The sequence below is a fragment of the Lutra lutra genome, chromosome 2, assembly GCF_902655055.1.
Source record: "Lutra lutra chromosome 2, mLutLut1.2, whole genome shotgun sequence".
Taxonomy (NCBI): Eukaryota; Metazoa; Chordata; class Mammalia; order Carnivora; family Mustelidae; genus Lutra; species Lutra lutra.
The window spans coordinates 86,046,026-86,190,204 of NC_062279.1; the positions used below are offsets into that span (position 1 = coordinate 86,046,026).

Consider the following 144,179-nt stretch of genomic DNA (forward strand, 5'->3'; position numbering starts at 1 on the left):
TAAATAGTTTTTGAACCATTGAAGGAAAAGATGAATACTTCAGCCAGGATGGAATGTCGTTCAGACTGGCAGTGCTGCTGAAAGAAAGGTAGGATTTCCATGAAGGCTTCTAGGAGACAGTGCTGGGTGTATTAGTGAATCTCCACACACTGACCTTCACTTAAAGCCAGAAGACACTTGCTTCTCATGCCTTACTCCTTTACCAACATCATCTGGACTCTGTCTCGAGTTATCGGGTTCCCCAGGAGCATAAACAGCTGCTTTCTTTCTCAAGGAAGGATAGAGTGGCATTGTATTACTTGCACCCTTTGCACTTGTGCTGGTTCAGCAATTTCCCTGTCGACTGCCATTACAGTGCCCTCATACTACAAAGCCACCAGCTACTACTGTGCATGTCCAAAGCCCTGTGGCAAATCCCTTCCTGACAATTTTTCCTTTCCCTACAAGATGGGAAGAACAAATTGCAATTGGGTTTGAAAGGGATGGGTAAGGTACCTGGTCTCAGGGGCTTTGAGAGCGTCCTGTTGCCGTGCCCACTGACTGGAGGGCTGACACAGCTCATTTCCCAGGGCTGGATTTACTGTGATCCCCTGTCACAGTTCTGTGATGAGGGAGGAGGAAAGGGAATTTTTATCAGTGCAATGAATCCTTGTCGTAGCTCCTTGAAGTGACCCTCCAACACACACACACACACACACACACGCACACACATGCACACACACACAGTCACATGTGTTGATCCATCCCTAACTATTGTCATCAATATAGACAACAGTTTTTCTATATGTCCCAAAGAAAATTTGGAAGATCGCCCCATATGTTCCCTTATTTATTTCTCTTAGCTCAATTTTGATTGTTTTAGACACATAGAAGAAGGAATACTTCTTTTTTTTTTTTTTATTTTATTTTTTATAAACATATATTTTTATCCCCAGGGGTACAGGTCTGCGAATCGCCAGGTTTACACACTTCACAGCACTCACCATAGCACATACCCTCCCCAATATCCATAACCCCACCCCCCTCTCCCAACCCCCCTCCCCCCATCAACCCTCAGTTTGTTTTGTGAGATTAAGAGTCACTTATGGTTTGTCTCCCTCCCAATCCCATCTTGTTTCATTTATTCTTCTCCTACCCCCTCAACCCCCCATGTTGCATCTCCTCTCCCTCATATCAGGGAGATCATATGATAGTTGTCTATACCATGACAGAGGCATGTGATAGAATAAGCCAATGTGCATATTCTAAATAAATAAGTCCCTAGAATGTTGTCTTCTGAGAATGTGTTGGGCTGTACATTTTTACTTATTTGAATCCAAGGGACTGCCATGGAATGATATGGTGGACACACTAAATAATGAGTAGCATTGCATATTTATCGAATAAACTATCTGAATTCCAAAAGGTAACAAAAGACTTCTGATTTTCTCTTTCGGATAGTAAAACAAATTAAATCCAAAGCATTCCAAATTACATTGACTAAAAAGAGATTAATGGTTACCTGGTGTCAGAGGTGACATAGGGGTTAGGATTGACTGCACAGGGGTAGCATGAAGGGTAAAGGAACTGTTCTGTGCCTTGGTTGTGGTAGTGTCTGCATGAGTATGTGTAATTACCAAAAATCATCAAACTGTAATACTTAATACGAATGATTTTATTATAAGTTAATATCTTAATTAAAAAGTTAATATTGATATTCAAAATTTGAATTGCAATATCTAAGATGAATTAAAAAATGAAGACTTTGGAAAACTGATTACCATAGAGGACGTTTTAAAAACACCTATAAGTAGATAAGAGTTTTCCTTATGAAGTATTGTTTAGGTGAATCCAATACTGTATATGGATGGTGGAATTATTAGTCTTTTCTAGGCACTCAGAAATATACTCCTCTTAGGTCCTTTGCAATTAGCTGGGACCTTATAACAGGTTCACTCCAGGGAACTGATAGTAGAATTGCCATGTTCACAGGAAAAAGTACCTGCACGACCCTCTAGCTTTCTTTCTTTCTTCCTCAGCAATACAGGGAGCGACATGTCAAGATGGCAGTGTCACAAGAAGGTGGAGCTGCTCTCAGTCAAGGATACTCTGTGACTACTTAGTGTGGAACCCCTTTGCCAAACTGCTTTAGACATGTACACAAGCAAAAACAGAACTTTTGTTGTGTTAAGCTATTGAGGTTGGGGGCTTATTTGTTACTACAGTATAACATAGCTTGGGCTGACTAATATAATATATTGCCATCATTTCAAAACCCTCAGAGTTTAATGGCCATTGACCCATTGAAATGTTGCCTCACTGGAGAGTATGGATTTTGATAAACACACTATTCCAGTAGGCATGGTTGATAAAAGAGGAACTCAGGTGATGAATTTCTGCTTGGTAATTCACACTGGAGAAGAGAGAGACTGGGCAATAGTAACCTGAATCTTATGAATGAATTCCTATTATATTCTTACTATCTGGGTCCTCTGAGACATGGTGAGGTTACCTCCTGACAGCTTCATCATAGACATAATTCACTTGAGGATCCTTGAATTCCAGATTACAATATAAAACTAAGAGTGCTCCCTTAATAACACAGAATATAAAACAGCTGAGAATTTATCGACTGACCTAGGATTCAAGTTGGCACCTGATTGTTTATCCTTTTTTTTTGCACTCTGTGTGTTCTACAAATTGTACATTTATCACTACTTTGTTACCTTTTGCCATTTTACTTTATATCTTTAATAGACAGGGTCCAGTTTCTTATTAAGAAAATGAATTCTTGGTCCTATTGAATCAGCTCCTGTTTACTCCAGAATTTCGGTCTCAAGTAGTGAAATATCTTTTGTGCTGTTAAAACCTACATTGCTATCAGCAAATATTCATATGTTTTAAAATAATTTATTTTGGAAGAGGCACTGAACTTGGGGGGAATGTACTAAAGAACCAGTTTGGCAAATCACTCATAGTAGTAACTCTCAGTAGACCCAGTAAAAGAATATATTTATCAGAGGGCCATGGAGAAGTACCTAGTGGCTTTCCCTGCAACAGAAGAATGGAAAAGGATAAAGACAGAGGCAATCAAGTAGAGAAAAATACTTTTCTAGTGAAAAGGTAGTTTTATAGGTTCATGATCATAAGGAAACACAGGGACCCAGGACATTGCAGTATATGTGCATTTGTTTCTATATCCCTATTGCTCATGCAGGATCTTGAAATAAGGGATTGAGATGCACTAGAGTTCCTAGACCTCTGGGACTCTTGCTTTAACTCGTTCTTCTGGTGTTGCTCCCTATTCAAGAAGTCACCTTGTGCCAAGTCTCACTGAAACATATTTACTATAATCTCTGAGTTAGAGTTTCTCTCTTGGTGCTTTAACATCATATTACTGATACTAAATACCACCCCAGAAAAACAAACTGTAAATACTTATAAATTAGGCTAAAGTTGTATGGATCTTAAGTACAGTATACTCTAGGGTGAGTGAATTGTGCTTTGGTTGGGAGAACAAGGAGTGTGGTCATGGTAGTGTCTTCCTCAAAGTTGAACCAGAAGGGTTTTTTAAAAGATTTTTAAAAAATTTATTTGAGAGGGAGAGAGAGTGAGAGAGAGCGCAAGAGTAGGGAGCGGGGAGCAGCAGAGGGAGAGGGAGAAGCAGACACCTGGCTGAACAGAGAGCCAGATGTGGGGCTCGATTCTAGGACCCCAGGATCATGACCTGAGCCAAAGGCAGACACTTAACCGATTGAGCCACCCAGGTGCCCCAGGAGTTTGTAATTTGTTAATGAATCTACAATTTGTAGGACAAAGAAAAAAATGAGAAAATTATTAGGGCCTGTGTTGTGAAAAGTAGATAAAGATCTACAGTGTTTGACAGGTAGGAGTGGGAGGAGTGGGGGGGTGTGGGAGAGAGTATAAGAAGGCCTCCCTCCAGCTCTATAAGAATACAGGCTGCAGAAAACAAAATCGAAAGCTAATTTTCAATATTTTATTGTAATTGGGAGAGAGATCCTGGAAAGTTTCAAGCTAAGAGAAAACAGATTTGGGATAAATATAAATAATTAACCACCTAGGCTTGAAAAAAAAAATCAATGTGTTTAAAGTATACTGTCTTTGCCATTTTAGTTACGTACATTTAGCAAAAGTTATGGAGGGGTTTCTAGGTTTTCCCTGTTGAATTAATTAAACAGAGAGGCCATTAGACTGAGGTGGCTTTAATGCCTTAGCAGCCTGTATAACCAAATCAAAACCAAAAACCTCCAAATGCTTCAAAGCTAAGAAATTGAAACCTAAGAACAACCCATCACAAATGGTCAGTCAGCCTTTCCCAAAGAATGCAGCTTCTTCAATCAAATAATTGCTTTGCTTTGCTTCCACTTCTTACCTGTAAAAGTCTTGTTCCCAACTCCTGTTGGTGGAACACTCCTAACTAGTTCCCATCTGGTGCTGCTTGATTCAAACTGATTTTTGCTCAAATAAACTCTTCAATTTCTAAATGTGCTTCAGTTTATATTTTAACAACTTAGAGCCTCAGTTCCTCAGTCTGATTTTTCTAAGAAAGTCTTAATTTGATCAGCTGAATTCTTCCAACAAGAGCTTCTCCTCACCTCTGTGTTGGGAGAGAGACACTCATTTTCCCTAAATCCATGGAGTGAAGTGAATATTTTGAGTTTCAGGATATTTTGGGAAGGCTTACTTGCAGAGTTTTAGATCTATCGTTCAGGATCAGAAAACCGTGAAACCTCCTTCGGTCAACTAGTTCTCAGGCAGTTTCTTACCCACTTACAGCTTTTTTCCTGTGGCCACAGGTTTTAATACACATTCTTTCCCTGTGACAAACTGTTCCCACCCTTATTTCAGGTTGACCACAACATGGGAGAATTCTTTTTTCTCTCCTTGTCATACTTCAGAGTAAGTATTGTAGACTTTTTCATTTTAGAGTTTTACTTTTAATCACGATCAAGAAATAGACAGGCAAACAGGGACAAAACACAGGATTATGAAAGCTTCTCAAGTCTTTGTAGTGCTTGTTCCTGGTCTGCAGTCCAGCCCTTGATTTCTTTGCTGCAATTGCAGAAGCCTCTGGTGTGGGAAACTTCTTGATGGTCTTCCAAATCTATTCATCTACGTGGAATGTCCGTTGGAGCCCTGGCAAGCTGTGGGTTGGTACCACTGCAGAGCCACTTTGGTCCTTTCCAGAACCTGCATCCCACTTTTCCCACCCATTCAGTTCCTCTGCTCTGCTCTGTGACAAAGGCTTTGTGGGGTTGGCTTCTGATCATGTCAGCCATTCTTGCAGCCCTTGTCAGTGCCTCCCTGCCCCTCTGGGGGATTCCCCTAGCTGAGAGCTGATGAAAGCCCTTGTTCTTTTGCACGTCTCTCCTACCTTTAGAAATTATTCTCCTATGTTTCAGACCATACTGCACTGGTCTGGAAAATTTTTTTACTAAGATTTCATAGCAACCTTTTCTTTTGCTTGACCACCTTGCCATCACCACAGCATCATTCATTGGCCAGGTAGTGTAAACCAAACATTGGGCTAGGCACTTTACATCAGCTAGAATGTCCTTTTGATTTTGCTTGCTGTAGATCCAGCTGCTCGTTGATAAGGCTGATGGTACTCTTAGTATAAACAGACTCGCCCCATCTTTTATTCTAAACAAACATGTGAGTATCATCTTTGGATTGCCTATGTGATCCTAAAGTCAATTTTATGGCCTTTGTGCTTGCTTCATATTTTTTCATTTTCATAATGCTAGCAGCTTTGTCCCTTTCCTCACTCAAAGAGCTCACACATTTTCTTAGACTTTCAATGAGTTTTGGTTTCCTAATTCAAGTGAAACTATCAGTTCATAGGGTCCTCAGAGAAATGCCCTGAACCCATTGAGTGATTTGGCTCAGTGGTTCTCAAACTTCTTTGTGCATGGGAATAATATGGAGAGTTTTTGTTAAACTGAATGGGAAGAAATCAGAGAGGGAGACAAACCATGAGAGACTCTGGACTCCAGGAAACAAACTGAGAGTTCCAGAAGGGAGTGGGTGAGGGAATGGGGATGACTAGGTGATGGGTGTTAAGGAGGGCACATGTTGGGATGAGCGCTGGGTGTTATACACAACTAATGAAATTTTGGAGACTACAAAAAAAAATAAAAGGATGTAAACAAATGAATAACTAAATCCTACCCACACAAAAAAAATGCAGATCCTTGGGCTCCACCAGAGTTTTACTATTTTATTAAATATTATTAAATATTATTTATTTTATTATTAAATATATCCGGGTTAGGCCCAAGAATTTTTTCACTCTCATCCCATGTGATTTTCGTGTAGGTGGTATGGGACTATATTCTTAATTTAACTTTCTTGGTTTTGGTTCTTACTTCTCTCCACTACCTTGGGCTCTTTAATGATCACTGCTTCTGGTGTCCCTATTCAGTTATTTTATTTTATTTTTTAAGATTTTGTTTATTTATTTGAGAGAGAGCATGAGCGAGAAGAAGGTCAGAGGGAGAAGCAGACTCCCCATGGAGCTGGGAGACCGATGCGGGACTCGATCCTGGGACTCCGGGATCATGACCTGAGCTGAAGGCAGTCGTCCAACCAACTGAGCCACCCAGGCATCCCCCTATTCAATTATTTTAGATATTACATTTATACAAGCCCATGCAGACCTGTACAAACTACTCTAGGCATAATTTCCACCAAAAAATAAAAGACTTTTTCTTCTCTTCTCACAGATATTTTTTTCCATTTTATTTTATTTCTTTTCAGTGTTCCAAAATTCAATATTTATGTACCACACCCAGTGCTCCATGCAATATGTGCCCTCCATAATACCCACCACCAGGCTCACCACCCCCCCCCCAAAACCCTCAGTTTGTTTCTCAGAGTCCACAGTCTCTCATGGTTTATCTTCCCCTCTGATTTCCCCCAACTCACTTCTCCACTCCATCTCCTCATGTCCTGCGTGTTATTCCTTATATTCCACAAGCAAGTGAAACCATATGATAATTGACTCTCTCTGCTTGACTTATTTCACAGATTTTTTTTAGTGCATACTCAAAAAAGTGAGTATGTGGAGTATCTGGAGATGAAATAAATTTTTAAAAAGATTTGCAAGGTACTATTCAAGTCAGCAAATATTTATTTATATTAAAATATTAAATGTCCACTCATTAAGATTATTTAACTGCATACATTATGTAATGCACAAACACAAAAAGTACAGAGAATAATATAAAACAGACACATATGAGTTCATACCTCTGTATTAACGTTTTACCACATTTAAAAAACCTTTAATGTCTATCTTATTAAAAAAAATTTATTTATTTATCAAGCAGGCAGAGCTGCAGGCAGAGGGAGAAGCAGACTCTCCGCTGAGCAGGGAGCGTGATGTGGGGTTCGATCCCAGGACCCTGAAATCTTGACCTGAGCCAAAGACGGATACTTAACCAACTTAGCCACCCAAGCACCCCTGACATCCATCTTTTAAATCTTTTACCACATATGTCTTATCTTAAAACAATAAATAGTATTGCTTTCAGCATTTTTAATTTTTACATAAGTGGTATATACTATATGTATACCTTTGTAGATTTTTAAAAATCAACATTGGTTTTGATATTCATATTGCTCCATGTAAACCAAAGTAAGTTATTTCAACTTCTTTATAGAGTTCTCTTTTATAGATCACAACTTATCTTTACCTTACTGATGATTGTTAGGTACTTTTTTTTTTTAAGCTAAAAGGTTGAATCACATAGTTGTGTTAGAATTTCCTTAGATTATAGCAACTTGATGTGACATTGCTGTATTATAAGACCTGTGCATTTGTAATTTTAAAAAATAGTACATTTAAAATTTAGAGCCAAAGGTAATAACCAAACTAAACTTTTGTTATATTTTACTAAAAATTTACTTTGAAACACCTATGCTTTGATAATTACTACTCCATCTACTTTTCATTCTGTCTAGAAAACTCTTTCAGAGAAGTAACCAATGGGTATGCATTATTTTTTTATTCTATTTTTTTACCTAACATAATTATGTATAAATATTTCATTCATTCAACACAATAAATGCTTAATTAATGATTCCTGTGGGCTAGTCTAGCTCCTGAGAACAGAGACAGCAAAACTGGCCTTCTTAGATCTTTCATTAATGCCACATAATCTCATAGGCTATAATTTTATCATTTAGATAGCAATTAATATTACTAATATCAACATGCCATAATTTACTTATGGAATCCTTCAGGGAATTTTGTTTATTTTAAAAAATGTGTACATACATAGCATCCATGTCAGAATTAAGGACTGAATTTGACCAAGGTGATGTTATCATGGGAAGATTATGTCTGTAACGCTCAGATTGACTTAAAATAAGCTATATCTTAGCTATTATCATTAACAGTAGTCCCTGCTCCCCTTTTTCTCCTTATTCACTCTCTGTAACACAGCCTAGAACTTAGGTTGTTAGAGTCATGACAGAACTGAACTTCGGAGTGGGTTTAAGGATAAGTTCCTTGGCTTGTGAGATGCATGAACTTGGAAAATTGGTCAACCTCTTGTGTCTCGGTTTTCTCTTCTGTGAAAGGGGGTAATAAAACATTAATAAGACAGTTAATACTTGGAAAACTCTTTAAACAAGATAGCAAGAGTTAGCTCTGGTTAAACAATAAAGCTGGTTTTTAAAAGTCTGGTTTCATAAACCAGTTGGCCACTTGTTCTTCCAGTTGGTTTTCTGAGGGAGGGGCCTGCAGGGAACAGTATATGTTGATGAGGATGTGGAGAAAGGGGAACCCTCTTACACTGCTGGTGGGAATGCGAGCTGCTATAGCCTCTCTGGAAAACAATATGGAGGTTCCTCAAGAAGTTCAAAATCGAGCTATTCTATTACTCAGCATTTGTACTACTGGGTATTTACCCTAAAGATACAAATGTAGTGATATGAAGGGGCACCCCCAATGTTCATAGCAGCAATGTCTATAATAGCCAAACTGTGGAAGGAGCCGGATGTCCTTCAACAGTTGACTGGACAAAGAAGATGTGGTCCATATATACAATGGAATATTACTCAGCCATCAGAAAGGATGAACATCTACCATTTACATCGACATGGATGGAACTGGAGGGTATTAGGCTGAGTGAAATAGGTCAGTCAGAAAAAGACAATTATCATATGGTTTCACTCTATGTGGGACATAAGAAATAGGGAAAACTGAATGGGAAGAAATCAGAGAAGGAGACAAACTGTGAGAGTCTCTGGACTCTGGGAAACAAGCTGAGGGTTACAGAAGGGAGGGGGGTAAGGGATGGGGTAGCCAGGTGATGGGTATTAAGGAAGGCAAGTGTTGTGGTGAGCACTGGGTGTTATACACAACTAATTAATTATACTACATCAAAAACTAATGATGTACTATATTCTAGCTAACTGAACATTAGTAAAAAAATTTTTAAAAACCATGTTAGAGCTAAAAAAAACTAATGATGTACTATATGTTGGCTAATTGAATTTAAATTAAAAATAAAGAAGGTGAAAAAATAATAGAAGTTCAGTTTCACTTCCTAAAGCAAGTTACCTGAAAGCTATGTTGGGAGATTGAAAAAAAAAAAAGGCAGTACAATCTGACTTTGTTTTCTTTGCAGGGAGTCTGGGGTCCATCTATCTGCATCAGGTTCAGAGTCTGGGGCTCACTGGATAGAAGGTGTTCGCTATGGTTCCCTCTATCAGATGTCTGCCTGGAGCTATGAGTTCTGGGATTCCTGCCTCACAGACAGGTACTGAATGTGTGTATACACACACACACACACACACACTACACACAGATGCACAAAGGAGAGTGGGAAAGATGATTAAGTAAGGGAACTAAGCCAAGAAGTTATTGTTAGTGACAACAAATTCATCAGTTTGAGTATTTTACCTAATTGTACAGCAGGTTGTTTCTAAAATGCAAAAATTAATCAATTAGATCTTTGGGCTGCTCTCGCTACATGTGAATACAATGGTCATTTATTCACACACCCCAGCCAAATAATCTAAAAGCGAAGAAAGTATAAAGGAACAACCAATCTTAATAAAACCAGTTTCCAGCTCACTTCCCCTTTCGAAAATGTTTGTTATCACCCACTGGCTTCTTTCCCCCTCTTCCTTCTTCCTCACTCTTTTCTCCTTTTTATTCTTCCATAGCAGAATAACTTCTAGCCATGGGGAAAATGAACTGATATAAACTATGTCTGCATCTCTTTCTCCAAATTACTGTTTAAGTTCAGTTCGGACATGAATCAAAAAGTGCAGCAGTGAGTTAAGGAATGCATTCTGTATGCAGTCGGCTCCTATGAAGTCACTGATTAATATAATTAAAAGCCTGAGTTAATTGCATTACTTTCCATTAGCTTTCATTGTATACCTACCTTCCAAGGATCTGACTACCCAGGCCTATGGGGCTCTGGTCTCACGTTTATCCAAGTGAGATGGCTGCTTTCAAAACGAAACCTTTCATCAACCCCCTATTAATTAGCTAAATGCTGCACCAGATTATGCATTCATGCCTGCCAGCCAGGCAGGAGCATCAGGAGAGCAGAGCTCATGGTCCTCTTGGCTCATCCTCCTGCCTGGTCATTGGTATTCCAGGACAAGTCAGCTTACTGTAATTTGAAATTGGTCTGCCGTCCCATTAGGAATCTGCCCGATCAATACCAAGTGAATTAGAGTTTCAGTGATCTGATTAACTCCCCATTATTTTCTACCCTGGCTGATTTAGAATGCATGATGAGACAATATTCCAGTTTCTTTGCTTTATCCCAGTTTAAGTGAAATATAGACATGTAAGGAAGCAGTGCCTGTGCATTTGCTTTGGCTCGGCTGTAATAAAGTCAAACACCGTGAGTATCTCCCTCATCAAGACAGCCTGAAGTGACTGAGGCCTGCCTCCTGTGCACAAAGGAGCTGTGAGTGGCAAGGGGCAGTAACAGGTGAGAGCACTCACTGCTCATCTCTCTTCTTTTTGGCTCTATCTTCTGAATGGACTCCTCTGAGGCATTTAATAGGGTGGTTGAGTTATCTGTCATATGATCAACATTAGCAGCTTTGTGACTGAAGCTCTGGGTCATGTGGTTGGAAGGCAGACTATAATTCTCTCCCAAAGGCACAAGAGGTTCACGACAATAGAGTAACTCAATGTTGTATCTTGATGACTGAAAACAAGCATTGCAGCCAGTCAGTCCGGCTGGGGCTAAGTGCTGCCCTGGGGGAAAGATTCTTGGTGTCCCCAGGGAGTGAATTTGGCTTCCTGTGCAGAAAGACTGTGTTTATGGCCTGGCCTGGGGCTTCAGAGAAATCTGAATGAACCTCAGTAAGTCAGTGTGCATCTCCAAGAGGCTCAAAATTCAAACTAGTTGAAAACACAGGATCTGAAATAGCACAAGCCACGGTACCACATCCTTTAAAAATGCAGTTGAGGGGCGCATGGGTGGTTCAGATGGTTAGGTGTCTGCCTTTGGTTCAAGTCATGATCCCAGAGTCCTGGGATCAAGCCCCGACTTGGGCTCCCTGCCCAGTGGGGAGCCTGCTTCTCCTTCTCCCTCTGCGGCTCCCCCTGTTTGTGCTCTCTCACTCTCTTAAAAAAAAAAATTTTAAAAAGTAAATACAAATAAAAATGCAGTTGTATGATTTCCTCAGATGTTTGAATTTGGTTGGCCAAGCAGTATCTGGTGGAAGTTCTCATTATTTCTTTAAGTGTGTGATTTGCAATGGGTTTTTCAGTTGCTTTAATATTGCACAAACAGTTTAAAAAATAAAAGCAGTATATTTTCCAAATAGAGTGGAACCATTGTAATGTAGCACAATAGTTTTTCACTGGTGATCCAAAAAATATTTGGTGTAGCTTATATGATCCAAAAAAGACTCGGTATAGCTAGATATATATATGTGTATATATATATGTATACACAGATATACATACATATTATATATATGAGTAAATAATAACTCATTAATATGGTTTATGCTAAGTATCATTCCATTTTCCTCTTAGGATTTACTTAGCAATTAGAATGTTTTGTGCTGACGAAAGGTGAAGACATTTGACTAGAGATGATATAATATGATCTGCTAGCTAGTTATATAAACACCTGGACTAGAAGTAGAAATGTATGAGTGGAGTAACTTGGCATTGACAAATGCTAGCTTGATGAGAGGTTTGGTCAGCCCAAGGTTTGGTGAACTTCATTGCTATTCTCCATTACTGACTAGTACTCAGCTGAACATTTCTGAATATCTTGTGTTTTGTCTCCCAGTTATGGTTTATGAAGCTAATTAGAGCAAAATCATAATGGGGATTTACAAAGAGTAATAAAGTTTGAAACATCACAGATCAAAGCAAAGAATTTTTCTTCTTGGGTTTGAATCCTGCCATTCATATATAGGTTAGTTTATTTGCCTCTTTAAGCCAAAGATTTTTACACCTATAAAACAGAAGTAACTTCTGTAAATATTATAGGATAGTTTTGTGGATTCAATACAGTAACATATGTGAAGTATTTAGGGTATAACAAATGTTCAAAGCTTGTTAGCTTTCTTTTCTTTTCCCCTGCATGTTTAAAGAATCAGCAAGAACATTTTTCATGTCATTCTCTGCTTTCAAATGTTCCATTTTAAAATCTTAAATTGAAAAGAAAAAAGAGTTTCAGGATAAATGAGTTGTGTCAGATATTTTTTATGCATATGATTTAAATGGAAAATTACTGGGATATTGCCAGTCCTCTGAAATATCTGAAATTTCTCACCTGGGAAAAATTGAAGTTATATAAAGAAATTATTCAAACTGTCTCTGAAAGTGGAATGATGAAAAGCTCTAATTGATTAACACAAAGCCAACTCATCCTCTCTGGTGGAGACAAATGCCTGCCCCAGGGCTCACCGGCTATGGCTCAGAAGGACTGTTTTTGGGTATTTCTGAAATCCCTGTCTTCTGATTTTATTCTGACAATAGGCCTCATCCCCTCAATGACTTTGATTCTGTATTTCTATTTATAGGTTGAAGTCAATATTCCATTGTGTTTTTGGTCAATTAAAACTCTCAAGCTTTTATCACATCTACTTCTGTTTTTTGTTTTTGTGTGTGTGTGTGTGATTGATTATTTTGTAACATGTGCTATGTAACATTTATTTTCCTCAAATAGATTTTTTTTGTTGATTGCACCCTATCATCCCAATTTATTAACATCTTTTTGAATATGTATTACATTATGACATAATTATTTTCCTAGCTTAGAGTTCTTCAGTCACTAACAGAACATGGTCCACAGTAGCACTAATACTTGTTCTGATTTCAATCTCAAAATTCACACCCTTAGTCATAGGGTTGAATAAACATGTAACTTGTGCCAGTATCTGACCCACATTTCTCTCTACTACTACTGTGCTGCATATCTTCCAGTTGTCCTTCCACTTCTTATCCTTGTCCACCCTACTTTGTGTCCTGGGAGGCTGGCCTATATGGGCCGTCTCAATGTCTACCTAGCTCCTGGCTTTTAATTGGGCTCAGCCCATGGGGTGCTGACTAGAGATAGGAGGGAGGAAGATGAGTGAAATCATGGAATTTTTTCTCCTAGCTCTTTCTCTGCTGAATTCCCACAGGTTGTGTGCCTCTTTGACCCAAGTTCCTGGTCTTAGGGAGACATTATACATCTCATGATTATTGCACATATTGTGAACTGAGACAAAATGGACAGTTACCTTACATATACAGCTATTACATTAATACCAATTTATGTCTGTTACAAATTACTGTTAAAGATTTGCTGACTTGTACATAGTCAATGCATAAAAACATATATAAAATTTTATCATCTTGGAATTGCTATACTTGATGACACCATGCTGTTGCGTTTTAGTGATAGTTTGAATGTTGCTTGAAGCTTGACATATAACCCAAATGTCACAATTAAGTTATTAACTGGTTGGTGAAAATACTCATATGTAGCACTTACATGTTGCTTTTCATCATTAATGTGTATGACAAATAAAAGCTAATCAATAGCACAGCAGTGTATTCAGTAATGATCTTTTACTGTTGCTTGGTTCATTTCAGTTCAGAGGCCTTTTACTAGTAAGCCCATAAAACTGGTGACAAGTTTCAAGTTAATAGACAAGATTTATTTGAGTATCTCTCTGCATCCTCTTACCTGTGTGATTTCCCACTGGATGGTAAACCCCTAAAGGCAGAGAATGTCTTGTATCTCTGTATCCCTGGTGCCAAGTACAGGGCCTGACACCTAGTAGACATTCAAAGAAGTACTTGTGTAGTGGGTAAACAAATGGGAAATATAGCAAAACTGTTGAAGTGGTCATTAATGATGTTTCTAAAATATACTGCAATAAGTATTGGGAGGCAGGGGGTTACAATGTCAGAAATTTTCTAACTCCCCTTCCATTGAAAAGAAGAGCCATAGTTCAAAACTTTTGGAAGCCATACCAGTGTTTATTGAAAGGTAGAAAAGAGCTTGTACTGATGAAATGGACACAGCTCACAATGTTGAGGGGAAGACCAAAGCCTGTTCCTCTGTGGTCACCGCTCACAACAGTCTTTGCCCCACGCAGCTCTTCCATGTGCAAGGGAGTCAGGCTGCCAGGGAAGACCAGGGAGATAGTTACTGGCAGTATGCAGATCTTCCATCATCTTTTCCTTGGTGCCTTGGCCATCAGGGAGAGGGCTAGTCTTTTTTTTTTGAAGAGAGATTCTGCAGCTTTCCAAGAAGGCAGGCAGTTCCTGGCAGTGATAGTGAGTGGCCTTGACAGGTGAGGTCCAACACGTTGGGCATCTGCATCATTACTTGTCAGCACTCACCTTAGAGAATAGGAGAAATGTTTTGAAATGAATAAAAAGAAGACTGTGGCAGAAGACAAAAACCAATGTGGAAAATAAGTAACTGCACAGCTCTATGTAAAAAAAAAAAAAAAAAAATCTCAATGTCATGTGCTAACAAGCATGAAGAAGAGGACTAAAAACAAGAGTCCAAATTAGTGCTGAAGGAGAATCAGATTTAAAAAAAACAATCTTTGAGGGGCACTTGGGTGGCTCAGTTGATTAAGCATCTGACTCTTAGTTTGGCTTAGTCTTGATCTCAGGGTAGAGGGATCAAGCCCCATGACAGGTTCCACACTGAGTGTGGAATCTGCTTGAGATTCCCTGCCTCTCCCTCTCTAAGACCCTGCTCACACACATGGTCTTAAATAAATAAATAAATAAAATCTTAAAAATGTAAAAATAAAATAAAAACAAAAAAAGCAGTCGTTGATACAATCCAGTCTGATCCTTTCATTTTACAGATGAGGAAATTCTAACCCAAAACAGATAAATGACTAGCTCAAGATCATATAGCCAAGGCTTATTCTACCATTTTTCTCAATACCATCTTCATTTCCACAGTGCTTCGGACTCAAGTATCTATCTAAACTTTCTCAGTAGTTCTAGAATTTAAAACTGAATTATGAAGATTCTTCTTCCAAATATTTAGTGGGAGCCATTTTTTTATTAACTATGGATGATATGCAGATAAAACATTCCTACACTTGACTAGCTTTGGTGATTTATCCAGTCCTAAGGACAGAGGTGAGAATATTTTTGTGATAAATAGCAAAAATGAAGCTTCTTTAGTTCATATTCTTTTAATTTAAAATTAAATTAAGTTAGAATTAGAATTAAAATACATTATAAGTAATGTCAATTTGGTTTAAAATAAGTGCTTAAAAAATAAAAAAATCTAGTATTAACAATTCCATTGTCTTGTCTTCAACTACCAAGTTTATTCTATTACTATGCTTTCATTTTTATGATATGTTTTAATGTTATAGAGGCCCAAGAAATCTACAATTAGAGCTACAATCAACATGGATTATTATAATAAAAATAAAGATGATTTATCAATTTAAAAATATAACAAATGTAACAAGACAGTGAAACTGAGGAAGAGGCAGGGCTGGAAGACTTAGAGACAGAGCAGTCCTTGCCAACAACAAGTAAGAGTAACATGTGATGCTCCTGTCTAAACTAAAACAACTATGTGAAACAGAGAAACACTACAATTGGGTCTGTTGAATCTGTTTTTTCCATTGGCACCAGAGAGGGTTTCAGAGCAATAATGTACTGGAGTGGAAAGGAAAATGGACCAGAGACAGGATAGTTTAAGTGTAGCATATAGCCTTCTGGAAGTTTAGAAGGGACCTCTTCCCCAAAGCTGGAGTAGAACCAGTGGACAGGAGATGGCCATTTGACTGGTGTTACTCAGTAGGAATGCCTGGCCACCTCAAAGGAGTACCAAGCTCAGCAGAGCCTTAACAGAGTTGGAGGGCTATCCCATCTTCTAGCCAAACCCCAGGGAAAAAATAAATGTGTACATGGCTGGAGTATGGATTGTGAAGAAGTAGTGGCAGGTGAATAGGATAGAGAATTAAACAAGGTCTGGTATATAGTAGGTGCTCAATTAACAATGAATGAATGAATGGCCTATGAGCCAGAATGAAGGAGTCTGAATATTATCCCAGGCCAATGGATACCCAAAAAAGGATGATAAGATCAAATCTGCACTTCAGAAAGATTCGCACTGTGGTGAATGGATTTAAGCTGCAGATCAGGAGGCTACTTAGGAAACTTCTGCTGGTGTCCCAAGTAAAGATAGTAGCTACTCAATCTTGGAATTTGGGGTTTTAAGCATTTTATATGAACTAAAGTAGTTCATGCAACTACATGGCAGTAATTAGTGCTATGTGTATCAGATAATCCCAGGAGTGCTTTTACCATGCTACCTGGCAATATTGTGACATTAGGGTTTTCAAGAAAGTACAGTAAGAGCTAAGTTATCTAATGTAATTAGAACCATTATGAAAAGTTGGATACTGTGGGGCATAACTTAAATATTTTACCTAACTGCAAACCCTAAGTACATATTCATTTACCAATCTTTCAATCTAGAACCAGAAGTCTTTTTTTTCTGAGCATAGATCTTTTCATTAGAGTTATTTATAGTCTTTTGCACACATGACAAACAATGCATTGCTACTATATCCAAATTCATTTTCATTCACATAGAGTGAGAAATTATAAGCTATACTGAAGCAATTTGAAATTTTTTACAATTGTGTTTCCAAACTTTTCTTTGCCCACATTAAATTTGATAGTGATATTTTATTAGCTACTTGCCTTGATGGTTTTCTAAGGCAGTCACCTTATTATTTTCTAATGGTGTATGGACACCTTATATCATCTTGCTACACCTTTTTTTCAGGTCTGGTTGCAGCCACAGGCATTTTGCAGACGTAAACTTCCAATATTAGTCTCAGCTATACTGTTTTCCAGAGCTTTCTAATGGCACATGAGATGCCTTTGTTATGCCTTAGGGAAACTCTCTGAACACACACGTGTGGCAGCCTCATACATGTGCAAAGGAGTTGTGCCCTATGGGAGACCTTTCATAGGGGCAGATGGGACCGTATAGATTCGTTTTACATGGCTTCTCAGGGAGTTCCAGGTGAATTCTGCCCTGGGTGCTAACAACAATAACCTACTCAATAACACACCCTTATATTGGTTTTCTGTTCTTTCCGTTTCTTTGTTCTTGGGGTCACATTAACTGTCTGCATGAAAATCCTTATCTGATATTTGACTTTCCAGGATGGGAGTCAAACTAAGACATATGGAAGCAACACCTCTGTTCTTAAAACATTATTTTACTAAATATTTAATTTTATTAAGTATTTATAACAAGTGCAACTGGCATAAACAGGTTTGGGAACAAATTCAATTGCCCTTGGTAAATATCCACTGTAATTACTGGGAGGTACAGAGAGGAGCCTACCAGTCTCCAGCAGTCGGCATGCCCTACTTTTTGCATGGGAAATCTGTTTTACACTGGGGTGGGATAGGTATTGGTGAATCTGATGATGTTGCTAAGTGGAGCTCAGGTAAGAAGCCTTCTACAGAATGTTGTTCTCTAATTCATTAGAATTTTTAAGATGCCTTAGCTACCTTAGGGCAACAGTGTGAAAAAGATGAAGTTTTAATCCACTCTTTCCATTCTTTATCTTTCTCAGAAGTACTCTCTGCATGCTTTACCAACATTGGTTCTCAGGAAATAACCAACATTCATTTACTCTCAGGAATAAAGTACTAATAATGCTTGATGTGTGACCATCACTATACTACCCTCCAACATTCTTAGGAATATGTGCATTTTTAAATAAAAATATTAATTCACTAAACATTGGCATTTAGAGTATAAATGAACTTGGGGAAGAGGTAAGTTTTGAAATTGGAGGGGGAGAAAAAATAGGGAGAAGGAAACCTTAATGTCTTTAGAAATCACTCTATGCAGGTATTCATTTATACTTATTGAACTTTAAAGATAGTTTTATTCAAGTGGATTCACCTATCAATTATCATTTGCCTTCTAAACAATTTCCTTACATAAATTTCTTATATACCTCATTGGATAAAAACCTCTAGTATCTGCTTCTTTTTCTGTCATCTGGCTCAGAATTGGTTGAAGTAATAAGAAGACTTGGTTTGGAAATTTCCAACAAATAGCAAATGCTGTATCATGAGTATTATGTGCCGGACACTGCTAATTCTCACAAGAAACCGATGAGTACTATTATAATCACCTTATAGCTGGAGAAACCAAGGCACAGAGAAGTTAATACACTTGTCTAAAATCACAACAAGTAAATGTCATTTGGCCCTATTTTCAATTAAATACAAATATAAATAAAAACATAAATGGAAAGCAAAAATCCTAGGATTGTTGTATTTTAAAATAACTTTAGGGTAATATTTGACGGAAGTCCTAGCCCAACCACTGAGCTGTCTTGAGGACTAAAAGGGGCATCAGTTTATTCTCCAGATTCCTCTCTAGGGAATAGGACTCAGGACAGCCTACTTGAATGCTTCCCGTAATTACCCTCCAAATGGAAGCACAAAACCTCCAAAGTATAGCCCCGCCACCCTAGAATAGCATCTGGAGCAACCCCCCAGAATGCTTATGCTCAGGGAACCTGTTCTCAGTAAAGCCAGTTCTGAGAGAAATATGCTAATTTGTAATTTTTCAATGCCACCTTATCTGCCAGACATAGCTTTCCCTCTGCAGCCTTATTCACACAATCAGTGGAGCTCACATTTTAGAGATTAGAGTAATTCCAAGACATATAACTCTGTGATCTTTTCTGTAGTTCTGACTTTTACTTTATAGTGATGCTGTCTTCCTCCTCCATCCTTGTCAACAGTGCTCAGCTGTATTTATTTTGATGTTTTCTAGTAAATACTCTATGTAGTAGAGATGTAAGCCTATTTTTTTTCCTCTTAGAAGGACTTTTAGAATCTTAGAAATTCTGTATGACAAGTTTTGACATTGATTTTTATCATAGTATATTCCCTGAGGATTACGAAAGATTCATTTTATAGGAGGATTAACAAACACTGCATTCACAGTGATCTAGAAGGTTGATTTTTCTTTGCTTCATTTAATTCCCTGTTTTTTTTTTAAAAAGAGTATAAAAATGTTTGAGGCTTGACTCATTTACAACAACATCTTTGCAACACAGTGTTCTTAGAGCTTTTACTCTATTTCTTATTAAATAAAATAGAGCAGATATAATTGCCATCAATACTATAAAGATTAAGCTAGATTTTCAACAGCATTAGCAAAAAATTATCTTCACCAGCCAAAGTTTCACAATTTATTTATATTTTATAGTTGTTTCTGAGAAACCTTGATAGCATTCTATTAATTAAACCTCACTCTGACATGTGGGTTCTAATAGGAAATACTGAGATTTTATCTCATTTATGCATTTACAGCTTTATTTGTGCTGCCAGTTAACCACTATGCTTGTCCAGTGAAGTTCTACCAACCCACAATGCATCTGGGCTGTCCTCCACTTGGCAGAAATAAACCATGAGGTGGCAGATGCTTTAAAGTGGTCTTCAGTGATGTCTTCTCACCTGTCTGTGTCCTGTCTTTAGGAGTTTGGTTTTCTGGTTGTTGGATACTCTGGATTCTTTCTAGCTAAAAATGGGTAATATTTTCAACTCACTTTCAACTTTTCTGTCTCTAGTTTTACAAGTAGACATCATCCTTGTAAACTTTGTTTAGAGACTGATTGTAGGAAAGTTTTGCCTAAACTCCCTAAAGCAATGAGGCATCAGCAGTGTGTGCCTACCATAAGTCTACATGATGACATTAAATTGATAAGAAATGACACCATGTTCCATTTACATTGTAACCAATGTAATTGTGTCTTGGTATATGATTTTCTCTATGAATGATAGAGATTATAAAAAATATAAATGGTGCAGTATAGCTTAGTTAATAAAAACAGCATTTTGTTAATTTGTTGACTCTATGATGCTCATAAAAAACATATTATTTTCTTCTGATCAGTAAATATTTATTTGAAACTTCTGGCACCAAGGATGGGGTTTTAAAGATCAAAGAAACAGGGACCCTCCCATCAAAGAATTGTCAGTCTGATCATGCTCTGTGACTGCTTCTCATCTCCAGACACTAAGGTTATCTTGTCTCCAGATAATCTTATTTGAAGATGAGACTAGTAAATTTGAGCTAAATGGTTTATTGGCTGCCTGCTGATTAGTGATAGGATTGGTACTAAGCTACTTTGAGAATTATAGACAATATTTGGTTTAGAGAAAAGTTCTGCAAACTGATTGTTATTATTGGCCTATAGATATTTTATTTAGCATTCACAGTGGGTATTTTGGTTTGTTTATTTGTTTTCCTGAAAATAACTTTATTGCCTTCACCTTTTTTTAATCAAATTTGGGAAGTTTGAGAACATTTTTTTCTCACTCCCTTCTTTTGGGACCCCAGCCCATACATATCTGTGCTAAACCTTGTGCCTTTTTCCACTGGTCCCAAGCTCAGTTTCTGCATCTTTGGGAAATCTCTCAACCCATTACTGATCTGATCCCACTTTTGGAGTTCTTCTTCCAAGCACCAGTGAAGGATGAAGGCCTCAAAAGGACTTTTCTTGGCATTCCTATCTTGTCTCTAGTCTCAGCGGTTTGGCCCTTTGCACTTAGTAAAGACCTCAATGTCTCCAGCAACCTCCCTTACTTCTCTTATTCTACCCCAGCCTTCATTGTACTACTTGAATGCCCTTGCTGAAAACACAGCTGATGGGATGAGTGCAGATTTGTTCTGTGGCTGGAGGTCCTTGGAAATCTAATCCATAATCTTTAAATGCATACAACTATTAAGAGTTGGTGAAAAGTTTAACTTATTTTTCTTTACTGTTGTCTATGGCAGATAGTTCCTTTTCCTGATACTATTAGGGATGAAAATAGCTGTGCATCATCTCCTTTATCCTAGGAAGGGCACACTATCTTATTTAGGTCTCTTAGTGTTCTCAACTCTTCAAGAGTTAAAACAGCAATAACAGCAACAACAACAAAACTACGATTTTGTAGCTTAGCCATCTTTTTCTAATTATTAAGGGTAGGGATAAAGGTGTCTTGTGAATTTCTAATGTCCTAACCAGAAGCAAAAGTCTTCTCCAGTGTTCAAAAAATTAAGGTTAGCTACTTACCAACACTAAAATTTTGAGAGACTTCCATAACAATCTTATTTCTGGTTTCTCTTGATAAGAGAAGCTCTCGCAAGAAAGAGAAAGCCTAAATTTTCTAGTACTATAGCTGGAGATGAGTTATAGCTGCTCCATTTATATGAAGGAGATATGGCATTTATCTGTTCCTTTATAGGAGGATACTTCATCATATTATACAGAGGCAGGTCAAGAAGCAGGAAGATACACAGTAATAGAAATACTCCTTTGTTTGGGTTCATGTAGCATTTTAAGTCAGGCCATTTAACGAGCTCTTAGTGTGGTTTCTCAATGACAATATTTCTCTTGATCTTTTTCAAGTACAATGAATTCCTCACTCCTTCTGTGGGTTCATTAGTGTTAAGATCTATTTACGGAGGCAGACTGTCCCTTTCAAAGTAATTATCCTTCATTGAGTGAAAAGATTTGTTGAAATGTGTTGTTTCCCCAGAGCATATGAGATTTTCTGACAGATTTTTCTTTCTTACTTTTGTTTAAATGTGTGTGTGTATAAGTGTGTGAGTTTCTTATCAATAAAATGGACTGTGACTGAGACTTTGTTTTCATCATTTGTAGGAGATGGAATAAGAGTACAAAAAAGAAAATTAGTGAAATATATATTTAATAAATTATCAGCAAAATACTCAAAACTTAATCACTATACTCATTGATAAAGAAATTGTACTGTTTAAAGACATTCACTTGTGCTATGTGTCAAGGTCTACTCTACAAAGAAACAAAATCACAAACTCCTTGCATTTTCCTTCATTCCTTTATTTCTTCTGATAGTCATCTGCTACTTGCCAGGAACCTAGCAAAGGCACTGAGGATGCAATTCAAAGCCAGACAGACCTGGTTTTTACACTCATGGGAGTTGGGGATGCTAAATAAGTAATTACCCAAATTGTGTGAGGTCCTATAATGTATAGTGGACTGTGCAAGCATATTACATGGGTCTCACCATTACTGCCCTAGAAAATAGTATCCTAAGTGTAAAACTGGGAAATATGTACAGAGGATTAGTCTGATCATTAGGGTTTAAAGCCAGAGAAATCATGAATAATCATGGAGGTTTAGACTTCCTAGGCCTTTAGATTTATCAAAGCCATATGCTAAGGGTCAGTGAAATCCATTAGAGCAGAACAAGCTAGAGGTCAAGGTTGTGTTCTCAACCTCAGGTAACTCTAGATTATCCACAATTTCTAATCAGAGGCTGCTGTTTCCTAGGCAAGTTATCCATTAGGTCAGCCCTCCTACAACCAGGTCCAGGATTCACAAAGTCTACAGACACTTGACTTTTGTTTATTAAAAGTTATAGGTATGATGGGAGAACATCTAGAAATTAATGATAATTTATTTCATATCTAATTGGAAAGGCTTTGAAATTATTTTTTTTCTTGCTCTTTCCAAAGAATATAGCTTTGGATTTCCTTTCCAAATCTATCACACATTCTTTTGGATATTCTTAGTGGTGGAACATCTTTCCTTGTGCAGGAAAGATTCACTTCTTGAAATAGGCCAAACATTTAAAATCCTGATCAGTTGAATAAGACAGGGTACTACTGTTTGGGGGATGTATTTGTTGTTTTTCCAAAGCAGTTATAATTATAGTCAGGAGGGTGTGTCTGTGGTCAACCACCTCTGGAGATAAGTTTTAAAGAGTAGCTCCAAAAATCATTTGGTATGCAAGATTATTCATGAATCATTCTCTAAGTTTGTTGAAGTAAACAATCACTTGAATATAAGTTTTTTATATATTTACAAAAATATATGCCTTACTAGAGGGAATTATAAGAAGGCAACAAAAATAAAGTTCCAAAAAATATGCATTGTCTAATAGTTTATTTGGTAGCACAATGCTTATTATGCATATGCAGCAGCTTATAAAATAAATGAACTGTATTTCTTCGTAGATTTTTGTATTTCTGGTGTTAAAATAGCTTATCTAGACATGTTGCTTTCAGATTGAGAATGTGCTTTGATTTAATTCTAAAATATATATTATTTTCTTAAGGCACTTATGGCTAGCAGTTCTGAAATTTTATATATAAAATACATTTTTATTAAAAAATGTCAGTTACATGCAAAATTTTGGAAGTCAGACAGTGCACTGGTGAATTATACATGAGCACTCAACTAATCTTAAATAGTTATCTCAGGCTGAATTAATATTTGATTCATTATGATAAAACAAAATGGCATTGGCCTTGGAGCTAGAGAAATATAAGTCTGAATCCTACTTTACCAAAAGCTAACTCTCCATGGCCTCAAGCAATTTTTTGTTTTTGTTTTTTAATATATAATGCCCATCTTAGGACTCCTGGGTGGCTCAGCTGGTTGAACATTGGACTCAATTTCGACTCAGGTGATGATCTCAGGGTCATGAGATTGAATTGTGCATTGAGCTCTGTGCTGGGCACAGAGACCGCTTAAGATGCTCTCTCTTCGATTATGCTGAGTGAAATAAGTCAAGCAGAGAGAGTCAATTATCATATGGTTTCACTTATTTGTGGAGCATAACAAATAGCATGGAGGACAAGGGGAGATGGAGAGGAGAAGGGAGTTGAGGGAAATTGGAAGGGGAGGTGAACCATGAGAGACTATGGACTCTGAAAAACGATCTGAGAATTTTGAAGGGGTGGGGGGTGGGAGGTTGGGGGCACCAGGTGGTGGGTATTGTAGAGGGCACAGATTGCATGGAGCACTGGGTGTGGTGCAAAAATAATGAATACTGTTATGCTGAAAAAAAAAATTAAAAAAAATATTAAAAAAAAAAAGATGCTCTCTCTTCCTCTCTTCCTCTCCCTCTGATCCTTCCCACTGTAACTTCCCATCCCTGTTCATGCTCACTCTCTCCCTAAACAAACAAACAAATAAAAATAATAATGTCCATCTTATTTGGCTAATGTGTGTAATGTGCCTGGCATCTAATGGGCTCAACAAATGGTGGTTATTATTAAGAGATGATATGGAAAAACAGCAGTTACATTTTACATACTCGTAATTTCCTTATAATTAAGAAAACATTTGTTAAGACTTACTAAATGAAATTTTAAAGACAACCATAACTTGCTTTCTTTTCACCAATGCTGACAGAGGTGCTGGTGCACAAAGGATACTCCCAGTAGTTTTGGAATCCATAGGTTTCCAAATCATAGCATATGAGACTGTCTGATCTCCCAAGTGGCAGTTGCTAGTCACTAGAAAGAAAAAAAATTAGTTTTCTTGGATAAGGTACATCTAGCACTTTCCTTTGAGCTAAGATGGGGCTAGAACTAGAGCTTGGTAGGGAAAGTTCTAATTTTTGTTATATGTCTGTGTATATGTGGGCACTTTAAGATTTTCCTAATGTTTGACTTCTGAATCAGCAGCACTAATGCTGGGCACCAGGACCATAGTGTGATTACTTTGCTTTTGTAATAAATCCATGTGTGAGAGCTCGATGTTTAAATTCACCTTTTTTGTTGGTGGTGCTAAAGAGATTATCATCCCTAAATAGAATCTCAAGAAAGTTCTTGGGCCCCGTTTTAATAAGAAAAGCTCTGGTTTCTCTTTGCCAAATCCAAGGAAAGGGCTTTTTATTATATGAGAAGAATAGCATTGCATTCCAGTAGAGGAAACGGGCAATCACCTTTTGATCCCTAATGTGGGTCCCCAAGTTTGTAAATTTAATAAAAAGATAAAAAAATGTGGCAGTGTTTTTATCTGAAGCAATAAACTCTGATTAAATCTTGCCAGTTTGATGCTAGCGGTCTTTCTGGGTAGCGTGAAGGTGAGTGAGAGCTTGGACAAGATAATAGCGACAGACAAATGTGAAAGAATATGAAGCTTTAAAGAGCCTTTCAGAACACTAAAGAGTTTAGGAAATTAAAATAATCAGTATGGGTTTTCATGCTCCTGAGTAGTCTTAACTGCCTCATTCATTCACTTCTCTGTCATTGAGTAAATCTATCTCTTCCATTGTAATGACTTTCTTAGTCTGTAATGATTATCTTTCGTGTTCCTTTTTATTAATATTTAAAAGTAAAGATGGGCCAGAAAGTAGTATGTGTATTATCTGTTGAGTCTAACAGGGTGCCAATCAGCTAAGCGTCATTGCTCTTACAACCAATGAGATGAGTTTGGGAAAGGTAGGATATAGAACTTATAAAAATTCATTTTTGTCATTATATTGAGCAGAGGCTATAGCATATAGGAATAAGCAATAATAACTATAAGGTGTTATAAATGTTTGGCTGTGCAGACACACCTTTGAAATATCAATGCCTAACAGTGATCCTAAAAATCAGAAACGTTGGATGGAATGCTTTATATAATAGATATTTGGTGTAATTCAATTTAGTTATGAATGCTTATACATACTTACAGAGTATGGTAGGGTCTTTAGTTAAAATAAATCACAATTAATGTTGCAATTAAGTTTTCTTTATGTCAACCCTGTTTGTTAGTTTGTATCTATCACATACGTATGAGGATAATATCTTGATAAGGGAAGCGAGGTTTTTCCATATAGATAGGAGGCAGTGATTGCCATACTGGTCTTGCCTTAATCACTTGTTCTGGTTAATGGTAATAGTAATTAGGAAATTCCAATATTAACTAGTTTATGATTTTAGCTATAACATATTTTTATTTAGATGCTAAGTTGAGCTGGCTTCTTTTAAGGTTTCATAGTTGTAGTTATACTAAAACATATTAGTCTGGCAGAGCTTTCAAAAGTGTACCCTCTGTTAGATAAAGGGTGCCATAATGGCTTCTGGAATGATCTATTATTTTTGGCATATAAAAATAAGTTATAATGCTGTTCTTTAAAATTTATGTTTCATAATAAAATGAATAATTCATTCACTCATCCACTGACAAGCAGAATACTTAAATTAATGTCTCAAAGTAAAAAATCAGCACCAAACCAAAAAGCTAGGGTTGGAGGTAGGGAAAGAAGCCTGGCTATTAGGATATAATACATTTTCAAAAGATAACCGTAATATAAAATGAGTCTGAAAGTCATTTATAAAGAACAGGATATTAAAAGCTATAAGAAAAAAAAAAGACCATTTATCTATTTGTGTACTATTTTGAAGACTTGAGCCAAATGTTTCATCAGTGATTTGGGTGCCTTCCAATAAATTGGGCAGGGTTGATGTGTGCTGGGGGAAGGGGGTGGGCAGCAATCTCTTTTTCCTTTGAGCTTGGTTTATTTAAACCTTCATTCATTAATTCAACAAATGCCTATTGAGCAGCTGATATGTATAAGGCAAGCTGCCAGGCACTATAATATATATACAAAGATATCTAAGCCATGGAGTTTAGGATTTACAAATGATGAGGACATACCTAGGTGAACTTAAGAAATGATTAATTTTAAAAATAATTTTTTAAAAAATAATAAAATGAAATTTATTAATGACTAAGGATGGATAAATAAATCTTATTCATTATCTCTTTTTTACATGTATGACAATGCATTGTCATCATCATCATTATCATCACCTTGTTACCAACATAATAATAATAGCCAAAATGTGTATCCCTAGGCACTATTCTATGTGTTTTATGTGTATTTACATGTACATAATAATCTATGGAGTAAGTGCTATTATTATATCCATTTAACAGATAAAGAAACTGAGGAACAATTATGTAACCAGCCTAGACTCACACAGGTAGTAAAGACAGTCAGACTTACCCCCAGAACCCAAGCTTTTTGCTATTAGAAATGACATAAATGCAGGCATTGCTATTCATTGGAATCAAGTTGGCCTGATTCCCTGATAACATCTAGTGGATGTTAGAATTGTGAGGATGTTTTCAATTTGCTTTCCCAGTTTTTTTCAAAGTTGTCAGTAGCAATATCCACATAGTTAGCAGCAAGTCAAAGAGCTCAGATCTTGGTAATAAAAAGGAAAACAATATGAGTATGACAGGATTACTTTTGTTTACATGTGAACATTGACCTTTACAAAGAACTGTTATTTTCTAAAACTAATGTTTATCAAGGTCAGTCTAGAGAGCTATAAATCAACAGAGATGGTTTCTGGATTGGTTAGATTATATTCATAATAGAAGACTTTGGATGCGGGTTCTGTGAGCCTGGCCATATCACTTTTCTGGACCTCATGTTTTCCCTGTACAAAATGAGGGAACTGGATCAGGTCATCTCCTGGGTCTATTTTAAATCTTGTGCTCTGGGGGTTTATATCTCTCTGGACCAATTAGGCTCACGAAGGTCTGGATTTAATTAAAAAAAAAAAAGATTTTGTGGGGTGCCTGGGTGGCTCAGTCAGTTAAGGATCTGCCTCTTAATTTCAGCTCAGGTCATGATTGCATGGGTAGTGCGATCAAGCCCTAGGTCAGGCTCCCCAGTCAGCAGGGAATCTATTTGAGATTCTCTCCCTATTCCCTTCTCCCAGATCTCTCTTTCTCTCTCAAATAAATTAAATCTTTAAGAAAAATAGATGTTATTGAGGGAAATTGCAAAATTCCCTCTTCCCAGCTTTGTATAAGCAATTACCTTTGTTCCAATAACACCTATCTCTGGCTAAGTCAACTAGCTTGCATTGTATATATAAATATACTACATGATATTTCTTACCAATTTAAAATAGTTGTTTCTCTTTAGAAATAGGTGTCATTTTGTTTAGTCAGAAGTTAATTGTCATATTTAAACACTTGTTTATTATTTCCCATCTGCTGGCTGTGACATAAAGTAAGTTTCTAAAGAGGAAATGTCTAAGTTCCAAAAAGTAAATATTTTCTTACCATTTTGGGTGTATTCCAGTTATTCAGAATAGAAAATTGAAGTAGCAAAGTGTAAATTTTTTAAGGCTCCTTTTTTTTTTAAACAGTAGTAAATGGTCAGTATCCATTTCTTCTAAATGTAAAGCCTTAGGACAGTGGAGTTTACTACACCTTCTGGTGTTTGGTGGACCTCACTTCTGTTTTGTAGAGCAGGAGGGGAGATCTTTAGGTCTAGGTCCTTTATAATTGCATGGAGCACTGGGTGTGGTGCAAAAACAATGAATACTGTTATGCTGAAAATAAATTTAAAAAATTAAAAAAAAAAAAAAAAAAGAAGGTAAATCTGTCCAAGGAAGAGTTTGTCTATCTATGGAGGAAACTCAATGTATTATCCTTTTTTCTTTTCTTTTCCTTTTTTTTTTTTAACAAATCAAAGGTTTCTTTTTTTTGTAATTTTATTTAATTTTTTTCAGTGTTTGAAGATTCATTGTTTATGCACCACACCATGCAATATGTGCCCTCCTTAATACTCACCACCAAACTCACCAAACTCCCTACTCCCCCCGCTCCAAAACCCTCAGTTTGTTTCTCAGAGTCCACAGTCTCCCCCTCCAATTTCCCCCAACTCACTTCTCCTCTCCAGCTCCCAGTGTCCTCCACGTTATTCCTTATGCTCCACAAGTAAGTGAAACCGTATGATAATTGAATGTCTCTGCTTGACTTATTTCACTCAGCATAATCTCCTCCAGTCCCATCCATGTTGATACAAAAGTTGGGTATTCATCCTTTCTGATGGAGGCATAATACTCCATAGTGTATATGGACCACATCTTTATCCATTCATCCATTGAAGGGCATCTTTAGTTTGGCGACTGTGGCCATTGCTGCTAAGAACATTGGGGTACAGATGACCCTTCTTTTCACTACATCTGTGTCTTTGGGGTAAATACCCAGTAGTGCAATTGCAGGGTCATAGGGTATCTCTATTTTTAATTTCTTAAGGAATCTCCACACTGTTTTCCAAAGTGGCTGCACCAACTTGCATTCCCACCAACAGTGTAAGAGGGTTCCCCTTTCTCCACATCTTCTCCAATACTTGTTGTTTACTGTCTTGTTAATTTTGGCCATTCTAACTGCTGTAAGGTGGCATCTCAATGTGGTTTTGATTTGAATCTCCCTGATAGCCAATGATGATAAACATTTTTTCATGTGTCTGTTAGCCATTTGTATGTCTTCTTTGGAGAAGTGTCTATTCATGTCTTCTGCCCATTTTTTGACATGTTTATCTGTTTTGTGGGTGTTGAGTTTGAGGAGTTCTTTATAGACCTTGGCTGTTAGCCCTTTCTCTGTAGTGTCATTTTTTAATATATTCTCCCATTCCGTGGGTTGCCTCTTTGTTTTGTTGATGGTTTCTTTTGCTATGCAGAAGCTTTTGACCTTGATGAAGTCCCAAAAGTTCATTTTTGCTTTTGTTTCCTTTGCCTTTGAAGACATGTCTTGAAAGAAGTTGCTGTGGCTGATGTTGAAGAGGTTATTGACTATTTTCATTCTCCTCGAGGATTTTGATAGATTCCTGCCTCACGTTGAGGTCTTTTATCCATTTCAAGTTTATCTTTGTTTATGGTCTAAGAGAATGGTCGAGTTTCATTCTTCTACACATAGCTGTCCAATTTTCCCAGCACCATTTATTGAAGAGACTGTCTTTTTTCCACTGTATATTTTTTCCTGCTTTGTCGAAGATTATTTGGCCATAGACTTGCAGGTCCATATCTGGGCTCTCTACTCTGTTCCACTGATCTATATGTTGTTTTTGCTGTCTTGGTGATCACAGCTTTATAGTAAAGCTTGAAATCAGGCAATGTGATTCTCCCAGCTCTGTTTTTCTTTTTCAACATTTCCTTAGAAATTCAGGGTCTCTTCTGGTTCCACACAAGTTTTAAGATTGTTTGTTCCAGCTCTTTGAAAAATGTTGGTGGAATTTTGATTGGGATGGCATTGAAAGTATAGATTGCTCTAGGCGGTATAGACATTTTAGCAATGTTTATTCTTCTGATCCATGAGCATGGAATGCTTTTCCATCTTTTTGTGTCTTCTTCAATCAAATTGAAGGTTTCTAATTTACATTCAGAAAAAGGTCTTGATTCACTAAAAACAAAGAATAAAAATTATGACATCAATAGAATATAATGTCATTTCTGTTTTTTGGAAGATGAATACACATATATACACGTAGATATTTTTTTCTATTGAGATATAATTTACAAATAATAAAGTACACAAACCACAAGAGGACAGTTTTGCGTCTATATCTGTGTGTAACTATCACCAAATTTCCAGAAGATTTCCAGCCCCTCACAGCCCCTACTGCCACTCCCATCCCAAAGGTTACCAGTATTTTGTCCTTTATCACCATATATTAATTTTGTTTGTTTTTGAGCTTCATATAAGTGTAATCACACAATACATACTCTTGTGTGAGGCTTTTTTTCTGCTCAACATTATTTCAGTGAGAATCTTAGTCATGTTGAAGCAGGAAAAAATATCCAATAGAAAAAGGACAGTCTCTTCAATAAACAGTGTTGGGAAAATTGTACAGCCACATGTAGAAGAATGAAATTGGACCATTTCCTTACACCATATACTAAGATAAACTCAAAATGGATGAAAGACCTAAATGTGAAACAAGAATTCATCAAAATCTAGAGAACAGAGGCAGCAACCTCTTTGACCTTGGCTGAAGCAAATTCTTGCTAGACATATCTCCAAAGGCAAGAGAAACAAAAGTAAAAATGAACTATCAGGACTTCATAAAGATAAAAAGCTTCTAGTCAACAAAATTAAAAGGCAACCACAGAATGGGAGAAGATATTTGCAAATGACATATCAGATAAAGAGCTAGTATCCATGATCTATAAAGAACTTATCAAACACAACACCTAAAAACCAAATAATCCAGTCAGAAATGGGCAGAAGACATGAACAGACATTTCTCCAAAGAAGATATACAAATGGCCAATGGACATATGAAACAGTGCTCAACATCACTCATCACGAGGGAAATACAAATCAAAACCACATTGAGATGCCACCTCGCACCAGTCAGAATGGCTAAAATTAACAAGATAGGAAACAACAAATGTTGGTGAAGATCCAGAGAAAGGAGAACCCTTTTACACTGTTGGTGGGAATGCAAGCTGTGTAGCCACATTGGAAAACAGTATAGAGGTTCTACCCTATGACCCAGCAATTGCACGACTGGGTATTTACCCCAAAGATCCAAATGTAGTGATCTGAAGGGGCACCCCAATTTTCATAGCACCAATGTCCACAATAGCCAAACTGGAAAGACCCCAGATGTTCAACAGATGAATGGATAAAGAAAATGCTATATATATATATATATATATATATATATATATATTCTGATGGCTGAGTCCTATATATATAGGACTCAGCCATCAGAAAGGATGAATACTTACCATTTACATTGATGTGATTGGAACTAGAAGTATTATGCTGAGCAAAATAAGTCAATCAGAGAAAGACAATTATATGGTTTCAGTCATATGTGGGATATAAGAAACAGTGTTGAGGATCATAGGGGAAGGGAGGGAAAACTGGGGAGTCATCAGAGAGGGAGAACATGTGACTCTTAACTATAGGAAACAAACTAAGGGTTGCTGGGGGGAAGTTGGGAGGGAGGATGGGGTAATTAGATGATGGGCATTAAGGAGGGCTCACGATGTGATAAGCACTGGGTGTTATATGCAACTGATAAATTATTGAACACTGCATCTGAAACTAATGATGTACTATATGTTGGCTAATTGACCTTAAAAATAACAACAAAAATTTTAGTCATGTTGCATATGGAACTTTAGTGTTCTTTTTCACTGCTATGACTTATTTCATTGTATAACATAGTAACAATTTATTGTTGATAGAAATTTGGGGTGTTTCTAGGTTTTAGCTAATATAAATAATGCTGCTATGAAAATTGTTATGAGTGTTTTTGGAGTACATAGCACTGGGAGTGGGATTGAGGAGTCACGAGATAAAAACATGTTTAGATTTAGTAGATGGGCAAAAAAATTTTCCAAAGGGACAACTCTAGTTTATATTTCCACCAACAATATGTGAGAATTCCACATTTTCACTAACATTTGATATTACAGGACTAGGTTTTTTCACTTTTCACCATTTTGGATAGTGTATAGTTGTATTTCATTCAGGTTTTAATTTGCATTTATTCAGCTGGCTAAGCAAGTTGAGCTTCTTTTTATGTTTATTGGTCATACACTTCACTTTTATGAAGTGCCTGATCAGGTCTTTCCCCGTTTTAAAAAAAATGTAGGTTGTCTATGTTTTCTAATTGACTGGTAGCTCTTTTTATTCTAAATATGAGTCATTTGTTGGATATATGTATTGAGATTATTTTTTCCAGTTTGTAGCATAACTTTTCATGTTTTAAATAGTGTCATTCAGAGAATAGAAATTTTAAATTTCATACAGAGCAATTTGTTTATCTTTTTCTTATGGCTAACTCATTCTCTTTTCCAACTTAATTAAGAAATATTTACCTATCTCAAGATTGAAAATGTACTCCTATGTTTTCTTCCAGAAAATTTATTGTATATCTTTCATGTAGGTTTTTGCTCCATATTAAATTAATTTTTGCTCATGGTGTAAGGCAGAAGTCAATGTTCATTTTTTTTTTGGCCCCCATTTATTGAAAAGACTGTCCTGTCCCCCTGGATCACAGTGATATTTTTATTATAAATCAGGTGACTGTAGCTAGGTGGATGTCTTTCTTGGCTCTCCCTCCTGTCTCTTAGGTTACTTTATCTATTCTTGGGCTTAAAGCTCACTGTCTTAGTTATTTTTGCTTAATAGTAAGTCGTGCACTCTGGGAGCAAGTTATACAGCTTGGTGTTCTTCATCTTCTAGGTTTTCTTGACTATTTGAGACTATATATTTCTGTAAATAGATATTTGCAGGTGTTACTTTTGAAAGCTTTTAAAAGAGATTTTGGAGAAATAATAAGAAGTATTCCAAAGCAAGAGACCTCTTCTCAAACTGGTTGTGATTGGAAGATATCTGGTGAGTGAATGGATTCTTGAGACCTCAATTTCCATCAGAACAGGACTAAAAACTATCCATCAAGCTCCTTGGATGCTGTATGGCTAAAACACAAATGACTGTAAATCTGTAAATTGAATTTAGTACTAATGAATTAGGGTCGTTAACTTAGGGATGGAAGGAACCTGGAGGATTATCTAGTTCAAGCCCTTTATAACAAATGAAAAAATTTAGGTGATTTCCTAACATCTGCCTTTCAGATTCATAAGCCAGTTTTTTTTCTACTAAAGCTTGCCATCTTTTAATCAAGCCTAGAGTACTTCAGGAAGCACTTGTCTCCATACATATATCTCTTGCATCTACTAGAGGAAAAGGATGTGTGATCTTAAGAATGTTAAACTTCAAAAAAGGGGAAAACAGTTTATAAGAACTGTTCCTTTGTGATGTAGAGAGATACTTAATTAACTAGAACATCATTGAAAATTGGAGTGTAAATCTTTTAAAAATTAGCCCAAGTCCCTATGAATTATGCTTCCCCTGATTGTGCAGTCCAAAAGATTTTAAATCAGCAAGACACATCTTGATCTGAGAACAATGTTAGTGTTTGCACATTCTGCATTCCCATTTGCTTCAAGAAAAGAAGACTCCTCCTTCATTCCATTGGCAACAGCCAGATTTTGGAGGCTGAACATTAACAGTGTACAATTAAGACGCATTTCAGTTAATAATGAACTTGAACATATGAGGTACATCATTGAGAGTGTATCTCCCCCATCCCCAACACTCTCCCTGAAACACTATTTGTTTCTCTTTCCTTTTATTTCATTTTAATCACTCTTCTGAGACATTGTTGGGGTTGACACTTAATCAGGTGTCCAGCTGAAAAATGGTTATTGTATCCTGCTGAGGCAGGGACAGAAGAACAGCAGCCAGCACGTGCTGCAGATGTACGAAGTGGTAAGTTTGGGAAGCGGTGATAATTAAAGAGCATATGGTCAGTAATAAATCTGTACAGTTGTGCTAGCTCATATTAATTGAGGGATTAAGAATAATAGCACATCCTTATGAATAGTGTGTTAAATCTCAAGTTACATTTCCTAGGCTCAGTGTAAATTTGGTGGTTTTTCTTATTTGATGTAACATATGAAGTGTGAGAAGAATTATGATATAATTTGTGTACATATACCCTGATCAAAATGGCTGAGAAGGGTCTGACAAAACATCAACATCTGGAGGTACAGATGTCACTCCCATGAAGCTGACGACCGCCACAGAGCAGGAGCATATGACAGACAAGCAGGGCTCACAAGTGCCAAGTTTCACATGATTTTGATAGAAATGTGGTATGAGTGCTTAACATCTTGATTGATAGTTTTAGGTGAAGAAAAGTATCCCTTAAGCCTCTGCCTACCTTTTTGTTTTGTATTTGCTCTTTATTTTTACTCTTTCATAGTGCCAAGTTTTACCAGAAAAGGTATCGAGTTTCCGAGCTTGGTAGATAGAGTTCATACTTTTGAAGTGGGGAAAGCTGTGTTGGACAAGGTGACTCATATCCATGTTTTCCTCTGGACTGAAATGGTGTTACCAGCAAAGAGGGCAGAGGTGCTGAGTTCCTTATTCATTTGCATGTACTCAGTATCTATATATTAATATTCCCAAAGCAGCTACCAAGAACCAGTGTGTGTGTGTGTGTGTGTATGGATATCCTAAAATATTAATAATGTTATCTCTGTTTGCTGGAATTATTGAGATTTTTTTCTATTTTAATTATGTAAATGTTCATTAATGATTAAGATTAAATGGTGTTTTTCAGAAGAAAATACTGAATGGACCACCAGGGTTCCAGTTCTAATTCATCAGTCTTTAACTGACCCAGTGGCTTCCTTTTGGTTCTATTAAGGTTAAAGAATAACTGCCACTTTTTTCCCTTTATCTCACTATCCTCAAATCAAAATAAATTAAGACATAATTATTCTTATCAGTTAAAATGGATGAGTGCAGAATATTTGAGCCTGGCAATTGTTATGAACCTAAATGAGCAAAAACATTTGGGACCATGTGGTAAAGGATATAAATATATAAGATAAAGTGGTGCCTGTTGCAAAATTCTAGGGGCCAGGCTTTGGAAATTCCTGAAAGATCCTTCCTATAGAAGAAGAAATATCATCTTGCTATCAAATTAGTAATTCTTTCTTTAATGAATCAATATTCCACTGGCTGAAGATTTTTGGGAATAGTATTTAGAATTTGTATCTCTTGTCTTCACTGGAATAGTCAAAGCTGATATTAAGAGTAATGGCTTACCCCTGTGTTCTGGGGATGAAAACGCTGTCACTTCCCATGATCTCTTTTTTTTTTAAAGAATTTATTTATTTACTTGACAGAGATCACAAGTAGGCAGAGAGGCTGGCAGAGAGAGAGAGTAGAGGAAGCTGGCTTCCTGCTGAGCAGAGAGCCCGATGTGGGGCTCAATCCCAGGACCCTGGGATCATAACTAGAGACAAAGGCAGAGGCTTTAACCCACTGAGCCACCCAGGTGTCCCCTCATGATCTCTTTATAAGATCAAAGTATAGGTGCCATCTTAGAGAATATAAATTCATGCATATAATAAGTGAATGGTCTATTTATTCATTTGTTGGATATAATGTTGAATTGGGAATACAATGAATAACAATAACAAAGTAATTAGGGATGCCTGGGTGGCTCAGTCAGTTAAGCGTCTGCCTTCAGTTCAGGTCATGATCCCAGGGTCCTGGAATCAAGCCCCACATCAGGTTTCTTGTTCAGTGGGAAGCCTGCTTCTTCCCCTGCCTGCCACTCCCCCTGCTTGTGCTCTCTCTCTCTCTCTCTCTCTCTGTCTCTCTGTTAAAAAAAAAAATTAAGATTAAAAACAATAGCAAAGTAATTAAAGCAATACTGAGTTTCTCTTTTAGAGTGACAGAGGATGATTATGTTGCCATGAACTCTGGAGTTGAATAGTAACCTCAGCTGATAAGCCACTCATTTTTCACCCTATGTCATTCTGTTCATCTCTGGCCTCTTCCTAGCCATACTGTGGATGAAGAGCTACACTTTCAGACTTCCTGTTCTGCCAGGGCCTAAGGAAGCAGCTCCTGATGCTGTGGAAAGCACAGAAGCTGCAGATGCCAGGTTTTACTTTCGTCTACTGGGGGCTTTTTTTTCTTGCAGGCTTCTAATGAGCAACTTTATATTTTATACCAGCCATTCTACATCACAGGCTAAAGAAGGGTTAATGGCTCAAAAGATTTGACATGAGGGTCATGTGTAGCCTCAAGAAAAGCTTAAATATTGTCCTGGAAAATTTCTTTAGCATGGAAATACCAGGGAACATTTTTGAGTTACTTCTGAAACAAACAGAAAGAGGAGACATGGGGCACCTGAGTGCTTCAGCTCAGGTCATGGTCCAGTGTCCTGAGATCCAGTACCACATCGGGCTCCCTGCTCAGCGGGGAGCCTGCTTCTCCCTCTGCCCCACCGCCTGCTCGTGCTCTCTCTCTCCCTCTCTCTCTCTGTCAAATAAAAAATAAAATGTTTTAAAAAATATTAAAATAAAAACAAAGAAGGAGATAAGACAGACCGAGAAGTGGACGTAGGCCAACAGTTGTACATGATAGGTTGCACATTCAATTCTCTTCTTGGTGCTAAGGAAGAGTGCACACATATACCTATGTGTCTATATATAGTAGTATATATAGCACACATAGTAGTAGAACTAAGATGTGGTTCTGATTTTTGAAACTACAAATTCTTATTCACTGTAGAATAAAAATCATGAGAGATCTGTGTCTTTTCTTTGTCTTAATCTGGATCCTTTTCTTTATTAGTCCTAGTTCCATATTCACATCCATGTGTCATAAGTAATTTTGGAAAAAGTCTCTTTGCTCAGAATAAAGTTAATGGTCTTAGGCACCTTAGGCACTCTTTGCTCAGAATGAAGTTAATGGTCTCAGGCACTTTTTCACAGTGCCAGACTTTTTGTTCCCATTTGCTACTATATCAATCTATGTATTTATAAGACCTTCCTTAATTAAAATTCTTTTTTTTAAGGATTTTATTTATTTTTTTGACAGAGAGAGAGGGATCACAAGCAGGCAGAGAGGCAGGCAGAAAGAGAGGGAGAAGCAGGCTCCCCACCAAACAGAGAGCCCGATGTGGGGCTTGATCCTAGGACCCTGAGATCATGACCTGAGCTGAAGGCAGAGGCTTAACCTGCTGAGCCAACCAGGCGCCCCCTTAATTAAAATTCTAATCCAATGCATGACTTGCAAAAAATCCTACTGAGGTGTTCTAAAATATCTGTATTGCAGCAATGAGAAAGTTTCCTTTGTTGATTTGTGTTTATCCTAGCAATGATGCCTTGGTTTTTAGTTTAAAAGAAATCCCCCTCTTGGCATACTGTTGCCTCGAAAAGTCTGCCTCTATTTCTTAGTATTCTAGGCTATGGCTATTTTAAGTACTAAATTATCAGATGTCACCTGTAGCATTATTTACTATGTTTAGATTATGTAATTAGTGCTTTCTTGGGATTTTGTTGCATAAATCACATGCAGAAAATTTCCTTTTTTGGCAAATGTAAAAATAATACCTTATTTTGTGGATATACAACTCTAATATTTGGGAAAATTGAATACTCCTAAAATGTTCATTAATTTGATTATTTTTTTTTTAGGAGAAACTGCAATAAACAGTATATAATGTTGCCTGAAGCATACCCACATGTGTACACACACACAAATCTCCAGGAGTTATATTCAAATGATAAAAGTAGAGAACCCCCAAGGATAGCAGAGTCCACAATTAATACTACAAGGTAAGAAACCAAAGAACTAGACTGCTACTGTACAAGGTAGTTTCATTGTCCGCTTTGCACAGGAAGGAGCAGTCGTCTATATATTACACTCTCCGTGCTCCTCAACCCTACCTCTACCCCCAGAAGCAGAAAATCCACCAGAGCTGAATTTTTCAAGAATTGACCCAAGACACAAAGGAGGAGGGGCATTCTTTACTTTGAAAGCAGAGAGACAAGTCTGTCTCTTTCAGAAACTAAGTTGAAACATCCTGTGGAGTTGGGAGCTGAAGTTGCCATTTTGGAGCACATAAAAGAGAAGTTAGCAGAAAAATAAGTCTGTAGAATAAGGAGAAACAAAGTGACAGAAGGGCAGGCATTGTGTGGCCCCTGAAGAAAATAGGAGGGAAGAATATTAGTCAAATGTCTTGACTGATTTCCAAATCAAGGTCCCTTGAGACCCTGCTCCATTATTTTCAATATGGCATTGTCTCCTAGGTTTACTTCTTTTGCATGTGAAGAAGTGGAGAGGGATGAAGTCTGAGAAATCTTGTAGCTTAACACCTGATTTTGCAGACTAGCAAATAGAAGTTTATTAAGGTTAAAAATAAAACTTTTTCAAGATAACATAGTGATATAACTATCACATCTCTTCTTGATTATAATTCTTCTCATAGACAGGATAGTCCAATTTATTATCAATATCAATAACCATATCATTTGCAAAGTCATGAATATTAGTAATATTTTCACTTCTAAGGATTGAAAGTATTTTCTCTATAGGCTTTCAGGGGAAAAAAATTGCTTTTCTGATGGATAGTCTGAAATTCACTCACTATGAAAATGTACAGCCTTCAATGATCTTTCCCAAGTTATATTTGTAGACCAGTTTGCACTATTCATATTTGTAGACTCTATGCTCTCATCATACTGTTCCCTGAAGATGCCTATTTTTAATCTTTAAAAATTAAAAAATTATAAAATAATATTTATTTATTTTTATAGATACACTTGGGGCATCTTTTTCCTTCTTCACCCTGGCTGCGTATAAGTTCCTGGGTAGGTTTAAAAAATACAATGCCCAGCTCTCAGAGGTTTTGATTTAACTGGTCTATGTTATGGTATCAGCTAACTGAAATATAATTAATGTACAAGAAAATTCATCCATTTATTATATAGTCTGAAATTGTGCTAACTGTATGCAGTTGTGTAACTACCAGCACAATCAAAGTTTAGAACACTTCCATCTCCTTAAGTTTCCTTGTGCCCATTTATGGTTAATCCCCTCCTCCTCCACTTGACCGCAAGCAATCACTGATTTGCTTTCTATCACCATAGTTTTGCCTTTTCTAGAACTTCATATAAATAGAATCATAAAGCATATAGTCATTTAGGTTTGACTTTTTCTAGTGAGCACATATTTATGTTTTTGTGACTCAACCATATTGTACCTTTTTATTGCTGAGTAGAATTCCATAGTATGGGATAAGCCACAATTTGATTCTCTTTTCATCAGTTGATGGAAGGTTGAGCTGTTTCCAGTTATTTGGTTATTATGAACAATTTTTCCATGGATATTTGCATACAAGTCTTTGTATGGATATGTATTTTCATTTTTTCAGGATGGGATTGGATTGCTGGGTCATGTAAGTATGTGTTTACTTTTGTAGATACTGCCATATTACTTGTCCAAGTGGCTGTACGTTTATATCCCTACCAGCAATGTGTGAGAGGTCCAGCTGTTTCACATGCTCACCAACATTTAGGGATTTGGGACTTTTTAACTTTAGCCATTCAAGTGAATATGTAGTGAGTTCTCTGTTATCAGTATCTTTAATCAATATTAATTCAAGCATGAGTATTCTAAGAAACATTCTCAGATGATTTTAATATCTGCCTTGGATGACTCTCCTACAAGGACTTTTCATGACAATTCTCAATATTTGAATTTTATGCATTCTTCAGGCCTCAACTTAAATCCCTTCTTTTCCATGAAAACTTCTCTCACTTAAGACAGGAGTAATTTCTTCTTTCCTGAAACCCCCTGTCAGTATTACTTAGCACTTATTATGTTGCTATAATAGTTATTTATGTATGTGGTTATCATATTTACTAGACTTTAAGATCTTTTAGGTCAAAGGCTTTATTTTTTTTATGTTATCTTTGCAGGCCTTATGAATACTTGTTGAATGAGTTATGAATATTTGCAACACTTACTTCATATTTTATGTAACAGAATGACTGTATTAAGAACACAGACTCTGGAAAAACAAAACTGGAGGTATTACAATTCCAGATTTCAAGTTATATTACAAAGCAGTAGTAATCATGACAGTATGGTACTGGCACAAATATATACACATAGACTAATGGAATCTAATAGAAAACCCAGAAATAAACCCACAATTATATGGTCAATTAATCTTCAACAAAGGAGACATGAATATACAGTGGGAGAAAGACAGTATATTCAACAAATGGTGTTGGAAAAACTGAACACCAACATGCAAAGGAATGAAACCATACAACCTTCTCACACCATACACAAAAATAAACTGAAAGTGGATGAAAGACCTACATGTGGGACCTGAGACCATAAAAATCCTTGAAGAGAGCACAGGCAATAATTTCTCTGACATTGGCTGTAGCAACATTTTTCTGGATATTTCTTTTGAGGCAAAAGAAAAAAGTAAAAATAAACTATTGTGACTTCATCAAAATAAAAAGTTTCTACATCATGAAGAAAACAATGAAGAAACTAAAAAACAACTTACTGAATAGGAGAAGGTATTTACAAATGGCATATCTGCTAAAGGGTTAATGTCCAATATATATAAAGAACTTATGCAACTCCACACCAAAAAAAACCCTCTCCAAATCAGCCAATTAAAAATGGACAGAAGACATGAACAGACATTTTTCCAAAGAAGGCATAAAGATGGCCAACAGACACATGAAAAGATGTTCAACAGCATTCATCATCAGGCAATTGCAAGTCAAAACTAAAATGAAATATAACCTCACACCTGTCAGAATGGTTAAAATAAACACACACACACACACACACACACACACAAGAAACAACAAGTGTTGGCAAGGATGTGGAGGAAAAGGCATCCTCTCGCACTATTGGTGGGAATCCAAACTGATGCAGCTATTTTGGAAAATAGTATGGAGGCTCTTCAGAAAGTTAAAATAGAACTACTCTAAGATCCAGTAATCACACTACTGGGTATTTACCCCCAAAATACAAAAACATTAATTCAAAAGGATACATGTACACTTATGTTATTGCAACATTATTTATATTAGCCAAATGATGGAAGCAGCCTAAGTGTCTATTGGTAGATGAATGAATAAAGATGTGATATACATATATAGTGGAATATTATTCAGCCATAGAAAGAATGAAATCTTCTTGCATTTACAATAACCTGGATAGAGCTAGAGAGTATAATGCTAAGCAAAATAAGTCAGCCAGAGAAAGGCAAATACCACACTGATAGGTGGAATTTAAGAAACAAAACAAGTGAGCAAGGGAAAAAAAAAAGAGAGAGAGAGAGAAATCAAGAAGCAGACTCTTAACAAACTGATGATTACTAGAGGAGAGGTTGGAGGGGGGGATGGGTGCCATAGGTGATGGGGACTAAAGAGTACACCTATCATAATGAAAAAATAAAATAAAATCATCTTTGGAAGAATGTATGGATGTAAATAAATAAAAATTGCTATAGAAAAAAATAATAAACTGGCTCATTGTCACACTCAAAAAAGAAGAAAGAAAGAGAAAGAAAGAAAAAAGAAAGAAAGAAAAGGTATAAAATGTATAAAAGGTATCCAAATTGGAAAAGAAAAAAAAAAAGAAGAAGAAGAACCCTGGAGCTGGACTGTCTACCATCCAATACTTATTTTGTGTCTTAAAACCCTGTTATCTTAGGCAAGTTAATTAATTTCTCTGTGTCTCAGTTTTATTATGTGAAAATGGGGCTATAAATGGTATCTATCTCAAAAGGACAGTCTGATAATTAAATGAATTAATGGTCATAAAACATTTAGGATTGTGCCTAACACACGGTAAGCAGTATACAAGTATTAGGTGTTTTGGAGTGTGTATGTGTATGTCTGCTCTATGATGTATGGGAGTGGAAAAAGCAGAGATATTACACAGAGAGGGGAGCATGAGAGGAGAGACAGAGAACTAGGATTCTCCCCCAAAAGCTGGCTTTGGGCAAATTAAAAATCAAATATTCTTTTAATCCTCCTCAATCCAGGTCCCTAGATGGGTTTTGCCATCATCTGAGTGCTTTCCTCCCCACGATCAAGCACTGTGACATTTACCTAATGTCTGATTGTGAAGATTTTCCCCCTTCAGTCTGTCACTTGCTGTTTCATCAAGAACTAGTTCTGATTTCTAGCCAGTTGATACAGCTTTCAGTTTAGTCTCTGTAGGGGAGTGGACTGGCTACTTGCTGTCTACAGTAGTGATCTGGGTTTCCTCATGGCTAGAAGCATCTTTTTTTGCCATGACCCAGTTAATAATGTCTACTTGGTATGGAAAGACTTTTATTGAGAATGATTCAGTCGCCAATACATATTTTTGTGGTCAGTTGGTTTAAAGTTGTTATGTTCTATCTCTTCTCTCCTTTTCCAGTCACAGACACCTTGTATCATGGAAAGTGGAAGTCCAGCCATTGGAATAATCACAGTGATGGGCATTTCTTGGATTGTTACACAATATCAAGCATTGCACTAAACGTAGTCTGTAGGTTATCACACCTGATCCTCTTCACTTTGCAAAGAAGAAATAATGGCCCTCCCCAAATTATGAATGAGGAAACTGAGGCTCAGAAAGGCTAAGTGACTTGTCTGATGTCACAGTGCCAGTAAGAGTCTAAACCATATTCATTTTCTCATTCACCCACTGATCATTAGAGTACTGGTACCTCATTCCCTAGATTCACATCTACCAGAGGGAACACTGGTTTTTCAAAGAAGCTCTTAAATTTGTTACCTGTAAGGATACAGGTTTTCCTTTCCAGCATCTCTGTCTTTTTGAAAAATGTTTTGCTTTAGGTCTTTTCTACGAACTTACTTGCCCAACAGTGAAACCAGAATACTTATAAATAAAAAAAATCAGAGTCAGAAAACAGACTGATGATGTGCCCTAGATTCCACTCAACAGCACCATCTTGAAACAACTTCCCCTGTCCATGCCAGTGCTCTGGCTTCCTGTATTGTGTTGAATCAAAGAAAGCAGATATGTTCAACTTCAGAGAGGCCCTGAAGGTGATGGTGTAGATTTAAACTCCCAACTCATAAACAAATTTTGTGATCCTGACCCTAGACTGGCATTCCCAGAAATGATCTTTTTTGGGTGGGCATTCCATATGATTTTTCTGCCTCTTTTTTTTTTTTTTTTTTTTTTTGAGTCCCCAAACACTTTCAAGGACTGCATAATGATTACTCTCCCTCTACCAACTGGTCAGATATTAATGCTGAGACATGTTTCAATATCTTAAACGTGGAATCAGTGTTATTTTTAGTCAGAGCAGTTACTGGAAATTTCACCAGTTTTGCTTCTCAGGAATTTAGCTAGGAATTTTTTTATTTGTTTCACCTGTCTTCCACATGACAATGTATCTTTTATTCCATGATAGGGTGTAGAGTGGTGTTTGTGCATTCCAGGGTATACCTTTCAAAAGAGCTGATTAGGATGATTTCTAATTGAAATAAATAAAATATTTCACCAAATCCTGGAAACAACAGCCTGCTTATACTCAGATTGTATTCATGCTGTGGGAGGAAAAGAAACACTAGTATTATTTGAGTTTTGCTATTGGGGGGAATGAGAGCAGCTTTGAGTGAGGAGACATCTTTCTTCAAATGTTTTATCTCTGGGGCCTGCCAAGGTTGGGAGGATTCCTTTCTTCAAATACTGAATATTATGCAGTCACCTTATGGTCTACCAGATGTTCCCTGGCTCCTCCTGGCTGAACCAGTGTCTGCTGTTCTTGTTGCTCTTAGAGGTCTGACTGGGAGCCCTCTGCAAGATTAGAATGTGGTGCAAATGAAGCCTGAGCCACAAGCTTGTTCCAGGTGTGAGCTAGTCAGCTTTGCACAGAGAAAAGATTTGTCTTTAAGCCTCAGTTTTCACCTAGCCCCTGCCAGCCATTCTACCAATGGGTCAGGAAAGGAACCAGGTGAGTGAGCATATGTTGATGAATGAGAGATTCATTTCACTCTAGAAAAATAAAAACAGAGGATTTATGCCACCAAAGGTTATAGCAGCATCTTTAAAAGTGTAGGCCACTGGGTGGTAATTAATAGGAGGCAGGCACTTTGAATCAAAACGTAAAGCTACACAAAAGTACCTCTTATGGACACAAAGGAGGCATGATTTTCATACTCATGCTGTTCAGAAGGAAAACAAAGAATTTAATTAACATTTATTTATTGAGTGTGTAATATGGCCAATTCCTTTTCATTTGCTGAGTGGGGTACTCAGATAAGTCTCTGTCCTCAAAAAAGTTAATGCTGGTAGAAAAGAGAAATGAGTTAGGTAGACAGATAACTACAACACAGAAAACATGAGTTATGAAATGTGTAAAGAAAATGCCCTAGGAATTTGGGGAAGGAGAGATCACAATTACAGAATACACCAGTGGTTTCCCCAGTATTCATTCCCCTCTATTTTCCTTCCTAAGAGATCTATGATTTTTTTTAATTGGTACCCACGATTCTCCACATAATCGTGGGTTCCAGGGAAACTGACTTCTTGTCTAGCTTCAGAGAACTTAAGCTAATTAGTTTAAGTCAACCATGGGAATCCTATTTTCTCTTTTGCATTGTTCAGGAAGGGTTATGCACCCAACTCTGGCCAATAGTGATTGTTGGGGGTAGGGGTTTCTGGGAAGCATTTCCTTAGCCTCTAGCTAGAGGGAGAGTGGATCCCTCTTCTCCCTTTGCATGTTGCCATGACCAGATATAATGCCTGGTACTGTTGCAGTCAACTTAGCATCAGACTGAGGAAAAGGCTAAGCCATGGAAGAACACACAGTAGGAACTTCAACAGATTTGAGTCAGGTTTTCTGTTATTTGAAAGTGAATTTTATGCAAGTCACATTCTTTCGGTGGGGGGTGAGAAAAAATTTATGAGAAAACACACATTCAAGATGAGCACTGAAGAACAGACACAATTTTGAATACTGGAGTACAGAGAGTAAAATATTTTAGGTGACGGGGTAGTGATGGTAAGGTGGGAATAATTTAGGTTAAGAAAAAATTTTTTAAAAAGGCACAGAGATTTTAAGGTTCAAAGTATGTTCATCCAGACTGGAACCTGATCTTTTCATGCATGTTTCACTTCATTCTATTAAGATATAGACCATTTATAGGAAAGATATTGTTAAAAATAAATTATAAAAAGGAACATAACCAGATGGATGGGAGATAAAAAATACAAGTTATAATAAATAAGTTCAATATCTACACAAGGAGATTGAGGAGAAGGGAAATGGACACAGATGGGAAGTTCTAAAATTATACAGTAACTAGATTTTAACATGACCATCAAATTCTTGGTGACCAAAATGAAAAAGAAAACTGGTTAGTTACATAGGTCTCATTTCATATTTGGAGAAAATGTGCCAGTTCCTTAAGAGAACTTAGTTATGTGAATATTTGTATGTGGAACAATGGAAAATATAAAGGATGATGTCCCCATCAAATTCTCTACAGGGAATTCATCATTGGTTCTGATGTTCTTTTCAACTAACCAAAAGTCAAGTATTAAGTGAGTCTTGAGAAGAGAAGCAGAAAAGTTTAGTTAAGTTAAGCCATATCTTGGAGCAGTTTGGATGACAGGGTAAGAGCGCTACAATTCATTTCATTGTCAATAAGCAAATGTGGAGTCTGAGGATCAAATCAGAACAATTATAGCTGATCTCCCATAGAGTTTGATCTATTAGTGATCTGTGAATAAAATGAAAGGGAGATAACCATGGAGACAGAGAGGAAAAGAAACAAACTAATATAATTTTGAGTAGTTGCAAGATCCTAGGCATTACTTATGGTAGTTTAAATAAATGTGACATCACATTTTAAAAAATCTATTGATGATCATATGAGTTTTCTCCTTTATTTTGTACACTAGATGAAGTATGTTGATGAATTTTCACAAATCAACTTTTGTTCCTAGAAGAAACTTAACATATTAACTTAAAAAAAAGTCACTTGATGGGTATTAAGGAGAGCATGGATTGCATGGAGCACTGCGTGTTATTAACAATGAATCGTGGAACACTACATCAAAAACTAATGATGTACTATATGGTGACTAACATAACATAGTAAAAAAAGTCACCTAGATCGATTTGCTAATTCATATTTGTTTAGGATCTATGGATTATGAGAAATATTTGCCTTGTAGTTTACTTGTAGTATCCTTATAAAACTCAATACCAGAAAAGTGAATAATACAAATAAAAATGGGCAAAAGACATGAGTAGATATTTTTCCAAAGACTTACAGATGGCCACATAAAAAGACACATGAAAAGATGCTCAACATCATTCATCATCATGGAAATACAAATCAAAACTACAATGAGATATCACCTCACATCTGTCAGAATGGCTAAAATCAATGATGCAAGAAACAACAGGTGTTGGCAAGGATGTGGAGAAAGGGGAACTCTCTTGCACTGTTGGTGGGAATGCAAACTGGTGCAGCCACTCTGAAAAACACTATGGAGTTTCCTCAAAAAGTTAAATATAGAACTACCCTATGAACCAGCAATTGCACTATTAGGTATTCATCCAAAGAATACAAAAATATTAATTCAAAAGTGTCCATATACCTTGATGTTTATAGCAGCATTATCTACCATTGCCAAATTATGGAAATAGCCCAAATATCCATTGACTGATAATTGGATAAAGAAGATGTGGTAAATGCATACAGTGAAATATTACTCAACCATAAACAAGAATGGAATCTTGCCATTTGCAACGATGCCATTTGCAATTTGCCATTTGCAATAGCCATTTGCAATAATATCCTCTAGGACCTAGAGTTCCTAGAGGATATTATTCTAAGAGGATATTATTCTAAGCAAAATAGGTTAGTCAGAGAGAAACAAATGCTATATGATTTCACTCATTTGTGGAATTTAAGAAACAAAACAAACAGAGGGGAAAATAGAGAGAAAGAGGCAAACCAAAAAATAGACTCTTCACAATGGAGAACAAACTGATAGTTACCAGAGGGAAGGTAGATGAAGGCATGGGTGAAATAGGTGATGGGGATTAAGGAGTACACTTGTCATGATGAGCACTGGGTGATGTATGGAAGTGTTGAGTCACTAAATTGTACAACTAAAACTAATATTACAGTGTATGTTAACTGGAATTTAAATAAAAACTTAAAAAAATCCTTGATATCTTTTAATGTTAGATTTATGATGGCTTCATAAAATGAATTATAAAGTATTTCTTCTTTTTTTATTCTTTGGAAAAGTTTGTTAAGATAGGTGCTATTTCTTACCTAAATGGTAAGAAGACTTCTCTGCTAGCCATCTGAGCTTAAAGATTTATTTATGAAAAGGCTTAAAATTATATATATCTGTGTATGTGTGTGTGTGTATTTAGATTGTATATTTGTTTTTGTGTCGACTCTGGTAAGGTGTATTTTTCAAGATTTTATCCATTTCATTGAAATTATTAAATGTTGGCATACATATGTTTTTAATATCCTTTTAATTTGCTTTACTTTCTGTAAGGTATATAATGATGCCTCTTATTTCATATATCATATGAAATATGATTTTTCCTTCATCAGTCTTCTTGAGATTCATCAATTTTTTTTTATCTTTCATACGTTTATTTTCCAAAAGGCTAATTTTTGGCTTGTTGATTTTCTCTATTGCAAATATGTTTTTATTTAGTTAAATTCTGCTGTTATCTTTATTATTTCCTTCCTTCTATTTCCTTCATGCATAATTTGCTGCATTTAATTTTTTCAGACTCATATTTAGATCATTCAATTTTGCCTTTTCTAATAAGTATAAATAAGGCTATGGTATAAGATGTCCTCTATATGTTATTGTGGCTATGCCCACAAGTTTTAATATATATTTTTTATTGGTTAAAAATATTTTCTAATTTCCATTTTAATTTCTTCTTTGATCCATCAGTTACTTGTATGTATCTGGTTTGATTTCTAAATATTTGGGGCTTTTTTAATATATATATATGTATACACATATTATAGATATTACATATAATATATATATTATATACATATTATATGTATATGTAGATATTATATATATAAATATGTACATATTATATATATTATATATACATATATATTTTTTATTGTGTTATGTTAGTCACCATACAATACACCATTAGATTAGTTTTTGAGGTGTTATATGTAAACAATGAATCTTGGAACACTACATCAAAAACATTTGGGTTTTTATGTTACTCTTTTGTTAATGACGTCTGCCCCGATTTTGTTGTATTAAAAGTGTATATTCTGAATGTTTAAAAGTCTTTAAAATATACTGAAGTCTACTTCATGTTGAACCACATGGTTGAACTCCATAAACACAATTCTATGTAAGTTTGGTAAGGGATGTGTAAATTGTATTTGTTGGATGCAGGGCTCTTATACAGTTAGTTCAGGTTTGTTAATCTTGTTCAATTTTTATACATCCTTACCATTTTTTGTCTGCTATGCTATCAGTTCCTGAGAAGTATGCTCTAGTATCCAATACAGTTATGTAATATGTAATTATATATGTAAAGATAATGTGGTTATATTATATATAATTAATATTTAACTATGATATTTTTTACTATAATTCCATTTTTTAGAATGAAACTTAAAGCAAGCACTGGAAAGATTAAGTTTATGTCATTGTGCATTTTCCTTTTAGGCCTGTGCAGTCTTCCTTAAAAATACAAATTTCAAGCAAAATTTTGGAGAGGCTAGAGCTACCCTTTCTAGTAGAATAAGGTTTTTTTGAACTCTAGCCTAGAAGTATAATTTTGCAGACAATAGTCAGAAAGCTTTGGAGTTTCTGAAGTGGCCATTTCCCAGGCATAGAGGTAAAAATATCATGGAGAAGGCCCATGTTTCTGGAAAGGCAGCAGAAAAACCTGACCTGCTGGGGAGGGGGGCAATCCTTAGGTTTTCAAATATGAATGGAACTAGAGGAACAATCTTGGCTCCTAAAGTGATCTCCTTTCCCCTTTACCCTATAACACAGCCTCTCCTGACAAGGTTTGGGCTCTGTTACTATGCAGCTAAGTGCATGGAAGAAAGTCTGAGCTCAGTTGACTTTCAAAATACTGTATTCTTTTTTTTTTTTTTTTTAAACGGAACTGAAGAAACACAGCAGGTTCTCCTACAATCAGCTTCTGGCCCCTTGTCATACGGAATAGCTCTCCATCAGTGGCCGGCAGGGAGCCAAAACTTGCAAGGAGGGGCAAGCAATAAAATAAAAATCACATTTTCAAAATTTCTCTTCCCTGCTACCCTGGGTCATATTTGATTAATAGACTGCATTTACTTTAAAGGTGTGATTGCACACACGTTACCTATACTGTGCCACTGTGCACTTGGCAGAGAGAAAGCTTGTTATGAATTCTGAACCACAGCAAGATGTTAGCACGTCATTAATATGCATAGGTGCAGATATCTGTCTGTTGTTTTACAATGCTATTTCATTTATATAGTGCCGGCACTTGACGGATATAAGAGACTCCATTCCCAGCTAGAGAGATTCCTAAATAAAACTAGCAAGTTATTGCAGAAGTAATCAGACAGAGCAAAGGAGTTCAGGTTCTTGAGTCTCTATATGAGGCCAGTTCTTGAGTTTCATTTCAAATGCCTCTCCATGTGGACTAGCTTAACTTAATCCTTTCTTCTCTCACTGACAGCAAATACACCTGTTTTTACCTTTCTTTTCTTGTTTTTTCCTTCCTTAATTCTGTTTAATCTGAAAATGCAGTTTGCTGCTGTTTTGATTCCACCAGCTTGAAAGCAGCCTCAAAAAAATAAAACCTCTTAGGGTGTAGGACCAGGCTGCTTGTACACATCGGTGTGTATAGTGATGGGCCACCCTAAGGGGAGGTGGGAGAGGTGGCCTATGATGAGACTCCATGGACTGTCAGGAAGAAATGGGACATATGGAGTCATATTTATTTTCTTGAAGTTGTCATTTCAGTATCCTACTCCTAACCATCTTGAAGAGGAAAAGCTAAACTCATTAAGACAGTATGCAAAACATTCAAGGCCCTCACCCATCTCTGTAGCTGCAATCATGCACCATCACTCCTGCACCTTTATTCCAAACATATAGAGCTCCTTGCTGCTTTCCAAAGCACTATCTTGCCCTATGCTGTTTCCTTTCTCTTTGCCATCACACATTTTCCTCCTTCAGTCTGCAACATATTTCCTCTTCTCTGCTTGGTGATTCCATCCACATCACTGCAAATGGCAAGATTCCATTCTTTTTATTGCTGAGTAATACACACACACACACACACACACACACACACACACACACACCACATCTTCTTTATTTGTCCATCCATCAGTCAATGGATATTTGGGCTATTTCCATAATTTCAAAATGGTAAATAATGCTGCTATAAACATCAAGGTATATGTACCCCCTTGAATTAGTATTTTTGTATTCTTTGGTTAAATACCTAATAGTGCAATTTCTGGGTCATAGGGTAGTTCTATTTTTAACTTTTTTAGGAAACTGTTTTCCAGAGTGGCCACACCAGTTTGCATTCCCACCAACAGTACTAGAGGTTTCTCCTTTCTCCTCATCCTTGCCAACCCCTGTTCTTTCTTATGTTGTCTATTTTAGCCATTCTGACAGATGTGAGGTGATAGCTCATTGTAGTTTTGATTTGTATTTCCCTGGTGATGAGTGATGTTGAGCATCTTTTCATGTGTCTTTTCATGTAGCCATGTGCATGTCTTTGGAAAAATGTCTATTCATGTTTTCTGCCCATTTTTTAATTGGAGCATTCATATTTTGGGTGTTGAGTCACAAAAAAAATCTTCCCAGGGATTTACTCTTCTGTGGAATCTATCATGAATCCCCATGTGGAGTTGTCCTCTATCTTTTTCATGTTTCTGTTGTACTTTGATATAATATCTATTAAAACACCACTTACACTGAAAAAAAAAAACCATTGGGAACTTTGGTCTTAAGAAGTTGTGTGACTTCTTAAACTTTTGTAGCTTCTCTGTGCCTTTAACTTATTAATCTACCTTTCTAGTAATAAATAAGAGCAAACTCCTTTAAAACTCACATCATAAAATAAATTCCTTATATGTCTCTAGTTTTACTAGACTGTGGTTGCCTGTGAGGGAAAGGCTGTGTTTATTGTCCTTATATCTCCAGTGCCCTAACAGATCCTTGAAATGATAGGTTCTAAATAAATATATATTGTGTGTGTGCCCTGGCTATGGGAAGATAACATATAAAAAATACCGTACTGTGTATTTGAAATAATGGGAGATTTCATCTGAATAGAGAAATCCGTCAATGTCACCTGCAAGTTAGCACTGTTCGTTCCTCCCTTTCCTCAAGGCAGGTGGGAAAGGCTCTTCTGGAAATGATTGTGATAATTCTGCTGAGGTAAGTGGTCATAAGCTGGAGTCCCTGGCCAGGCATTGCATACCTGAAGTCTCACTAGTTACACTGAGCTTTAAAATGTGTTTATTTGGCCTATCCTGTTTAGAAAAATTAATTAGTTATCAACATTAGAGAATATGGAGATTTCCCATAAAGATCTGAATTCCAATCTTCTCTGAAAGCAAAAGGACTAACAGTGGTGCCACATTGGCAAAATCAGATGACATATGTTGTCTATGTGCCTCAGACCTACCCCCCTCATTTCAACTGGCTATTCCACTATGTTAAATGTCATATAGGCATAGAGATTGTGTGGAGGTTTAGTCTGTGTGAACTTATAAGCATTTCTGAAAGAACAGTGCCCCTATATCTCATCATAATTCCAAGGAGGGGTGTGAACCTAAGTAGGCTAAAATTAAGTAAACGTATTTGGATAAAACTGCACATAAGAGAATGCCGTTGAGCCAAGAGAAGAGTACTAAGATAAAATAGACATAAAAAAATCATACATGAACTAGATTCATCATTTGTCAGTGACTCTGAGTGATTGGATGGGAAATCCAGTGGGTTTTGGGTAGGGAATAGAGTTTTGTTATTGTCACATGGCTAATATAACTGAACATACACACGCCAGACCCTGCAAATACTCCTGCTAATGAGAAAAAGTGTAACAAACACTGGAAATCCCACTCCAGTGATTTTAAATATTCTCAGTGAATACCTGAATAAGTGAAGATGACTAAGATTAGGATGATCCATAGAATAATTACATAATTTAAGTTTACTGTGGCTAACTATCCAAATCACATATGAATCTGGAATTCCCATTTTCCTGAATTTGATCTTGGTTTCTTAATGGCAATCTCCTGCTATTAACTGAGTACAATTTAATTCCATTCATCCTGTTTTTTTTTTATTATTATTAAGGACAGCCTTTTAAATATGAGCCTGGAATTGGCTTACTTTGTTTTATTGTTACTTTTTAGTTTAACAGGAGAATCCCTCTTTATATTTCATCTCCAAACATTTTAAGGAGTAAAACCTATTATTAATTTGGAATCTACTTGGTCTGCATAGTTTTTATTTAAATTACAAAATGCGGGGAAGTCACATTTTATTCTTTGTTTTCTGAGAGTTCCACTTATTAGAGATTTTGATAAGTAAATGTCTATTATTGAATTGAAGCATAGTAATGATTTAGTTAGAGATTTAAAACTTGCTTTATTCTCTACCTATAGGTAGGCAAATCCTAAGTAATAGGGATGAAAAGTAAATTCTATTTGAAAGAAAGGATAATTGAAAACATTTTTCAGTAACTTGTCTCATTGTTAGAAAATCTTTACTGCTACAAAATTCCTACTTATAAGAAGGCAGGAATCACTCATGACAAAGATAAAGCTCATTTTCCTATCCATTTATAAATAATGTATATGATCCTGTCATTATGTCATTTGTTAGTTGAACAGAAGTAAGAATATAGCTAGGAATTCCTTAAGTTAAGGAAAAATTCCTGTGGGACCAAATTCAAAGGCTTAAAGAATCTTAAGTATAAAATGGAAGATGTCCTCAAGTAGTTTTGTCAGCAATATTTCACTTAATTTCAAACACTTAGAGCAAATCAAAAAATCAAAAGATATTTATTGTTGATTTGGAGTTACATAAAATAACAGCATGACTCGGATATGATATCGATTGAGTTTTCTTGGAGGTATATAATCTAGTTTTATGGTGAACTTGGTAATGGAAGCTGTCAAGTGACAATGAAATGGTCTATTAATTCTTACTAAAGTTATCATGCTTATCTCAGGAGATGGAGTGATACTATATACTATATAATATATTATATATATATATATATATATATATATATATATATGCTATATAATAAATATTCCTTGGGGATTTATAGTGAAATAAGCCAAGCGGAGAAAGACAATTATCATATGGTTTCACTCATATGTAGAACATAAAGAATAGCGTGGAGGACCACAGGGGAAGGGAGGGAAAACTGAATGGGAAGAAATCAGAGAGGGAGACAAACTATGAGAGACTCTGGACTCCAGGAACCAATCTGAGGGTTACAGAAGGGAGGGCCATGGGGGGACGGGTTAACTGGGTGGTGGGTAGTAAAGAGGGTATCTGTTGTTATGAGCACTGGATGCTATACACAACTAAGTAATTGTTGAGCACTACATCAAAAACAAATGAGGTACTGTATGTTAGCTAAGTGAGCATAATAATAATTATAACAAAAGAGATTAGTATTAGATGTTGGAAAAAGTTTCTACTCTAACACTCTTCCCAATGAAATTGTTATTAAATTGAAGCATATTCTGCCACCAAAATTTTTAACAGATCTTTCCCTTAAAATATTGACTGAAGGGAGTTGGGGGAAATTGGAAGGGGAGGTGAACCATGAGAGACTATGGACTCTGAAAAACAATCTGAAGGGTTTGAAGCGGCGGGGGGTGGGAGGTTGGGGGAACCAGGTGGTGGGTATTAGAGAGGGCATGGATTGCACGGAGCACTGGGTGTGGTACAAAAACAATGAATACTGTTATGCTGAAAATAAATTTTAAAAAATGATTAAAAAAATATTGACTGAAAAATGGCAAGTGATTTGCAGTGGCCAGACATAGGCTCTGTTGTCCCGTGGTGGCAGCCTCAGATATTGCCCTCCACAGGCCACCTAATGGAACCTCTGAGAATTCTGTGGCAGTATCAACTCTTGTTCATGCAAGCCACTTAATATATTTCATCAAATCTAAGACTTCATCAATTATAAGTCACACGAATATTTTATGTTCCATTAAGAAATAAAACATGCTGCCAATTAGACTAAGATCCACTATTGCCTGTAAGACATTTCTGATTTCAATCAGAGATGTTAAGATGTGAAAAGAAAATATGTCTTGGAATGATGAGGAAAGGTATTCATGATAGTCTTTGAGCTCTCTACTGTGAGGGCCTCTTACTAACCCACCAGAGTCCTACATTTTGGAAAATGATAATATGGCGACGTCTATTTAGAATAACTGGTGATGCTAAGTGTGCTTTTTTGTGTGTTAACTGTTAACATGGAAAAAATAACCTGTCAGTTATTTAAAGATACATTTTTAGTCTGAAATATTTTCCAGAAAAGTGCTCATTAAAGTTAGGTTTATGTGATAGGATGTTTTGACCAGTAGAACTTTTCTCCATCTGTTGTTGGTTTAGACCTGATATGCCCTCAGAGCCCTTAGACACTTGCTTATAACTCTGTCCCCATGGTTGTACAAGAAGCTATGTAGGCATGTTGCATCTCTGAATGATGCAAAATACTGTACTAAAAGTGTTGCATACACACCCACATGCATACACATGGAACGCTATCTATTGTCTAGCTGGGAAGCCTTACTTATGTGCCAGGCATTGTTTATGCATTTTATAGACATTTGATTTTAATCTCACAATATTCATAACAACCTGTGAGGTAGATACTACTAGTGTGTCTACTTTACAAATAAAACCGAGGATTAAGAGATAATTGCTTGTTCATGCTATGCAACTAGAAACTGGTGAAATCAAGATTGCAGCCTAATTTTGTCACAATACGAAGATAGTTTTCCTTTTTAAGCACTGGGATGCCTCTCCCAGACACATCACATTCTTTTTTTTTTACGTTCTTATTTCTTTTTAAGATTTTTATTTATTTATTGACAGACAAAAATCACAAGTAGGCAGAGCAGCAGGCAGAGAGAGAGGAGGAAGCAGGCTCCCTGCTGAGCAGAGAGGCCGATGTGGGGCTCGATCCCAGGACCCTGAGATCATGACCTGAGCTGAAGGCAGAGGCTTAATCCACTGAGCCACCCAGGAGCCCTTATGTTCTTATTTTTTATACCTATTTTACTGCATTGTGGTTTTTTTTTTTATCGCGTTTTACTCAGATTTGTTCCAGGTAAGCCTTCTGGAAGTGCACCTCCCCTCCTACACACAAACATACATCCTACACCAAATTATATAGAGATAAAGGAGAGGAAAGAGAGGAGAAGAAGAGATGAGCATTTTCATGCTACCAAATGTTTTTAACAATATACTAGAAATCGGGTTTTAGGTTTGATTTTTCTGCTCTTCTTTTTGTGTTGGTTAATTAAGTTCTTAAGATGCTTCAGTATATCATGAAACGAATGATTCTTTCTAATGTTTAGATAAGCAGGTGTTCTATCCCACTCTCTGTTCTTTTCCTCTTTTGAATTAAATAAATGGTTTTCTTTGGAAGGAAGCAGGATGCAAACTTAGACCTATTGCCATTGATCTTTTGGTGTTTTCCTAAGGTCTTTATTTTATAGAGTGTGCCATCAGAGATGCAGAAATCTACCTGACATCCAATGGGTAATATTGGATGTGAGGAAAAAGAATGCTACTAAGTGATATAGTTTGTGAAATATCAGGGTACAGAATTTGGATGATTCCAGGCCCAAAAAGTTAATGACAATATGCTCATCCTTTTAATGGAAACATTACTAGGAGGCTCCTGGCTACATCATCCATCATACTGCAGAAGACTTGCTGACTTATGCTTTGTGACGGACCAGTGAGAAAAATATACAAACTCATACACCAATGTTGCAAATCAATTCTGCCGCAAAGTGGAAATAACTCTTGTACCAATAAGCAGTAAGATCTACGGAGGAAAAAACCTTTTCTGTATTTCCAACTTGCAGATAGAAAGAGAAGCCATCAATCATGCTGGAGAGCTTCCATTTCAGGGCTGTTGTTCTTAAAGGCAAACCAGATGAAATCAGACAAGACCAGAATATGCAAAAGCCTTTGGATTTTTCCAGTCTTGGTGCAGGAAGGAAACAAGGAGAAGCAAGTCATTCTCTCTTTTTCTTCTACATGTGAAACCTGGAGTCCAGCAAAGCCATATACATAGGCTCTGTTTATTGTCAAAATGACTAATTAATCACTTCACAAATGGCTATTAATCATACATTAATGAGATAATCTCCTAGCTATGGCAAATAGCAGTTCTGTGGTGATCCTTTCTCCTTGGTACCCGGAGCAAGCCAAAAGCATGCAGAACTCAATTAATCTTGGAGCAGCATGGGGTGTTTGAAACTGCTCACAGTGTGAAAAGAAGCAAATAGCAAAGACATTTAAACTGTCCATATTTCACTCTGTAAATTCAGAAGCACTTAATCATCCCCTACACATTCTTTTGTTCCCTTTCTCCCTCTGTCATGTTATAACTGTGTTTTAAGCCTCCCCTATTTTTTTTCCCAAACTTGTACACTGAAGCACAGACCAAAAAGATCAGGGCTTCTAATAAATTGATTCTCAGTCCTCTTGGATAAACAGACAGTTAGAAACAATATGCATACAGATATGATATTCCAATAAAAGCAATGCCTATGCCTAGGTGCATAAATTAGCAATTGAATGCCATCACTTACTAAGCAACATCTACGTAAGACTTCCATTTCCATTTCCAGATTTCTGGCTGACCCAGGGCGGGGAAGCCATGAAATGTGACTCAGTTAAATTCTCCACAAACAAAGGCCTCCAATTTTTATGACTGAATGCTTTAGTTCATTCAACAGACATCTACTGAGTATTTACCCTGTTCAGGCACTAAGGGTACAAATATGAGCCAGTTTTATTTCTTCCCCTTGCAGGGCTTACAATACAGTAATAGAAATGAACTGCTGTTTGCCTAAGGGAGTAAAGGAAGCAGGAAGAGGCAGTGTGAGGCCTGACCACCAAAAGAGCATGATGTGTTAGGTGATGGTGAGTAATAAGGGAAGGCTGGATACTGGCTGTCTGGTGAGGAGGCTGAACGCATGTACAGATTGGTATTGGAAAGGAGGGGGCAGCCAGATTGTGATGGGTGTTGTCTACCATGCTAAATGCATTGGGCAGTGACTAAAAGGTTTTTTTTTTTTTTTAAAGATTTTATTTATTTATTTGACAGACAGAGATCACAAGCAGGCAGAGAGGCAGGCAGAGAGAGAGAGAAGGGGAAGCAGGCTCCCTGCTGCGCAGAGAGCCCGATGCGGGGCTCCATCCCAGGACCCTGGGATCATGACCTGAGCTGAAGGCAGAGGCTTTAACCCACTGAGCCACCCAGGCGCCCCGTGACTACAAGTTTTTGCTCAGGGAACTGACATGACATGTCAGGACTTTGAGCCCAAGGCCGCACCTGAAAAAAAACTTGTGTGTCCTGGGATGGGTCTGAGTAGATTTTGCACATGGGAGGGATATGAATAACTGCCCCCATGAGGGTTGATTGCAATAAATTTATTTCATTAGCAGCCCCAGTTGTTCACCCCTCCCTGGATCCACACCCTGTTCACCATGAAATTTTGCAGTGTCTCCCTCTGTGGGTAGGGCTCCTTCCTGCTGGGTATGGTCACATAATTTATTGGCATGTGGTCATTTTTGGCTCATTCTAAAAGTTTTAAATCCAATCACCTCCTTCCTTTTGCCCACTCAAGCTGAATTTGGATATCAGAGTGTGGTCAGCTACCCAAGCTTCAGTGGGATCTGGAGGAAAGAGGAATGTGCTCTAGGCTGTCAGTAATGGAGGATGCAGAGGGGAAATAGATACCTCAAGTCTGGTTCCAATTCTCCATCAGCAATGGCTGTCATTCATTCTGCTTTTTAATAGTCCAAGACAAATATATTTTGCTTCTGCAAAAAAAAAAAAATGATTTTCTTCTCAAGATCACTTAGTCTCAAGAATACTGAAGTTTACATGTTATTTCTTCCAAAATAAAAACCTTGGCCGTATTATACTAATTAATAATTTGTTTCTTTCCTGGGCCTGGTTTACATTTAAAAAATCTCTCATTTTAATGGAAAAATTTTCCTGTGAACCATATGGGACGAATGTAACCAATTAAACACAGTTTTTCTGATTCTTAAAAAATGTCCTACTTAGTTGTGGAGGCGTGTTGGGTGGGGAGTATCAGTGCATCTCTTAGCCCTTCCTTATTTTCCCCTCCCTCCATTTTTACTTTAAATGCGAAGTAAACACATAGAAAGGGCTTTTCCATATTATTTTTTTAAAAAAACTAACTTTAAAAGGTATAGTTTGTGTACAATAAAATGCACTGTTTTTAAATGGTCGTTTGATGAGTTTTGACAAATGACTCATCCATATAACCACCATCACAATCACTACATAGAATACTTAAACATCATCAGAAAAGTTCCCCTGTGCCCCATCCCATGCAATCTCAAGCCCCAAACCTGGCCCCAGGCACCCACTCATCTGCTACCAGTGCAGATTAGATTTATATTTTCTAGCATCTCATTAAATGGAAGCCTATAATACAAATACTTGCATCTGATATTCTTTTCATTCAACATGATTTTGAGATATTTTGTAAGTCCATTTTCTGTAATTGCTGATTAGTATTCATTTTTTATATATACAATAATTTGTTCATTCACCTGTCCATGGATATGTAGGCTGTTTGGAGCTATTGTGAATATAGCTCCTATGGTTATTTATATGCAGGTCTTTGTGTGAATATATGTTTTCATTTCACTTGAGTAAACACCAAAGAGTAGAATTGCTGGGTCATTTGGTAAGTGTATGTCTAACTTTATGAGAAACTGCCCCGTTGTTTAAAAAATGGCCATACAGCTTTACATTCTTATCAGCAGTGTGTGAGGATTTGTTTCTCCACATCCCTGCGAACATTCAGTATTGCCAATCTGTTTAATGTTAGCTATTCTTGAAGCTGTGTACTGGGATCTCATTGCATCTGAAATTCCCTAATGACTAATGAATGTATTTTTATGCACTTATTTGCAATTTGTATATCATCTTGGTGAAATGTCTGTTAAAATATTTTCCTATTTTAAAAAGGCAGGTTGTTTGTCTTATTGTTCTTATTTTAACAGGCCTTTGCATATTCTGGATATGAGAAAATTTCCCTTGTCAAATACATGTTTTGCTAATATTATTTCATGGTCTGTGGCTTGTTTCTAATCTATAGTGGTGTCTTTTAGAAAGAAAAGTTTATTTTTGATGAAATCCAGTTGATTAATTTTTTTGTAGTTTGTCTCTTGTATCTTAAATCTTTATCTAAACTCAAATCATACATATGTTTTCTTATTTTTTTCTAGAAATTTTATAGTTTCATACCTAACATTTAGGTTTATGATTCATTTTGAATGAGCTTTTGTATATGGTGTGAGGTGTGAGTCAAAAATCATACTTTTGTTATCTGACTATCCAAGTGTTTCAGCACCATTTGTTGGAAGGAATGTCTTTTTTGTTTTGTTTTGTTTTTAAGGAGTATCCTCTTTCTGATCTAATTACATTGATGTCTTTGTTAAAAATCCACCCATTGATCATATACATGTGTGGGTTCAATTCTGGACTCCCTATTCCATTTCATTAATTTTTTTTAAGATTTTATTTATTTATTTGACAGAGAGAGATCACAAGTAGACGGAGAGGCAGGCAGAGAGAGAGAGAGGGAAGCAGGCTCCCTGCTGAGCAGAGAGCCCGATGCGGAACTCGATCCCAGGACCCTGAGATCATGACCTGAGCCGAAGGCAGCGGCTTAACCCACTGAGCCACCCAGGCGCCCCTCATTAATTTTTTTAATCTGTTCTTACCCCAATGCTATTATTTTAGAGGGTGTCTTAAAATCAGTCCTCCAACGTTATTCTTCATTCTTAAAACTGGTTTAACTTTTCCAAGTAATTTGCATTTCCATATATGTATTAGCATTAACTTCTCAAGTTCAAACAAACAAACAAAAAGAACCACAGAAAATAAAAAACTGAGGTTTTAAATTGTATTCTATTGAATCTCCAGATCAATCTGAGAATTAGCATGCTAACAACATTTGGACTTATGTCCATTAACAAAATACATCTCCATTTACCTAAGACTTGTTAAATTTCCCTCAGTAATGCTTTATAGTTTTCAGTATTTCTGACACTATATATTTCTACATATTTCATGTTTTTGATGCTATTTAAATGTTTCTGTATTTTAATTTCTAACTGTTAAGATATAAAACAACTGCTTTAAAAGTTTTCTTTATGGGGAGTCAGGGTGACTCAGTCAGTTAAGCGTCTGACTCTTGGTTTTGGCTCAGATCACAATCTTAGAGTTGTGAGATGAGCCCTGTGCCTGGTTCCATGCTCAGTGCAGAGTCTGCTTGAGATTCCCCCCTGCCTTGCCCTCTGCTCCTCCCCTCCCTACTCATCCTCTTGTGCTCTCTTTCTAAAGATAAGTAAATAATTAAAATATTTTTAAAGGATTTTTTTAACAAACTTTATTTGTTAGAATAGTTTTAGACTTACAGAAAAATTGAACAGATAGTACAGAGAGATCCTATATATAACACCACCTCTCCCTCAACAGTTTCCTATTATTAGCATCTTATATGCATATGGTACATTTGTTATAGTTGGCGAACCAATACTGACACATTATTATTCATTGAAATCACTAATTTATTCAGAGTTCCTTAGTTTTTGCATAATATTCTCTTTTCGGTTCCAGGATCTATCCAGTATACCACATTGCCTTTACTTGTCATGTCTCAGGCTCCTCTTAGTTGTGACAGTTTCTTGGACTTCCCTTCTTTTTTTTTAATTTATTTTACTTTTTCAGTGTTCCAAGATTCATTGTTAAGGACTTTCCTTATTTTTGATGACTTTGACACTTTTGAGGAGTACTAGTTGAATATATTGTAAGATGCCTCCCTATTAGAATTTGTCTGATGGCTCTTATCAAGATTAGGCTGGGGTTATGGGTTTTAGAGAGGAAGACCACAATGGTAAGGTGCCATTTTCACATCACATCATCTTGTTAAAATCAGAAACAAATGGAGATCAGTCTTGAAAATTCCCTGAGCAGGCAAAACTAGTTTAGTCATACAAGCAAAACTTAATTTAGTTTATTTTGCAAGACTAACTTGATCTGAGTCATTTCTTATTTCTGCTTCTGAAAATCCTAAGCAAAAGTTGAACTGTTTCCCAGTGTTGATATGAGGTAACTACTCACCAATTCCTTATCATTTAAGAAAACTCTAATGTTAACCAATCCCTGTGAAGAATAAACAATCACTGCCTTCCCACTATATAAAGGTGCTTTATAACATGTTTTGGTTTGAGTGCTCCCAGTTTGCAAACTGTCTTCTTGGTGAGTGCACAATAAACTTACACTAATTACTAATTTGGTGTTTCATTGGTTTTTCTTTGGATATTTCTGAACTTTTGACAATATCAAAAGTACATATTGTGAATGTGATTCATGACTATTGATGTTAACTGATCACCTGGCTGAAATAATGTTTTTCAGTTTTTTGCACTGTAAAATTACTATTTTTTAAATACCTTTTTTTTATAATCTATCTACTATTTGGAAGGAAGTCACTATGCATAGCACATATTTAAGTGGTGGGGAGATATGGTGCCCCTACTTTATGGTAGAGTCTCTGCATAATTTATTTGGAATGCTTTTGAAGAGCAGATTTGTCTCTTCTTCCCACCTATTAATTTATTCACTCATTTATGTTACTAGAGACTCATGGGTATTTATTTTATGCTCTGAATTATAATGCAACATTATTTTATTCATTTTCTTGCTTAAATTGGTCCAGCTTTGACAACTGGAAGCTCTTTTAGTTGATTCCTATAGCTCTTTGCTTGCTTTTGCTTGTTTTTTTTACTTGTTTTTGAGGACCTTCTTACCTTCTGACCCTACAAGACACTCAAGGCTCATCTTGTATATTTGTTGTCCCAGTCCTAGAATCAGCCATTGGGCCAAGGAGCATAGATTCTTTTTTTTTTTTTTTTTTTTTAATAATATTAGAAACCGGACGCCTGGTTTAAAGCCTCTGCCTTCAGCTCAGGTCATGATCCCAGGATCCTGGGATCAAGACCCGCATTGGGCTCTCTGCTCAGCAGGGATCCTGCTTCCTCCTCTCTTTGCCTGTCTCTCTGCCTACTTGTGATCTCTGTCTGTCAAATAAATAAATAAAATCTTAAAAAAAAATAATATTAGAAACCAAAATCTGGGTTCCTAGTGTGCTTGTTGCTACTGGGGTGTTGTTTCTTTTTGATCCTCTCAGCAAATAGAGAAAAAATACATGTGCATATATTTCTCAATGCAACAATCTCAATAATAGTTTAAACATGAATCTTACTCATGTCTCCAACTCTAATTCATCAGCACACCCTTTCATTCTGGCCTCCCCCTTTGCTTATCTGTAAATTCTCATGCCAATAGTCAAAAACCTAGAGTACACCAGGTTTTATCCATTTTGTTCAAATCCAGTGTATATATACAGCAGTATCAGGATTGTTAACCCATACCTCTGTGGGAAACAACTTTATTAAGTAAGTTACATTTATGTGAAGTTTGATTTACCTGTAGTTTCACAGATTCTATTAATTTCCAAAGTTAAAGTCAGCACCTTGTCACCCGACTTGTTTCATACATTAGATTCTCTTGTCGCAATCTTTATTCTTTCTTGGGATCCTCTTACAACTTAAATGACTTTTAAAAATTTATAAACATTAAAGTTCACTTTTTGTGCTGTAGCATACTATAGGTTTTGACAGATACATAGTGTCATGTGTCACCATTATAGTACCATACAGAATAGTTTCACAACCATAAAAATAACATGTACTTCACATATTCATATTTTCCCTCCTCTTGGCAACCACTGATACTGTTACTATCTCTAAAATTTTGGCTTTTCCAGAAGGTCATGTAATGGGAATCAAACAATATGTGGCCTTTTCCAACTGGCTGCTTTCAATTAGCAATATGCATTTAAGGCTCCTCAATGACTTTTTGTGGCTTGATAGTTCATTTCTTCTTATCACTGAATAATATTCCATTGTATCAATGTGCCACAGTTTGTTTACCCACTTACTATTGAAGGACATTTTGGTGGCAATCATGAATAAAGCTGCTGTAAACATTGATGTGCCGGCTTTTCGTAGACATACGTTTTCAACTCATTTGGGTAAATACTTAGGAACATGATTGCTGGATTCTATGATAATATTATATTTAGCTTTGTAAGAAAATGTCAAAAAGTCTTCTAAAGTGGCTGTACTATTCTGCATTTCCATCAACAATGAAACAAAATTCCTGTTGCTTCACAGCCTGTCAACATTTGATATTGTCAGTTTTTTGGATTTTGGCTATCTTAGTAAGTATGTAATGGAATCTCATTATTTCAATTTTCAATCCTCTCATGATATATGATATTAAACATTTTTCTTTTTAAATTTAAATTCAATTAATTAACATATAATGTATTATTTGTTTCAGGGGTACAGGTCTATGATTCTTCAGTCTTATATAATACCTATAATACCCAGTGCTCATCACATCACATGCCCACCCCCAGCAATGTCTATCACCAAGTTACCCATCCTTTTGTGCCCCTCCTCTCCAGCAGCCTTCAGTTTGTTTCCTAATATTAACAGTCTCTTTCAGGCTCTCTGCTCAGCAGGGAGCCTGCTTCCCCCTCTCCCTCTGCCTGCCTCTCTGCCTACTTGTGATCTCTTTCTCTGTGTCAAATAAATAAATAAAATCTTGTTTTTTTTAAAGAGTCTTTTATGGTTTGTCTCCCTCTGGTTTCACTCTTGTTTTATTTTTTTCCTCTGTTCTCATATGATCCTCTGCCTTGTTTCTTAAATTCCACATATCACATAATTGTCTCTCTTATTGACTTATTTTGCTTAGCATAATACCCTCTAGTTCCATCCAAGTTGTTGCAAGTGGAAGATTTCTCTTTTATGATGGCTGCATTTATATATATATATATATATATATACATATATGTATATATATATATATATGGTCACAAGTTCTTTATTCATTCATCTGTCAATGGACATCTGGTTGAGCACCTTTTCATATGCTTATTTTCTATCCATATATCTTCTTTGGATATGTGTCATTCAGATTTTTTACTCATTTTTTAATTGGGTTATTTCCTTGCTGCTTAGTTTTAAGAATTGTTTATGTATTTTGAAAACACTGAATGTGTGATTTGCTAATATTTTCTCCCGGTGTGTACTTAGTTTTTTGATTCTCTTAATAGTGGTTTTTTCAGGGCAGAAATTTTTCATTTTAATATTAAGTCCAGCTTTTTCTTTCATGGATTGTTTCTCTGATACTGTCTCTTGAAAGTTGTTCACCAAACCCAAGATCACCTAAATTTTTCCTATGATTTCTTTCAGAAGTTTTGTAGTTTTGTGCTTTGCTTTTAGGTCTCTGATCCATTTTGAATTAATTTTTATGAAAAGTGTAAGGTTTGTATCTAGATTCATTATTTTTCATGTAGACATTCACTTGTTTCATTACCATTTGTTGAAAAACCTTTTTTTAACTGAAATGACTTTTCTCCTTTGTTAAAGATCAGTTGACTCTACTTGTGTGGGTGTCTTTCTGGGATTTTTATTCTGTCCTGTTAATCTATTTGTCTCCTGCCCTCCTAGTACCATGCTGTCCTGATTACTATAGCTTTACAGTAGGTCTGGAAGTTAGGTAATGTTAGTCCCACAACTTTGGTCTTCCTCTTTAGTATTATATTGACAATTCTGGGTGCTTTGGATTTCCATATATACAGTTTGAATCAGTTTGTCAGTATCCACAAAATAACTTACTGGAATTTTTATTGAAATTTCAGTGATTATAGGTCAATGAGGGAATTGATGACATCTTGACAATATTGGGTCTTCCAATCCAAGAACATAGAATAGATATCCATTTATTAAAAGCTTCTTTGATTTATCTTATTGTAATTTTCTACATATAGATTCTTTACACATTTTAAAAGAATTATCCATAAGTACTTCATATTTTGTTGGGTTTATACGTACTTTAAATTAAACTAGAGCCTTGGACAAAGCACTTGACTATTAATCGTATGCTTGTCAATGAAACAAGAGAAGCAAGGCTTGTGTCAAGGAGAGGTGACCTAAGAAGTACAGGAGACTATCCTCCATACCTAAAACTGATAGCATGATATGGAGTAAGAGTTGAAGAGTTGGAAGCAAAGAAGGCTGCTTTATGGAAGTGGACCCAATTGTGTCATTTATGTCCAAAATTAACTTACATCTAGCCTCATCAGTCAACTAGCATCATATCATACAAGTAGTAAGGACCTACATGTCTGAAATATACTTAGGATTTATTAATCTGTTGGGGTGATCATTTACAGATGGAGTAATTACTCCCCATTCTCTATAAATCATGTAGTCTCTTTATTCCATTCGAACACATTTTGTCAAATATAACCTTTTAAACATTAAGCTTCTGAGCTGCTTAGGAATCATCAAACATGTGCACACTCTCCTTTCCTTCTTAAGAGCTTCTGTTAGCTTCCTACTTCAGGGAAAACTTTCTGGGTCCTTTGGAAAGTAGAAAATTTTCTTTGACCCTATTCCCTCCATAATTTTATATTCAGCCACCCCCTTTGCAATAAACATATTTCTATCTCCACATACATACATATTTATTTGAAGTTTACTTCACTGCTTGGGTCTTTGGCTGCTACTATTTTTTTAATCACATATTGTCACATCTTAAGGGCAGATCTAATAGAAAAATACAGTGAAACAGGCATTGAATAAATTCTTTGATGCAATAATGACTGTGTCTAGAGGGGCTAGGCCAACAGGCTTAATGCCAACAAAATGATGCCAATGTCAACATAACAACATCAGCTCCAACACAATGCTATTGATACCAGCATTTTAGTATTTGAGTAATATCGTTGGCACTAGTGGAGAATGGACCTAATATAGGCTATTAGGTCCCTTTTTGGCTAAGAGTCACTCATTGCATGCCTTCTGAGGGTCAGAACATGTGGCACAATTCATAAGTGGGAGATAAATGGGCAATTCAACACTATTTGATGGCATCCATATTCTATACCTTTTCTTGCTAGCAGGTATTTTAAAATGTACTTATTTTCAATTTAATAAAATAATATGGTAAAATGTGTAATGTAAGAACTTAATTTCTTTTGTTATTTTTTTTCATTTTTTTTTAATTTTCAGCATAACAGTATTCATTGTTTTTGTACCACACCCAGAGTTCCATGCAGTCCGTGCCCTCTCTAATACCCACCACCTGGTTCCCCCAACCTCCCACCCCCCCACCGCTTCAAACCCTTCAGACTGTTTTTCAGAGTCCATAGTCTCTCATTGTTCACCTCCCCTTCCAATTTCCCCCAAATGCCTTCTCCTAACTCCCCATGTCCTCCATGCTATTTGTTATGCTCCACAAATAAGTAAAACCATATGATAATTGACTCTCTCTGCTTGACTTATTTCACTCAGCATAATCTCTTCCAGTCCTGTCCATGTTGCTACAAAAGTTGGGTATTCATCCTTTCTGATGGAGGCATAATACTCCAGAGTGTATATGGACCACATCTTCCTTATCCATTCGTCCGTTGAAGGGCATCTTGGTTCTTTCCACAGTTTGGCAACTGTGGCCATTGCTGCTTTAAACATTGGGATACAGATGGCCCTTCTTTTCACTACATCTGTATCTTTGGGGTAAATAACCAGTAGTGCAATTGCAGGGTTATAGGGAAGTTCTATTTTTAATTTCTTGAGGAAACTCCACGCTGTTCTCCAAAGTGGCTGCACCAACTTGCATTCCCACCAACAGTGTAAGAGGGTTCCCCTTTCTCCACATCCCCTCCAACACATGTTGTTTCCTGGCTTGCTAATTTTGGCCATTCTAACTGGTGTAAGGTGATATCTCAATGTGGTTTTAACTTGAATCTCCCTGATGGCTAGTGATGATGAACATTTTTTCATGTGTCTGATAGCCATTTGTATGTCTTCACTGGAGAAGTGTCTGTTCATATCTTCTGCCCATTTTTTGATATGATTATCTGTTTTGTGTGTGTTGAGTGTGAGTTCTTTATAGATCCTGGATATCAATCGTTTGTCTGTACTGTCATTTGCAAATATCTTCTCCCATTCCGTGGGTTGCCTCTTTGTTTTCTTGACTGTTTGCTGTGCAGAAGTTTTTGATTTTGATGAAGTCCCAAAAGTTTATTTTGGCTTTTGTTTCCTTTGCCTTTGGAGACATATCTTGAAAGAAGTTGTTGTGGCTGATATCGAAGAGATTACTGCCTATGTTCTCCTCTAGGATTCTGATGGATTCCTGTCTCACGTTGAGGTCTTTTATCCATTTCGAGTTTATCTTTGTGTATGGTGTAAGAGAATCGTTGAGTTTCATTCTTCTACATATAGCTGCCCAGTTTTCCCAGCACCATTTATTGAAGAGACTGTCTTTTTTCCACTGTATATTTTTTCCTGTTTTGTCGAAGATTAACTGACCATAGAGTTGAGGGTCCATATCTGGGCTCTCTACTCTGTTCCACTGGTCTATGTGTCTGTTTTTATGCCAGTACCATGCTGTCTTGGTGATCACAGCTTTGTAGTAAAGCTTGAAATCAGGTAACGTGATGCCCCCAGTTTTATTTTTGTTTTTCAACATTTCCTTAGTGATTTGGGGTCTCTTCTGGTTCCATACAAATTTTTGGATTATTTGCTCCAGCTCTTTGAAGAATACCGGTGGAATTTTGATTGGAATGGCATTAAAAGTATAGATTGCTCTAGGCAGTATAGACATTTTAACAATGTTTATTCTTCCGATCCAAGAGCACAGAATGGTCTTCCATCTTTTTGTGTCTTCTTCAATTTCTTTCATGAGTGTTCTGTAGTTCCTCGAGTACAGATCCTTTACCTCTTTGGTTAGGTTTATTCCCAGGTATCTTATGGTTCTTGGTGCTATAGTAAATGGAATCGATTATCTAATTTCTTTTTCTGTATTTTCATTGTTAGTGTATAAGAAAGCCACTGATTTCTGTACATTGACTTTGTATCCTGCCACGTTACTGAATTGCTGTATGAGTTCTAGGAGTTTGGGGGTGGAGTCTTTTGGGTTTTCCATATAAAGAATCATGTCATCTGCGAAGAGAGAGAGTTTGATTTCTTCATTGCCAATTTGGATACCTTTTATTTCTCTTTGTTGTCTGATTGCTGTTGCTAGGACTTCTAATACTATGTTGAACAAGTGTGGTGAGAGTGGGCATCCTTGTCGTGTTCCTGATCTCAACGGGAAGTCTGCAAGCTTTTTCCCATTGAGGATGATATTGGCTGTGGGTTTTTCATGGATAGATTTGATGAAGTTCAGGAATGTTCCCTCTATCCCTATACGTTGAAGCGTTTTAATCAGGAACGGATGCTGGATTTTGTCAAGTGCTTTTTCTGCATCAAATGAGAGGACCATGTGGTTCTTCTCTCTTTTCTTATTGATTTGTTCTATCACATTGATTTGCGAATGTTGAACCATCCTTGTAGCCCAGGAATGAATCCCACTTGGTCATGGTGGATAATCTTTTTAATTTGCTGTTGGATCCTGTTTGCTAGGATCTTGTTGAGAATCTTAGCATCCATATTCATCAGTGAAATTGGTCTGAAATTCTCCTTTTTGGTATGGTCTTTGGCTGGTTTGGGGATCAGGGTAATGCTGGCTTCATAGAAAGAGTCTGGAAGTTTTCCTTCTGCTTCAATTTTTTGAAACAGCTTCAGGAGAATAGGTATTATTTCTTCTTTGACAGTTTGGTAGAATTCCCCAGGGATTCCGTCAGGTCCTGGGCTCTTGTTTTTTGGGAGGTTTTTGATCACTGCTTCAATCTCATTACTAGATATCGGTCTATTTAGGTTGTTGATTTCTTCCTGGTTCAATTTTGGGAGTTTATAGTTTTCCAGGAATACATCCATTTCATCTAGGTTGCTTAGCTTATTGGCATATAACTGTTGATAATAACTTCTGATGATTGTTTCTACCTCCTTGGTGTTAGTTGTGATCTCTCCCTTTTCATTGATTATTTTATTAATTTGGGCTTTCTCTCTTTTCTTTTGGATTAGTGTGGCCAATGGTTTATCGATCTTATTGATTCTTTCAAAAAACCAGCTTCTAGTTTCATTGATATGTTCTACTGTATCTCTGGGTTCTACCTCATTGATCTCAGCTCTAATCTTGATTGTTTCCCTTCTTGTGTGTGGAGTTGGTTTGATTTGTTGTTGATTCTCCAGTTCTTTAAGGTGTAGAGACAGCTGGTGTGTTCTGAATTTTTCAATTTTTTTTTGAGGGAGGCTTGGATGGCTATGTATTTCCCCCTTAGGACCGCCTTTGCTGTATCCCATAGGTTTTGGACCGAAGTGTCTTCATTCTCATTGGTTTCCATGAATTGTTTAAGTTTTCTTTGATCTCCTGGTTGATCCAAGCATTCTTAAGCAAGGTGGTCTTTAGCTTCCAGGTGTTAGAGTTCCTTCCAAACTTTTCCTTGTGATTGAGCTCCAGTTTCAAGGCATTGTGATCTGAGGATATGCAGGGAATACTCTCAGTCTTTTGGTATTGGTTGAGTCCTGATTTGTGACCCAGTATGTGGTCTATTCTTGAGAAGCTTCCATGTACACTTGAGAAGAATGAGTATTCTGTTGTTTTAGAGTGGAATGTTCTGTATATATCTATGAGGTCCATCTGGTCCAATGTGTCATTCAATGCTCTTGTTTCTTTATTGATTTTCTGCTTTGATTATCTGTCTATTTCAGAGAGAGGCGTGTTAAGATCTCCTACTATTAATGTATTCATATCAATATGACTCTTTATCTTGATTAACAGTATTCTTATGTAATTGGCTGCTCCCATATTGGGGGCATAGATATTTACAATTGTTAGATCATCTTGGTGGATAGTCCCTTTAAGAATGATGTAGTGTCCTTCTGTATCTCTGACTACAGTCTTTAGTTTAAAATCGAATTTATCTGATATGAGAATCGCTACCCCGGCCTTCTTTTGAGGCCCATTGGCACGAAAGATGCTTCTCCATCCCTTCACTTTCAGTCTGGGTGTATCTTTAGGTTCAAAATGGGTCTCTTGTAGACAACATATGGATGGGTCCTGTCGTTTTATCCAATCTGCAACCCTGTGCCATTTTATGGGCGCATTTAGGCCATTCACATTGAGAGTGATTATTGATAGATAAGTTTTTATTGACACCGTGTTACCTTTGAAGTCTTTCTTTCTGTAGATTGTCTCTATATTTCTGTTCAATGCTATTCTTAGGATTTTTCCTCTTTTATAGAACCCCCCTTAATATTTCCTGCAGTGTTGGCTTGGTGGTTGCATAGTCTTTTAAGCCTTGCTGGTCTTGGAAACTCTTTATCTCTCCATCCATTTTGAATGTCTTGCCAGGTCTCTGTGGACAGGTCTGATGTTATTCTGATGGGCTTTCCTCTGTAAGTAAGGAGCCTCTTTGTCCTCGCGGCTTTCAAGAGATTATACCTACAATTATGATTCCTCAATTTGACTATCAGGTGCCTTGATGTTTTTCTGGAATCTATAATCTTGGGTGGAGACCGTTCGGCCTCTAGTACATGAACGCTGGTTCCATTCGTGAGATTGGGAAAATTTTCATGAAGAACTTGTTCCACTATATCTTCTAGACTTCTTTCTTTCTCCTCCCCTTCAGGGATTCCAATGATTCTGACGTTGGAACGTTTCATGGCGTCATTTATTTCCCTGATTCTGTTTTCATGGTTTCTAAGCTGTTTGTTCCAGGCTTCCTCTTGATCCTTTCTCTCTATCTGTTTGTCCTCCAGATCACTAATTCTATCTTCTTTCTCAGTTACCCTAGCTTTGAGAGAATTTAGATTAGATTGGAACTCATTGAGAGCCTTGTGAACCTCAGCCCCGGTAGCTTTTAGCTCTTCCCTAACATTGTGAACATCCTGTCTGGTCACTTTCAGCTCGGCCCTAATCAATTCCATTTGGTCATCCATGGCTTTCTCCAACGTAGCTATTGCCTGGATAATTGTTAGCCTGAATTCTCTTTCTGACATATTGTCTATGTTGATAGCCATTAGCTCTGTTGCAGAAGGTACATCCTCTGTATTTTTCTTCTGTTGGGCATTCCTCCTCCTAGTCATTTTGGTGAGAGATGACTGAACAGATGTAGCTGGTTGTATCGACCGTGGTGCAGACTGGGTGCACCCTGGAACACTTCTGATCAATCAGGATTCCCCACCCAAATGAGAGAAAAAAGAAAGGAAAAAGAAAAAAGAGAGAAAGAGAGAGAGACAGGGAAGAAAGGGAAGATGAAAGAGAAGGTTCAGCCCAAATGGTCCCCAAGGTAAGATTTATGAGGTATACAAACTCTTTTATTATTTTAATCCACATGTGCTTTCTAGATTTGGAGACCTGAGAAGTCTTGGAATAAGGAATATAATTCTAAGCATTGCTACCAGTAGGTTAATGTCTTTTCCATTTGTATAGTTAGATGCCAGCCTTGGCCTAATGCCCAGACTTTACTGATCTTGCCACACATCAGGTGGACACTTGATCTTCACTTGCCAGCTAGACCTCTTTTCATGCTTTATGTCAAATCCTAAAACTTTTCAGTTTTCCAAGAGAATCAGATAAACATAAAGAAGCTGGGACTCAAGCAAGATAAGAAACAAAGAACCCCACCTAACTGTAGATATTACAACCTTGTTCCGTAGGCAAAGATTATGCTAATGGAGAGCTCTGAGCCTTTGGGGAAATAAATGCTCCATTAGGAGTATTTCCCTAATGATGTTTTCCATTTCTTAATCTGCTGAATTTCATAAATGATTGCCATTTTCCCCAAGACCTAGATTTTTATCTCTGTATCCGAGGTTGTTGCCTGAATTCCCCTAACTCCCTATTTGTTTTGATCTGGGAATAGTGTCAAGTCATGGATATTATGACCAAGCATCATTTATCTTTTCAATGATACCCTTGTTTAAAATATCATTAAAAATATTTCAGTTCTGGACTACCATAAATTATTTTATCCCATAAAGAGTGAATATCATATTTTATTTCCCCCACATATCTGAATCACCTTCATTCCAATTTTTTTATGTGCTACAGATATTTTAGAGAGTTTTATTTATTTTAGAGAGAGTTTTATGTGTTTCTATCACTGTATTAGCACTAGAGATTTAATGGTGAGAAAAAAGACATGACCTTGGTGTTCCACTACCAGTTAGAATGTAGAAAGATATAAAAGACTTCTACTCTCATGGTGTCAAGAATCCCACAGAGATAAAAACTATTTTTTTCCTATGGGTTAGAAAAGAGCAGTAGTCACTGGAAGCCCTGTTAAAGCGAATTTCAGAAGGAAATGAGATTTTCACATGAGCAGAAAACTTTGATCTAGTTTCAAGGCCAGGGGGCAGTTTTCTGGTCCGGGTGGGATGAACAGAAGAAATAGTGTGACACAGATAAAGAGTCTGAAGGGATGACAAGAAATTAGCTGAACCTTCAACAAAAACATAGGCCAGGAAAATAGACAGGAAGCTGAAAGAGTCATGGATACAGCAACAACAAAATTACTTAGCCTGAAAATTTTCTTCACACTATTTATTTTGTCGAGAAAGTGGTAGTGAGTGAAGATCTGGAAAAGAAAAATTACAGATATCTGTACATTTTTAGAGTTTGAATTCAAGGGCACTGCTTTGGTTGAATCAAAGAAAATGCCAAAAGTATCCGAAATGAAAGCCCAACTTCAATCCAGCTAAAATATTGACAAGATGAAAAAGTTAACTTTGCTTCAAAAGGTTAGAATTTGGGCTAATCATAGATTAACTCAATCTAAGAAGAGTTGAAGTCCAGTTCTAAATCAGCTTAATTCTAGCTATAGAGAAAAAGGCTTACAATCTCTATAAAATAAGCAGAATAAAAGAAGAAATATATTTCATTATCTATTGTTTTATGTTTTTTTTTAAAGATTTTATTTATTTATTTGACAGAGAGAGATCACAAGTAGACGGAGAGGCAGGCAGAGAGAGAGGGAAGCAGGTTCCCCGCTGAGCAGAGAGCCCGATGCGGGACTCGATCCCAGGACCCCGAGATCACGACCTGAGCTGAAGGCAGCGGCTTAACCCACTGAGCCACCCAGGCACCCCTATTGTTTTATGTTTTTCAAATTACAAGATACATGGAAAGGTAAGAAAATATAACCTATAATCAAAAGCAAATATGTTTAACTAAAGAAGACCTGTAGATGGCCCGGTTATCTGAACTGGCAGAATAGACCTTAAAACAACTATTCTAATACTAAAGCATTTATAGAAAAAAAGAGGAGTGTGTGGTCAAAATGTAAGATACTTCAGGAGAGAAATGAACATTTTCATAAAGAAAAAAATAGAAATGCTAGAAGCAAAAGATAAAAATAGCTGAAATCAACATTTTTATTGGATGGCATTTACACTGAATTGGACAGGAGAAGAAGAAAGCATCACTGAACTTTAGGATATATTAATAAAAAATATCTAATTGAAACAGAAAGAAAAAAATTGAAAACAAACATAAGCAAAGAAATCTTCAGGGTTAATATAAGCGGTCTATGGAATACTGTAAAAAGAAGAAAGAAAAAATGGGGCAAAAAAATCACTTGAAGAAATAATATAGATTAAATAACTCAACAAATCTCAAGCAGGATAAATATCAAGCAAACTATCATAATGCACATCATAACCATATTATTGAAAACCAAAAATAAAGAAAAACTCTTAAAGCAGTGGGAGAAAAAAAAGACATATAGAGGGTAACAGCCATAAAGGCAATTGCTTATGTACTAAATGGTGACTAATGTAACATCAAAATAATAATAATAATAATAATAATAATAAATTTTTTAAAAAGGTAATGGCTTAATTTACCTCAGAAACAATGTAAGCCAGAAAATACTGCAGTAACACTTTAAATATTAGACATGCCTCATTTATTTTTTTATTTTAAAATTCTTTAAATGATAATTGACTAAAAGCAAAAATAATAAAATGTATTGTGGGGTTTGTAATATATGTAGAAATAAAAAGTCTTTAAATTTAATTTTTTGATGTGGTTGAGTTTAAGTCTACATCTTGCTCTTTGTTTTCTATTGCTTTCTTATTCTTTCTTTTCTTCTTTGGACTAAGGGATATATATATATATATATATATATATATATATAGCCTTTAGAACCAAATCACTGATTACTTTTATTTTATTTTAATTTTTTATTCCTTCTTTTAAATTAACATGTATTATTTGCTTCAGGGGTACAGGTCTGTGAATCATCAATCTTACACAATTCACAGCACTCACCATAGCACATACCCTCTCCAATGTCCATAACCCAGCCACCTCATCCCTACTCCCCAACCCCCAGCAACCTTCAGTTTGTTTCTTGAGATTAAGAGTCTCTTATGGTTTGTCTCCCTCCCCATTTTTAACATTCTATTTTATCTTTTCTAGCTATACTTCTTTGCATTATTTTCTGTGTCTCCTCTTGGTATTAAAACATGTATTCTAAACATTTTACAACTTAATTTGAATTAATTTTATGCCACTTTACATGTTATGTAAAATGTTACATAATATTGTCCTGTTTACCTCATTCTGCTTTAGAGAAGGGCCAATTCAAAGGCAGAGATCATTGCTTGAACAAGAGAGTAAGATCCAAGTATATGTTGTTTGACAATCATATAAAAAAATGGGCAGAAGATATGAACAGACACTTCTCCAGTGAAGACATACAAATGGCTATCAGACACATGAAAAAATGTTCATCATCACTAGCCATCAGGGAGATTCAAACTAAAACCACATTGAAATACCACCTTACACCAGTTAGAATGGCCAAAATTAGCAAGCCAGGAAACAACATGTGTTGGAGGGGATGTGGAGAAAGGGGAACCCTCTTACACTGTTGGTGGGAATGCAAGTTGGTGCAGCCACTTTGGAGAACAGCGTGGAGTTTCCTCAAGAAATTAAAAATAGAACTTCCCTATAACCCTGCAACTGCACTACTGGTTATTTACCCCAAAGATACAGATGTAGTGAAAAGAAGGGCCATCTGTATCCCAATGTTTAAAGCAGCAATGGCCACAGTTGCCAAACTGTGGAAAGAACCAAGATGCCCTTCAACGGATGAATGGATAAGGAAGATGTGGTCCATATACACTCTGGAGTATTATGCCTCCATCAGAAAGGATGAATACCCAACTTTTGTAGCAACATGGACGGGACTGGAAGAGATTATGCTGAGTGAAATAAGTCAAGCAGAGAGAGTCAATTATCATATGGTTTTACTTATTTGTGGAGCATAACAAATAGCATGGAGGACATGGGGAGTTAGGAGAAGGCATTTGGGGGAAATTGGAAGGGGAGGTGAACAATGAGAGACTATGGACTCTGAAAAACAATCTGAGGGTTTTGAAGGGGCAGAGGGTGGGAGGTGGGGGAACCAGGTGTTGGGTATTGGAAAGGGCACGGATTGCATGGAGCACTGGGTGTGGTGCAAAAACAATGAATACTGTTACGCTGAAAATAAATAAAAAAATAAAAAATACATATATATGTTGTTTATAAGATACTAAATACAAATATAAAAACACAGATAAGTTAAAAGTGACAAGATGGTACATATTGCATGGAGTACTGGGTGTGGTGCATAAACAATGAATTCTGGAACACTGAAACAAAATAAAAAAAATAAATAAATAAAATTTTTTTAAAAAGTGACAAGATGGAGAAAAATGTACCATGCACATAAGGAATAGCATGGAGGGCCATAGGGGAAGGAAGGGAAAACTGAACAGGAAGAAATCAGAGAGGGAGACAAACCACCAGAGAAGCTGGACTCTAGAAAACAAACTAAGGGTTACAGAAAGGAAGGGGTGGGTGGGATGGGGTAGCCCCATGATGGGTATTAAGGAAGGCATGTGTTGTGATGAGCACTGGGTGTTATACACAACTAATGAATCATTGAACACTACATCAAAGATGTTGGCTAACTGAACAGAAAAAAAATATATACCATACATATATTAATTGTATGATAGCTGCATTGATATCATTTAACATAGAAAAGGACCATTAACTGAGATAAGGACATTTTATAATAAAAGTTCAATTTATTAAGAACTAAATGTCATATATATACATATATATATATAAATATAAAATAGAACTTCAAAATTTGTGAAGCAATATTTGAAAGAACTAGATGGAAAAATAAGCAAATATTTTTCAGACACTGATAAAACAGATAGATATAAAAAATCCATAAGGACACAGAAGATATGACCAACATCATCAACCTACTTCACCTAATGGACATCTATAGACCACTCCATCCAACAACAGCAGAATGAACATTCTTTCACATGCACGTGGAACCATATGCTGAGGTCTAAAAGATATTTCAATAAATTTAAGGGAATTTAAATTGTACAGAATATATTCTCTGACCACAGTGGAATTAAATGAAAAATTAATAAGAATAAATTGTTCAGAAAATACAAAAATATTTAGAAACCAAAATATTCCTCCTAAATAACTTAAATGTCAAAGAAGAAATTACAAGGAAAACTAGAAAAAGGAAAATGAAAACAGCATATCAAAATTTGTAGGATGCAGCTAAAATTTTATTTAGAGTGAAAAATAATCTTAAAATCCTTATCATATAAAAGAAGGAAGGTTTTAAATCAATAATCAAAGCTTTTGCCTTACAAAAGTAGAAAAAGAAGAAAAAAATGAAACTCAAATTAAGTAGAAGGAAAATACTGGTAAGTCAAGATCACTGAAATAGAAATCAGATGAAAACTGAGAAAATCAATAAAGCTGAAATTAGTTTTTTTCAAAATATTAATAAAATTGAAACATATTAAGCACTGAAAAACTTGAAGCATTTTTAGACCATATAGAAAGGAATGAGCTAACAAAGACTGAGAAGGAACAGCCAGAGAAGTAGGAGGAAAACCTTTTGTGATATCACAGAAGCCAAAGAAGGAAAATATTTCAAAAAGGAAGGAATGGCAGCCAGTGTCTAATGCTATTGAGGTACCTACTAAGAGGATAACATGAAAATGCCTGATTGATGTATTAGTAACATAGATTTAGATGTTGTTGACATCTAAAAATTTCAGTGCAAGAGGCATTCAACAGATGAGCTAAGGGGACTCAATAAATTCCCATAAATTATCAAGTTTTTATGTAGGCAAATGACTTTTTCTGTGGAAAGGACTTAACAGATTTCATCATATACTCTCCATGAGGGTCGACCACCTTCTTCCCCCTATTTGGGGTGTGTGTGTGTGTGTGTGTGTGTGTGTGTGTGTCCATTTTTAGATTCTGGTTCCTGCAGATCCTTGCTGAAGAATACTGATATTTAGTTTATCTTTCACACATTAACAGAGAATAAACTTTAAACTGGTTCTGTTTTTGTTTTGTCTTCTGATGAGCAGCATGAAGGAATTCTGACAATCTTTCAGGTAGAATTTTTAGTATTGGAGAAAAAGTGCTGAATTTAGGCTCAGAAAAATGGAATTTTTAGCCAGTTCTTAGCTGTGAGATCTTGAATTAGATATTTAAACCTATCACACCTCAATTTCTTTGTCTGTAAAATAGGCAAAATAATATTAATCTAGAAGTGTTATTGGAGGATAAAATAAGATGTTGATTTAGAAAGCACTTTGCAAGTTATGAAATGCTATAAAATGGCAATTATTATTTACTACATATACTTTATGAAAAGAGATGTAAAAAATGGAAGAGAGAGTCTTAATTCATGTTGTGGTAGGAACAAATGGATGGAGTAAAGGAGGAAGCACTTTCCTGGCATCTTAAGGAAGGTGGCTCCTAGGCTTTCCACTATGCTAGTATTCCCAGCACTGACTCCCATCAAAACAAAACCAACCAAAACCAAACACCTTTATGAAGTGGATGAAAGCACATCACAGAAACCAGGAAGTTAGGCCGAAGGTCTTCATTCACTTTTTTGGTAAATAGAACAATCTAATAGAGTTAGGTACATTTTATGCAAAGCAGAATATAAGATGACATTTAGTTTGGGAGTAAAATCTTCCAAGGCCTGAATGTTGCCTCCTCTTCCTTTCCAAATAGCTGCTTATTAGTTTCTCATGGTTTCACTTCTGGAAGAAGTTTGTATTCATGTGTGATAAGGGTGACAAAATGCATTTTCTTATCTCTATAGCAGAAAGACTTTTTCTTAGCCTTTCTTAGCCTACCCGTCAGTGAAAACAACAAACTCTTCAGTGCTGGAAGATCTAAAATGCTGACTCGGAGCTAGTTCCTTTTCGGGGAGGACTTGTTTTCATTAACTTCTCCATTAATAGTACAAATTGCTTTATTGAAATGCCCAATGAAATCATCCTATTCTGTCTTCCTCCACAGCAAGTGTTTTGAGATATTGCTACTGATTCTGTCAAATAAAATATGGTCCAACTTTGACAAGTTAAGATGAAGTTGCAGCAGGCCCTTGCCATTCCCTCCCCTCATGGCCAAAGAGAAGCCCACAGCATTCCAGACTGTGCAGGGACTATTATTAGAGAAGCCTTCAGATTGATCTCCTTACATTGAGCACTTTTTGGTTTGTATCATTTGTTATAAAAGCAGCTGAGGACAACTCCAGAAACTGTAATGGGAAATGACCTCTTGGAACCTATTGGTGCCAAATCACATTAAAAAGTAATGCACGTTTCCTGAAAATTGAAATGTCTTTTTTTTTTTTAAAGATTTTATTTATTTATTTGTCAGAGAGAGAGAGAGAGAGAGAGAGCGAGCACAGGCAGACAGAGTGGCAGGCAGAGGCAGAGGGAGAAGCAGGCTCCCCACAGAACAAGGAGCCTGATGTGGGACTCGATCCCAGGACGCTGGGATCATGACCTGAGCCGAAGGCAGCGGCTTAACCAACTGAGCCACCCAGGCGTCCCACTTTTTTTTTTTTTTTAAAGATTTTATTTATTTATTTGACAGAGAGAGATCACAAGTAGATAGAGAGGCAGGCAGAGAGAGAGAGAGAGAGGAAAGCAGGCTCCCTGCTGAGCAGAGAGCCCGATGCGGGACTCGATCCCAGGACCCTGAGATCATGACCTGAGCCGAAGGCAGCGGCTTAACCCACTGAGCCACCCAGGCGCCCTGAAATGTCTTTTTAAAAAAATTCAAATACAAATATACTTGAGAAAATATTTTCAAAGGAATTAAACATATTTTGTTACTATTTGGGGTCTTTTGTTAATTAATGTCAATTATCCTGTATTAATATCTTACGCTGTATTGATTTTTAAAAATATGTTGGGTTGTGCCTGGAAACTAGCAAATTTTTTTTTCTTTGCAATTATCTCCTTTCAGTGTAGCCCCATGAGAGGACTTGAGTCTTTTTTACTATTATTATTAACATATGATGTATTACTTATTTTAGGGGTACAGGTCTGTGATTCATCAGTCTTACACAATACACAGCACTCACCACAACACATACCCACCCCAATGTCCATCACCCAGCCACCCCACCTCTCCCACCCTTCTCCACTCCAGAAACCCTCACTTTGTTTCCTGAGATTAAGAGGAAATCAGAGAGGGATACAAATCATAAGAGACTCTTAACCTCAAAAGACTTGTGTCTTATTTCAACAATGCTATCGGTGCTTAAAATAGTTATTGACTACTTTCCTGCTTGACCTCCTTTATCAGATTTGTCTCCAAATGAGTCTTGACTACTTGGAGAAATGAAATCTGCCCTCAGTGATGAAGATTTTCTACTGACATTTTCATAAATCAACTTCAGGCTTTGAAGGTTATATTTTAAAAAGGCATTCCAAAAATGGTTTTAGGGTTGCCAGTATTATTGAAGATAAGTATATATTATTTTTTACTTTGTCAAAGGTAGGGTGATACCTAATCCTGAGTTTACCCAGAACTTTCTCACTTTTAGTAGCAAAGTCTGCATCTTAGAAAACCTCTCAGTACCAAGAAAAAATGAAAAGCTTCCTTAGGAAGGGGACTAGAGTTGCCCTTTAAACCATACAGGGATTAGGAGTGCTGACCCCCACCCAGTCAAAAATTTGCACTTTTGACTCCCCCAAGACTTAACTAATAGCCTATTATTGACCAGAAACCTTATTGATAACACAAATAGTAGATTAACACATATCTTATATATTTTATATATTACATAATCGATTTTTACAATAAAGTAAGCTGGTGAAAAATCATATTAAGAAAATCATAAGTAAGAGAAAATATGTTTACAGTACTATACTATTAAAAATCTGGGTATAAATAGTCCCATGTGGTTTAATCCTGTGTTGCTTAGGGTCAACTGTATTTTTATTTGGATGATGGCGATCTTAGAATCTCTTCTACTCTATTAAAACATATAGAATTTATAGCTTGGCACAAAAGAGCTCAGAATAAAGACTTTGTCTTCTAGCTTTCTTTCCAGCTAGGTATGGTCATGTGATTAAGGACTGGACAGTGGGACATAAATGTGACTATTAAATAGAACTTCTGAGAAATGTCCTTAAAGTGAAGGGACATGCCCTACTTCAACCTTCTCTGTACCTACCACTATATTGAATACTGAGGTAATCTTGGGGAGGAAAGTCACATCCAGTAGAGCCTGGGTCATTGTCACTGTGGGGTACCATATTAGCCCCAGATTGTTTATCTCTGTACTTCTTGACTGAGAGAGAGGGAAGTAAATGTTTTATTTGTAAAGCTGCTGTTATTTGAGATATTCCTGTTACTCGGGGAAGCTGAATCAAATCCTCTAACATGATAGTAAAAAGTTTTCAAAGAAAGATGATATTTTTTTCAACTTTTTCATGATCAGAGGAGAATCTAGACCTTAGAGCAAGATTACTCATCTTAGTTTTGCATGTTGAAATGTTCTCAGATTCACAAAGTTCTAAATTTAAAATTAATTTTAATTTACCTTAATTTAAGGTATAGAACAGAGGTCAAAGTGATGTTTTACAAAGGAGGAAGAGATCAAGCCCGACCTCTACTTTTCTGAAGTTTCTGTAGCAATTCCTACCAAGAGACTTTGGAGGTGGGAATTTTGTTGAGTTTGGAGATCTTGAAACACCTCACCATGCTTGTCTAATGACAGCCCACTCTCCTGGCTGTCCTTGTACCTCTCTATTTATTCCCTCTGACAATGCTTTGGGGACACTTCTTGTTTCACCAATATATTTTTCTTTTTTGATGTACTTCTCTTCCCTCATCCTTAATTCAATATTTTTCCCCTTTTATGCCATATTTTAATTGAACTCATCTACAGTTTTATTGAAATATACTAAATATATTTAAGGAAAAAACTCTATATACATAGGCATATCATTCTTTATTTTACCTTTATGTAGTTCCTAGCTTTTCTCTTAACCCATGGCTTGTTTGCCTTTGCCTTGATTCTAGCTGTTTTCCTCAATACAAATGTGAACTGGCTGTTAAATGTTAACTTGCTATTTTTAGAGTAATCTTTATTTTTTCTTTTCACCCCTATCTAAAAGAGACCACCTTTAATTTGTCTCAGTCTGGGCCAGGGAATTCAAATGTTTTTGGCCATAACTCAAACACTGCAGCCCAACACACACACACACACTACATGAGGAGCACTCTGTTTTCAAGGCTCTTCTATTCCAGTCTATTTTGTTCTCTTCTATTTGGTTCAAACTGAATATTTAACAAATTAACAAAATTAATTTTACAATCCACCATCAGGTCATTGTACACAATTTGAAAAACACTAAAATATTCTTATTAGAAAGGAAAAGAAAGGGAGAATGTCCTTGATATTGTCCAGGACTCAAGAGAGTTTCCAAAAAGTCAGATAAATTAAAACCCACTGATAACTGCGTTCATGGGATCAAAATTATATTTTTACTGTCAAAATAAAGCAGAGGATTAGATCTCATCCTTTGGATTTTAAACTACTATTATAACATTGATTATTTCCACAATTTTATCTCTAATCCAGACTTTCTGTTCCTACAGTTCCTACAGTCAACCTGGACAACCCTCTGGTATCTTTAAGGTGGATACTCTATCTGTTCACAATTCATACTGTGCACAATCCAAACTGATTGAAAAGAACTTTTTCTCTCTAAAGCTGTTTCCCATTGTGGACTCTAGGTCTCTATTTGAGTGACATAAGCAGTCAGCCCAGTTAGAAACCTGTCATTTTCAACTCTGCTTTTTTTCTCACCCTCCAACCCCCAAACCCATTTTTCATTATTCAGTAAGTCTTGCACATTTTAGAGCTTAAATATTTGCTGAACCACCCCATGTTCTTCAACCCTACTGTCTTTGTCCAGTTTCTGACTCTCCCTATATCTCTTCCTGAGTTGCCACCACAAGTTTTGAATCACTTTACTGCTCTAATCTTCTCTGCCTTGCATCCCATTCCTCCACGCAGGTAACATAAGGAATAATCTACATTTCAAATCTATGATGCTCCTTTAATTAAATCTTTCAGTGACTTTGCATCACCTGCAGGATATAATCCAAGTTCCTTGGCTGTTCAAGAAACCCCTGGCCCTCTGGTCCTGGCTTATCACTCCAGCCTCATCTGCAGTTCTTTTTTTTTGAAATAGATGTTCTGATGATACAAAAGTGCTCTAGCACACACAGTCAGCTAAGTTTCACATCTATGTTTTTGCTAATGCTCCATCTGCTCCTTTTTCATCATCAACCTTTAAAACTAGTTTCCCTTTGAAAAGCCTTCCAGGGAGACTCCAGGGTGAATTAAATATCTCTTTGTTCTGCTTTCAAGTGTCTTGTGATTTTTCTCCCATTTTACTCATCATATTGTTCTAGTTATTTGTTTAAATATGCATCTTCTTATTAAAATACATTGTGGACCCTCAATAAATATGTTCAATAAATGCATAAATTCAGTTATCCATTAATGAGTGAACTAGAAAGTAGTAATGTAGTGCATGGAACAGAGACACAATAGAAATAATTTTATTTGATTCTGAATATGAGATGAGCTGGAAACTGTTATCTGATAGATTTGATTCATCTGATTTTCTAGTTGGATAGGTGTCCTTTGTCCTTTGCCTTCCATAATTCTACATGTGAACTCCCTGAATTGAAAGCTTGGATATGGTGTCCTTTTCTCTGAGGGAAAAAAAAAGAAAAAAAAAATCTCAGTTTACATTGTTTTCTGTAAGCAGAACTGTAAGCAGGATTGGCTCAATAATATTTCAGGAGATTGATATTGATGATATCATTCCTGACAAAGGAATTACTTCAACCAACTTTACATTTTGTTTTATGTTTCAAATTTTACAAATTCTTAGAAAACTAGTCCATTTGAATGAACCATTTGATGGCTCAAAGATTAATTTCTGACTAAAAGGAAATTGGGCTAACCCACCTGTGTATAATATTTGGCAGGAAGTTAACTAGCTTCAGAATAAAAAAAAAAAAGTCAGCAAATATAAATCTCTCTTCTAGAAAGCACCTTGAAGAAATGTTAGATAATTTATGACTTTTTATTTATAATCCTAAAATTTGCTCAAATGCCTTTTTATTCTTTATGTATAACTATTCAACTATAGTAAAATTTCTATCATATTGAAAGTATCTTTTAACTTTCTCTAAATTGAGCATATACGGATGCCTGGGTGGCTCAATCAGTTAAGTGTCTGCCTTCAGCTCAGGTCATGCATGATCTCTAGGTCCTGGAATTGAGCCCCACATCAGGCTCCCTGCTTAGAAGGGAATCTGCTTCTCCCTCTGCCCCTTACCCCACTCATGCTCTCGCTTTCGCATTCTCCCTGTCTCTTTCACAAATAAATAAATAAGATCTTTAAAAATATATAAATTGAATATATATTTCAGTTCTTCTTTTGTCAAGACCTAGTCTACTTGTCAGAGATAGCATTTTTTCAATTTATTTTTTAATCCCAGTATAATAGGCATAGTGTTAGTTTCAGTTGTCCAATATAGTGATTCAACAATTTTGTATATCACTCAGTGGTTCATGAAAGTAAGTGTACTCTTAATCCCCTTCACCTAGTTTATCTATCTCCCCACCCACATTCTGTCTGATAACCACCACTTTGTTCTCTATATTTAAAAGTCTCCTTTTTTGTCTCTTTATTTTCTTTGTTCATTTGTTTTGTTTCTTCAGTTCCACATATGAGTGAAATCATATTTGTTTTTGTCTGACTGAATTACTGCACTTAACATTATACCCTCTAGATCCCTCCATGTTGTTCAAATGGCAAGAGTTCACTCTTCTTTATCACTATTTTCCATTATATATCTTCTTTATCCATTCATCTGTTGATGAACACTTAGATTGCTTCCATATCTTGGCTGTTGTAACTAATGCTTCAAAAAATGTAGGAGTGCATATATCTTTTTAAATTAGTGTTTTCATTTTCTTTGGGTAAATACCCAGTAGTGCAATTACTAGATCATATGGTGATTTTATTTTTAATTTTTTGAGTAATCTCCATACTATTTTTCCATAGTGATTACACCAGTTTGCATTCCCACCAACAGTGCATGAAGGTACCTTTTTCTCCACATCCTTGCCAACACTGTTGCTTCTTATGTTTTTGACATTAATCATTCTGAAAGATATGAGATATGAGCTATAAGATACTAGGTGATATCGCATTGTGGTTTTGGTTTGCATTTAAAGAGAGATGACATTTAATTAGGAGAAAGACTCATGCATAGAAACTGTAAAACCTGCACATTGCTAATGCTTGAGAAATTTGGATTTCTAATCCTTTTAATAAACCTTAGAACTAGGTCTGCATGTCACAAAGGAGGCAGACTGATCATCTTTTGTGCAAGTTACAAAGAACTGTTTGTATGTCCAGGCCAGTTGGGCTAGAATAGAGTGAACATGGGGCAGTGTGGCATAACATGGGATTGCAAAAGTGTCTGAGTGAAAGGTAAGAGTGATTTTAGATGAGAAGTGTAGTAAAAGAACTATAAATAGAGGACTTAGGCAAATGTTCTTTTTCATTATTTTACTCAGGTCACCTGTAGCCAGCACAGTATAACATGGCCAGAATAGCATCTCTCTTGGAATGAGACTTAGGCTGCTTTTGAAAAGCCAAGTAGGAACCAGAGATGCCCAGTTTTGAGGACAGTAATGTCTGAGGAACCAAGAAGAGCCTGTGAGGCTCACACATGGTCTGGTCTAGGTGACCAGGGTAGAAAAGCTTACAGTGAAGGAAAAAAAAAAAAAAAAGCCTACAGTGAACTGGGGATAAATGTATAATTACTTACAAAGAGTATATATTTGTTTGGAGAATCCACTGGAATTGTGATTGCAGCATTGTTTCTGAATTTAAGGATACTGTTATTCTTTTCATCTGTCACAACTAAAATGGGACATAACTGTACTTATCATTTTAAATACCACATGTGCTTTTTTGACATATCTACTGTGTGAGCAAGAAAGGAGAGAAGAAAGGTGCTAGAAACAGATATATACAAATCCATATGTACTTACATTTAATACATATTTGACAATGAGATTTAATATTTGCTGGCATTTACTCCAATGTTTTTCTTTGTCTTAAAGGACTGAGGTTTATTTTCAAAATGATTTATCTCTATGGCTCATACTAATACATCACCACTTTAAAATTTTGCTTCATACAGCTGTAGCATTACCCATATGCCACAGGAAAACAAACCTTTTTAATATATGAAGGGTGTCAATGTTAGTCATGTGATTTGTAATGCTTTTTCTTAAATATTGATTTTTTTCAAATTCAATTTTTATTGATTTCTCTTAAATATTAATCATTTCTAATGACAGCTTAAAAAATAGGCTGAGCCCCTTGAACATTCTTGCTATCTACTCTTTCTAGAAATAGAGTACAATTTTAGTATGCTTCAAATTAAGTCAAACAAAAACATACTGCTTTTTCATTTAAAGGTTTAATGTCATAAATCAAAATTCTATTTGCGCCGAATCAAGGGATTTATGCAGAGTATTAACTGTGGCTATGCAGTTTCTCCATGAACAATCCAATCCATCTGTGATCTCTAGCCAGTTTATCTGTAACCTGCCACCATCATTGCTTCCTGAAAAATCATTCCTGGCCTATGGGACATCAGTGAAGTTGACTGGGCTTAACTTAAATATGACTAGAAAGTGGCAGACTGTCAACAGTTCCAAGGGACTAGACTTCTAGGATATTAGTGTATGGAAGATGCCCAACTCTTCTTAAAAACAAAAGAAATGTCACTTCCTCACATTGGCTGTGTTCTAAAGTTTGATTGAGAGTTAAACTTGGCAATGCTAAAGGTGAGGCTTACATACAACATTTAACCCCTCTAGCTTGGTTTCCCCATCCAAAATATGAAGGAAATAACACTTGTCACTGGCTGTTAAGATCTTGGTATGGATACGTGAACTACCATTGGTGGGTCCTTGAAAGAAAGGCAGATTAGGCAGTTACCAACTTGAGAGGGTTTGTATTCAGAATTTTTTTTTTCTACATGGATTGAAATTTTGGGATATGTTTATCCATATAAGCAATTTATAAGTGGTAGTAGGATTTCAATCCAGTTCACAAAGACTTTTAAACCCATAAGGCAGCTAAAAAATAAGGGTTTTTATATGAATTCTGGATTAATGAATGAAATATTTTAACCTGTAAGGTTAAAAAAAAAAAGGAAACATTGTTGAAGTACTAGAGTGGAAGACCACAAGGGAAGGGAGGAAAAACTGAATGGGAAGAAATCAGAGAGGGAGACAAACCATGAGAGACTCTGGACTCTGGAAAACAAACTGAGTGTTACAAAAGGGAGGGGGTAGGTAGATGGGGTAACCAGGTGATGGGGGTTAGAGTGCATATGTGGTGATGAACACTGGGTGTGATATACAACTAATGAATCATTGAATACTACAACAAAAACTTATGATGTACTATATGCTGGCTAACTGAACATAATAAAAAAATACTAGAAATTAAAGAGAAATGCAATAAAGCAGGATTTTTTTTTTCTCTTGGTTTTTGGTGATGGTGTTTCAGAAAAATAAAGACAATGAGAATGTGGTTAATGACAAAATTAAAGAATATTTCTATATTTTAAGAAATTTTTTTTCTGAACCTAATGTTTATTTGTCTTTGGCATAGGAAATTTGGAAAATAAAGATAAACCTACAAAAGCATAAAAAATAATCTTCCACCAGCCAGAGATATTTATTATGATACGTTTACCTTCGCTTTTAATTTAAACTAAACAAGACATTCAACTTTGCCTTTCTTTAATAAAAGTGCCTCATCACCACTATACTTTTATTTAACCACCATGGTAAAACTTCTTCTGTCTCACAAATAAACAGGGCTAAAATACAGTATAATAAGTAATATATCCAAGCATCTGTTATGGTCATAGTGGTGAAGAAGGAAGCCTGAAGGTTAAGAAGTTAATTAGGCAAAAAGTCTAGGCCTGGTGAACTAAGGAAAAAGGATATGGAGGAGGTAGTATGTACAAAGGACCAGAATTAAAAAGAGACCACTGTATGCTTACAAATATAATTAGTTCTGTATATGAATCACTAATGAATTTTCAAACTATTTATCTTTTTTATGGACCTGATTTAGCCATACCTGGGTTCCAGTCTACCATTTAGTAACTAGCTCTAGACAAAATTTATTTAACTTTCTTTTTTTTTAAATTGGGGTGAATTTTATAGATCACAAAATTAGCCATACTGATGTGTACACTTTTGTGACATTTAGTACCTTCACAGCATTGTGCAACCATTACTTCTATCTAGTTCCAAACATTTTGACCACTTCAAAAGAAAACTTAGATCCATTAAGCTTCCCTCCCCAACCCTCCTCCTACCCAGCCCCTGGAAATCCATCCCCATTGATTTACATATTTTGGATATTGCATATAATGGGATCATATAATCTGTGATCTTTTCTCTCTATTTAACTTCTTTTTGAGCCTCAGCGTCCCTCCACTATATTTTTGACTTAACAAGTACCTTATGGGATCATTCTGTGATTAAAAATGAGGCATGTAAAATACCAAACAGAAACCCTGGAGCCATCCAAACTGTCCGATTGTTTCTCTTTCACTGTTTGGCTTTAAATTGTCGCATATATTTCTGTACGTGAAAAGATATTACAATAATCTGTGAGGACTTACTTAAAAAAGCTTTCCTCTCTTTCATTAATTAACTGCTTTTGTGACCTGTTAATGTGGGTATTTCTAAGGATTTTCATTTTGGCCTGTGGTGCTGCCCTGTTCCCTCACCTCATCTCCTGCCTTCTTTTCTAAACATAGCTGTATTTCCATCTATTTGGTGGGTCCTGGGAATTTTCTTTTCATATCTGTGAAAACAGCAAGCTGACAAGCTTCTCCTTGGCATGACACAGCATGTGTGAATCTATGTTATGTCCAGCGACTTTGTTCATAGTTAATTTGTTAAATTCCTTTGGAGAACAGACATGGTGTTCCCCACTGAGCAATCAGCACAGCTGTGAAGCCAGGCAGTGGCCAAACAGAACCCAGTGTGAAATGTGTATTCAAAGCCTAGAGACTGTGGTCATGGCTGAGCCCCTGAAAGTTTACTGGCCTCTCTGGGAATATGAAACATAACTTGTCCTGGAACCCCACATTGCCAGTGGATCTTAGATGCATAAGTTGCCTGGCTGTGAACGTTTAATAGACACAAACAAGCAGAAGGTGATGCTCAACAGTGTGTTGTAATCCCATCCCTCCCTATGTTCTTCCCTCCTTTGTTCCTGTTTTCATTTCCTTCCCTTCCCTTCCCTTCCCTTCCCTTCCCTTCCCTTCCCTTCCCTTCCCCTCCCCTCCCCTCCCTTCCCTTCCCTTCCTTTCCTTTCCTTTCCTTTCCTTTCCTTTCCTTTCCTTTCCTTTCTTTTCCTTTCCTTTCCTTTCCTTTCCTTCTTTTTTGTTATCCTAATGTTTCCCTTCCATCTCTACAGCAGCTGCTTTGATCTTGGTATGGTGCTCTTTTGACAATTAAATGATGGGGACTGCCCCGTGACAAGTCTTTATGAAGGGAGCTGGACTTTAAAAAGAAATAAACTAAACCTTAGGCACAACTTGTGTGAGTCAAAAAGAGACCATGTACCACTACCTTGCTTTGGGTAGACAGTGGGTGGGCAAAAATGACTGTATGTGCACAGTCTTCAGTAAGCACTCCTATTAAAGCTCCCCCCCCAGCTGAGATGATCAAAGGCTGTTTTCCCCAAAGCCAGCCTACAAATTGTGGAAGTCAGCTTGGCATTCAGAGGTCAGAATCATATGTTTCCTTAAAATATTCCATATAGTCCAGGACCAGACCCTTTGTCATCAATAGAAAAACAAGCACAGGTTGGACAAAAGATTTCAAGGAAATGGGCCAAACAAGATTATCATAAAACTTGGTCTCTCTTTGTGTGTCTTTTTTCAGGGCAGATTGGTTCTTTTAGGCTACTGTGATAATGGCTAAAAGGCAGAACCTGACAAAGAAAAATGTGAGAGTCTCATGAAAAAGGATTTTTCACAATTCCCAGGAATGTTTATGGAATTCTGCTGGAATTTTCCAGTCTTCCCATTTGGCGGAAGGATGATCTGCCTACAAGTTTGTTTCATAAAGTTGTTTAGGAGCATTATGTATAGAAAAGGAGTTTAAGGAAACTTCTGATTAGACGTGTGTGTGTGTGTGTTAGACATGTGTGTGTGTGTGTGTGTGTGTGTGCATGTGTTCGTGCATACATTCACACACATATGGGGTGCTCTGAGCATTCTGCTAAGTACTTTACATGTTATATCCTTTATTTTGATCAATGTAAGGTGGTGTTTGGAAAACCTGAAATTCAGAAAAAGCAAAGCAACATGTGTAAATTGGTCAGGTAGCTAGTAGGTGTCAAGACCAAAATTTGAACCCAAGTCTCTCTGACTCCAAGTCTGTGTATTTTCCACTGTGTCAACTGTGCCCCCTGCCATCATACTGCCCAATAACTGTTTACATAAGATGTAGTTTCCCCTCCCTTACTAATTCCTTTAAAGCTCACTCATTCAACAAATATAGATTAGGTAATTTATACAAGCAATGTTCTAGAGGGTATAAAGGTGAGGAACACTTCCTACCCTCAGGGAGATCTCTGTTTAGGTACAGAGATAAGGCATGGAGTCAGATAATAAGAACATAGAAATAATGTGCTGGGGTAGCACCAGAGCAGGAGAAGTTCATGTCCAGCTGGGAGTACCCAAGAGGTTTCATAGAGGAGTGGCACTAGAGCTTGGCCTTGAAGGGTGGGATGATTAGGAAATGGAAATAGGGGAAGAATTTCAGCTGAAAGGACAGAAAAGAAAAGTGAAGAAGGGACTCATAGGTTGAGGGTGAGGAATTGTGAGTCTTCCAGTTTGTCTGGACTCTATGCTAAGATCAAATCAGGTCTGGACTTCAGTCTGAAGGTTTTGGACTTTGTGGTTTACTTTGTATTAGATATCTGCAAGGACAGAAATAAATAATGATGAGATATTACACCAGAAGTCACAAATGGATGATTAGCAAGCAGATTATCAAAGGCTGAAGCATTTTGTTGGACTAGAACAATGTTTAAAAATGTTTTTTGCAAACATTTAAAACAAAGGAATTTAACATAAGAATCTGAATTTCTAAGTTATGTTGTGTAGTCATTTGGCATAGCAATAATTGATTGCAACTGGGTAGAAGTTGTCCCTTTTAGACATGCCATACATGTCTTCAGTTTAACAGTCTCTGCCTAATCCAATACCTGAACTTTCATTCATTTATATTATCTACCTAATCCCTGTGGGCTTTTGAGTTGCCAATACCTGTGTTAGGGGGTCCCCAATGGATAGCCTATTGTCATAAAGTAGAAAAATTAGAGATTTAACTTAGTGGCCACACTGAGGTTTATATTGTTATCTTAACCACACATTATATATATTGTTTATAATCCTATAAAAGTAGAAGCCTAGAGTTTATTGATAAAGATCAATAGATTTTTGAGGAGTCAAGATGGTGGAAAAGTGCTAGGCTGAGATGACATCAGGTAGCAGGAGATCAGCTAGATAGTTATCAAACCATCCCTAACACCTACAAATCCAATAGGAGATTGAAGAGAAGAAGAGCAGCAATTCTAGAAACAGAAAATTGACCACTTTCTGAAAGGTAGGATCTGTGGAGAAGTGAATCCGAAGTGACAGGAAGATAGACCATGGGGGGAGTTGCTGTCTCCTGGCAAATGATGGAGCAATGGAGCACAAAATTCAAACTTTTAGAAGTCTGCTCCACTGAGGGACATCGCTCCAGAGGCTAAGCAGGGGTGGAGTCCTATAGGGACAGCATGGTCTCAGGTCCCGTGGGGTCACAGGAGGATTGAGGTTGTCTGAGTGTCACAGAGCTTGCAGGTATTAGAGCAGGGAAGCTGGCTATAGAGAGGAGCAGAGGAATGATCTCTCAGCTGGGTGTTACCTTAAACTGTGGCACAGTTAGGCCACTGCTCTTTGAGCAGGATACAACAAGTGGCAGATCTGGAGAGACACCCCTGGAAGAGTGGCAGGGATCTGCTGGGTTTGGATACCCCAAATGGGGCTGTGTGCCAGAGATAGAAATGCTCAGTCACAGGCCAGGTGAGCTCAGAGTGCAGCCAGAGACCAGGGAGATGGGAGTGATTAGCGCTTTTCTCCGAGGACGCACTGAGGAGTGGGGTCCCGACCTCTCAGCTCCTCCAGGCCAGAGTTTGGGAGGCTGCCATTTTCATTCCCATCCTCCAGAGCTCTATGGAAAGCATTCAGGGAACAAAAGCTCCCAAGAGGGAACTGAGCAGATTGCTTAGACAGGCCTCTGGCAAGGGTGGTGCAATTCTGCCTCAGGCAAAAACACTTGAGAATCACTACAACAGGCCCCTCCCCCAGAAGATCAGTAAGAAATCCAACCAAGACCAAGCTCACTGATCAAGGAGACCAGCGGAATTCCAGAGGAGGGGAAAGCAAAGCATGGAATTCATGACTTTCTCCCCAGATTCTTAAGCCTTGTGAAGTTAATTAAATTTTTAAAAATTTTTTCTTATTCTACTTTTTTTACATTTACTCTATCCTCTTTTAACATTTTTTAATTAGTTTATCTTAACAATACCTTTCCTAAAAAAAATCTTTTTAGCCTTCATTACTATACTCATATTTTATCCTTCACTGTATCTAACTTTATTTTTTGCATACACATAGGGATTTTTCATCTAAAAAATTTTGGGATACAACTTCTAATAGATCAAAATATACCCTAAATCTAGCACAGGGTTTGTTCCAGTCTCCAGCCTGAGCAAATTCTCTCTCCACTTTTTTTTTTCTTCTCCCAACCAACTTATTTTATCAACTCCCTTTTTTAGAAATTTTTTAAAATTTTCATCTTTACAGTCATATTCCATCCTTCATCATGTTTACCATTATTTTTGCATATATACATGTAAGTTTTTCTTTCTTTAAAATTTTGGGAGGTAGTTTATTCTAAGAGACTAAAATACTCCCCAAATCAAGTGGGTGGCTCTGTTCTATTAACCAATATAATATATATATTTTTAAAATTTTTTTGAACTTCTTTATACCCCCTTTCTCCTCCCCATGATTTGGAATCTCTTCTGATTTGGTTAAAGCACATTTTTCTGAGGTCTTTACCACCCTTTTAGTATTTTATTCTCTCCTTCATATATTCTTATCTGGATAAAATAATAGAGTGGAAAAACTCACCACAAAAAAAAAAAAAAAAAAAAAAAAAAGAACAAGAGGCAGTACCAAAGACTAGGGACCTAATCAATAGACATTGGTAATATGTCAGATCTAGAGTTCAGAATGACGATTCTCAAGGTGCTAGCTGGGCTCAAAAAAGGCATGGAAGATATTAGTTATTTCTCTGTCTGGAGAAATAAAAGCCTTTTTTGGAGAAATAAAAGAACTAAAATCTAACCAAGCTGAAATCAAAAAAGCTATTAATGAGGTGCAATTGAAAATGGAGGCTCTTACTGCTAGGATAAATGAGGCAGAAGAGAGAATTAGTGATATAGAAGACCAAATGACAGAGACTATAGAGCTGAGCAAAAGAGAGACAATTACTGGACCACAAGGGGAGAATTTGAGAGACAAGTGATACCATAAGATGAAACAATATTCAAATAATTGGGATCCCAGAAGAAGAAAAAAGAGAGAAGGGTGTAGAAGGTATATTGGAGCAAATTATTATAGAGAATTTCCCTAATATGACAGAAGGAACAAGCCTCAAATTGCAGGAGGCTCAGAGAACCCCCCTCAAAATCAATAGAATAAGTCCACAACCCATCATCTAATAGTAAAATTTATAAGTCTTAGTGACAAAGAGAAAATCCTGAAAGCAGCCCAGGACAAGAAGTCTATAACATACAATGGTAAAAATATTAGACTGGCAGCAGACTTATCCACAGAGACCTGGCAGGCCAGAAAGAACTGGCATGATATATTCAGACCACTAAACAAGAAAAACATGCAGCCAAGAATACTATATCCAGCTAGGCTATCATTGAAAATAGAAGGAGAGATAAAAATCTTCCAGAACAAATGAAAACTAAAAGAATTTGTAAACACCAAACCAGCTCTACAGGAAATATTGAAAAGGGTCCTTTAAACAAAAAGAGAACCAAAAAGTAGTAGACCAGAAAGGAACAGAGATAATATACAGTAACAGTAACCTTACAGGCAATACAATGGCACTAAACTCATCTCTCTCAATAGTTACCCTGAGTGTAAGTGGGCTAAATGCCCCAATCAAAAGACACAGGGTATCAGAATGGATTAAAAAAAAAAAACAAAACCCATCAATATGTTTTCTACAAGAAATGCATTTTAGACCCAAAGACACCTCCAGATTTAAAGTGAGGGGGTGGAAAACAATTTACCATGCTAATGAACATCAAAAGAAAATGGGGGTGGCAATCCTTATATCAGATTGATTAGATTTTAAGCCAAAGACTATAATAAGAGATGAGGAAGGACACTATATCATCCTCAAAGGGTCTGTCCAACAAGAAGATCTAATAATTTTAAATATCTATGCTCCCAACATAGGAGCAGCCAACTATATAAACCAATTAATAACAAAATCAAAGAAACGCACCAACAAGAATACAATAATAGTAGGGGACTTTAACACTCCCCTCACTGAAATGGGCAGATCACCCAAGCATAAGATCAACAAGGAAATAAAGGCCTTAAATGACACACTGAACCAGATGGACATCACAGATCTATTCAGAACATTCCATCCCAAAGCAACAGAATACATATTCTTCTCTAGTGCAAATGGAACACTCTCCAGAATAAATCACACCTGGGTCCTAAATCAGGTCTCAACAGGTAGCAAAAGAATGGGATCATTCCCTGCATTTTTTTTTTTTATTCATCCTTTCTTTCTTTCTTTCTTTCTTTTTTTTTTTTTTTACAGCTTTATAAACATATATTTTTATCCCCTGGGGTACAGGTCTGCGAATCGCCAGGTTTACACACTTCACAACACTCACCATAGCACATACCCTCCCCGATATCCATAACGCCACCCCCTCTCCCAACCCCCTCCCCCCATCAAGATTCCCTGCATTTTTCAGACCACAATGCCCTGAAGCTAGAACTCAATCACAAGAGAAAATTTGAAAAGAACTCAAATATGTGGAGACTAAAGAGCATCCTACTAAAGAATGAATGGGTCACCCAGGAAATAAAAGAAGAAGTGAAAAAATTCATGGAAACAAATGATAATGAAAACACAACTGCTCAAAATCTGTGGGACACAGCAAAGGCAGTCCTGAGAGGAAAATATATAGTGATACAAGCCTTTCTCAAGAAACAAGAAAGGTCTCAAATACACAACCTAACCCTACAACTAAAGGAACTGGAGAAAGAACAACAAAGAAAGCCTAAACCCAGCAGGAGAAGAGAAATAATAAAGATCAGAGCAGAAATCAATGAAATAGAAACCAAAAGGACAGTAGAACAAATCAACAAAACTACAATCTGGTTCTTTGAAAGAATCAATAAGATTGATAAACCCCCAGGCAGACTTATCAAAAAGAAAAGAGAAAGGACCCAAATAAAATCATGAATGAAAGAGGAGAGATCAAAACCAACACCAAATAAATACAAACAATTGTAAGAACATATTATGAGCAACTGTATACCAGCAAATTTGACAATCTGGAAAAAATGGATGCATTCTTCTAGAAGAATGGATGCATTCCTACCACAACTGAACCAGGAAGAAATAGAAAACTTGAACAGACCCATAACCAGTAAGGAGATTGAAGCAGTCATCAAAAATCTCCTAACAAACAAGAGCCCAGGCCAGATGGCTTCTCAGGGGAATTCTACCAAACACTTAAAGAACAATTAATACCTCTTCTCTTGAGACTGTTTCAAAAAATAGAAATGGAAGGAAAACTTCCAAACTCATTTTATGAGGCCAGCATTACCTTGATTCCAAAACCAGACAACATCCCATCAAAAAAGTGACTTACAGACCAATATCCTCGATGGACACAGATGTGAAAATTTTCACCAAAATACTAGCCAATAGGACCCAACAGTACATTAAAAGGATTATTCACCATGACCAAGTGGGATCTATTCCTGGGCTGCAAGGTTGGTTCAACATCTGCCAATCAGTCAATGTGATACAACACATTAATAAAAGAAAGAACAAGAACCATATGATACTCTCAATAGATGCTGAAAAAGCATTTGAAAAGTACAGCATCCTTTCTTGATCAAAACTTTTCAAAGTGTAAGGATAAAGGGTACATACCTCAATACCATCAAAGCCATCTATGAAAAACCCACCGCAAATATCATTCTCAATGGAGAAAAAGTGAAAGCTTTTCTGCTAAGGTCAGGAACGTGGCAAGAATGTCCATTATCACCACTGCTACTCAACATAGTACTAGAAGTCCTAACTTCAGCAATATACAACAAAAAGAAATTAAAGGCATCCAAATTGGCAAAGAAAAGGTCAAACTATCACTCTTTGGATATGATACAATACTTTATGTGGAAAACCCAAAAGACTCGACTCCAAATCTGCTAGAACTTGTACAGGAATTCAGTAAAGTGTCAGGATATAAAATCAATGCACAGAAGTCAGCTGCATTTCTAACAACAAGACAGAAGAAAGAGAAATTAAGGAGTCGATCCCATTTACAATAGCACCCAAACCCATAAGATACCTAGGAATAAACCTAACCAAAGAGGCAAAGAATCTGTACTCAGAAAACTATAAAGTACTTGTGAAAGAAATTGAGGAAGACACAAAGAAATGGAAAAAATGTTCCATGCTCATGGATTGGAAGAACAAATATTGTGAAAATGTCCATGCTACCTAAAGCAATCTGCACATTTAATGCAATCCCTATCAAATACCATCAATTTTTCTCAAAGATATAGAACAAATAATCCTAAAATTTATATGGAACCAGAAAAGACCTCAAATAGCCAGAGGAATGTTGAAAAAGAAAGCCAAAGTTGTTGGCATCACAATTCTAGACTTTAAGTTCTATTACAAAGCTGTAACTATCAATACAGTATGGCACTGGCACAAAAACAGACACATAGATCAATGGAACAGAATAGAGAGCCCAGAAATAGACCCTCAACTCTATGGTCAACTAATCTTTGACAAACCAGGAAAGAAAGTCCAATGGAAAAAAGATAGTCTAGTCTCTTCAACAAATTGGATGACCACATGCAGAAAAATGAAACTGGACCATTTTCTTACACCACACACAAAAATAGACTCAAAATGGATGAAAGACCTCAATGTCAGACAGTAATCCATCAAAATCCTTGAGGAGACCACAGGCAGCAACCTCTTCGACCTCAAGCACAGCAACTTCTTCCTAGGAACATCACCAAAGGCAAGAGAAGCAAGAGCAAAAATGAACTTTTGGGATTTCTTCAAGATCAAAAGCTTTTGCAAAGGAAACAGTCAACAAAACCAAAAGACAACTGACAGAATGGGAGAAGATATTCACAAATGACATATCAGATAAAGGGCTAGTATCCAAAATCTATAAAGAACTTATCAAACTCAACACCCAAAGAACAAATAATCCAATCAAGAAATGGGCAGAGGACATGAACAGACATTTCTGCAAAGAAGACATCCAGATGGCCAACAGACACATGAAAAAGTGCTCCACATCACTTGGCATCAGGGAAATACAAATCAAGACCACAATGAGATAGCACCTCACACCAGTCAGAATGGCTAAAATTAACAAGTCAGGAAATGACAGACGCTGGTGAGGATGTAGAGAAAGGGGAACCCTCCTACACTGTTGGTGGGAATGCAAGCTGGTGCAGCCACTCTGGAAAACAACATGGGGGTTCCTCAAAAAGTTGAAAGTAGAGCTACCCTATGACCCAGCAATCGCACTACTGGGTATTTACCCTAAAGATACAAATGTAGTGATCCGAAGGGGCACATGCATCCAAATGCTTATAGCAGAAATGTCCACAATAGCTATAGTATGGAAAGAACCTAGATGTCCATCAATAGATTAATGGATAATGAAGCTGTAGTATTTATATACAATGGAATACTATGCAGCCATCAAAAGAAATGAAATCTTGTCATTTACAGTGACGTGGATGGAACTAAAGTGAAATGCTGAGCAAAATAACTCAATCAGAGAAAGATAATTATCATATGATCTCCTTGATATGAGGAATTTGAGAGGCAGAGTGGGAGGTTTGGGGGATAGGGAAGGAAAATGAAACAAGATGGGATCGGGAGGGAGACAAACCATAAAAGACTCTTAATCTCACAAAACAAACTGAGGGTTGCTCGAGAGAGAGGGGTATGGAGAGGGTGGTTGGGTTATGGACATTGGGGAGGGTATGTGATATGGTGAGTGCTGTGAGGTGTATAAGCCTGATGATTCACAGACCTGTAGCTCTGGGGCAAATAATACCTTACATGTTAATTTAAAAAAAAAAATGAAGTGTGTAAGGCCACTGAGGGTGCCTCTTAGACTGGTTTGGAGCTAGGAATAGAATAACCATATGCTTGGGTGAGTATGTCTTAGCTGAAGTCATGGACAAAGATGCAGTCACTGAAAGAAAGTCAGCCAGGATTTGAACGCAGGTTAATCTAACTCCAAAGCCTACACTCTGCCTATGACCCACACTGCCATTTCCAAGGATAGTATGGGTTTACTATTGTTTATACTGTTTCTTACACTTGGGATGCACTTTCTCTTCATCACTATGTCCTGAGATCAGAGCTATTCCTCAAATCTCAGCTCAAGTCCCACATCCTGTACAGGGTCCCCCAGATTACTGTCAGCATTAATCTTTCCTGACCATTCTTCCAGTGAATGTTTTTACTCCTCTAATATAACACTTAGAATCTTAAGACATTGGAAGATCTTGAAGAGTCATTTAGCCCAAGCCTCACTGTTACAAGAACATCCTCAACAACCTCAGGTAACCCCTCCTTCAACAATTCTATGAGCATCCAGTCCAAAATTTCAGAATCATCCCATTCCAATTAAAGACAGTTTCAATTGTTGGAATTTTTTTTTTTTAATATCCAGAGCTGTCTGTTTCAAATTCCACCCACTGGTACCAGCTTCACCTGTTGGAGTCCACTCCCTCTTTACCTGACAGACCTTCAGTTATTAAAGACATTTGTCATGTACCACTTTATTGCCCTTCCCAGGGCTAAACATCCTCAGTTCCTGAGGCCACTCTTCAGGACATGTTGTGTTTGCTTCCTCATCGTCTTTTCCTTTTCATTTCAAAGTACTTCAGTTTGTCTATCCCCCTTTTAAAATATGATACTCAGAGCTTAACCCAATAATATAAATATGATCTAATCACCACCAAATACAGCAAAACTATTCATTGTTCTGGACATTTTTAGTACCTTAAATACAGCATAATATTTTATAGGTATTCTCATGGCCCTTATCTATTGACTTATATTGAATTCACAGTCAGTGACTTATTATAGTTGCTTTGGATCATGGTTATTTTTAAATGTGCCTCTTCCTTCTTGTAATTATGGTCTTTGGATTTATCCAAAAGCATGTATTATTCATCTTTGTAATCATTTTGCTCAGCACAGTGCCTCTTGTGTAGTTGGAGCGTTATAAATGCTCTACCTTCTAACCAACATTGCTTGGAGTGATTTTCTAAAGGTGTATTTTCTTAAAAAGCCACAGCCAAAACAATGACACCATTTTGCCCCTTTATTAAGTGATGAAACTTTTTTGTCTGCTTGAGTTATTATCAAAAAAGGATTTAATGAAACAATGTTCTACTAAGAGAAGATGAACCTTAAATTTGAGTTTAAAACACCAAATGAAAAGAAGACTGAAGTTTCTCCATGATACAATGGAATTTATACCTCTGCTTTTTTAGGAACATGTCTGAACTCAGCTTTGATCTCTTGGAGTCTCTAAGAACCCTGTCTCTGCATTTTGCTACAATTAATTTCTAAGTCAGCTGAGAGTATGTTGTATTCATCTGTCTTCCTAGCAAGGCTTTCTCTTAATAAAATGCTGAGAATTCATGCAAAGTGACCCAAATGTAGTTTCCAAGATTAGAAAGAGTGGATAATCAGGGGGAACATGCATACCATAGTAATTTTTAGGAAAAGTACTCAAGTGAAAAAATCATCTGAGTAACTTGAGAATATTTAAACATGAATTTAGCTGTTCATTTGCATCTAGATGACAGATGAAGAAAATAACTTAGTGTTTATCTGCAGTCAAGAAACCTAGAATCTCCACATTAAAAAGATCACAATAGGCCTTCTAATCCAACATTTTAACAAGACTCTCCTCCAAAGCATCCCTAACCATTATGAGGTTGTCTCTGAGAACTGGCAGCACTTAGGATTACATTTTTAAAAGTGTGTGTGTGTGTGTGTGTGTGTGTGTGTTTTAATCTGTCCTACTTTCAGAGTTGATATTCTTTAGGTACTGGATTTAGGATCATCTCTGATCTACTTCCCTGCTTGGTGGTGCAGTTAGAATGAATCATTTGCATTTCTTCTGCTTTGTACTTTATTCCTTGTGCAGTTTTTCTAGAGACAAATTATTTGTGAAACACAATGAAGATGGATCTTCGGCAGGCCAAACTGATTAGAGCCTCTCTATGTCATTTCAAGGTGTCCAAGATGAGTCTATTATTTTTAAGGACAGAGGCAATAAGAATCCAAAGTATGGCCTAGGGATGGAGGTGGACATTAGAATACTAAAAATCTCCAAGACTGGGCCACCCTCCCTCTGGCCACGTAAGTAAATACATAATCTAAATAAAAATATTGTGTGTGCTATGTAATTTTCCTAGTTCCCAGAAACATTCCTTCCCATAACACTTCCTCTGTCAAAATTCTAGAGTCCTTACCAAACAGAGGCTTCTGATTCATTTACAAATACACAAGGTAATTTCATTAATGTTACCAGGTTACTTGTCATTAAAATCAGGTATTGCTATTGTTGGAGGGCTCAGTTAAGAGTAGATTGAGACCATTTATGACACTGAGATTTCTTGTCCCTTCTCTGTCACATTCTCAATTTGCATTAACTTCTGCTGGTATTCCAGGTTATCTCTATGATGCATAAGAAGCAATCATGAATGCCCCCAGTGTTTCAAAGATAAAAAAGAAATTAAACTCTTTCTGAACATCCACTATTCATTCCACTATATATGAAGCTTGGTATTGGCTAGGTTCTTTATGTACATAATCCTAATTCTCTAGAGATCACTTTCTCTCTGAATGAACATCAATCCACGCATTCCTGAAAGAGTTGTCACAAAGATGAATCCATAAATCTCTAAGCGCAAAAATTTTGAGCCAACTCTAATGTCATCAGGGTTTAATGCCAATGTTGCCTTTAGTGGTCTTCACAAGATTTTCAAGAATGAATAAGTAGCTAGTTTTGGACATCTCAATAGTAACCGTACCAAGACCTCTAGTTTATAGGATATTAGGAACCAGAGAAAGAATGGAGAGAAATTCATTTTTAAATGCAAGTAAAGATAGGGGGCCCACATGGCTCAGTCAGTTAAGTGTCTGACTCTTGCTTTCAGCTCAGGTCATGATCTCAGGGTCGTGAGATCAAACCCTACATCAGGCTCCATGCCTCCAGGCATGGAATCTGCTTAAGAGTCTCTCTCTCTCCATATGCCCCTCCTCCATCTCAAAAAAATTAAAGATTTAGTGGTTGTATTATGGTTATTAAATAATTTAGCAAATAATGAGTTTGTGTATTCCAGGCACAGGGTGAATGGTTAGTTTCAGAGGTTTAAAACAAACCTAGTCTCTGTCCTCATGCAGCTCACAATAAAATATAACACAATTACCATTAAAAGAAAATCAGAAAGATCTGGTTTCTAATCCTGGTTTTGCCTCTAACTACCTTAAATAAGTAGTTTAGACTCTTGGGGCTTCAACTTTCCTATCTCTAAAGTGAATGAATTGACTAATACCAATTCTTTGATTTGTATTTCTATGGATTTTAATTTTTGCCTTGTGAAAATTGATTTCATCTGCTTTGCATTAGGTATCTTCCAGTTCTTTGACCTTATGATTTCATGAGGGGATGTTGAAGCATCTTTCCAGTGAGGAACTGTTATCAGTTACAGATCTTATTTCTCTCTCTTTTAAGAATTTCAAAAAGGAAGTTTAAGAATCTGGCTGGCAATTAGAATAGTTTCTGCTCAATCCAGTCCCTTGGTGTCCCAGTAGTTTTTGCCCAGCATTGTATTTTAGTGTTGTTATTTATGACTCTTTAGTTAATTTTAATTAAGTCATTTTATTCCTTACCTAGCCAATCAAGAATAATTTGGGGCACAAACTGTTCAGGATATGTAATACTATATATGTCTATTTTATTATCTGGCATTCTTCTTATTGTACATATAAATCATTGACTCTTTTCTGATGTTACAGTCTTATGAGGCTTAATAAATATTTTCCTTGGTTTTTTTCAATGAGTGTTCCGTTTCCTTCAGGTTATTAAATAATTCAAATGCACATTATATTGGTTAGGATTTTTTTTTTAACTTTCAAGTTCTTTCCTTGACTCCATTTATATTTGCTGCCTCCCATTTCCCTCTGCCTGCTCTCAATTTCCTCTCTTTAACCTCAGTTCTTGAAAACAATGGTCTGCAGTTTAGCAACTTCATTATATGCTCACCTCTGAACTCTAGAATGCATATTTCCAAGTCACCCTGATTTATTCAGATTTTCTATGCATTTTTTAACCTATCTTATATTAATAGCAATTTTTACAAGGTCTTCATTACTTCCTAATTCTGCAAATTCCATTTCCTTATTTATCTTGCCAAAGACAGAGTTGAAAAAGGAGTTCATTATCTCAGCTATTTTAGAGTCATTATTAATTTCACTCCTTTCCTTATTTGTTAATGGCTCTACATATGCTCGAATATTTCTTTTCCCTGGTACAGTTGTAAAACACCTTCTTACTCCCGTTAATGTATTTGGCCAGCATTAGCAGATTATTCCTTTTGGCTGTCCTTCCCATTCCATTCCTGAGAGTCCTGATAGATTTTTGTATCTTAAGAGGGAAGTGGTAGGGACAGGGGCAGATTCAGGTCTATGGGCTGCCTTACAAGAAAAGATGATAAATTTAAGTTGAAATGTATTTATTATAGGATAGAACTGGCAAATACCATATTACAAAATCATAAAAAATAACAATAATTTTTCTTAATTAATTCCCAGCACCCCTCTCTAAGTCTTCCTTTTCTGCTATCTTTTGGTTGTGTATTTTTTGGTCATCTCTTCATATACTAGTTATTTTTCATTTGTGGGGTTGCCAGATTTAGTAAATAAAAACCTAAGATGTTTAATTAAATTTTAATTCCATGTAATATTGGGAATACTTACACTAAAAATTATTTGTCATTTATCTGAAATTCAGATTTAACTAGGCATTTTATATTTTATCTGAAAACCCTAGTAATACCATTTTCTATGAAAGAATAGAAAAACAGTTTAGTCTCTCCTCTGGAATAATTAGTTAAAGAATTTTTAATTTCCTGGCAGTTCAGAAGCTTTTCTACAGATTCATAATTTGTTACTGGTAATGTCATGTAAAATTTTATAATTGTCAAATTTGGGAAAATCTGTCAAGTTTCTTTCATATACGAACTATAATATTTTGTAGAATTTCTCCAAACATAGCTTCTAGCTTTGTCCATATCAAAGGCCTTTCTCCTCCTCCAGTCATATGTTTCTGGTGCTGACAGCATGGGACATATTCATATGGCAGTATGAACTCTCACCCCATGACTGTCCACTTTCTAAATATATCCCACTAATTTGAACCAAAGATATTTCTAACTTAACTTCCCTTAGTCTATCCTCAAATGTGCACGGTCCTTCTAGTACCACCTGGAGAGGAAAGTCAAGTGGAAAGAGACAGTGGCCTTGACTGATTGTAGTGTAAAGATCTTTGGTTTGCAAATTTAATAAAACATGTGAAAACAGACAGCATAGGCCACTCCTTTGGGTCCTGGAAGGGGACTTGAGCAATGAGAAGCTCTAAAACTTAAACTTTATTAACTTCATGGTGAATTTGCCTCTGGCAGTGATGGGTATGTGTGTGTGTGGCAGGGAAGGGAGGCCTATATCTTATTTCCCACATAGTACTTTCTCATCTGCTCATTCTCTTCTCTTTCTCTCTCCTTCCCTCCTCTCTTTTCTCCCCATGTGATTTTTTTCTTGAATATTCTGCTCATATCTCAGTGTGGAACCTTACTTTTTCATGAAAAGAAGTTACTGGACCCAATGATGTTATCTTTGAAGACTCTTCAAACTTTCTCCCAACATTTGTATATATTCCCATACATTCTCTCAATGTTCCTAATGCACCACACTCTTGATTCTCTAAACTGTGATTCTTCGAAACCTGAAAATCTTCTAGGACTGGGACCCATGAAACTACTCCTTACTCTGCTGAATTCAGGCTGCTCCTTCTCAGAGATGAGAAGTTCCTTAATAGCCTTACATTTTCAGTGGCTTTGTTTTATTTAGGAGTCCTCCCTTGGTGGCCTTCCGACTTAACACAGGGTATGACCTAGGTCCACACATATCTTTAGAGTCAACTGCATAATGAATGTTATCTGAGTCCCAAATCTCCTAGAAAGTGAAACTCAGATTTTCACATCCTGTGAGGCCTTTGGTCCAAGTTTCTAAGATAGGAATTAGTGTGAGAAACCCCTGCCTTTAGTATCAGGATTTCACAGCAAATACTTCACTGTTTTGCATATCCATTCACTCCTCACCCTTTCACTCTTTTTACTTATGTTGCTTCTTCTTGTATACATTCCAAAATCCCATTGTGAATACACTGTCTTCAGAAATATGGGATATTTCTAAAACCTGATGTCTTTCTAAAAACTGTCACTATTAGTTTTGGTTTTTTAAAGCCAGTTAAATGATTAAAATAGATGACCCATATAGCCATTTAGTTGGAAAGAGCTTTCACTTCATGGTATAATAAATAGAATCAGTTTGAAGGAAAGTAAAAGTTGAATTGATTCTCAAACCACTGTGTTAATACTGTTAATGATAGCTACTACTCATAAAGCATTATTTAATTTAATCCTCACAATAACCTAGTGAAGTAGAAATTATTATCTCCATTTTATTTGCAAGGAAACTAGGACTGAAAATCTGCTCAAAGTCAAGGATATAGTACATGGTAGAAAGGGGAGCCAAATCCAGACTTTCTGGTTTTAAAATCTGTGCTTTAATCACTACTACAACATAGGTAACAGGATTACCAGTGGGACCAATAATTTCAAACTGGAAAATTTCCAATTTAGAGAGTTATAAGCATTTCTGCCTTCTAGGAGGGAGACTGGCACTGGACTTGGAGCAGATACTATCTTTGCTTTAATAGGTATCACCCTGATGGAGAAGTTAGAACTTAAGATAGGAGGTAAATACCTACCAAATGGTCTTTAATTCAGTGAAATTGTCTAATTGCAGTTCATCAGACTAAGATAATAAGAGTTCTGTTTAGCAATGTGAATTGGGGGTTTTATTATATAACTTTTGAAGAAGTAGAAAATTCATTTTTTATGTACCTATATTTGTATATGGACAGCTTTAATCCCTTGCTCTTGTTTGTCCATTGTGCCTATTTTCTCCTTCTTGAATAGCATGTCCTTGAATGAATTTTTCCTAAAATGAGAGAGAAGCATAACATAAGGTAGAAAGAGGGAACTCAGATGTGACAATGGTGAGTATGTGGTATCCTCAGGGAACTCCATCCCAGAACTTCTTAGTTATATAAATCAATCAATTCTCACCTGAGATCATTTCTTAATTTGTTTGTTATTTACAAAACTCTGGAAGCCGGGGTGCCTGGGTGGCTCAGTGGGTTAGAGCCTCTGCCTTCGGCTCAGGTCATGATCTCAGGGTCCTGGGATCAGCCCCACATTGGGCTCTCTGCTCAGCAGGGAACCTGCTTCACCCTCCCTCTCTGCCTGCCTCTCTGCCTACTTGTGATCTCTGTCTGTCAAATAAATAAATAAATAAATAAATAAGTCTTTAAAAAAAAAAAAAAAGTCTGGAAGCCAAGACCAAACCAGCAGGAAAATCATGCAGGTCCAAGTTCCTTACCTCATGACAGAAGAAATAATGCAAAAAATATAGATTGAATCTAAAACAGTGCAAAGTGGACCAGACTCTCTATATTACAAACATCAACACTTTAAGCCCCAACAAGCTTGGTTTGGGTAAAGTTATTCTATTTTAATTGTGTGGTTTTAAGACCAGATTCCAGACTGTGAGTAGAGGTTTACTCCTGAAAGGAATATATTTGTGAATTGTCAATCACCTTGTGAATAGGCTACCACTAGGGCAAGATATCATAAGTGGCTTAGACTTGTGGAGGGAAAGGTTGCAGGAAGAGGGCCTTTCTCTTCTCTTTGGGCTTAAGGGGATAGGAGTTCTGAGAAGGGCTGGACTTTGAGGCCGGAAAAATTTGGAGCATGTTCATCCCTTTAAGTGAATAGGGGTCTCTACATGGGGAAAAATCAGGGGACAGGAAAGACACTATGCCATGGGATGTCAGTGGCTATCACCAGGAGAGGATAGTTGCACCAGGAAAGTGGTGATCTCATGATTCTCATCAATAGGAGAAGCAGCCACCAATGGTATGAAAGGCAGGAACAGAAGAACATGAAGGACCAGTTCTTAAGCATAGTCTCTGGGAAGTTCAGAAATAGTTCAGAAATATCCCTCAGATATCCTGAGGGAAGATATTTTCTACAGATTAAGCAAGCAGGGACTCCAAGAGAAAATAAATATGATTTCATTTTGTATGCAAAGACTAGCAAGGACAGGAGCATTTAGGTTTTATATAGATGTGATGTTCAATAACTAATTACTGATAGTTGTGGCTAATTGGATTTTCAGAGACCTGCCAGCAGGGAGTTCTCTTCTAAGAAGAGTACTCACATCTGAAGCTCTGTACCAACCCTCTATTAAACAGACTAGTTCCAGTGGAATAGTGCCAGGAAATTACTGGTTTTAATATCATCTCCCCTTGGTTGTAGCTGTCATGATAAGCCATAGTTTATGTACTTTAATTAAAATGGAGATGGTGTTCTTTAAACTTGAACTCTGAGTTGGTTCATGTAGCTGGCACTATTTTTTTTTTAAGGAAAGTAAATAAAACTGACATTTTCATTCTTAGTATATTTAGCCCAGATTACATATCCAAATCAGCTTTCTGCTTAAAAATTAGATCTCATTGGCACACTAATTCTTGTCATATAACAATGATTCTCACATACAATGTTTGAATACCCAATTTAATATTTACAGAGTTTGCAGGTCCTTTATCTTTTTTGTTCATCAGTGAACTCAGTGAAGCCCATGTGGTAAGAATTATTGTTATTCCCAGTATGCACATGACACAATTAGGTTTAATGAAGTGAAGTGTCTTGCCTAAGGTCATAGCAATGTTAAATGGTGTTCCAATGTCTTTTAAATCCAGAGTCTACTCTCTTTCCATTATTCTTTCTAATTTCCTACTTAAATTTTGTTAGTGGCACTTATTGCTCATGGTGTGTTCCAAATCTCATTCTATCAAAGTTAGGAAGGCCTTTGGGCAGATCAAGATATTCTCTCTGGATTTCATATTTTTTTTTAAGATTTTATTTATTTATTTGACAGAGAGAGATCACAAGTAGATGGAGAGGCAGGCAGAGAGAGAGAGAGAGAGGGAAGCAGGCACCCTGCTGAGCAGAGAGCCCGATGCGGGACTCGATCCCAGGACCCTGAGATCATGACCTGAGCTGAAGGCAGCGGCTTAATCCACTGAGCCACCCAGGCGCCCCAGGATTTCATATGTTTTTGAGTATAGAAATGTAGAGCACTGAATGAGGAGTTGGGTAAGACTGGATTCTCTTTACATTCTATTACATGGAGAACACAATTTGTCTTTTTAAGAATTAATTTCCCCATATACAAAATAAAAATCCTTGACTAAGTGATATTTAATTTCCTTCCAGCCCATGCAGATAACATTCTTCTACTTGCCATCCGTGGTTGCAGACCCCATGTTTTATTTACCTCTAAGTGTTTTACTCTGTGCCATTTATTTATATTATATACTTTTATCATATTTCTAAATTCTATTTTTTGAAGAAATGAGATTGGATCTAATAGAAATACCTCTAATAACCTTCATACAATTTCTTTTTATATGTTTGTACCTTGACAACTTTTAGGGAAATCTAGTTATACATGTCCTAATATCCTTATATTCCTGTGATAGCCAATGACTTCAAAACATGTTGGATTCCATTGCACTTTTATCATAATGTTTTGAATTAGATTTGTAAGAGATGTAGAGTAATTTACACTTCTTGAGATGGGTCTTATTTATTGGGATGGCATATTACCACAAGTCAGTGACCAGCCAACAATAATTCCTCTGTGAAAGAGGATCCTGGAACCAAAATCACAACTCTCTCTAAAGTTTAAAAAAAAAAATGGTTTGGTGGGGAGGGGGAATAGCTATATACACGGGTGAAGCAGAATGTTTTTGCCATCTGAACTGAGAGAACTAATGTTATGGGCTGAATCAAGTCTCTCCAAAATTCATATATTGAAGCCCTAAACCTCAGTACCACACAATGTGAATGTATTTGAAAATGCGGTCTTTAAAGAGGTGATTAAGTTAAAATGAGGCTATTGATGTGGACCCTAATACAAAGTGGCTGGTGTTCTTACAAGAAGAGGAGATGGAGACACACAGAGAGATACTAGGGGCATGCATGCCCTGAGAAAACGCACCATGAAGAGGCAGCAAAGAGTGGTTGTCTGCAAGCCTAGAAAAGAGGCCTCAGAGGACATCAAACCTACTAAAACCTTGATCTTGGACTTCCAGCCTCCATAACTGGTAGAAAATAAATGTCTGTTGTTTAAGCCACCCAGGCTGAAGTTTTTGGTTATGGTAATGCTAGCAGAGTAATACACTGGCTTTACTCCTATTTTTTTTTTATTTTGTAATATTAATGAAGAATTTTATTCATACTCACCTGAATGAAGTTCAACCCACTGTAATGAGAAGTACTGTCAAGTATGTGACATGTATATCCCACATCACTAGACAATGCTGGTTCTTCCTTTTCTCATCTCCACTTTCCTCCATTTTATACTCAGTGGCCTCCCCCTTTACTATCATCAGAATAGTGAATAATCTGAAATGATCTTTTATATTTACTTATCAGCAGATTACATGTTTTAAGGTTTTTCCTCCATTTTCATTCAACATTTATTGAGCATCTGTTATTTTGCAGATGCTAGAAATACATCAGTGAATGGATCAAATGAAAGTCTTTATATGCATGGAACTCTTATTCTAGAAATGGGAGAGAAATTAAAATAAAAACAAATGAATAAATAAAGTATCTTAGTATTTAAGATAGTAATAACTACAGGGGAAAATAATGCTGGTAAGGCCCAAAGGCATTATGAAGGAATTTGGTTATATGTGGCATCAAAGTCTTTGTCTTAAAAAATAGTTGGAAATACCAATGAGCAATGAAGCAGAAATGTGGGATAAAAGGGGGCAAGGAATGACCTATGGCCCTTTATAAGGCTAGTCTCAAAGATGAGCTTGATTAAGCATTTTATAGGACACCTTGGTAGTCTTCCGAGATGATCGCTGGGGAGAAGGACCAGAAGACTGGGCTACCAAGGCTCACAATGTCCCATCACAAGCACTGAATGAGCTGGAATTTCTGGTTCTGATGATTTCCTAACCTTCAGATCCCTTGGCTTAGATTGCCTTTATGGATAGAGGTAGAATGATCATGACCCTTCAGTCCAAATCCTACCTGAGCATATCAATCCTTTGTAGCTCCTTTTAAGTCAGTCCTTTATCAGTATCTGTCCTCTACTTACTAAATATGTGACTGATGTTTTCTGACAAGTTTACCACCATTTTAAGCCAGCACTTAATAAATTTGTTTTGGGAATACTTATTTGGCAGTAGGTATTTTTTCTTCCTCTTACTTATCTGATTTTGTACATTTTCTACCATAAATAGGTGTTGCCTGTGTAAAGGGAGGAGCTTTAATATATAGTATACATTTCATGAACAAACTATAGCAGCAGAAACTGAGATACCATTAATAACCTTCCATGATGCTATTACCATGCTCCACTATTTAAATTTTCTTAATTTCCTATCAATCCTTATCAATATGCATGCATATTCAAACAGGATTTTGAGGAGTAGAAAGATGATAATTTTTGAGGATCTGTTATAAACAAGGTATGTGTGAAGCACAGATGTTTCAGGTAATCCTTGTAACAATCCTATGAGTCCTCTGTTGTAGAGATAAATAAACTAAGATTTAGAGAGGTTAAATAACTTATCTAATATTGCACACCCAGAGAGTGCTAGAACAGTGATTTGAACCCAGAAGTCCATGTTCTCACCACTCTATGTCATGCCTACTTTATGAACCCTGGCATAGAAGGACCTTGATATGGTGAAGAAAACTCTTGGACAGGCAGTCCGAAATCAGAATTCTATAATATTAAGACTCCTGAGTAGGGGCACCTGGGTGGCTCAGTGGGTTAAAACCTCTGCCTTCGGCTCAGGTCATGATCTCAGGGTCCTGGGATCAATCCCTGCATCAGGCTCTCTGCTCCGCAGGGAGGCTGCATCCTCCTCTTCCTCTGCCTGTCTCTCTGCCTGCTTGTGATCTCTGTCTGTCAAATAAATAAATAAATAAATAATCTAAAAAAAAAAAGACTCTTGAGTAAAAATGACAAAATAGTTTCTGGACTAGGAGAAAAACTCAGTCTCACAACTCTGAGATCATGACCTAAGGCAAAATCAAGAGTTGGACTCTTAACTGACCAAGCCACCCAGTGACCCCATGACAGAAAAACTTCAACACAATCTGGGCCCTGTCAGAGGAGGAGAGAAAAACTGGGCTATGACACTTCTCAAGAGTTTTACAGGTAAGAATGCAAAGGCTGTCACTTGATTAATTTTAAAATAGTATTCACACCTTTTTTCCTTCCATAGGCTACTCATAGTTTTCAGTTTTAATCTATTTATAGTTAAAAACTTGCCTTTTGCTTTGTAATTCTTCAGAATGGTATTTGATGATATATTGGCTTACAAGATTTTTTTAATCATGTCTGTAACTATGTATTAATCTATGTTTCATATCATTTCTATCAGTAGGAATTAGGGAATTTTCTGTCTAAAAGTGATCTTTCAGGTCATCTGATCCACCTTTCATTTTGCAGATACAGAAGCTTACATTAAAGGAATTTAATGCACTCATCGGTGTTTGGAAAAATTTGCATCAAGTCATGAAGCAGAACTCATGACTCTCCTTTCTATGCCGGCACAATCACTGGAGAAATGTTCACAAGAATGTTAATCTGTGCCATACACAGCCATGGTCTCCAAACTTTATTTGTATCTTCAATTTTCTCAGAAGGAAAAGCAAAATTCAAAAACAAAATTATGTCTATTAACTTTTCACTTCTAACTACCAACACTGCATATCATAATGTGGAAGAAAGAACAGAGAGAGGGTGGGATGTTCTTGAGCTAAACTCTTTTGTTAAAATATCATTACTATATGTGCTTCGCAAAATCAAATGAATTCAGAGAAAAATTTTCTTCCCATTGATATGTTGAACTAGAAAATTGTTTTATGAAAGATAACTATTACTTTTCTAGATTAGGGTAAAAATTATTGTTACCTATTTTAATTACTTTACTATTATTGTTATCTATTTTCATTTAGAAGGCAATATGACTTAAGTAAGTAAAAAATATATTTAATTAAAAGCAATTTATTATCTTCTGTTACCTTGCAATTCTTATTATATTTCCTTTGGTTTACAGATGTATTCTAAGTGCCTAGAATATCAAGTGGTATATGATAAGCATTCTTTAAATGTTTATTTAACAACTATGTGAAATACTTGTTAAACATTTTTTTAAGAAATGACTTTCTGATGGTCCAAATAAGAATCTCTACCATACTATGTGTATTATAAGAAGCTAATTGTCAACTTTGATTTTCATTATGATATTAGAAAGGTAACATTTTTGAATCATTAATTTCAAGGATTTTATCTCTAAAAATTCCATTCAGAACAGAAAAGTATGTGGTATAAGCATGATGTTTCTTATCATGTAGATTCTCATTTGCACTGATACTATATAGTCTTAGTATATAAAGTACTTGGTGTTTGAACTTCATGCAGCTCTGTGTGTGCATTTAAGTAAACATGGGAGAAAGACTTGCTATTTAAATAGTTGAGAAACCACATTTTGAATTAACTTTATCTCCAAACACTTGGTTTCAAAAACCTAGTCATGAAACATTGGCATTGGGGAAAAGAGAAATAGAGAGTGATTTATTTCCTTAACTAGATTTCATTAAATGTGACTGTTTACTTGCCTTTTCCATTTGTAATGGACTGACTTTTTAGTTATCGTTAATGGACTCATTTAGATTTTTTCCCCTACAGACCTTTAGCTGTACATTTCTTTTTTATCTTGAATTTGTGGTAAAATATTCTCTTTTGTAAAGATAAAGTGACTGGAAATGTATTTTATGAAAGGAAATGTCAAAAGTTAAATGAGAGGTCAAAAGAAACCATTGAATGGACTTAAAACACCACATACACATAAATAAATTATATATATATATATAGTTATATTATGTGCATAATATAACTATATACATGTGTATATACACACACGCACACACACACACTATATATATATTATATTATATATATTATATAATATATTATATATTATATATTATATAATATGTATTATATATAATATATAATACATATTATATATTATACACACACACACTATATATATAGTGTGTGTGTGTGTGCGTGTGTGTGTGTGTTGCTATAAACGAAAAATGTCTCTTACATTGTTGTCATGGTTTAGTCCTTCTAAGTACTTTCATATTTTATCTTATTTGACCTTTAAATCAACTTTGTAAGAAATATAGAATGAGTGTGATTATCTCAATTTTTTTAAATGGATGAAGAAAGAGGCCCCTTGTTAGTTAAGAAAAATGCCCGAAGTATGATTAGAGGGACTTGTGGGTAGTTAAATCAGGACCAGACCCTGGTCCTATGACTTCTTCTCTACAACTCTGTCCATAGATCCCTGTGGTGTCTGAGTGGCAGTTCTCCTTTCAAAGAAGGGCAGATCTCTCCTACCTCTTTCCCTTACAGCATGAATGGATGTCCCTCACATCAGATGAGTTGGGTTTTGCAGCATGATTTGCAGTAGGTAAGGGTAGATGTCTGTTCTTGTCCTTTCATTTCTCCCATTTGGATTAGGCCCTCAAAGAGGAAATGAAAGTCTTTTTCATGAGTAGTTACATTAGAAAAATAACTTCAGTATATGTTTGTATAGCCTATATTAGACAAAAAAGTAAAAATTTTGGTCTTAATAGACCATATGAAACATATATTAGAGAAGAAAATTTTTCCAGCTTAAAGATGAAAATAACCAGGAGATGACTATCACTTCAAGCTAAAGACATCAAGGACATAGTGATAGTATTTGAACAAGAATGGAGTTCTGTCATCATTCAAATATTCATTCCTTTCCCCACCCCACTCCACACGCTCTTCAACACACAATCTGCACATGCTGGTAGTACATGTTGGCAAAGGAGCTGCCTACAGATCTGAAGAGAAATGAAGGTAGATGCTTCACAACCTATGTAGCTACAACCCAAATAAACATTTGCTGGAGATGACCTGACTGGAATTCATACAGCTGTTTATCATGTATGAGAGCCAAAGTGCCTGACAAGAGGGAACCTACTAATGAATTTTGTGGAGGAAACTCCCAGGGTTCCCTAGGCCCTGATATTATAAAAGTAAGCAATCTTCACAGGTACTGCCCAGGGCCATGGCTACAGCTACTTGCAACTACCATTCCTCCTATGCATTACAAGGCTTGAACCATCCGATGTGTTGTGATACCAGAAGCAATGATTAATTTGCATGGATCCTCCAACGCTCCTCACCTTTGTGATGCTAAGCTTGATTTTCTATAATGGTTGAACAGACGAAAATGTTATAGTCCACAACCATAGGACTGCATGGAGTTAATTGGATTATGCTCAGGATTTTCACTTTCTTGGGTTAGACACTTGTATTAGTTTTAACTCTTTAGTTGTAAGTAACAGAAAGAAAACATTCATATAAAAATGTTGAGGTGTAAAGAATAAGAAAGCAACCAGATGCCAGGAAAGGCCATCAAAACGATGTCTTTATACTTCATTTCTGCTTCTCTCCATGGGTCTAATATCCTTATCTTTCTTTCTGTCTTTCTGGATACCTATATTTTATTCTCAATCCACTTGGAAGGTAGAAAACTTTCCCTGTGAAGTCCCCATATTTACATTTCCTTCAAAGTAATAAACTAAAACTACCTGCCTGCTTTTTAGTTATAAACCAAATTCCTAGAAGAAAAATGTCATTTGTCCAGCATGAGTCAAGTCTCCATTTATGGTTCAGACAGAATGATATACAGATATTGGTAGCTGAGAATGTTTGAGAATATTTCATGTTGACCAGGCAGGCAGTTTCCAGGGACGGCAGACAACTACACTCCTCTACAACAATTACCCCAGAGCTGATCCTCCAAGAGTACCACCTTATATGGTGTTGTGCAAGCTATACAATGCTTTTGTATACCTTGTTATGTTTAACGATAATAGAGGGAAAAAGTAGGATTTTTTTGGCAGGCGTGGAGGAAGAGTACACATGTAGTCAAAATATCTCCAATTAAATACTGGCAAACATATTTAAAACTGCAGTCTCTCTCTATTGAGTTTATTTTATAGGTTTAATGGATTATTCAAATATACACCTGTGTGTGTGTGTGTGTGAGGGGTGGGGGGAGATGAAACAAAAGTAATAAAAACAAAGAAAAGCATCTCTAACATTGCCTTAGAAAGAGCAGTAAACTGAAAAGCAACCTTAAAGAAGAATGAAAGAAAATGTGGTAAAATGTAAATGATAGACCTTAAAAATTGTAAAGATTTGGGGTAAACAATGATAGGCATTAAGAAAGTGACAAGGAAGTTTTCTTTCACAAACCAAATGTGTACTTTGGACTCTGAAGCTACCCAAGGAAGGGATTCCACTAAGTGGATGACTCAGGGATCCAGAGAAGGTAAAGGGCTAAAATGAAGATGGTAGATTGAGGAAGAGAGGATATAGAGGGAAGTTCAAAACAGGAAGGCCACCCCAAGGTTCTGGTTCAAGATGGCAACACAGGAAGACCCTAACTTACTCCACAGGACACACCAAATTATACTTTTTAATAGAACAATTCCTCCTGAAGAAGAACTGAGGGCTGACTAAACAACTACTGAACAATCAAAGACAGAGAAAAAAGCAAGAAAACAGCAAGAGAGACAGAGACACAGTAACAAAAAGAATTCACACCCTGAATGCTGTAAGCTGCTATGGGGAGGGAAAGTTCTGAGGGACTGGGAACAGAAAAAACTGTCCTTGGGCACAGAAGAAAAAGAAAACAAAACAAAACAAAACAAAAAAACAACCTGTGGTTTAAAAGAGCAACCAGCATATAAAAGAGACACAGTAGAACTCTGTCAAGTGGCAGAGGAGCTGTGGGGAAGTTCTGCAGGTTAAAAGGAATGAAGAGCAACACGGTTTATATTCCCATCCCTTGGAAGCCTGCACCAGAACAGAATCAGGACACCATAACTGGTGGATCCAGTCCAGTTATTTTAGTGAGCTCAAAACTTAAGTGAGCCCAGGGTCCATAAGCCCACACCAGCCCTAAGTGTGCTAGGACACAGAAAAAAAGCCATGGTTTATAAGGGCCAACGAGAGATACCTGGGTGGCCTAGTTGGTTGAGGGATTGACTCATGATTTCGGTTCAGGTCATGATCTCATGCGTCATGAAATTGAGTCCCCAGTTGGGTTCCTTGATCAGCATGGAGTCTTCTTGAGATTGTCTCCCTCTGTTCCTTCCCCCACTCACTCTCTTTCTCTCTCTCTCTCACTCTCAAATAAATAAATTTTAAAAAATAGGTAAAAAGTAAAAGGGCCAAGGAACTGCAGGAACATTCTCTCCCTCTCCACCTCAAAAGCCCAGACTGTAGCAGGGTCTGGCTGCCATAAGGACTGAATTTGGATGCTATATTTGGAGGTTCCTTAGGCCACAACTGGCAGGTCCAGTCATTATCGAGAGTTTGTCACCTCAGTAAGCCCAGGGTCCTAAAGCCCACATCAGATCATGCTGGGACATAGGGAAAAAGCCATGGTTTCAAAGGGTGGAGAAACTGTGAAAATGTTCTCTCTCCCTCCACCTTAAGAGCCCAGACCAGAGTAGTCTGGTTCATAGTGAGCTTGTGATCTCAGTAAGTCCAGAGTCTACAAGCCCACAGCAGCCATCCTATGATGCTGGGCACCGAAAACAGCTACAGTTTTCTGCATTTGTTTTTGTTTGTTTAATTTTTATTGTTTTATTTTATTTACTTTTAAAATTTTCATATTGTTTTATTTTCATTTTTTTCTTCTTGCTTTTGTTTGTATCTTGTTCCCTTTTTCCTTTTTTTATATTTAAATTTTTCTTTTCTTCTTTTATTATTTTATCTTTTATATTATTATTTTATTTCCTTTATTCTTTCTATAAAAAGCCACAGTTTAAAAGAGTAACTAGAATATATAGCCACAGCTCCAGCCAGCCAGCAAGTCACCAAATCTGCATAGGGATCACCATACACAAGATCACCCTTCAACTTGAAAAGAAGTAGCAGTTTCACCTAATCCATAGAAAGAAACATGGAAAATCAAGCAAAATGGGGAGACAGAGGAATATCTCTAAAAGAAAGAACAAAAAGAAATCCTCAGTAAAAGAATGAAATGAAACAGAGATAAAGCAATATGCCTGATAAAGTAATGATTCTAAAGATACTCACTGGGCTAGACAAAAGAATGGAAGAACTCAGTGAGACCTTCAATAAAGAAAGAAAATATTAAAAAGAACCAATTGTAGCTGAAGAATACAATAACTGAAATTAAAAACAACACTACAGGGAATCAATAGTAGCTTAGAGGATGCAGAAAAATGTATCAGTGTTCTGGAAGACAGGGTAATGAAAAGCACATGAGCTGAACAGCAGAAAGAAAAAATATTTTTTTTTAATGAGGACAGATTAAGAAATCTCTTGGACATCAAGTGAATAAACATTTGCATTATAGGGATCCCAGAAGAAGAGAAAAAGGTGTGTATAACTCATGTGAAGATATAATAACTGAAAACTTCCTTAACCCAGGGAAGGAAATAGACATCCAAATCCCAGAAGCTCAGAGAGTTCCCAACAAGATGAACCCAGTGAGGTTCACACTACACAGAAAAGTGAAACTGGACCATTTCCTTACATCATACACAAAAGTAAGTTCAAAATGGATTAAAGACCTAAATATAAGGCAGGAATCTACCAAAATCCTAGAGGAGAACACAGGCAGCAACCTCTTTGACTTTAGCCACAATAATTTTTGGCTAGACACAGCTCCAAAGACAAGGGAAACAAAGGCAAAAATAAGCTATTGGGACTTCATCAAGATAAAAAGAGACTCTTAACCATAGGAAAGAAACTGAGGAGGGAAAGGGGATGGAGGGATGGGATAACAGGGTGATGGGCATTAAGGAGAGCATGCAATTTAATGAGCACTGGTTGTTATATGCAACTGATGAGTCACTAAATTCTAGCTCTGAAACTAATAATACACTATATGTTAATTAATTGAATAAATTAAAAAAAGAAAATAGATCCCAAAAGAGGAAAGAAAGAAAAACTTATATATACAAAAATAATAAAATACAATGAAAGGAAACAAAAAATAATATATATACATTATATAACATAACATATATATAAAAAAAAAATTAAGAGTTAAAAAAATAAGAAAAAGCTGAAAAAAATAATACTGAAAGACTAAATAATAAAAAACTGCACAATTGCTATATACAGTTTCCCCCAAGAGTTGACGTTTGCAGTTCTCTGTGATCAGTAAACTTGGTGCTAGCCAGTGTTTCTTCTGGTCTTCTGAGGAAGGGGCCTGTTGCACTGATTCTTAGGTGCTCTTGCCCTTGTGGAAATCCACCTCTCTTGCTAGGGGGCCAGGCTTAGTGTAAGTGGCTCTGGATTCCACTCTGTGGTGCTGTTTTGCTCCCTGATGGTTTTTAGCACTGAAGGGCAGGATGAAAATGGTGGTGCCCTGCTCTCTAGCCCCAGAGCTGAAAGTTCGCACCCCCACTCTTCTTACAGAAAAGCAGTCAATCACTCTTATCTCCTTAGTTTCTGGCAAAACTCTATTCACCCAGCCTGTGATGGAGAATTTTTATCTTAGATACTTGACTGAGTTTCAAGACTCCAAATTTTACAGACTTCTGTGGGGTGGACCAACACAGCTCCTCCCAGGGGAGGAAGACGGGTCTTGCCATGTTTCTGTCTTTTGGTGGGCCCCTGCCAGGAAAGCAGTCACATAACCATGCAGTAGCTCATAGTTTATGGTAACACAGAGCAGAAAGCAGGCACCTAGACTCACTCTTTTCAGCTAGCTTCCCCGTTCCAGTGTCTGGGAAATCTGCTGCACTCAGGCACTCGTGTTCTTCTTGTGACCCTAGGGATTATGAAACCATGCTGTCCTACCTGGGATTCTGACCCACTTCAGCTTTAAGTCAGGGATGTCCCCACTGCAGCAACTTCTAAAAGTTCTGATTTTGTGCTCTGTTACTTATAATACTTTGTGGTAGCCTATTCAAGCCAGCTCCTCCCCTTCTATTGTATCTTCCAATATATCGTCCCAGATTCAAGTCTCTGCACCTCCTACCTTCCAAAAAGTGATTTCTTTTCTATTTGTAGAATTTCTTTTCTCAGCATTTCTTTTCTCAGATCTCCCCTTGAGTTCACAGGTGTTCAGAATGATTTGATAACTATCTAGCTGAATTCCAGGACCAACAATCTTAGCTTCCCCTACTCCTTTGCCATCTTAACTCCTCCCCCCATTTTTAAAAATGTGTTTGTACTTAAATACCCATCAAATTAATATGGACTCTATTTACTTAGGATGTTATATATAAACCTCATGGTAACCACATACCCCAAACCTATGTTAGATAGACAAAACATAAAGATAAAAAAAAACTAAACAAAACATTATAGGCATTCATAAATCCCAAACAGATCAAGAGAAGAAAAAAAGGAACAAAGAAGAACTACAAAAACAACCAGAAAATAAATTTTATAAATGGCAATAAGTATATACCTATCAATAACTACTTTCTATGTAAATGGCCTAAAAGCTCCAATCAAAATATACAGAGTAACAGAATGAGTAAAAAACAACCACCTATATGCTGCCAACAAAACATTCGCCTCAGACCTAAAGATATGTACAGACTAAAAATAAAGGGATGGAAAAACATTCACCATGCAAATGAAAGCAAAAAAAAAAAAAAATCTGGGGTAGCAATACTTATATCTGACAAAATAGACATTAAAATGAAGACTATAATAAAAGATAAAGAAGGGCATTACCTAATGATACAGGGATCAATCAAACAAGAGGATATAATATTGCAAATATCTATGTACTGAATACTGGAGCACCTAGATACATAAAGCAAATATTAACAAAGAGAAAATGGTAATACAATAATAAAAGATGACTTTAACACTCCATTTATATCAATGAATGTATCATCCAGATGTAAAATAAATAAGGAACAATATCTTTGAATGACACCCTGCACCAGATGGACCTAACAGATACATACAGAACATTCCATCCCAAAACAACAGAAGACACATTTACATGCATGTGGAAAATTCCCCAGAATTGATGATGTATTAAGTCATAAAACAAGTCTCAATGAATTTAAAAAGATTGAAATCATATCACAATGGTATGAAACTAGAAAAGAATAGCAAGAAAAAAGCAGGAAAAACACAAACACATGGAAACTAAACAACATAATACTAAATAGCCAGTAGATCGCTGAAGCAAAAATAAATGAAGGCAAATGAAAATGAAAACACAACAGTTCAAAATCTCTGAGACAGTGAAAGTAATTATAAGAGGAAAGTATATGGTGATATAGGCCTAGCTCAAAAAAACTCAAATAAATAACCTAGCCTTATGCCTAAAGGAACTATAAAAAGAAGAACAAAGTCCAAGGTAAGTAGAATGAAGAAAACAATAAATATCAGAGCAGAAATAAATGATGTAGAGACTAAGAAAAAAAAAGAAAAGAAAAGAAAAAAAATCAATAATACCAAGAGCTGGTTCTTTGAAAAAATCAACAAAATTGATAAACCATTAGCCACACTCACCAAGGAAAAACTAGAAAAGACTCAAATAAATAGAATCAGAAACAAGAGAGAAGTAAAAACAGACACCACAGAAATACAAAGGATAATAAGGGACTACTATGAAAAATTATATGCCAACAAACTGGACAACCTAGAAGAAGTGGATAAATTTGTAGAAACATACAATCTTCCTGAACTTAACTGAAAAGAAATAGAAAATCTGAGTAGACCATTTACAAGTAATGAAATTAAATTAGTAATCAAAAACTATCAAAAGTTACAAATCCAGAACCAGATGACTTTACAGGTGAATTTTACCAGACATTTAAAAAAGAGTTAATACCTATTCTCTTCAAACTCTTCCAAAAAGTAGAGGAGGAAGGAAAGCATGTAAATGCATTCTATGAGAGCAGCATCACCCTGACACCAAAACCAGACAATACTACCAAAAAAGAAAACTGTAGGCCAAAATCACTGATGAAAATAGATGCAAAATCCTGAACAAAATATAGCAAACCACATACAGCAGTACATTAAAAAGATCATTCACCATGATCAAGTGGAATTAATTCCTGGGATGCAAAGACGGTTCAATATTCACAACTTAATCAAGGTCATGCACCACATCAACAAAATGTAGGATAAGAATCATATGATCATCTCAATAAATGTAAAAAAGGCATTTGACAAGATTTGACATCCATAAAAAAAAAAAAAAGATTTGACATCCATTCATGTTAAAAACTCTGAACAAAATGGGGTTAGAAGAAATATACCTCAACATAATAAAGGCCATATATAAAAACCCCACAGCTAACATCATACTCAATGGTAAAAAACAGAGCTTTTCCTCTAAGGTCAGAAACAAGACAAGGATGTTCATTCTTGCACTTTTATTCAATATAGTACTAGAAGTCTTAGCTGCAGCAATGAGACAAGAAAAATAAATAAGAGGCATCCAAAATGGTGAAAAAGAAGTTATACTGTCACTGTTTGCAGATGACATGATACTATACAGAGAAAATCCTAAAGATTCCACCAAAAACTACTAGAAGTAACAAACAAATTCAGTAAAGTGGCAGAATACAAATTAATACTAATAAATTGGTAGCATTCCTATACATTAACAATGAAGTTGCAGAAAAATAAGTAAAAAAACCCACAATTTACAATTGCACCAAAAGGAAAAAACCTAGGAATAAATTTAACCAAAAAGGCAGAAGATCTATATTCTAAAACCTATAAAACACTGATGAAATTGATGATGACAGAAACAAATGGAAAGATATTCCATTCTCATGGATTAGAAGAATTGATATTGTCAAAATGTCCATATTACCCAGAGCAATCTACAGATTCAATGCAATCCCTATCAATACACCAACAGAATTTTTTGCAAAACTAAAACAAATAATACTAAAATTTGTATGGAACCACAGAAGACCGTGAATAGTGAAAGCAATTCCAAGAAACAAGAAAAAAGCTGGAGGTCCCACAATCCCAGATTTCAAGATACTCTACTTGTAGTAGTCAAAAACAATATGGTACTGGCACAAATATAGACACATAGATTAATAGGATAGGATAGAAACTCCAGAAATAAACCCACATTTATATGGTCACTCAATCTATGACAAAGGAGGTAAGAGTATACAATGAGGGAAAAGATGGTCTTTACAGTAAACGATGCTAGGAAAACTGGACAACTACATGTACAAGAATGAAACTGGACTACTTTCTAATATCACACACAAAAATTAACTCAAAATGGACTAAAACCCTAAATGTGAGACCTGAAACCATAATAATTCTTAAATAGAACACGGGCAGTAACTTCTCTGACATTGGCCAGGGCAACATTTTTCTAGATGTGTCTTCTGAGGCAAGGGAAATAAAAGCAAAAATAAACTATCAGGACTACACAAAAATAAAAAGTTTTTGGGGTGCCTGGGTGGCTCAGAGGGTTAAAGCCTCTGCCTTCGGCTCAGGTCATGATCCCAGGGTCCTGGGATCGAGCCCCGCATCAGGCTCTCTCCTTGGTGGGGAGCCTGCTTCTTCCTCTCTCTCTCTGCCTGCCTCTCTGCCTACTTGTGATCTCTCTCTGTTGAATGAATAAATAAACTCTTTAAAAAAAAAATAAGTTTTTGCACAGCAAAGGAAGTCATCAACAGAAGGCAATCTACTGAGTGGGGGAGAAGATGTTTGCAAATTATATATCTGATAAGGGGTTAATAGCCAAAATTTATAAAGAACTTGAACATTAAACATGAAAAATAAACTATCAAAAATAAAAACAAACAATCTGTTTTAAAAATGGACAGTGGACCTGAATAGGCATTTTTCCAAAGAAGACATACAGGTGGCCAACAGAGACATGAAAAGATGCTCATCACTAATCTTCAGGGAGATACAAATCAAAACCACAATGAATACCACCTCATACCTGTTAGAGTGGCTAAAATCAAGAAGATAAGAAACAACAAGTGTTGGTAAAGATATGGAGAAAAAGGAATCCTTGTGCACTGTTGGTAGGAATGTAAGTTGGTACAGCCATTGTGGAAAACGGTATGGAGGTTCCTCAAAAAATTAAAAATAGAAATATCATATAATCCAATAATTCTACTATTGGGTATTTACCCAGGAAGAATGAAAACACTAACTTGAGAAGATATATGCATCCCTATGTTTATTGCAACATTATTTACAATAGCCAAGACATGGAATCAACTTAAGTGTCCATCAATAGATGAATAGGTAAGGAAACACACACACACACACACACACTATGAAATATTACACTGCCATAAAAAAGGTGAGATCATGCCATTTGACACAACATAGATGGACCGAGAGGGCATTATGCTAAGTGAAATAAGCCAGACTGAGAAAGGCGAATACCATATGATTCCACTTATAAATGGAATCTAAAGAAAGAAAATGAATAAATAAACAAAAACCAGAATGAGAACTATACATAGAACAAACTGACAGTTGTCACAGGGGAGGGGGGTGGGAGTCTGGGCAAAATGGGTGAAAGGGAAAGGGAGATATAGGTGTCTAATTATGGATTGAGGAATAAAAATCAGAGCATGAGGAATATAGTCAGTGATATTGTAACAGTGATGGAATGGGACAGATGGTAGCTAAACTTGTGGTGAACATAGGATAATATATAAGCTTGTCAAATCACCAAGTTGTACACCTGAACCTAATGTAACAATGTGTGTCAACTGCATTCAAATATAATTAACAATAATAATAATAATAAAAGGAAGAGCAAGGACAGGAAGGACTGGAAGAAAACACAGGAAGATAGAGCTGAAGTGACTAGAACCCAGCAGGTGTCATTGATCAAGATGAGGCTAAACTCAGAATCTAGGAAAAGCTGGTCCAGCATTTCCTGAGCTCAGAGCTCAGGAAACATAGGCCAAGTTGGTGGATCAGGTGGCTGACAGGGAAGAAATTCTCATTTGAAACCAAAGGAAATGGGCTTGAAATTAAAAAAAAATAAAAAATAAAAAATAAAAACAAAGGATCCACTCTGTTTTTGAAAAACAAAGCCATGAAGAAGAGTTCGGGTCAAGCTTGGTATAGAAGTAGAACATTCCAAAGTTAGTCTATAGAAGAAAGGTTTGTAAACAGAAAGAAGGGGTAACTACAGGGAATTCCTGGAAGGGCTCCATTGCTGATTTACCCTGTGTTAAATGGCCTGAATCTTGAAAGATTCTGTACTCGAGATGTGTGTCTGATTTTTAGTTCCTCCTCCAAAGTTTACACCCACAGTAGTTGATACTTCATACACAACACTGAGGTAGATCCACAATAGCTGTCTAATGCCACTACTCAAAGGGGCTTACTTAAATCCAAAATTAATTAAAAATCAAATAAAATTTAAAATCCAGTTCCTTGGTCACACTAGCTGCATTTCTAGCCCTCCAGAGACCCATGAGACCACCTATTGGACTGCATATATACAGACTATTTATATCATTGCAGAATATCCTACTGAACAGTACTGCTCTAAGGAAAAAGATCAACAGAGGTCCTGAATCCAAAGTTACCATCTGAGAGGGGAAAATGCCTCCTGAGGATTCCTGGGAGGATTCCCAAAATACAGGAATCCTGTAGGAAAGAAGATGCTTCCCTTCCTCGATGTATTTTTGAGTTGCCACAGTTTGTCACAGCATCCGACCCCCTTAGGTTCCCTCTGTCCTTTTTCCTGTTCTCCCCCTTTAATATTCTCGATTACAAAAAGGAGTGGGCAGACAGAATAAACAGAGTAAGAAACTGCATAGTCACATGAGCTGGGCTCTTTGAGGATGCGTACAGCAGCAATTTTAGTGGGCATTGTTTGCTGCAGACTCAAAGCTCTGCGAGCGTACAGATCTTTTTCATGAATCCTTAGGGATCACTAACACTACCTTAAAAAATCTTGTGATTCTCCCAATATGTGTCCCTGGTAACCATAAATCAGTTATGCAGTTACACGATCCAATTTACTATCCTAGTTATAATCATTTAAACAACAGGATTCGCCATTGTTTCTTATTGAAAAATTGGTGGGCAGTCACCAGGATGGGGAAAACTCACATATACATAATGTTGACTATTCTGTGGTAAGAGAAACAGAAATGAGAATAATTACCAGGAAAAAAAAATAATATTTTCACTGACAGTTGAGGGCAGTTAGTTTCCCAGGGAGAAGTGCTGGTGGCAAAGGGCTTTACACAGGGAGGCCTTTGTCATTTTATGGATGCTCATCTGTCAACTGTCAGCATGTTTCAAAGAGACTCAGGCCATAATGTTTTCCTCTGCACCTTTCCCATCACGGTGGCCCAAATTTCCCTGACTAACCATCCGTCTTCCTATTTGCCTAGTCTGGTCACTTACAATGAGCAGGGATGTAGTGGTGATTCTGCAGCTGCAAAGAGTAAGGAAGAGGGGCGGGTGGCCTGAGGGGAAGGGTTGGAAGGAGGGGGCCGCTCAAAGAATTCGCTTAGCATCTCTATGGAAGCACTTCTGCCCAGGGAGGAGTTTTTTTGTCTATGCTGTTGTTCCTTAGGAAAAAAGGGTCGAGCCAAGTGTGAGGTTGGCAGGACAGGAGCAGGGGATGCAACAAGGCACAGTAAATCATAACACCCACACACCCACCCCCAAAGTTCTTAGGGCTCCACCCAAGCGGCAATGTCCTTCTGTAAAGTTCTAGGACGAAATTAAGTGTAATTGTCTGAGACGTGATAGTACATGCGATCAGCTATGATGACTATGAACCATAAGTCACAATTCTATTTGTTCCATGGCAGCCTAAATACCATAAATATTTTTGGCAACTAAAATAGCAATAAACTATGAACATCTGTAGGTTCAAATTCTGTCTCATCCACATGCTTGATGGACCTTGGGGAAGCCCCTTGAGCTTTCTAAGTTTTTATTTCCTCTGTTCTGAAATAGAAGTTATAAAAATATTCATTCCATAGTTGAGGATTAAATGAGATAATGTAGGGAGAGAAACTCCTGAACCTTTTAATGTTGTTCTGACTGTTCTCCTTAATTCATTTTTTACTATCTCATTCTTGCTCAGTGTCCTTTTCATTGCTTATGCTGAAACAATCCTCATCTCCCAGGGTAGGCTGGGCTCACAGCCCCTTGCAGGCCTGGCTCTGCACCTCCGAAAGTTCCCACCCATGAGATGGGACAGACAACTAGAAAGACCAAACATTTCCCACCTCCTTCCTTCATTTCTCCTGTGAATTGTTCCCTTAAGCCCCTTTCCCATTCTGAAGGGTATTTTTCCAATTGATTTTTTTCCATTTTATTTTATTTTATTTTATTTCTTTTCTTTTCAGTGTTCCAATATTCATTGTTTATGCACCACACCCAGTGCTCCATGCAATACATGCCCTCCATAATACCCACCACCAGGCTCACCCAACCCCCCCAACCTCCTCCCTTCCAAAACCCTCGGTTTGTTTCTCAGAGTCCACAGTCTCTCATGGTTTTTAAGAAACTTTTATATGCTTATTAAATCTTCATTTATCTTGCATGTTATTCCCTGCCACCGCCCCCCCATTTTCTCATTTAACGTATATGTTAGGGAGGTTTTATTGACATAAAATTTTTAATTCTGCACTACATATATCAATTTTTGCCTTTGCAATTTTTTCTTCTGTTTTGTTTCTAAAGTCCTTTATCATCCTAAGATTCAATATCTATTTTTTTCTTTTCTTAAAAACATAACATTTAACCAACTTGTATCAAATTTTGGCTTTCAGTAACACAGAATATGCTACTGTATGTTTTGTTTTAGGAAGTCAAAAAGCTAGACACTTGCATTCCCACATCCCAGACAATCAGTTTCAGGTAAAAGGCTGAAGCTTGGCCATTGGACTCTGCCATCCAGAGTCCTTAAGTTAGTGAGGTAAAGAACAGGAACAGCTTCAAATTCACTTCAGTGGTTAACACTCTATCTTGGGTCTGGAGTAGTCTGCTGTGGCATCCATTGTTTAGGGTCAGACTCTCCAGGCCAATCAGCTTAGTCCTGGGAGCAGACATGACTGGCCTGGATAATGACCTTGTGCTAATTAGAGCAAAATATCCCTCCAGGTGGACACAGGGCCTGGGTGGCACAGCTTGGCAAATATATGGGGTTTTTGTGTGAAGACATATGACATTTTTTTTTCCTCTGGGTCAATGCGGCACATACAAGGACACATGGCTTGGTGAGCAGAAGATGAATTGGACTTCCACCCCTAATTATCTCCTCAGCCAAATGTGTTTTGGCAGTAGACAACCTGTTTAACCATAATGGGAGGTCCATTTCTCAAGATGGTTTCATGGGGTTCTAATTAATTTTGTGAGCTACCTAAAATCCTTACTAATAATTTTTTTTTCAGCTTACATACAGAGTCAGTTTTTCTTATTTGTACCCCAAAACTGGATTGGTACAATGGTGACCTAGCTATATATATGTATGCATTTTTATTTATCAACTGATATATAGCAAATTGTTAATTAATAGACCTAGAAACATTTCTCTTAATACATCTATTTCTCATACTAATTCAAAATACCACCTTTAGAATAATATTATTTCTTTATACTCTCAGAAAGACATACAGATTTTATTTCTGCCCCATTTATCTGTTTATTCTTGCACTAGCAAGTGCTCCTTTCTCAGTCGCTGTGTAGAAGCCCATCTACAGTGCTGACCTCTAAGACTGGAAATACAGATAGATTGATGCACTGGAGAATGAAAACTGAGGCAGTTCCTGCCTGATTGTCTCCATTTCCTTTGAGAAATAGGAAGGTAGGTCAAGGATTCCTTGCAACTTATTCCTAAGCATAAGCAGCCTTTTCTGGGGACACCGTTAGGAGGTGCACAGAATGTGCATATTCCTTTCTGAATGTGAATCCATTGAGCAGGGGTTTTACAGTCTTCACCATCGGGCATAGGACTTATAGCTGCTTAACAAAAATAAGAGAAATAGTTCTTCATGATAGTGTCTGAATTTGATATTTAAATAAAGCTAATTCTGAAATAGATGAGAAACATCATTAAACTCTCTGCCAATGTGCTGTCATATTAAATTTTAGCAACCTTCATGGCAGAAGAGAAGTCACAACCAAACCAAGTCATGTCCCAGGTACCATATGCCTTGGATTTTGGGCTTGAATGTGAGTGAGTTGTGGTATGAAACCTTTGTGTGTTCTCAGAGCCACTAAGCCCCCAGAGTATCACTGCATTTCCTTTTGCTAAAACAAAGTGAACATTGATTTTTCCAGGAAAAAAAAATAAGAGGGAGAGAAAAAACAAATAGGAAATGCTACTACCCATTTCCATCTACATTGATTGACCATTTCTTGAGCACACAAGCCCAGTCAGCCTAGTAGAGCATTTAAGAATACAGATACCAGAGAAGACTGCCTAGTTCGATCCTGGCTCAACCATATCTTAGTTCTGTGACCTTGGACACATCCTAGCTGTGTGTCTTGGTTTTCTTTTTTCTAAAATAAGTTGGTTTTGAAGCTGAATAAAGCTCGTAGAACAATGTCTTACATATAAATGCTATATAAATGCAACATAGCTGGGGCAGGAGGTATTGTCGATGCTACAACCTTAGATTCTATGAACAGGAACAAGCTATGCTCTAAGCTCTAAGAGCTCTGTGGAGACTCCTGACAACTGATTTTCACAAATTAGCTGTTCTGTGATACCCTGAGAATGGGAACCTTCCCAGTGGGCTAATGCAGGGGTAGGCTTTATTGGTCCACTTTTAAACCACTATTGTAGGATCTGAATGGATGCCCTAAGAGACTACTAGACATAGCGGTTCTTCTGTGATTAAAAACAAAACAAACAAACAAAAAAACTATAAATTGTGATGACACAATTTTAGGATCACAAACTAGACGTGGTCTTAATTGAAAACTGGCCTTGTTATCTATGAATTGCTAGAAAGAAGAGCTAAAGATCAATTCGTCCAAAATCAAAATCATTATTGTTGGCGAGCTCACCTCAGCTTTAATCTGACCATCCTCTGTAGCAGCTGACTCTGTAGCTCATTTAGAAAAATGAGAAGAAATGTGTCACTCATTTTGCAGAAGGCACAAGAATTCACACAAAAGTGCAAAAGAAATGACATTGATGTGAGTGTTTTACTGAGATTTTTTAATGGTCAAGGTAGAAAAATCTGTTATGTAAATTGTCCAATTAAAATTCTCACCAGCCACACTCAATAGCAGAGAACATCGTCTTCATTATTGGTTTTGTGCATTCAGGTAGATTTAAAGAATTACTTCCTGATGAGAATCTTGGCCCTGCCTTGGGTCCTCTCTACTCATCTTCACAGGAAGATGAAATGGTCTCTATCCAAGGCTGCTCAGCTTTTATTTATTCTCTCCTCAGTATTCTCAGCTTTTAAAGTATGCAGCTCTGGACTTACCTTGCCACATAAAATAACTGCACTCCAAGGACATGTTAGGAAATATATTCTCAAAATCACTGCCAATCAATAGTTATTTAAGTCTCTTGAAGGCAAAAATATTAGTCCCGTTGATTTAAACTCCTAATATTTCTCAAATCCATTCTCCTCTTCATTTCCATCGCAACACTGTACTTTCAGTCACCGTGATCTTTTGTATCACAAGAGCCTTCTAACTTTACTCCTCATATTTATTCTTATCCTAACCTCTGCAGGCTCTGCCCCCTCACCCTGAACTAATACACACACACACACACACACACACACACACACACCCCTGTTTCAAAGCCTTCGCACTGGCTTTAGGTTAAAATCTAAATTCCTCATTCAGTACTATGAGGTGCAGTCCATCCTCCATCCATCTCTAGTCTTGTCTTACAAAACTCTTCTCCTGCCCTCCTGCCTCCACCCCCACTGACCTTCTCTCTCTCCCCTCAGGGGTACCCAAATTCTACGTCATGTAGAATGTGCTGTTGCATGTGCTGTTTTCACTGCAGATTGCTTTTGTACCCCTCCCCTCTCTTCCACTCCCACTATCCTCTCTTTTCCTCTTGATATGACAACCTCTACCCATGCCTGGATAAATCCTACTCTGTCATTAACTTTCTAGATGTTTCCCTTAGCATACTTGTCATAGTTAATAATTATATTTCCATTTTTGAGATTATTTGTTAAACATCTGTCATCTTTCTCCCCAAATAAAAACAGATGCTAACACTACTTGAAGGATTCTCTTCCCTGAATTTAGCATTGTGCTTTGCAGAGAATAAGTATTTAATTAATGTGAGGGAAGAAAATGATTGCCACAACAGTATGCAGTTCTCCATTATTCTAGATATTTCAGAATTTATCTTCAGATAAAGTCAATTAATAAGAAATATACATACCTGGATCCCTAGACATTTCCTTACCACACCCACCCACTATATAATTAACTTACATGTGCCTTGGAATGATTTTATCAGTTTATAATGGAAGATGTTATAAGAGATAATCTTATGAAACAAGTATTTAATCTAAAGCAAATTAAAGACATTATCCATTCTATGAGGATCCACAGGGCACATGTCTCTCCAAAATAGTCATGCTTCTTTGGAGCTACTGGTTGGTTTTTGTCTTACAAACACTACAAAAAGCATAATTAATGGTTTCTTATTCTTTAAACAAATTGGTGGCCCTTCTTTGGCAAATGTATACAATTTCATGACATACTTTTTATATGCTAATCTTATTACTAATAACACCTTATTTTCTTACACTTTTTATTTTGCCTCAACTTTCTCACCTCTTGTGAATTTATTTGTGTTATCATATGCATCTTCATAAACCATCTTATATTCATTCTGGAATATGGTAAGGCATAAATAAACAAGAAATGTATAATATATGCTTCTCAGCAACACTTCTGTGCATTTCCCTGGAGGCACAAAACAATTGTGAAAATAAGGCCAACGAGTTCTTTTCAGTTTCCTCTACAGTCACAGAGAATCACTTAGGGCTCGCTGAAACTGCTCCCTAGATGGAGTCAAGTTGCTTTTTTAGTAATTCCACTCATAAATACACATTGGCTGTCTAGTAGAACACTTGAAATCTTGATAATCAAAAGCTTATTGTATGTTTGAGAAGCTTGAAAAGGAAATTGAAGTTAATACCAAGGGAGAATAGAATAAACTTAGCTGTTTTCCTTCAAAACCAGCAGGAGGTCATCGAAAGTATAATGTAATGCACAACTTTTAACTTCAACCTTTTTTGCTTTTCTTCTTTTTTGTTTTGCATTTACAGTAGTAAGGTTACTCTACCATACATAATTAACTTGCTATCTACAGTAGAAGAAAAATCCAGAGTTGTACGGGTGCTTTATGATTGAACAATAGGCATGTTTGGCATCGTAAATTTCTTATTTGCAAAGCTATCAGAAGTAAAAAAGTTAAGGACTTAATATAATCATACCTATGCCTAGTTATTTATCTCTCCCCCAACACACATCCAACATACAATCGTGAAATAGAAACAGAATCACTGTAGTAAAAAAGAGTCATTTAGCAAAAAAGAAAATGGAAAACAAGTGTCACTGGCCCATAGCAGCAAGAACTGGGCAAAACTCATAAAGAATTTTTTTAGCCCACCTGGCTGCCTTTCCTTGTCCTTAGGAAGTTCTTCTTTGATCTTTGTCCTCTGTGGTCCCTGGTTCTACACTCTGGGACTTCCTTTTCTTCCATTTTCCTCCATGAGCCCATCTGACATGGGCATGGGAGTTAGGCCCTTTTAGGGGGGTTCACAGTTTTTGTATTCTGCTTCTTGCTGGCACAGGTTTTAGAGCCCAGGGATTATGTTAGGGACTGGACAGACTTTTGTAGGCTGAGTTTACAGTTTCTCTAGTCATACAATCCCCTCAGAAACTTAATAGGCTTCTGATCTCTTTGTGTCCAATCTGTTCCATGGGTGGGTAATCCTGGCCAAAGATCTGGTCTTTTAATATAAAAGTTCTCAGTCTTACTTTCCTATGTGATTCCTCCTTTCTCTTTCACCTAAATAAAGTATGGCTTCCTTGCAGCCATCTGAAGACAACCTCCCTAAATTGATATGTGCCTCTGAAGTGACTCCTGTTTCTTGCAGAGAGCAGTTATCAGAAGTTTGTTAGAAACTGTGTTGGGGCAGAGTCCTATCTGTGGTTCGGCAGTCCTTGCTTTATACCACTCCATTCAGAATACAAATGCAGTTAGATTTGTCATCCTGGCAAGACCCCGAATTACTGAGCCCTTGGCAATTTGTAGGCCACAAGCCAAGAATGTTCATTTCTACTTCTATCTGCAGATAAGCTAGCTCTGGCCTGAGTTTATCTTTCTCCTTTGGGATTATGCTGAAAGTGACATGAAGTGGCCAACACACACCAACATTCTGCATTTTCTCTATAGCGCCAATCAGCACATGGTTTGCTTTCCAAAGTGCTGCTGGAAATGATTTAACAGAATGTTTCCCAACATTTTATTAAACCTTTTACTATCCTACCAAATTTACTAATCCAATGACTCACTTTGGATCTATTTACTTGCAATATCCCTTGGCCAGATACCAAATTCTAAATCACTTAGGATTAGGTTTAGTTGAGAAAGACAGAAATCCCAAAATAACCCATATTAAATAATATGTTATGGTTGCTCCCCCGTATCTGTGGGAAACACATTCCAAGACCCCCAGTGGATGCCTGAAACCCCAGGTAGTACTGAACACTGTATGTACTGTTTCTACTATACATACATATCTATGACAAAGTTTAATATATAATTAGGCACCGTAAGAGATTAACACGTACCTAATAATAAAATAAAACTATTGTAGTGGTATACTTTAATAAAAGTTATGTAAATGTGATCTTTTTGCCCTCTCTCTCAAAATATTTTATCATATTATACTCACTGTCCTCTTCTTATGCTAACATGAGATAGCAGGATGGCTGCATGATGAGATGAAGTAAGGGAAATGATGTACGCTTTGTGATGTAGCATTAGGCTACCATTGTCCTGATAATATGTTAAGAGGATTGTCTGCTTCTGGACCATGGTTGACCAAGGGTAAATGAAATTGCACAGAGTGAAACTCTGGATAAGGGAAGTCTAAGTATAAAGTTTACTCACATGTAAACAATACACAATAAACAGTCCAGGCTAGAATTGTGCTTCTGTTCCTAAATACTTAAAGGCTCTGGCTTTGTTACCAACCACAGAGTTTTCCCTGGATGTTGCCCTATTTTCATGGCCCATAACAGAGTCCCTGGGTCAAATTCACAATCCAACAGCTGCCACTTTTAGCAAAGTTCCACAGGGGTGAGTAAGAAATGAAGAAAGACATGTCCCATATCTAAAGTTGGCACAGGTCATTAGTCTTTATTTTGGGTTGCCATGAACTTAGCTAAAAATCAGGGGTTCTGTTTATTAGAGAAAATAATGAGACTGGGTTTTGGGAGGTAAGAAGAATAATCACTCACAATTGAATAAATTGGAGAATAATAGAGATCAAACACTGGGATGGCACTAGACTTGGAAGCTGCATTTCAAGCAGTGTCCTGTGTGCCTTTGCACAAGAGTCTGGTGGAGGGGCAGGACAGTCATAGGGCTGGACAAGCAGTTGCGCATGAATTCAGGAATTAGAGACTAAAAAAGCAGACTGGTTGGATGTGCCATCTAGTGGGGACAAGTCTCAGAGAGTTAATGGAAAGCCTGATGGGATTCACCAAATTGTTATGTAATGTGAAAATGAAAGATGCTGTCTGAAAAAGCCTATTAAGAAGCTCTCAACAGCTTGGAAAACAGTAGTGTTTCTTTTAGCAGAAAGTTGACTTTGGAAGAGAATGGAAGATTTAGGAATACTAGAATGGAGTGGTGGATTGTTTTCTCTGAAAATAAAAAAATAAGTTGGAGGAAAGAAAATGTGCTGACCTGGTCAAGAGGTTAAATGGAGCTTGAGAATAAAGATCAGACAAAGCTAGAATTCCAGGCATTTGGAGGACAATATGAGAGGAAGGACCATACCTCCTATGGTGTGGAGGAGGACATATTTTGAAAGACTTAGAAATGGACTTAATATTTTGATTTAAATTGTGTATATGATCTTATAGGCATTCTCATGGCCTGTAGGTTTTTGGGTAATGACATATCAGGTTACTGGAAAAGTTTACTTTCCTCAAACTGATATGATAGAGTGACAGGGGAGTAACTATATATGACAACAGTGAGATCGAAATCCACACACCTGATAGTAGCAGCTCTATATCAGCCTCTTTAAGACAAGAAGAGAAACAGAAGGCTGAAGAAATGAGACACAGATCAATGGCTCCAAAACCTGACTAGATTTAGGGGACCTTATAAAAGGACTGGTTTTAGAACCTCCCAGATGGACTGCCAGATCTTCCATTCTAGTACCCAGGACTCAAGAATCTGTATTTATAACTTAAACAACCACTCTCAGACTATTCAGTCTAGAACTGGCATTTGGGAACTACTGCTATAGACACTCAGTGACAGGTTTGTTAACAACTTTCCAAACCACTTTGCAAATCACAAAACTGGCACAGAGAGAAAGCCATGCAGAGTGGGGAGCAGGACATACCCAACATCATCTGCACATTTCATTCTGATGAAGCAGAGCATCTGATACTTTCTGTACTTACCTCGACACCTCAATAGGAAGGCTACCTCCCTGAATACTGAATGAATGTTGAGGAAGAGATGAGGACAATGTGTACCTGGACTTAATTCTGAAGAACAAGCAGAATGGCAGTGCATGACAACACCTTGCAGAATGTGCCCTTGAGACACTCACAGACTTGGAGTGGCAGAGCTCTCCCTCTCCCAAGCCTTGAGAAGCAAGAACAGGGATAAATCACCAAACCCAGGAGGAAAATCCTGTAGAGAGGACACCTTACTAGGAGTAGGGTCTTTCCAACTAAAACACTGCCATCCTCTGAGACCTCACAGGAAGGGGACAGAGGTATAAATACCCAAACCTCATTTTCCTGTCTCTTTCTAATCTCCTATCCAGGCCCCTCTCATTTGCTGAATCTAAAGGAAATCAGAGGGCTCAGAAGCCTGCAATATGACCCATCCTGGAGAGAAGAGGAGGGTAAGGGTGTATCTGGAGAAGCACATGAAGATTTCAGGGGCACCGAATGCATAGGAACTAGCCTAGTCCCAGTACTACAAATTTGTGTGACCATTCGATCACATCTGTCCCCTACCCCTCAACCCAGTTCAGAAAAATCTCTTATGGAAGCATCATCTCCATTCATAAAGATGAAGCTAGTCTGGCTAAAGAAAAGAACAAGTTATAAAAAGGAAGTGGAAATGCTAAGGCAGGAAACATAGGCATACCTGTTATTACAAACACATTCATTTAAAACGGACCCCTTATTTATTCCTTCTTCCAGTGGTGTCTGGCTAGCAGATCACAATCAGTGTACTCTGGGACAGATGAGGTGAACTTCATCTCAAAGAATAAATGATGGCTGAAATGCATGGCAAATATAGGAGTCTAGATTAGGCTCATTTATTCATTTGGGGTTCAACCTTTCTTTTGACATCCAGGCATTAATCTAAAGCAGAAAGGAGTAGAAAGAATTTATTTCAGTTTTATTTGCTGGTGTCTCCTTAAAGTAATGCCTGCAGTTGTTATGCTGATAAGCAATTGGTTTGGGTAAGTTCTAACTTGGGAAGGAGAGAGTATATAGGTAGAGTGAGAATTTATGGCATCTGAAAGTTGGGCATAAGAGGTTTCACGGAGATTAGCCAAACCAAAGGTTATAAGAGGTTTACATGAGTTGTATATTCTATTTCCCTGGCTTCTGGAAGAATAAGTCACTGTAACTGTACTGATCTTGAACTAAATATCCCAAAATTTCCAGATGGCATGGCCAGCAGAATTAGGTTGTGACATGGGATAAGTATCAGAGATTTTCAAAAGGCACTTCTTTGAGTTTTCCCTTACAAAGGATCAACAAATCCTCTCTCCTCAGATTCACTAGTACTCTTTTTATCTGTTCTTATCACAGTGCTGGATACATAGTAAAAAATCAATAAGTTCTTTTTTGTTTGATTAAAATTTGCCAATGTACAAACACAATTCTCTGTCAATATTTATTCAACAAATATATATTAATTCCTACAAATATATATTAATTCCTGTGCCAGGCCAGCCACTAGAGATAACAGAAAAAATAAACATGGTCTCTCCTCTCAAGGGGCTTGTATTCTAGTGGGGGAACCTGGTGTTAATTAAATAATCATGAAAATAAATACATAATCACAAACTGTGATACAAGTCATGAAAGAAAACTAGAAACTTTGAGTGGTCTTAACAGGAGCTTGTAATCGGGTTTAAAGATCAAGAATATCTTCTCCATGGAAATGGTATTTCAGCTGAGATGTAAAGATAAGTAGGAATGAACTCCTTTAAGGAAGGGAGTGTTCCAGACTAAACCAGACTAAACAAACAAAAAATCTGGAAGGACAGGGTGCATTCTAGAAGATGAGCACTGCAAGAAACAAAGAGGAGTAGTATAAGATGAAGTCAGAGAGGTGGGTAGCAACCAGATCAGAAAGAAAACTTTATGGTCATACTATTTGCTTTAAGAGTCTTCCTACTTTAAGAGTAATTGAAAATAATAACCAGAAGAGGATCATAGTTTAAGCTATTTTTAAAAACATCACTTTGAGAAATGGATAGAGGACAGCACCAAAGGATGCTGTCCAGGGAAGAGATGATATTAGTTTGGACTAGAGTGATAGGGGCTAAAACAGATGGAAGTGAAGAGATCCAAAAAATATTTAGAAGTCTACATTGGTAGGACTTGCCACTTTATCAGGTGTGTGTGTGTGTGTGTGTTTGCTTGTGTGAGAGATAATAAAGAAAGCTGTCAAGGATAACAATTCTAGTTTCCTGCTTTAGTAGATGAATGAATAGTAGCACTGTGATTTCTTGAGATAGCACTGGTAGATGACAAGATTTAGAGGAAATATCATGAGTTAAGTGTTACGTATGTGTACTCTGAGGTGCCTTGGAAACATCCAAGTAGAGAGGCTGAAATGGCAGCTGGAGCTCAGTGGAAAGATCTGGTAAGGATTGGAAGAACTGTAAGTTGTCTTGCACAATAACAATTCCTAACTCTTTTCTTTTTTGCCCACTCATACTATACAAGCTGGATAAGCAGCCCTCTGTTTCTTTGTCTCTTGTATGTAGTGATGGTCATGTGAAAAAGATCTGGTCAATGTGACATAGGATTGAGTTTGTTCAGGCATTGTCAGGAAACCTTTGCTCCCTGAAACATATACTACCTCACCTCTACCTTATTCTATCTCTTTCAATATAGATATAATGGGGCTGGAGCTTCAGCAGCTATATCGTTGCCATGAAAGAAAATGCAGGAGAGTCATAAAGACTTCAGCAATAATGTCATTGAACAGCTGAAACATGCCAGCAAAAGCTACCTCCAGACTTTATGAAACAAAAACAAAACTATACTCATTTGAGCCACACCTTTTCTTATTACTTACAGAAAAAATCATTTCTGACTGATGATATTGGTTGAGTTTTAAATTTGACAATCATATAGATGATGAGTAGAGTCAGAAGCCAGAAGAAGTCTCCACACTGATCTGAGGAAATCCAACCATTAAAGTCTGGCTGCAAAACAACAAGCAAGAACAGGGTACTAAGGGTGTCAAAACATGTAAGAAGACAACCAGAAGAGTGTTTAAAACCAAGAAGATGTGTTATAAGATCTTGGAAGATAGAAGAAGATGTTATAAAAAGAATGAATGATCAGTGGTATAAGATGCTGCTCTAAGCTGACTCCTAAAATATCTACTGGACTTAGTGACATATAAGTCACTGGTGACTGTGATGAGAGTTATCAGTGGAATTAGTGGAGTGGGTTAAATGGAAAGAGTAGGCCACGAAAGGGAAATAAGAGATACAAATAACTCTTTTGAGAGCTTGGGCTGCAAAAGAAGAAAGAGTGCAGTTGGTTTCTGTTTTGTTTTTTCAAATGGAAGAGATGCAGAAAGTTTAAATGTATGGGTATAGGATCATCCAGAACAGATGAGGAAACAGAAAAGAAAAAGGTTATTGATAGTATGAGATTCCCAAGAGGGTGAGGCCAACTGGAGATCATAGCAGATATAGAAGGATTGGTTTTAAAATGTAAAAAAATATGGACTCATAGAGTCAGGTAAAATTTGATCAAAGAGATATCCTAAACATAGTCAAGTTCTTAGAGGTGATCTTAGAGCTGATGACCATTGCTTTCTGGATGTACTGATTATGTAATTTACAATATTAAAGAAAGAGCCTCCATGGAAATATGGAGAGCTCCTGTGGTGATCTGGGATATTGTGGGACAAAGAGAGCAAACCCACTTTGCAGTTGCCCCATGGAGTGACTTTTATTATGTGGTGGATATATCTTATTATAGGATCTAGCTCTTAAATCTTACTTTAGTGGGTATATCATATTCTAGGATATAATACCCGGTCTTACCAATAGAGTAGATAACAGTCTAGAATCTAACTCTTAGTCTTGGTGAGTATGATGATCAGTTGTATATGTCAACTTAGCCAAGCTACAGTCTCCAGTTATTCAAACACTAATATAGGTGTCTCTGTGAAATTTTACAGATATGATTAAAGTTCATTAACTGGTTGATTTTAAGTAAGGGAGATTATCCTACACAGTCTAGATGGACCTGATCTGATCAGTTGAAAGACCCTGAGAGCAGAGTTGAGGCTCCCCTGGATGAAAGAAGAAATTCTGTCTGTGGGCAGCTGCTTCAACTCATGCTCTAGAGTTCCAGCCTGCCCACCTGATAGCTTGCCCTATGGATTTCAGATTTGTTTAGCTGGACCCACAATTGTGCAACCAATTTCCTGCAACAAATCTTTTAATACATACATTTTCTTAAAAAAAAAAAGAAAAAAATGATTTATTTATTTATTTGAGAGAGAGAAAGAATAAGAGAGTGGGGGGGGAGGGCAGAGGGAGAGAGAGAGAGAATCTCAAGCAGCCTCCATGCTGAGTGGAGCCTGATGCAGGGCTCAATCCCAGGACCCCCAGATCATGACCTGAGCAGAAGTCAAGAGTTGGCTGCTTAACCCACTGAGCCTCCCAAGTGCTCCAATATATATCTTTTCTTTTCTGGTTCTGTTTCCCTTGTTGAATCCTAACTGATATAACCCACAGTATTACAAAGAGCTTATTTGTTAGAAATACCAAGGGTGGGCTTGACTCTCAAAGGCAGACCATTGAAATAGTTAACTGAAACACCAGAAATATTCAAAGTCCATGTGATTGGCACATTGTCCTCCCACAGTCACACTCACATCATCAGAAGACCTACAGAGTCAAATATGGAAGCAGGAACAGTTGAACACCAACCTACATCAGGCTGAGAGGGCCTATCCACCCATTTTGCCATAGAGACCCCTTCTTGTCAGAAGAAGCTGAAATAAAGTCCCCTTGATAAAGCTCTCTCCCCACAAGGGTGTTAAGACAGCCATTAACAATACTTGCCTCCCTGACTTGCCCTTTTCTAATGGCTTCTTTTTCATAGTTTGATACTGATATGTTCAATCCAATTCAATCTCACTGGCCTGGGTCTCTTTCTACCTACTTCCATTAGTCCTTGCACATCTCTCTGATCCCATTCTGTGTCAATGTGACAAACTAGCTCTCAGAAGGCAGTGAATCCCCCCTATTTTGTGAAAGCTCACCAAAAGCTTTTATGAAATTAGCACTACTATCCTGGACAGAGGGGTTGGGGCAGCTGGGGAATATGCTTTCCTAGTCCAGAAAGTGGCAAAATAGACTGAGGCTCTCAGACTGACCCGTTCATCATCAAGAAAGTAGTTAGACTCCATTTCACAATGTGTATACCTACTTTCAACTTTCCCCTTTAATATCAGTGTTTACAACATGCCAATCTCTTTGCTGAAGGCCTTGTATACATTAGTTTCTATAATAATTGTAACAAATTTATGAGCTGATCTTTGTAATATAGATGAGAAGTCAAGGCTCTTACACAAGTTGCCCAATATTACATAACTAGTAAAACATAGGAATTGGGTCTGGGGCCAGGCCTCCTGAACCCAAATGTGGTGCCCTCCCTCACAGCACTGTTTATATCTGTTCCTTTAGCAATTAGCTATATCTACTGTGAGGCAACATGGAATCAGAAAATTGTTTTTTTAATACCAAGGCAGATTTCCTTCTGGTCTCCTTTGTAATCTGATACGCTTATGTTAAACACTGTTTTCATTTCTGGTCTCTCTTTTTCTATAGTACATGATTACATGATGTTAAATCTATTTTTTTTCTTTCTTGAGACCAAATGTATATCAGTTCTAATTTCTTATCTTCCTCTTCTTCACCTATATCTCTATTCACTCCTACAAATTCAAAAGATGATGTGTGATACTTTGAGTTTCAAATCATTTATCAGCATCTAAATTTGTAAATTTAAAAAAATCACAATTTTGTTGCTATTTGTTGACATTCTGCTTTAAAAATCACTTTAAAATTATAAAGTATATTTATTATATCTGAAGAAATTTCATATACATTATTTTGTATGATCCTTAGAGTATCTTTAGGAACTCAGTAAGATAGATATTATTGTCATTTTTCAGACCAAAAAACTGAAACATAACATTTAGGTAATTTTTCCTTTTCTGTCAAAATAGATTAGATGTATGTAAGTTTACTTCGTAATACCTACTAGGGCTAACTCACTGAATTCATACAATTGAACAAAAGGAAACTTAATGGAGAAATCAAGTCATCCAATCTCACAGCAGTGAGAACAAACAAATAAAATTAGTGTGACTAGTCTCTAAAAGGAAAACGTTAATTCTTCAATTTGACCAGTCTGTTCTTGGCTTAACCAGATGATACTAGCCCTAAATTGCCATAATTGAAGTACTCCATTTGACCTTAATTCTTTGATTTTTCTGCATACTTTTGTGAAGGTAGGGATAGGTGAAGAAAATTTAGTATGCATATATTTTTCAAAAATTGTCATATATTTTTGCCAGAAAACAAAACCAGGTAAAGGCATATTCTAGAATTCCCCATAAGTTTCATTTTATTCTTTATGTTTCCTCCTTCTCTCTTCCTGCCTAACTAGCCCCCACGATTCCACACACACTCATACACACTCTCTCACACACACATATCCGCATGCTCCATAAATAACTCAGCTGCTCTACAAGCACTAAAGGATATTAGTAAAGCTCATTGACTTTCTTGGGTATGCTTTCCTCTCCTTGCCATTGAGTCTTCTTTGCTGATGAAAAGAAAAGACATTTATTTTCCTCAGATCCACCTATTGAGGGCTTTTATTTAAAAACACCATTAAGGACACCAAGTGTCTAGGACAATCATGTACAGTTAACCACAAGCTGCACAACATTCAGATTTTAAAACAGCCATCTTCCAAGCAATTTGACTAAAATTTCATGCTTATGGGGAGCCTTCCAACTCTGTGCTGGGCTTCTTCACCCATTTAGGTTTAGATGTGAGCGTATCTCTGAGGGAATGTGTCTTCATATGCTTGTGCATCCGCACTTTCGTAGTAATGTGTGCATGGCATTATTGAGGCCACAAAGCTACTTAACCTATTGTGATCCATTATCTTGAAACTGCTTCAAAAACAAATTTTTAGAGTTTTTGCCTTTGGAAATTAAACAAAAAAAAAAAAAAAAAAGAAGAGGAAGAAGCTGCAGCTAAAGAAGGAAGAAAGAAAAGAGTAATGAAAGGGAAGTCGTTATTTCTTCAATCTGATCCGGATATCCAATCTTTAAAAAAAAAAGTTCTCAAACCCTAAGCCCAACAACCAAGAAAAACTCCAAGAATACAATAGATATTTTAAGCTGAAAGTGTTCCAGATCCCTCTGACAAAGAGCCTCCTGAGGATTACAATGCAGTCAATGTTGCTTTAATTAAATTTAATGCTGTGTGAAATGCACTCCAAGAAACTTTGATGAATGACTGGGGCAATTCACGGAGCTCACTAAAGGGCATCCAGCCCTTGCCGGGGTGTCAAGCCACGATGAATTGGTTAGTACAGGCATGTTTATAGACTGCCTCGGGAACCTTGTATCTGTGTGGTAATGTCAGAGATAATGTTATGATTCGCTGGACCTGAGGGGGCTTTGATGACACGGTTAATGAGATGTCCCAGAGAGCATCCCAGCAGGTTGTGCTCAGACCTCCCACATCAAACGAGGCAGGCTTGCCCCTCCAGAGCTGCTGCCCTCCAAATCCCTCAGCTGGCCTTTTCTTTCCTTAGGGTCTTTCCTTGCTTTTCTTTTTTCTTTCCTTTTCTCTCACTTTTTTTTTTCTTCTTAGTCAACATTCACTTTGTGTGGCTGTTGAAATTCAAAAGTTGTTAGTTTTTAATTTGGCTTCTTGTTGACCTGATAGTGAACAAAAGGTTTTCTGGGGTTGTGTAGAAACTGGAAGGGGGAAAAGGATGCCAGGAAAGGGTAAAGAAAAAAGAAAATAACCCTAGTCTAGAAAAATAATGCACAAAAACCACCCTACTAAAAAAATAAAGTAAAATAAAATGGTTTTGCTCTTGAGGACTTTGGTGATATAATTTTGTCATATTGTTGGAGGCTGAATAGGAGAACTGAAACTTCATTTGATTTACTCAGTCTAAAAGAAGAAAAATTCAGAAAATCCATTGATAAAAATGAAAAATTTGTTAGCCAAGGCAAGCACATAAGCAAGTAATTCATTTATGATTATAAGGGACACAGTTGTATTTCTAACAGTTTTTCTCCTCATCATGTACCGTGGGTGGAAAAAAATCCTGCTGGGAATTGAAGAAAGTAATGGTGGCTAGTAAATAAACATGCTTGGAATATATCTATCTCTGCAAAAGTCCCCAGACAGGAAATGAACAGACAGTATTACCTCATTAAAGAGGATATGCATAGCATTGAAGGGGTAACAGAACTGTATCAAATAACCTTTCCTGAGAAAGAAAATTGTTTTGTTTATTTTATACTTTAAAGACATTCCAAAATATTTGCCTGTCTAAATGTAGCCAAATATTTCCTCCTTGGGGAGGAAGCTGTCTTTATTATTAATATTTTAATATCTTTTCATAGACAAACAGAACTATGACTCCAACCTTTAAATTTCATAAATATGCTTGTTACTATTACTTTTCATATTTCTACAGAAATCACTTGAAAATTCTTAAGAAAAACAAACAACAGAAATATTTCACATTTTTCTGTTGTACTCTTCCTTAATTTTTTATAAGAACTACTGAAATACTCTTCATTCTTTACTGCTAAAAGGTGCTTGATCCAGATAGAAAGCCTCTTAGGGTAAGTGAGATTTATTTAAAAATATTCTTGCTTTTGCCTAATAACACTATAATGAGGTCAAAATTAAATCACAGGAACAAAAGGGCTATACATGGTTTGCTTGGCTGTTTGCTAAACAGAACAAAAAAGAAGCAAGAAGCTAATATATTTTAAAATAAGTCTAGCTCCAAGATGGTGTGATGAAATAATCTTTGTAGTCATTAAGATTAAATTAGTATTTCCTGTAACTGGAACCTTTCCCATAATTATAATAAAAGGGCAGAAGATCTCAGCTAGATTAGAAATGTCTATCTCAGTTGTAAGTTGGAGAGTTATGTTTTAGGTGAAATGGTATTATTTATTACAAAGTTGAAGTTTGGGTTGTTAAAAAAATAAACAACTCCTTAGTAAATAAAATTATTTCAAAATATTAAATATTCCTTAAAATGAAGAAGAAGAATTAAATTTAAGTGATTAAAAGGGAGGGATATTTAATAGCAGAACTGGAGGTAAATGTGATGCCTCTTTTCTTTATAAGTATCTTTATAAAGTGTGTTTGCTTGTTAATACATCTAAGCCAGGCTCAAAGCCTTTTCTTTTTG

The 144,179-nt window shown here is 36.7% G+C and overlaps 1 long non-coding RNA gene across 1 annotated transcript; it reads right to left on the minus strand.

Annotated features, from left to right (window-relative positions):
- Positions 1 to 30,324: 30,324 nt before the first annotated feature.
- LOC125094250 (uncharacterized) lies at positions 30,325 to 66,479 on the minus strand. The gene is made up of 3 exons (XR_007125429.1): positions 66,392 to 66,479; positions 58,487 to 58,569; positions 30,325 to 30,489 (listed from the first exon to the last, which is right to left on the minus strand). It is a non-coding gene; the product is annotated as an uncharacterized LOC125094250 (long non-coding RNA).
- Between the last annotated feature and the right edge of the window lie 77,700 nt (positions 66,480 to 144,179).